Source organism: Strigops habroptila, chromosome 3, assembly GCF_004027225.2.
Source record: "Strigops habroptila isolate Jane chromosome 3, bStrHab1.2.pri, whole genome shotgun sequence".
NCBI lineage: Eukaryota > Metazoa > Chordata > Aves > Psittaciformes > Psittacidae > Strigops > Strigops habroptila.
This window is the reverse complement of record NC_044279.2, coordinates 931,616-1,046,982: the sequence shown is the minus strand read 5'-3', so window position 1 is coordinate 1,046,982 and position 115,367 is coordinate 931,616. Positions and strand designations below refer to the sequence as shown.

The window sequence follows — 115,367 nt, the reverse complement described above, 5'->3', positions numbered from 1 at the left end:
CCCCTGTGGGACCCCGCTCCAGCCAAGGCACCCACAGCACCCCAAAACCAGGGTGCTCAGGGGAATGTGGGGATATCTAAGCCCCTAGTGCCATCTGCTGGCAATGGGCCCCCCCCAGGTCCCCATTTTGCTGCCAAAACCCATCGAGTGCCCCCCCAAACAGGCCCTATAGCACCCACAGGCGTTTCCAGCCCCTCGCACAGGCCTTCTGCTGGCAAAATAGCCATGACTGGGTGTTAAAGCTGGTTTTAAACAGTTTAAACCCGGGTTTAAACAGTTTAAAGCTGGTTTAAAACAGTTTAAGGTAATTTTTAAGGCATTTGGAGCCCTTTTAAGGAGTGAGCAACGTTTTCCCCCCACTTGATACCTCCCCAAAGAGCCCAGGGCAGTCGCTGGCACTGGAAATGTGGTAAATTTAATACTGATACAGGAGGGTTTTCCTTTACACAGCGAAAACCAAGGCACCCGTGGAGGTCACTGGGATAGCGGGAACACCAGGAGCCTGCTGGGCTTTGATAAAGATGGTTTGGGGGATGATGGAGAGATATAAAACACCAGCAGGGGCTGGAGCCCTCCCACCTCAGCACTTGGCTGGGTTTAATGTAAATTGGGGGGGTTTTAGTTAAAAACATAACGAAAAGCTTTGCTCAGGGGGTGGGTGCACCCAGAGAGCGCCTGGTTTGGGTTCTGGTTTAGGCATCGTGGCTCAGGGAGCACCCCAAAGTGACTCCCCACCTCCCGTGGTCAGGGCCCACCAGCCCACCAACCCCTTGGTATGGGTCTGGTGCAGCTCTCCAGGGAGCTGGAAGGCACTTTGGGACCCCTGAAGGAATGAGGGGTGCACCCAGAGAAACGGGTGCACCCCAGGGTGCTGCTGCACCCTGTGAGGGGGGATCAGCTCACCCCGTTGGCTGCAGCACCACGTCTCGGTGTATTATACAACTATTGGCACACGTGTGTGGAAGCTCTACGTACCATCTACTCACGGTGGGGGCAGAGGGTGAGTGGGGGGGGGGCAGCAGGTCCCGGCACCCCGGGATGCAGGATGCAGCTCCCCAAAATCCACCCCGAGCTGTGCTCACCCGCTGCCTGGTACCGCTGTCCTGGGGGGCAAAGGCAGTGTCCCCCTTCTCCATAGATCCCTGCGGGACCTGGATGGGGTTTGTTCCACCAATTCTTCTCCCAGTGATGCCGTGGGGATACCCCAAAACCCTTCTCTTGGCATCTTGTCGGGCTGGGATGTGCATTGAGTCTGTCTGGGGAGAAACACCGTCCTCCAAGGGGAGAAATCAGCGGTGGCCGGGCCGAAGAGATGCTCAGGACCAGCTCAGCAGGTCAGGATGGGCTCCAAGGTCCCCTCACAAGCTGCTGGCACTGGATGAGGCTTCGGGGCCACCCCCATCCTCTCACAACATCCCACCAGGCTCAGAAGTCCGAATCCGCATCCAGCAGCTCCGCGTCCACCAGGTTGGTCCGGGAGTGGATGGGGCCCAAGCCGGCCCGTCGGCCCTGAGTCCTCATCCCCCCGTCGCGGGGGTCCGGCCTGGGGGGCCACAGCGGCACCCCGTTGTGCTGCCGGTGCCCGGAGCTGGGGCCGGGGCTCTCCTCCTCCAGGGAGCCGTTCTCGGGGCAGAAGGGGTTGCTGATGAGGTGCAGGACGTTGGCTCTGCGGCGGTTGTCCCATGGTCTCCCAGCGAAGGCAGCTTCAGGCGGGAGCCCCGGGAGCATGTCGGGGGCGAAGGCGACCAGGCAGGGCTGGGGGGGCAGCCGGGGCAGGCGAGGGACGGTGCTGGGTGCTAAGGGGGCTGTGGACCCCCCCGCCAGGCAGCGCTCGGGGTCCGGGCTCACCTCCTTCTTCTTCTTCTTCCTCCTCTTCTTCCTGCGGCCGCTGCGCTTCTGCAGCTCGGGGGAGACGTCGGCTTCAACCACCCAGAGGTTGGCTCTCTCCTCTGGTGGCACTGTGGGACACGGGATGGGGTGGGTGAGAGTGGCCATGTCCTGCCCTGTGCCCCCCCCACCATAGACCCAGCACCTCCCAGCCCGGCTCGTCCTCCCCGCGTGGTCCCCAAGGACTTGCCAGGCGTCGCCACGGGCGTCACGGAGATGTCCTGGGGCAGGATGGCTCCTCTCCTGGCCACCATCTTGGTGACGTGCTGGGCCCACGCTGAGGACACGTCGGCTGATGGCTCGTTGATGTCAAAGGCTAAACCGGCTGCAAGGACAACAGGGAGTCTGGGCAATGGGGGACAATGGGGACACTGGGGTGCTGCCAAGACGTCCCCCTCTCACACAGAGTCATGGAATGGGTTGGGTTGGAAAAGATCATCCAGTTCCAGCCCCCTGCCATGGGCAGGGACACCTTCCACTAGAGCAGGTTGCTCCAAGCCCCTGTGTCCAACCTGGCCTTGAACACTGCCAGGGCAGAGGCATCTACCACCTCTCTGGACAACCCATTCCAGCACCCCCAGAAGGGAAGAACTTCTGCCTTATCTCCAACCTGAACTTCCCCTGTTTCAGTTTGAACCCATCACCCCTTGTCCCATCACTCCAGTCCCTGATGAAGGTCCCTCTCCAGCATCCATGGAGCCCCCTTCAGACACTGGAAGCTGCTCTGAGGTCTCCACGCAGCTTCTCTTCTCCAGGCTCAACAGCCCCAATGTTCTCAGCCTGTCTCCATACGGGAGCTGCTCCAGCCCCTGATCATCCTTGTGGCCTCCTCTGGACTTGCTCCAACAGCTCCATGTCCTTCTGATGTTGGGGACCCCAGAACTGCACACAGTGCTGCAAGTGGGGTCTCGCAGAGCAGAGGAATGGGCAGGATCCCCTCCCTCAACCCGCTGCTCACGCTCTGGGGGTGCAGCCCAGGACACGTACCCACGGGGCCATCGTGTGACACGGTGTGCATGCTGAAGGACAGCTCCTGGCCCGGGTCACGCAGCAGCTCCTTGCGCTTGGAGAAGGCCTTTGCGATCATCTTGCTCTTCTTGATCCTCTTGGGTTGGTCGTCGCTCTGCCCCGTCAGCCTGGGGACACAGCAGGTCACAGCAGGGACATGGGGTGGCCCAGGAACAGGGGACATCGCGGTTCAGGGCATAGGGACCCTTCCCGTCTCCCTCTCCCACTCTGGACAGGGACACCAAGGGCTGGGGACTGTGCTGGATGGGTCCCCTGGGGATGGAGGTGTCCCACAAACAGGACATGAGACACCTGCAAAGCGGGAGAGGCCACCCCATTCCCACACTGCCATCTACTGTGAGCCCACAACTCATTGAGGGACAAAAGCCTGGGGACAACCTCCAACACCTCAGGTAGTTGGATGGGGCTGGAAGGGGTGACATCCTCAGGGTCCTACCTGCACCATGTGCGTTTCCAGATGAGCAGCGTGGCCTTGGTCCAGACCCACGTGCTCATGGAGATGCCGGTGCCGAACATGGCGAAGAGGTTGATCTTCTCCACCAGCAGGCTCGGCCGGTTCTTGATCTCACAGTCCGGGATGGGCTTGTTGGTCTGTGTGGCAATGGTCACGTTGGCCTCACACCTGTGGGACAGACATGGGACACTGGCCATGAGGAGGGGACACCCGGTGACACACCTCTGCAGAGCGAGATGTGGTGGGAACACTGGTGGGGCACAAGGGGCTCCTCTATGTTCCCCACTGAACACAAGGCGCTGGGATGCCACGAGCATCCCTCTTGCCCTCCTGTCCCTGTCCCCATCCTCATCCCGATCCCACTCACAGGACATATTCCCGAAAGCTGCGTTCCCACTCCGCCTGGTTGAAGAAGTCATAGAAGTGGCAACCAAAAGTGATGAAGACGAAGCCAAAGGCCAAGAAGCCAAAGATGCCTGGAAGAGAAGTGAACACCTCTGATTTAGCTGGACCCTAGAGACACCAGGAGCCGTGTTCCATCACTACAGCTTTGCCCCTTGTTGCAGCCACCCCTGGGATGTGGGATGGGGTTTTGGGGATTTCCAGGGGACAAAGCGTCCCCATTCCCACTCCAATCCCCATGGATGGTGCCACGGGAGCAGCACTCACCCAGGCGCAGCATGGTCTCGTTGATCTTGCTGGCCGCCTTCTCGCTCAGCAGCCCGGGGTGGTTGCTCTTGATGGAGAAGAGCGTCATGACCCCTGTGGTGGAGGGATGAGGTGGTCAGGGTTGGGGGGGGACATCTACCGTCACCCCATCCGCATGGCAGGGTGGTCCCACACCTACCCCGGATGAGGAAGTAGCCCCCCACGATGAGGACGAGCCCAATGGGCGCCAGGACGAAGCCGGCCCGGTACCGGTAGTTCTTGTACCCCACGAAGCAGATGCCACTGACGGAGTCACCATCCACCTGGCAGAGATGGGGACAAAGGGGGTGAGGTGGCTGTGGCCACCCCTCCCTGTGCATGTCACCACCAGGAGACGGGATCGCGGTGCCGGTACCTGTGCCACAGCCAGGATGGCCACGGTGAGGACGAAGGGGATGGACCAGGTGATGAGGTGGAAGTAGGAGGTCTTGCCCACCAGCGGCTGGTAGGTGGTGCCCAGAGCCTTGAAGGAGGTGTGCCAGGCGTAGGTCAGCATGACAAACCAGATGACACCCGACATCAGCGAGTAGTAAACGATGACGAAGATGATGACGCAGGAGAGCGTCTCGTTGGAGCTATGGGTGAGGTGAGACAAGAGCGTCACCAACTCCACAAAGGGACAGGGAGGAGGAAGGGGATGGAGATCCAAGAGGCATGAAGGATCTAGAGGACACCTCTCGGCATGTGGCCGTGGTGGGATGGGGATGGAGGTGGCACGTACGTGGGTTCCCCCAGCCGCATGGTGCCATCAGCCCGGCACACGATCTCGTCACGGGCTCCATCCATGAACTGCGCCAACCAACCGATGCTGCCCACGAAGAAGCAGGCGTTGACGTAGAAGAGGATGACGGCCGGGTAGCGGTTGGAGTTCCTCCAGTCAGCAACAAACGTGGCCTGGTGGGAGAGGAGAAAGGGACAGTTTGGTGCCTTGTCCGCTTTTGGGGACCCCTCCCCATGTCCGCCCGCGTCTCACCAGGGTGAAGAAGGTGCAGAAGATGGTGACGGAGCTGAAGGCCGCGATGTAGACGTGCATCTCGCGGTGCTCCTTCTCGGTGAAGAGCGGGTTCTGGCACTGGATGCCACAACCCTCCACGTCCTCGTACCAGCTCTTGGGGTTGTCCGTCCTCACCAGCGGCGCCTCGCACTGCCCCGAGCTGTTGAACTTGATGTTCTGCACCTCGTTCTGCCAGAGGAGAAGAGAGGCCGTGAGGAGGAGGCAGCACCTTCATGGCGAAGGCTGTGGACGCCAGTCCCCTGTGGAGGGCTGGGGACAGGCGGCATTTCCCCACTCCCGCTGCCCCGTGAGGGTCATGGAATCAAACGGGTTGGAAAAGACCTTTAAGCTCATTGAGTCCAACCATTCCCCAGCACTGCCAAGGCCACCACTAATCCCTGGCACTGAGGCCTCAGCTACACGGGGTGTGAACACTTGCAGGGACGGTGACTCCAGCCCTGCCCTGGGCAGCCTGTTCCAATGCCTGAGCACCCTTTGGGGAAGGAATTGTTCCTAATCTCCATCTAAACCTCCCCTGGTGCTGCTTGAGGCCGTTTCCTCTTGTCCCATCCCTTGTTCCTTGGGAGCAGAGAGCAGCCCCCTCCTGGCTCCATCCTCCTGTCAGGCAGTTGCAGAGAGCGAGAAGGTCCCCCCTGAGCCTTCTCTTCTCCAGACCAAACCCCCCCAGGTCCCTCAGCCGTTCCTCATCACACTTGTGCTCCAGGCCCTGCACCAGCTCCGGGGCCCTTCTCTGGCCCCGCTCCAGCACCTCAATGTCTCTCTTGCAGTGAGGGGCCCAGAACTGACACAGGATTCGAGGTGCAGCCTCACCAGTGCCCAGCACAGGAGGACAGTCACTGCCCTGGCCCTGCTGCCACACTGGTGCTGAGCCAGGCCAGGATGCTGGTGGCTTCTTGGCTGCCTGGGCACAAGCTCGTGCTTGGCTCTGTCACTAAAGGGGATGTGGAGCCCGTGGTATCCCCCCCGTACCGGGCATCCCTCGGGGAAGCGGTCGGTGGTGCACTTGAGGAAGTCCGGCCAGCCGCGCTCGCGCTCCACGATGGTGCACGGTGCCCGGGTGGCCTGGCACAGGGTCTGGCTGGGCAGCTCCACCTGCCCGTCCTCGCACTTGGGCATGTAGACGGCGCAGAGCAGGGGCTGGATGACGTCCCAGCAGCGCGGGGCGTTGCGCAGGCCTGTGGGGACAGCGCTGTCACCACCCCGCGTGGACACGGCTCCTGCGGCCCCACACACGGGGATGGGATGGGGCAGGCCCCACCATGCGCCCATCAGCTCAGCACCAGCACCGGGACCCCTCTATAACACCTCTGGGGACCATCACCCCGTGCTGTGCTGCTCCCCTGCCACATGGGGCTCAGCCCCTGTCCCTGCTATACTGCTCCTCTCCATACTGCACTCATCCCTGTGCCCACCCCCAGTCCCTTTCCCCTCTATACTGTGCCCAGGTCCAGGCCTCCTCTATACTGTACCCAGTCCCCTGCTATACTGCTCCCCTATACCTTATACCCATTCCCCATTCCCCACTATACTGCACCCCTCTGTACTGTACCCATCCACAGTCCTTTGCTATACTGCACCCAGCTCCAGGCCCATTCTATACAGCTTCCTATGCCATACTCATCCTCTGCCCTCTGCTATACTGCTCCCTCTCTATATTGTACCCAGCTTGTATCACTACTACACTGCTCCCCTCTACACTGTACGCATCCCCACAACCCTGCTATACAGATTTCTATACTGTACCCATCCCAAATCCCCCACTATACAGCTCTCCTCTACACTGTACCCATCTTCTGCCCCTACTATACAGTTTTCTATACCGTACTCATCCCCAATTCTCTCCTATACCATTCCCCCCATACTGCACCCATCTCTGTCCCATCTTTGTCCCCTGTTATAGAGTTTTCTGTATCATACCCATCCCTTGTCCCCTGCTATACTGCTCCCCTCTGCTCCGTACCCAGCTCCAGTCCCCTTCTATACACCTTTCTATACTGTACACATCCCCTGTCCCCCACTATACTGTTCCGCTCTATACCGTTCCCATCCCCAATCCCCTGCTATACAGCTGTCTGTACTGCACCCATCTCCTGTCCCCTGATAGACTGCTTCCCTCTGCACTGTACCCATCTACTGCCCCCTACTACACAGTTTTCTATGCTCACTCGCTGTCCCCTGATACACTGCTCCCTCTCTATACTGTCCCCCACTATACAGCTCCCCTCTGCACTGTCCCCATCTCCAGGCCCTGTTACACAGCTTTCTATGCTGCACCCACCCCCAATCCCCCCCATACAGCTCCCCCCTATATTGCACCCATCCCTACGCCCCTGCTACGCTTTCCTACCCCGCATCCCACCCCCTGCGCCCCTCCGCAGCGCTCCGGGCTCCCCTTTACCCACCGCAGCCCCCCTCGGCTCCCCGCCAGCGCCCGGCGCGGCCCGGGCCTCGCCCCGGTGCGTCCCGTACCGGACCAGAGCAGGAGTTTTCCGTGCGCCTCCTCCTGCGAAGCGGAGTCCGTGGCCAACAACGTGGAGGTGGCGGCGTAGGGCAGAGCCGAGCCCAGGCAGGACCCGAACCGCAGCTGCTCGCAGGACGCGGCGCGGCGGCAGCGCTCGGGCACGGCCGAAGCGTTGAGGAGCGGGGCGGCGGGACAGCGGCGGCCGCCCAGGGCCAGCGCCATGCCCAGCGCCAGCGCCCACCGCCACCCGCCGCCCTGCGCCGCCATCCCGGCCCGCACCGGCGCTACGCGGCCCCGCCGCCCGCCATGCCCCGACGGCCTTTGTTGAGCTCGCCGGGAGCGGAGCGGGGCCGCTCCTCCTCCTCCTCCTCCTTCTTCTTCTTCTTCTCCTCCTTCCCCCTCAGCGCAGCGCTGGCCCGGCCCGGCGCGGCCCCGCGCCCCCCGCCGGGGCGGGCTGAGCAGAGGCGGCGGGACCGGGGCGGGGAGCGGGGTGTTTGTGAGGGGAAAAAGTGCCTTTTTGTGAGGAAAAAGTTACTTTTCCTTGGAGCGGGCAGGGAAGGGGAGGGATTGTGGGGAGGAAAGTGGAGTTTGAGGCGGGGGATCGCGCTCGGGGAGGAGGGAAAGGGGTGGTCTCCTGAGGGGGCGAAGTTGGGGTTTGAGGGATAAAGGATGGGGTTTGTGAGGGTAAAGTGGGGGTTTGAGGGGTGAATGTTGGGGTTTGGGGGGAAATGATGGGTTTTGTGATGGGAAAGTGGAGTTTTGAGGGATAAATGTTGGGTTTTGTGAGGGAAAGTTGGGTTTGAGGGGGAAATATTGGGCTTTGTGAGTGGAAAGCCGAGATTTGTGAGTGGGAAATCGAGATTTGTGAGAGGGAAGTGGGGTTTTGAGGGGGAAATGTTGGGTTTGGAGGGGAAATGTTGGGGTTTCGTGAGGGGAAAGTGGGGTTTTGAGGGATAAATGTTGGGTTTTGTGAGGGAAAAGCTGGTTTTGGGGAGGGAGAAGGCGCTTTTGGGAGGGGAAGTGCTGCTTTGGAAGGGGAGGAGTTAGGGTTTGGAGGAGAATGTTTTAGTTTGGGGAGAGAAGTTGCATTTGGAAGGGTAAAGGAGAGATTTGGGACAAGGGAACTGATTTTGAGGGGGGAAAGTCGCTTTCTGGGGTAGATAAAAGTTGTTTCGGGGAGCAAAAAGTTACTTTTAGGGGGTAAAGTTGCTTTTTTGAGTAGAAAAGTCACTTTTCCGGAGGAGAAAAGTTGTTTTTCAGGAGATAAGTCACTTTTAGGGGAGGAAAGTTACATTTGGGAGGGGGGAACTCACTTTTTTTTCGGGCAGAAAGTTACTTTTGGGAAAGGAAAAGTCGTTTTTTGAAGGATAAATGTTGCTTTGGGGGAAGACAAACCGCTTTGGGGAAAGACAAACCACTTTGGGGCTGAAAAGCCACTTTTGGGGGACAAAAGTTGCTTTTTGGGGAACGAAAGGCACTTTATGGGGTGAGAAAAGTTTCTTTTTACTCAAAAAGTAACTTTCTGGGGTGGAATGTTACTCTTGGGGAAAGGAAAAGTTGCTTCTCAGAGGAGAAAAGTTGCCTTTGGGAGTGAGAAGCTACTTTGGTGGGAGAAAAGCCACTTTTGGGGGACAAAAGTTGCTTTTTAGGGAACAAAAGGCACTTTATTGGGAGAGAAAAGTTTGGGTTTTAGTCAAAAAGTAACTGCGGGGGGAGGAAGGTTACTTTTTGGGGAGGAAAAGTCACTTTTTGGGGGAGAAAAGTTCCCTTTAAGAAGAGAAGATGTTTTGAGAAGGGAGAAAAGTCAGTTTTAGGGGACAAAAGGCACTTTGTTGGGAGAGAAAAGTTTCTTTTGGGTGAGAAAAAGTACTTGGGGGGGGAGGAAGTTACTTTTAGGGGAAGAAAAGTCACTTTTGGGGGAAAAGAGTCACTACTAGGGACAGAAAAGTTGGTTTTGGGGGACAAAAGCCACTTTGGGGAGGAGAAAAGTTGGGATTTGGGGACAGAAGTCCTTTTTGGGGCAAGTAAAGTTTATTGGAACGGAGAAAAGTTACTTTTGGGGGAGGAAAAGCCGCTCTTGGGAGGAGAAAAGTTGCTTTTGCAGGGAGAAAAGTCACTTTTGGGGGGAGCAAAGCTGCTTTCGCAGGAGAAGAGTTACTTTTTTGAGGGGGAAGTCACTTTTGGGGGAACGAAAGCCACTTCTGTGGGGAGAAAAGTTGCTTTTTCATGAGAAAAGTCCCTCTTGGGAGGAGACAAGTTACTTTTGGGGGGAGGAAAAGTCACTTTTGGGGGATAAAAGCAACTTTTGGGGGGAGAAAAGTTCCTTTAGTGACAAAAATCCCTCTTGGGGGGGGAGCGAAGTTGCTTTTTGGGGAGAAAAGTCATTTTTTGCAGGAGAAAAGTCACTTTCTGGGGACAAAAGTCAGTTGCGGGGGGAGCCATTCTTGGAGAGCAGCTACTTTTTGGAGAGAACTCACTGGTTTGGGGGGAAAAGTCACTTTTTTGGGGGGAAGAAACCTCCCCACTTTTTGTAGGAGGGTGTTCTTGAGAGAAGTGATCACTTTTGGGGGGAGAAATTGCTCTTTTGGGTGGCAAGTCACATTTTAGCGCAGGGATGAGGTGGCTTTTGGGGGGAAGAAAAGCTGCTTTTTAGGGAGAGAAGTTGCTTGGTGGGGGGGACCTTTTAGAAGCTGCTCTTTTGGGGTGAAAACCCCCTTTTTGGGGGGGGACACATCACTGGGGGCACAGTTTGGGGTGGTTTTCCCGCAGCACCCAGGCAGGGGATGCCGGAGGGGACCGGGGACAGCCGGGAGCCAGCACTTGGCTGCTCCCGGCCGCATCCCGATATCCCGACTCCCTCCGCGGCGGGACCACCCAGCCCGAGGAGGAGGAAAAGAACTAAACAGGCAAAAACCAACCCGCACAGTTTGCAACGGCTCCAAAGAGCAGCGGGGCGGGTGGTGGTTCTCTGATGTCTACTAGCTGGCTGTGCTGCCCCGTGTCCCCTTCGTCCCCCTTCTTTTTGGGGTGCTGCAGCCATAACGCTGTTGAGATGATGGGAGCACTGCATGGGAAGGACCTCGTCCCCCAGCGCCACGGTGCTGTCCCCACCGTGCCATTGCCCCTGTCACCACCACGCAGAGCCTGGCAGAGACCGCAGGGTCCAGCCTCATCTCTTTATTCCCTCTTCCATACAGGGCCCCGCACCCTGTAGAAGGGTTTGAGCCCCCCAGGGGCACAGATGGGACCCCAGCCCTCGGCTAAGGAAGCATCCATGGGTCAGCACTGGGCAGGATACCCTCCTCTTCCTCCTTTTCCTCTTTCTTCCAGGTGGACGCACTGGTGATGGCTCCTGCTCCCAGCGCAAGCGAAGCCCTCGGCTGTCCCATGGGTCACCCAGAGGGTGCCAATGGGGTTTGTGGCACCAGTGATGGAAGAACGTCCCCAGTTCTGGAGCCAGCAGTGGCCCGGGTGAAGGCAGCTCAGTGCGTGGATGGACAGATGGACAAATGCCCATCTCCAGCATAAGAGGAGATGGGAAGCATGTCCCAGTGCTTTGAGCACAACCTGCACATCAGCTCAGAGTCCCCCAGGATGGACAGACAGACAGACAGACAGACAGCAGTTTGGTCCCCAAAACAGGGCACGGCAGCATGGCACGTCCCGGCCAAGCCCGGCCACAGTGCACAGATCCGGCATCCACGTCCCGCTCCAACCTCCCTCTTCTCCAGCAAAGTCCCTTCAGCTCTTCCTCTGGATCTGGGGTTTGGAAGGTCACCACGGAGGTCCCGGCAGGGTGCCGTGGTCAGTACGAGGGGTCTGCCCGGTGCTGCTGGTTGTAGAGCTGCAGCTTGATCTGGTCTCTGATCTGGTTGATGAGGATCTGAGCCAGCAGGATGCCCACCAGCTGCAGGACAGGAAGAGGAGAGGAAAAGGAGAGGAAAAGGGTGATAGGAGGATGAGAGGAAGAGGAACAGGACAACAGGAGGGCAAGAGGAAGAGGAAGAAGATGACAGGAGGGACGGGACATCACCCCACTGTCCTACAAGTGGGTGATATGGCTCTTGGCGAGGACAACATCCCAGCACCCCAAACCCTGCCTCCCCTGAGGCTTAATGATGTGACACATCATTCAGGTGACTCCCAAATATCCCTTCTCCCCCCGTCCCGGTACCTGTGGGGCTGCCAGCCCCAGAGCGATGCCTCCCAGCAGGAAGAGGTTGCTGTTGATCCAGTTGACCAGGCTGTCGATGCAGCCATGGGTGTAGATGACCGCGCTGGCCTCCACATAGCCCATGGCCTGTATGCCGCGTCCACACATGGTGTTGATGACAACCTGGGGGCAAAAACCACACCAGGCTGGACCGGGGGGTCTCTGCCTCTTCTGCCCCCATCCAAGGGGTGGAAGAGGAGGAGCAGAGGGGATCCATGAGGGCACCAGCCTCACCTCATCATCGTCCGGCAGGCAGCAGGAGAAGGGGACGGAGCAGCGCTCCCGGCTGGGGTTGTCCATGGTGCAGTTGAAGTACATGTTCTGGGACCAGTCCTTGTAGGAGACACCCCCACAGCAGCTGAACTGTGATGGAGGGAGGACACGGGGCTTCACCACGACCCCAGAACCCCACGGAGAAGCCACTTGACATCCCCGACCCCACGGATTTCAGCCTGAGCCGTGAGCTCCACACCACACACCTCCTTCTGCCCGAAGTCAATGAGGTTCTGCAGGTCCAAGTCATCCCGGTAATGCATTATGGCACCGTTGATGATCTCGCTGACCTTCCCGCGCGCCTGCAGTGGGGACAGCAGGGATGCCATCACGCAATGGGGCAGGCTTGAGGTCCCTCAGCCCCCTGATCCCCCCATAGTGGTCACCTTATCGGAGAAGACAAAGCCCAGCACACCGGCCACCAGCTGCAGGAGGAAGATGATGGCCAAGCAGACGGAGAACTGTGGGCGAGAGGAGTGTGATGGCCAGGGGGAGGACCACAGCGAAGTGGCCACTATGGGGCGGCCCAGGGGAGGTCCCCACGTCCCCATGGACTCACCGCCTGCAGCAGGACGATGTTCTCCCGCAAGGAGCCAATGCAGCCGCAGAAGGTGATGAGGAAGGTGAGGACACCAACCACGGTGAGGAGGATGGCGGGGTCCACCACCAGGCACGCCATGGTCGCCTCTGCCAGGGCGAGTCATCACCGCCAGCCCCCCAACACCCCTCACCAGAGCAGGGGGGGCACTGAGGAGCCTCACCAAGGGTGTTGTGCCCCCCACGAGCCCCCCAACCTCACCTGCGTGCTTCAGCAGCCAGGCATAGACCCCCACCGCCACCATCACCATAGAGATCACCTGCAGAGCAAGACCAGGGGTGACCACCATGGGTCCCGGCTGGCATCCCCATGGAGTCAGGGCTGGAAAAGGGGCCTCCCAGCCGGACCTGCTGCCTCAGTTTCCCCTTGTCACCCCCATACAGAGCTGGCTGGGGGGGGACACACACAGAGCCCAACACAGGGATGTGGTTTGTCGGAAGCAAGAAACTTCCTCAAAGATGGGGTCTGAAACACGGAAAAGTCCCTCCGAAAAGTCCCCGCTCAAAAAAAAAACCCTGAAACTGTATAAATAACCATTGAAACACTAAAAAATACCCCCAAAATATTAAAAAACCCCAAAATACATCAAAAATCCCCCCAAAATATGGTAAACTGCTAATGGGGGGCCCAAAGGTGCCGAAGGGACGTGGTTTGGGTGTCAATGGCACCTAGTGGGTGACACCCCCCACCCCGGTGGCCCTGTTTTTTAGGGGGGGGGGCACCCTCGAAAGAGCTGTGGCATCCCAAAGGCTGCAGAAAGCAGCAGGTTTGGGGGGGGTGGCTTCCAAGAGGGGCACTCATGGGTGACAGCGTGAGCATGGGGGACCCCGAAAACCCTTGGGGGGGTGGGAGGACCCAGCTGACCCCCCCATAACCCCAGTGATAAAGGGGGTCATGGGATGGGGGGGGTCCTGGGATGGGGGATCCCATGGGATGCGGCGATGGGGACAGTCTCAAGGGTGGGGGTCTCCGGTGAGCCCCCGGGGTGGGGGGGTCCTGGGGGGTACCTCGGTGTTGGGGGTCCCGGTGTCACTCACCCAGAAAAGCATGTTGAAGAAGAAGAGCACGAACTTCACTATGGGGCTCACGAAGGAGAAATCGTCCTCGGGGGGCGCGGTGCCCCCCGCCTCCGGACCCTCCATGGCCGAGCCGAACCGGGCCGAACGGAGCCGAACCGAATGGAGCCGAGCCGAATGGAGCCGAGCCGAAAGGAGCCGAACTAGGCCGAATGGGGCAAACCGACCCGAATGGAGACGAACGGAACCGACCCGAATGGAGCCGAGCCGAACGGAACCAAATGAAGCCGAACGGAACCAAATGAAGCCGAACGGAGACGAACGGAGCCGAGCCGAACAGAACCGAACAGAGCCGAACGAGGCCGAACGGAGCCGAGCGGAGCCGAACCGGTCACCGAGCCGACAGACCCGCTTCGCTCAGCTGAGCCGGGCAGCACCAGGGCCCGCCTCCTCCCTCGGCCGCTCCGCTCATTGGTCCGTCTAAGACCACTCTGCTTTCCCATTGGTCCTTCGCGCCGTCGCTCAGCCACCGCCCTTCACACACACACCCCCTCCCGCGGCACCTGTTCGCGGGTTAAAGGGCCAGCGCACCTCCGCCTTAAAGGGCCAGGGCACCCGGTTTGTCCATCGTGGGATGACTGACAATCCGAATCCCTCCGGGCTGATCCCGCAGCCCCAAAACTGCCCCAGAGACCCCCCCCATCCCCGCGGGATGGCTTTGGTGACAGCCCTCGGGGGGGACACAGGAGAGCCCTCACCCCTGAAACGCACCCAGATGGGGAGATTTGGAGGTTCGCTGAAAGGGCGAAGACGAGTCTCTGGCCCCAAATTTGAAGAAATCACCCCAAAACCAACAGTGCTGACGCTCTGCCCCCAGTCACCTGACGGAGACGGGGAGCTTGGAGCCCAAACCCCGGCGCTTGCCCTCGTCACTGCTAAAATCTGCGAGCTGAGTCTTAAAATGGGAAGTTTTGGTGGTTTTCTTCCCATTTCCCTTTAATTTTGGGTGTCCGGCGTGACCCCCATTGCCCCATCGCAGAGGCACATGGGACGGGTCCCCTTTGCCTGGGAAAGGGTCACCCCACGCTGTTATCTGTTTATTATCCTATTTATTAGCCTATTTATTGCTATTACTCTTCTCCCCCAGGGCTCATTAGGGCTGGAAATCCCCATGGAGAAGCTGCTGGCGCCGGCACAGCCCTTCCCGGGGGAAGGAGAGAGCCTGGGGCAGAGGAACTGAAACCAAAACCCCTTCTTATTGCTCTTAGGGTCACCGAGGCCACCAGTGATGGCACCCAACACACGTCACCGAGCAGCCACCCCCTGGCCCCACCACCCCAGGAGGTGTCTGCTATGGATAATGCTGGAAGAAGCATCCCCATGGCCCCAAAACCATCATGGTTGATGGCTGTAGGTCTCCATAGAGCAACCCATGAGGTCTTCTTGATGGGGCTGAACGTGCCCTGGTCCTCACAGCAGTGGTTCTGCCGCAGCGATGAAGATGATGGTGCCTGTGTTGGCACAAGGAGGCACCGTGCTCCAATCAGATCTACCAGTTCATCTGTCAGACCTGTACATCCACGCATGATATCTGTGTGTCCCTCATCAGATCTACGTGTCCATCCGTGACATCTTTGTGTCCATCCATCAGATCTAAATCTCTGCTCCCAAGGAACAAGGGATGGGACAAGAGGAAATGGCCTCAAGCTGCCCCAGGGCAGGTTTAGATGGAGCTGAGGAACAATTCCTTCCCCAGAGGGTGCTCAGGCGTTGGAACAGGCTGCCCAGGGCAGGGCTGGAGTCACCGTCCCTGCAAGTGTTCACACCCCGTGTAGCCGAGGCCTCAGTGCCACGGGTCAGTGGTGGCCTTGGCAGTGCTGGGGCATGGTTGGACTCAATGAGCTTTTAAAGGTCTTTTCCAACCCGTTTGATTCCATGACCCTCACGGGGCAGCGGGAGTGGGGAAACGCCGCCTGTCCCCAGCCCTCCACAGGGGACTGGCGTCCACAGCCTTCACCATGAGGGTGCTGCCTCCTCCTCACGACCTCTCTTCTCCTCTGGCAGAACGAGGTGCAGAACATCAAGTTCAACAGCTCGGGGCAGTGCGAGGCGCCGCTGGTGAGGACGGACAACCCCAAGAGCTGGTACGAGGACGTGGAGGGTTGTGGCATCCAGTGCCAGAACCCGCTCTTCACCGAGAAGGAGCACCGCGAGATGCACGTCTACATCGCTGCCTTCAGCTCCGTCACCATCTTCTGCACCTTCTTCACCCTGGTGAGATGTGAGCGGACATGGGGAGGGGTCCCCAAAAGCAGACAAGGCGCCAAACTGTCCCTTTCTCCTCTCCCACCAGGCCACGTTTGTTGCTGACTGGAGGAACTCCAACCGCTACCCGGCCGTCATCCTCTTCTACGTCAACGCCTGCTTCTTCGTGGGCAGCATCGGTTGGTTGGCGCAGTTCATGGATGGAGCCCGTGACGAGATCGTGTGCCGGGCTGATGGCACCATGCGGCTGGGGGAACCCACGTACGTGCCACCTCCATCCCCATCCCACCACGGCCACGTGCCGAGAGGTGTCCTCTAGATCCTTCATGCCTCTTGGATCTCCATCCCCTTCCTCCTCCCTATCCCTTTGTGGAGTTGGTGATGCTCTTGTCTCACCTCACCCATAGCTCCCACGAATGGTTGGACTCAATGATCTTAATGGAATTAGGTCTTTTCGGTCTTTTCCAACCCGGCTGATTCCATGATTCCACGATTCCATGTCCCCCCACCAGATCCGTACGTCCATCCCTATTCCAGCCCAGCTGGTGGAACCCGCCCGTGCCCGGGACGCCGGGACTTGAGTGGCCGTGGGGCGGTGAGTGCCCCTGCACACGCGTGTGCCCGGGGCGGGCGCTGCCGCAGCGCTGAGCCGGCAGGACTGTGCACCCAGCGGCGGGACCGAGGCACCGGCCGCCGGGCGGGGCTGCGGGGGCCGGGCGGGACCGGGACGGGGCCGGGACAGGAACGGGACATCGGGGGGGGGAACACGGAGGGACCGCGACAGGGCCCCCCCTCCCGCCACCGAGCTGCGGGGGCGTGGCCACGGTGGAGGGGGCGTGGTCAGAGGTGTGACCATCGATGTGATTGGGTAGGGCGGGGAGGGGGCGTGGCCATCCCGTCCCGCAGTCCGCAGCGCGGGAGCGGGGACACCCCCCCCACACCGGGACCCCCGTACCCCATCCCTACCGCGGACCCCCCATCTCCCCCCGCACCCCCATGTCCCATCCCCGCCGGGGACCCCTCCCGGGACCCCCACAACCCTTCCCCATCCCAGCTCCCCCATTCCCCATCCCTGCTCCAGGACTCCCGCCCCCCCATGGGGACCCCTATATCCCCCTGGAATGTGGGGTGCAGGCCGGGGTGCCCGGTAAGGAGGGGTCACCCCCCTCTCCGGAGCAATGGCTTTATTTGGGGACTGCCCCTGCAGCCCCCTCCCCAGCACCCGGCACCCATCCTGCCCCTCCCCGAGTCCTTGTCCCCCCACTTTGCCACAGCCCAGCCCCGGCCCCCCCAGATCCCACTGGAGGAGCCGGGGCCGCATCCTGCCCCGGGGGCACAGGGGAGCTGCTGGGGCTGGGGGGGCTCAGGCACTGGGACTCTTCATGTCACCCAGAGCCACCGAGGCTGCTCCCGCTGCTCCTCCTGCTCCGCCTGCCCGGGATGGGCCCCACGATGGGGGTGACCATGAGACAGGGCCATGGGACCCCCAGATGGCACCCATGGGTGCCCCAGCATGCCCCGGGGTCTGCATACAGAGCTGCTCCCACCCACATCCCTGTCCCGCTCCCATCCACATCCTTATCTCTCCCAGTCAATCCCAATCCCATCCTGTTCCCATCTTCATCCCTGTTCCCGTTCCCATCCACATCCCAATCCCCATTCCCAATCCCATCCTGTTCCCATTCTCATCCCCATCCCTGTCCTTATCCTCAGGCCCATCCCATTTCCAGCCCATCCCCATCCCAATCCCATCCCCATCAAATCCATATCCCCATTCCATTCTCAACCCATTCTCATCGCATCCCTGCCCCAGCCCATCCCCATGCCAATCTCATCCCCATCCCATCCCCATCGAATCCACATCCCATCCCCATTCCAATCCCATTCCCATCCTGTTCCCATCCAAATCCCAGCCCTTTCCCATCCCCATTCCACTCTTATCCCCATTCTAATCTTTCCCCAACCCCGTCCCCATCCCATCCCATTCCCACCCACATCCCAGCCTGTCCCCATCCCTATCTCATCCGCAACCCAATCCCATCCCCATTCCTGTCCCCATCCCCACCCCAATCCCATCCTAATTGCATCCCATCTCCATTCCAATCCTGTCGCCATCCCATCCCTATCCCCATTCTGTCCCCATTCCAATCCTGTCCCCATCCCATCCCCATCCCATTCCCTTCCCCATCCCTATTCCATTCCCTTCCCCATCCCTATTCCTATCCCATCCCAACCCCATCCCATTCCCTTCCCCATCCCTATTCCATTCCCTTCCCCATCCCTATTCCTCTCCCCTCCCAACCCCATCCCATCCCCATCCCAACTCCACCTTCACCAAGCAGCCAGGATCAGACCACCCCCTCCCCCAAATCCCACTCCCAGCCGAATGGGGAATCCCCAATAGAATCCCACCCGCAGCACCCACCTCGTCTCCCGCAGCACCCGCAGCGGCAGCACATCACCACCCCGATGGCCACCGCGGTGAAGGCGGCCACGAGGACACACACCACCATGATCATGTCCGGCTCCTCGCTCCTGGGGACCTCTGTGGAGCATCACGGGCACAGGATGGGATTCCCCCAGGCTGGGGCACCCCAAAGTGCAGAGCAAGGACCACCACATCCCACCCAGGGGCTGCTCCAGGTGATGGACACCCGGGAATAGGGGGGGATCCCCCAAACCGGCTGTTGTGTCCCCCCTCAGCACCAGCCCCACTCACCGGCCGCCGTGGGCTGCAGGACCAGGCTGCAGAGGAGCTGCCGGGGGGCAGCACCGGCCACGTAGCAGGAGTAATTCCCGAAGTCGGGATCGCTGAGGTTCCTCAGGAGCAGGGCCAGGCCGGCGGCCCCCGGCCCCGTGGCGCAGAAGGACACCCTGCCCCTAAACTGGTTGTCGGGCTCCTCCGGTGGGATCCAGCCCGGCTCCGGCGGGAGCCAGCCCAGGCGGTGCCGGAGGACGGGAATGGGGTGGTGGGTCCCATTCTGGTGGGTGCAGCTGAGGGTGACCCCCCGTAGGTGACCCCATGGCTGGGTGCTGCAGGGCAGGCAGGCGTCATCCCCGATGGATGCGGTGACGGTGACGGGGGGCTGGTCTGTGGGGTGGGGAACACAGCGGGGTCACACATCCCATGATCCAGCCAACCAGGAGCCCCAGGATGGGGATACAGGATGGGATAGAGCTGGACAGCCCATGGGATAACAGGACATGGGGGTCCCTGTTGGATCCTGGGTGCTGGCACTGGGTTTGGGGGACACAGCAGGGCCACCATGCCCCAGGGATGGGGATATAGGGGTGGGATGGAGCTGGACACCTCATGGGATAGTGGGATCTGGGGGTTCCTGTTGGATCCCGGGTGATCCTGGGCACAGCAGTGTCACCCATCCCATGCTCCAGCTCCCCCAGGAGCTCAGATATGGGGATATGGAGGTAGGATGGAGCCGGACACCGCATGGGACAGCAGAACATGGTGGATCCCAGATGCTTGCACAGGGTTGGGACAGGGGGAACATTGCTGCTGGGTCCCTGGCACTGGGTTGAAGGGACACAGTGGGGTCACCCATCCCATGCTCCGGTTCCACCAGGAGCCCAGATATGGGGATATGGGGGTGGGATGGAGCCGGACACCCCATGGGACAGCAGGACACGATGGATCCTGGCACTGGGTTGGGACAGGGGACACGTTAAAGCCAGATGCTGGCACACGGGCTTGAGCAGCGGCTCGTGCCAAGGCCAAGAGCTCAGAGCTGCCAGGAGCCGCCCCGTGAGTCACCACCACGCCGGGAACATCCCCCCTGCCCGCGGCCGCCTCGCCCGTGCCCCTGGGACTCCATCACCCCACATACGGGGTGTGGATGGGGGGTGCCCAGGGATGGGTGATGGGGGGGCTCTGTCCTGGACCCCCCACCCCACTGCCTGGGGGGTACCTGCAGCAGCCAGGGCCCAGAGCATCACGATGGGGAACAGCACCATCCTGCCGGCATCCGGACCCACCACCTGAGAAGACAAACGTGTCACCCACATCAGTGGGTCACCCCGAAAACAGACCCGCATGGTAGGGGGTGGGACCTGCCAGGGCGGGCAGGGGCAGGGTATGGCTGGGGAGGGCAGGGTATGGCTGGGGAACGCAGAGCTGGGTGCTTGTATGGCAGGGTCTGGGGCAGCTATAGGGAGGGGTGTGGGGTACTTATAAGGAATGGAATAGGATATCTATAGGGCAGGGCCTGGGCTACATATAGGGCAGGGCCCGGGGCAGCTATAGGGGAGGGGATGGGGAGGGTCTGAGGTACTTATGGGGTAGGAACTGGAACAGCTACACGGGAGGGTCTGGGGTACCTACAGGGGAGACGCTGGGGCAGCTATAGGGCAGGGTCTGGATTACATAAAGGGCAGGGTCTGTGGTACTTATAGGGGAAGGTCTGGGGCAGTTAGATGGCAGGCGCTGGGGCATCTACAGGGCAGGCGCTGGGGCAGCTATAGGGCAGGCGCTGGGACATCTATGGGGCAGGGTCTGGGACTGCAATAGCGGAGGGTGTGGGGCCGCAAGAGGGGAGGGTCTGGGGCCGCTATAGGGGCGGGTATAGAACAAGGCAGTGGGCAGCAGCCCCCCGGCCCCCGCCCCCCGGGATGCTCTGGGGGGCCCCGTTCCCGCGGGGGGGGCCACACGCACAACTCCTCCCGCCCCGCGCCCCTCCCCGCCGTGCCCCCCCCCCCCCGCCCCTCACCGCCGTGTCCGGCCGCCGCCCGCTCACCCGCGCCGCACCGAGACCCCGCAGCCGCCGCGGCGCCACCGCCCGGGCCCGCACAGGCCCCGCCCCTCCATGCTTAGGCCACGCCCCCTTCAGAGTCAGAGCACGCCCCTCCACGCCCAGGCCACGCTCATCCATGCACAGGCCACGCCCATCCATGCCGATGCCACGCCCATCTATGCGCAGGCACCGCCCCTCCATGCACAGACCACGCCCCTTCAGGGGCAGGCCCCGCCCCTCACCGCCGCCAGGCCCCTCCCTGCCCAGGCCACGCTGCTCTCTGCACAGACCCCGCCCCTCTCCACATAGGCCACGCCCACAGACACCGTCCAAACTCGCCTAGGCCACGCCCCTCCATGCTCGGGCCACGCCCACAGCCACCGCCCGGGCCCGCCCCTCCATGCCCAGGTCATGCCCCTCCCCATCCATGCCCCGCCCCTCTCTGCACGAGCCCCGCCCCCTCCTGCTAAACCACGCCCACAGTCACGCCCCTCCCCGGTCAGGCCGCTCCCAGGCCCCGTCCCTGAGCCACCACCCTGGCCACGCACCTGCCCGCTTAGGCCACGCCCCTCCCCGCCCAGGCCCCGCCCCCCCCGGGTGCGCCCGGCCCCGCCCACTGCCGCCCCATGGCTTGAGGGGTGACACCCCCGGTGTGTCCGTGACGTCAGAGACACGTCACATTGCATCATCACGCCACGTCACGTCACCGAATACAACCTAATTGATGTGATACGATATGATATGATATATAAAGATACAGATTTATACATATAGGGATACATAGATAAATATATAGATAAAAATATATACATATGGTTATTTCTATATTATATATATTTTATATATATTTAATTTTTTTGTCATAAATATTTAATATCTATTTAATTTTTAATCTATAAATATATCTCTATGTATTTAATATATATAGCTATGACAAGAATAAAGTAAATATAAATGTATTACAAGTTATTAGGTAATTGCAGCTGGTGATGGAAGTGGATACAATGCAATACTTCCAAAAACACGCAGCAATGATCTGATTTCTGTTACATACAAAAGCAGAGTATTTCGATTTTCATATTGTATACATAATGGAAAATATTTATATTTTTAGGTTATATGTAATATTTATATGATCTGAAATTAGATTAGAATAAAATAGAATCGAACAGAATAGCATCACATCTGTGTACCATAAGCCAGTGCAAAATTAGCCCAGGAAAGCAAGTGTGTAGTGTGTGTGTGTATAGAGATATAGATACAGATATATAGGATATAGATATAGATATATAGGATATAGATATAGATATAGATATAGATATAGATATAGATAGACAGAGGTATAGATAGAGATACACATATAGATATAGATAGACGTATAGATAGAGATACACATATACAGATATAGATAGAGATAGAGGTAGAGATACAGATATAGATATAGATATATAGGAAATAGATGCAGATATAGATATAGATATGTAGATATGTAGATATATAGATATATAGATATGTAGATATATAGATATAAAGATACAGATATAGAGATAGAGATAGAGAAATAGAGATACAGATAGAGAGATACAGATTTAGATATATATAGATGTAGATATATAGATATATCTATAGATATATATAGATATATAGATATATAGATATATAGATATATAGATATATAGATATATCTATAGATAGAGATAGAGAGATATATAGATATATAGATATATAGATATATAGATGTATAGATATATAGATATATATAGAAACAGATATAGAGATAGAAATATACATATGTATAGATATAGATAGATAGATACAGATATAGATACAAAGACCTAGAGATAGACCTAGAGATAGACCTAGACATATAGAATAAAATAAATATATACATATGACAAGTTATTAGATAATTCCAGCTGGTGACAGAAATTACAGAAATATACAGCAATAATCTGTTGTATGGTACATACAAAAAGTATAATGTTGGTATTTTCATACTGTATGCAATATAATATATTGAAAATAGGATATTATAATGTAAAATATAATGAGATAGAATGTATAACATAGCAATAATTAATAATATAATGTAATGTAATGTAATGTAATGTAATGTAATATAATATAATGTTGGAATTCAAATAGAATAGAGAAGAAAATAATATCACATCTCTACTACAAGTCGCTACAAAATTAGCATAATGAAAGAGAGTGGATGCATATATATGTGTGTATATATAAAAACAAGAAAAAAGCAAATAACACCATATTACAAGTCATTGAATAATTGCAGCTGGTGATATAAGTAGATACAACACTGCCAAAAATACGCCGTAATAATCTGTTGTGTGTTACACACAAAGTTAGAATCTTGGTATTTTTATACTGCAGAGAACCTATACAGGAGTTATAGTTTTATGATATGTTATATATATAATATTATAATTGATAATATATTATATATCGTAATATATATTCGATATTTTATATTCTATATTTTATATTCTATATTATATATTCTAGATTTTATGTTAGATTTTATATATTATATAGTCTATATCACTTATCATTATTTGTTATGTATTATGTATTATTTATTATTTACCATTTATTATTTATTATCTGTTTATCCACCAGTGCCAGGGATGGCGCGTTCACACCTTCCTTGGGTAACCTGTGCCGGGGCCTGATGGCTTGATGGCCCGATTGAACCAGGAGAAGGAGGGAGCATTATTGCAATCCCTGGATGAGACCTGATCATTCCACGACGATCACGAGAGGGAAGGGAAACCAAAGGAGTTTCCCCCCCAGACTCCTCTCAGTCGGGTGCTCCTGGTGGCCCACACGCTGGTTTTGGCTCCAGGCTCGTTGCCAAACAGTGGGATGAGGGATAAGGTCAGACCGAGGATGTGGGGAAGACAACCTGAGTAACGACAGATGGTTTCACTGCCCACTGCTGGGAAAGGAGATGCTCATTTCCCCGGCGGCTGCCCACCTCCCATGTGGAGCTGCAGGGAGGTGTTCGGAAGGAGAATGGTCTTGTTGTGCAGGATGAACCTGGATGGTTCATCCAGCGGACAACTGATGATCCTTATTCTTTACTATGGAGTGGAGAGGCGCTGGCACAGGGTGCCCAGAGAAGCTGTGGCTGCCCCATCCCTGGCAGTGTTCAAGGCCAGGTTGGACACAGGGGCTTGGAGCAACCTGCTCTAGTGGAAGGTGTCCCTGCCCGTGGCAGGGGTTGGAGTTGGAGGAGCTTTAAGGTCCCTTCCAACAGAAACCGTTCCATCAAGGTGACCATCATACACATGGCTGAGGTTTGGGACTCACAGGTCCAAGAGCCAACTCGCAGCTGAGTTTTAAGAAGTCCGTTGAGGAAAACCATTGGGCTGGGGATGATGAGGGATGTGGGAAACCCACCACATTCCCTGGGCTTCAGCCCTCCTCTGTCCATCTTTACTTTAGAAACATGGTCCATTGTCTGATGGGGTGGAAACCATGGTCCTAACCCCAAACTTCCCATTTACTGGGAGTCTATGTTATAAAATCTACTTGCCATGAGGACCACAAGGATCTACCACCCCTCAGGTTGTCCTAGGTGGGGATGGAGCCACCCCACCATTGCGCCATTGGAGATGGGGAGGATGGGTCCTTTTTGACCCATCATGGTGTGCTGTGAGCACCAGCATCTTCTGGATTGCGCTGGGCTGTGGAATTCCCTGGGGAGCAGAAGAATCTCCCCATCTTTCAAGGATGGAGAACAGGGTCCGTATTCTAAGGGTGCATCTCCAGCAATGGATCCAGTATCCAACAGGGAAGAAGCCAGCAGAGCTTTATCCCATGGTGACCACATGGCCAGACCATACAGAACTGAACTGGGCTCTATGGGGAGCTCGTTGCCACAGTCCCTGTTGGCATCTTCCTTCCATGACTCCTCTGGGTAGGCTGAAGGGGTCTATGTAGAGCACTCAACAGAGGTTGGGTCATGGCTTGATGGAGACCCCCTTCCCTTCCGGATGGGCTGGGATGTGGTCACACCTTCTCCAGAGCCTACCAGAGGAATCCCTTCCCTTAAACACCACCTAGATGTGGTTCCAGTGGGATTTGTTGGGATTTGATCAGGATTTGCCACCCAAAGTGCCCCATGAACTTCTGCCCTGGGATTTGATATAGCCATGAGTAATATATAATATCATAACTGGGATGTATCCCAAAGCTTCTGGATGCAGGAAGCTGCTTGACCAGCCGGTCCCAAACCCTCTTCCTGCAGGAGACCCCATAAATGGCTCCATTTTGGGTCTTGCTCCTTCCTATTGAGGTCTTTTTCTGCCAGATCACTTTGTTTTGCAAGGGGGCTCCAGTCTCCCACTGGAATCTGGGTCTGGATCTGCCCCACATCCATGTTTGGAGCTGGAATGTGGGACTGGAGGCAGCTCAGTCCTGGAAAGGGGGGATCTGGATGGACACACTGATGGGAAAGAGTCAAATGCAGACCCCAACATCCCACTGGATGGCAAAGGGCCGGTGATTCCGACACTGTGCCCCCTATGGGAACCCCACATGGACCCACCATGAGGGGAGGAGGACACGAGGGAGAAAGGAAAATGAGCATCAACCCCAATGTGGGGCTTCTGCTCACTCCATATCCCGGGAGCCGAAGCCCCATCCCCTGGGATAAACCAGAGCCAAAGCTCGGGGTCTTCACCCCAAGGGGACCTGGTCTGGTGGAAGATCCCGTCTCTCTGACATGGAATGTGATGGGTGGGAGCGGTCACATTGACCCGATAAGTGCCTGAGCATCCTGCCGCATTCCCATCTTCTTCCCTGGGGTCACGTCCCTGCGGATCCTGTTATTCCACCCCAATTTTAGGTGGGATAAGGGCTCCAGGGAGCAGATCCCGTGGGTCAGGCCCTTTCCTAAAACAGGGAGGGAAGCTCCTGTGGGGCTGAGGTGGCCCTATGGGGATGAGGGGCTGGTGGGATGTCACTGCAGGTTATCCCGTGGGGAGATGGGGGGACAAGGGGACTCCGGGGGGCTGGGAATGGAGCTGGATGGGGACTGGGATCACCATGGGCTGGGCTGTTGGGCACAGTGGGAACGGTGGGGCACAGTGAGCCAGGCTGGGATGGGGGGCTGCGGGTGATGGGGCCCCAGTGGGATGGGGTGATGGGACTGGGGGGTGGTGGGACTCAGGTGGGACAGGGTGATGGAACTGGGAGAGGGGCAGTGGGCCCCTGCTGGAACCCCCATGGGCCTGGGGGAGGCATTGGGGTGGGGTAACAGGACTGGGGCGGCTGTGGCATTCCAGTGGGATGGGTAGTGGAACTGGGGGGGCATTAGGATGCTGTGATGGGACTGTGAGGGGGTGTGGGGGGGACCCCAGTGGGATGGAATGATGGGACTGGGTGGCAATGGGGACACAGTGGGACAGGGAGTGGAGTTGGGAATTGGGGGGTGTGATGGGACCGTGGCTGGATGGGAGAACAGGACTGGGGGAAAGTGGGTCTCCAGTGGGGTGCGGTGCTGGGACTGGGAGGAGTGATGGCCCCTTGGTGGGACAGGGTGATGGGACTGGGGGGCAATGGGGCCCTGCTGGGATGGAGTAACGGGACTGGGGGGGCAATGGGACCCCGGTTGCACAGAGTGACAGGACTGGGGGGTCAGTGGGGTCCCAATGGGATGGGGTGATGGGGCTCGGGGCAGCGGAACAGGGTAATGGGACTGGGGGGGGGGGGGTGGGGGGGGTGGGTGATGGGACCAGGGAGTGCTGCTGGGATGGATCAACGGGACCAGGGGGCAGCGAGACCTCCATGGGGCGGGGAGATGGGGCTGCGGGCAGCGGGACCCCGGCTGCACGGGGGGACAGGACTGAGGGGTGCCGTGGGATGGAGTAACAGGACTGGGGGGTGCGGGACCCTTATGGGACGCGGTGACGGGGCTGGGGGGGGCGATGGGACCCCGACAGGACCCCATGGGACGGGTCAATGGGGCTGGGGGGAGCGGTGGGACCCCCCCCGCCCGGTCTATGTGCACTGTGGTGGCCGGTCCGGAGCACCGGGACCGGGCTCACGGTCCGGGGGGGGGGGGTGTTACAGCTCCGGTACCGGGCCCATCGTGTGCCCGGAGCCCCCCGGCACCGGCGGCACATTGCGGGGTGCCCGCGGGCTCCTTCCGCGTGTGGCCGCGCCCGCCCGGACCGCTTTGAGCAACGCACCCCGGGCAGCCCGGCGGGGCCGGTGCGGGCGGGGCCGGCGGTTTACGGGCGAGGGGTTGGACCGTGCCGGGATGCACCGCCCCGGGTTGGACCGTGACGGTACCGAGCGGTACCGGGAGGAAGCGGAAAGGAAAGGCCGGAGCGGGAGGAAGGGGAACGGATCGCAGCGGAACGGAAGGAAGCGTCCGCGTGTTTCCGGAGGGGGCCGCGCTGCGCGGGTGCACCGGCCCGGCCCGGTACCGGAGCGCGGGGCCCGGACATGGCGGCGGGCGGCGGGCGGCGCTGAGGGGACGCGGCCGCGGCCATGGAGGGCGGCGGGAAGCCGGGGCTGCAGGTCGTGTACCAGGCCGTGCAGGCGCTCTACCACGACCCCGACCCCAGCGGCAAGGAGCGGGCGAGCTGCTGGCTGGGAGAGCTCCAGCGATCGGTGAGGCCCGGCGGCGGAGCGGGGAGCCGGGCACCGGGCGGTCCCCCCCCCCCGGCTCCATCCCCGCGGCGGGGCCCGGCCCGGGCTCCGTGTGTGTGTGTGGGGTGGTTCTGGGGGTAACGCGGGTTTGGGGGTACCCCCCCCCCCCCCCGGGACCCTCCTTGGGTCGGGGTTTGCTTCCCAAGAACGGGAGTGGCGGGAGGAGGGGTTGGGATGAGCCCTCGCGGGGCTCGGGGGGTGGAAATGGTGCCGGGGGGGGGCTGGGGGGGGATGTGGGGTCGTCCTGACCGTGTCCCGCCTGTCCCAAAGGCAATGGAGGGGTCAGTGGTGGATCCAGAGCCCCATTGCTGCTCTCTGGAGTCTGTGTGTGACACACAGCGAGCTCCTTCACCCCAAACTTCACCCTAAAGAGCCTAAATTTGGGAGTTAATGTATCAGTGGTGGATGCAAAGCCTCATTCCTGCTCTCTGGAGTCTGTACGTGGCATATGTTGGGATCTGTCACCCCAAACTTCACCCCAAAGAGCCGAAACCTGGGAGCTAATGTGTCAGTGATGGATCCAAAGCCCCATTCCTGCTCTCTGGAGTCTGTGTGTGACACACAGCGAGCTCCTTCACCCCAGACTTCACCCGAAGAGCCTGAATTTAGGAGTTAATGTATCAGTGGTGGATCCAGAGCCCCATTCCTGCTCTCTGGAGTCTCTGTGTGACACACAGCGAGCTCTTTCACCCCAAACTTCACTCTAAAGAGCCTGAATTTGGGATCTAATGTATCAGTGGTGGATCCAAAGCCCCATTCCTGCTCTCTGGACTCTGTGTGTGACACACAGCGAGCTCCTTCACCCCGAACTTCACCCCGAAGAGCCTGAATTTGGGAGCTAATCTCTGGTTTGGGGCCTCACATCATCCTGGTGGAAGCAGATTTGCTCCCTTCAGGCTGTCACCTGGAGGTGGCTTCGCTTCTCCTCTCCAAAGGCCATAGTTCCTGCTGGTGCATCGCTCCCTGTGCCCGGCCTGTCCCACCCTGGGGCAGTTTTCCCCCTCTGCTCTTCCTCACAAACCCTTTTCCTTCCTTTCCTCCCCACTGGGCTCTTCATCCCAATGGGATATTTCCCCTCTGTGCTTCCCACACACATTTCCTGGAGCTCCATCGTCTCTCCCATGGGCTGGTGGGTCTTTTCCTACCACAAACTCATGTTTTATTCCCTTTTTTCCTTCCTGATTTCCTCCTGTTCCATCCTGATACCACCAGAGTTTGCAGCAGCGCTTGTTTGGAAACCCATCGCTTGTGTCTGTGTGGATTTAGGCAGCTGCTTCCCTTGCTTTATCCTCTTGGGAAGGGGCTTTGCCATTTGGAAAGCACTTGGGGGGAATTTGGGTCCCACGGAGGGGCCTGCTGGCGGGTCCAAGCCCATGGTGGTTCTTTGGTGGGTGTGAGCACTGCAGGATGTGGTTGTACCCACACACGGATCTCATTTGGGTTAAAAAAGAGGGAAATTATTATTTCTGAGGCTCTTTTTGTCCCAGAAACAACCCAAATCTGTGCTGGCAGCAGCGGGTGCTGCCTGTTTGCTGCCTGAGGGCACCAAGAGCAGCACAAGGGCTCTGACCCGAGAGCACAAGGGGGTTCAGATGCTGCAATTCATGGTTTGGGTGCAATTCAGAGCTGGGAGTACTGAGGACTTTCAACCCCCTGAGCACCCATAAGGATGGGATCTGTGTGGCCATGGCAGGTCTTGGGGTTGGTTTTGCTCCATTGTGGTTTCTTCTCTGTGTCATCCAGGGTGTTTTTAATATAAACCAGGGGTGCCCTGATGTGGTTCTTGTGCTGGAAAACCAAGGGGATCCCTTTGCTTTTCAGAGAGGAACATCACTCCTCAAGAGAAGTGCCTTCAGGAATCTCTTCCCTGCTTGGACTCACTCTGTTGGATGTCCCAGGGTGGTTAAACTCAAGCAGTGACTTAGTTTGACTCCAGCTTAACAGCATTTCTGCTTCTCAGTTGTTATTTGTGCTGATCTGGCCTTATCCTTTCAGGATTAGGATTAATTCCAGTGATTTCCCAGACCTTTGGGTGCTCTGGGACATCACCTGGTTTCATCCTGCTCGTTTCAACTCCTCTTCACTGAGCGTATTCCAGCTTTCAGGAGCACTTTGATAACGTAACCATCCAGACAGATAACACATGGGACCTGCTCAAGGCCAGAAGAGGTGACACTGTGGGTTCTGCAGTGACCTCCTGAAGCAGCTTGTGGTGGTAATTGTGGCCCCATGGTGGTGGCACTCGTGGGTTTAACCCCGTGGTAAGTGGGATCTGTGGGGTACGAGGACCCCTTGGCTGTGGTAGAACATCCCTTGGACTTTAACTGAGGGGTGTGGGGTGAAGTTAAGGTGAAGCTGCATCTCAGCAGCTTTATCCTGCAGGTCTGGGCTTGTCTGCTCATAGAGTCACAGAGTGGTTTGGGTTGGAAGGGACCTTAAAGCTGTGGCAGGATGTCTGGAAGTCCATTTGGGCACATCCAGAAGCAGCCCAAGTGTCAGAGCATCATTCCATGAGCTGCTCATGCCAAAAGCAACGGGTAGAAAAGGCTGTGGGAGGGAGGATGATGTGTCTTCTGGCCTAGCATTGGAGAAGATACGTTTCCTGACCGACCAAGGAGCCTCCTAGGATAAGCTGGTTGATGTGGTGGATGGGGAGAGCAGTGGGTGTCCTGTTCCTTGGTGTCTAACAGGACTTCCAACACAGTGTCCTACAGGAGCCAGAGAGATGGAGCTGGTGGTCGGGCTCAAACAGCAGTGATCACCGGCCTGAAGTCCAGCCAAGTGGCATTCCTCAGGGATCCATAGTGGTGTGGATACTGCTGGATGTCCTTGGGAATCACCTGGATGATGGGACAGATCCAGCACAGCCAGTTCATGGGTGATGCCACGTTGGAGGAGCAGTGATGCTCTGGAGGCAGGGCTGCTTGCAGGGGACCTTGGTGTGTGGAGGAACAGGCTCATGGGGCCTCCTGAGCTGTTCTGTGACTCCGAGGTTTAGGTTTCTCTGTTGTCTTCTCAGAGTCTTCCTGGCTCCAACATAGATCCTCCATGGTGAAGCTTGCCCGTGGAAGCACTTGAATCCTTCCAAGGAAGGGGAATTTGGGGGGGGAAGGAATAAAGTTAAACCAGTTGGTGGAAGTTGCTGCCTCCACAGCAAGGCTTTACCCAAAGGTCCACCACAAAGTGTTCCTTTTGGGCTGGAAGCTCTTGATTCTTACAGCACCTACAGCTCACACTTCATCTTTGTGAGGTTGTGGTGTCCATCTCTTCGTCTGGTGTCGAATAGGCCCGTTCTTCCCTTTCCACTTGTGTGGAAAAGGAGGGATATTCCAGGGCTGGAATCCATGACCAAAGCAGCCTCGTGGTGCCACCACATCTCCAGCACACAAGCTGCCATCTGTAACAGACCTGGCTCTCGGGTGGAAGATGTCTTCCTTGACTGGCCCTCTCAGGTCATCTTCAGAGTCTTGTTGAGCAGGAGACTTGTCTTTGAAGGCTCTTCCTTTGCCTCAAGCAGGAGCTCAATGCAGTGATGTCCATCAGAACCGTCCTTCAGAAGCCTCTCTGGGACCCAGGGGAGAGGCTGCTCAGTAGCTGGAGGGTTTGCAGCTGCCTTGGCTTGGGAATCATGACCTTGGACATCTTGGAGATGCTGCTTGGCCGAGGAATGGAGACAGAGAGCTCTTTGTTAGTAGAAGAACACTTGGTGGCTGCCTCTCAAGCAGGCAGCCTCCTGTTTCCGTGGCTTTATGGCTCAAACCAGCCTTGGTCTAAAGATGCTCCGTAACATCTGAGGCTGCCTGAGGAGCTCCTCTGGCTTCAGCTTCCATAAAGCTGGAAGATCTGTTCCGTGAGGAACTCTTCCACTAGTTGGGATGGAATGGGCTGGATGCTCCTTTTCCCAGGTTGGTTTCTCCAGGAAGACTTATTTGTCGTGGAAGGGACTGGAGCTGAGGAGGTGGCTCTGCACCAGGGCTGGTACATGCGTCCTCCTACCCAAAACCCTTGTGTCCCTCAAACACTGCATCTTCTTTTGAGTAGAAAAGACAACGTTGCTTAGCTCTGAGAGCCACTGATGGGTTCCAGCCTCAGGTGAGCTCTGAGGCAGAAGCTCTTCCCTGTGAGGGTGCTGAGGCGCTGGCACAGGGTGCCCAGAGAAGCTGTGGCTGCCCCATCCCTGGCAGTGCTCAAGGCCAGGTTGGACACAGGGGCTTGGAGCAACCTGCTCTAGCGGAAGGTGTCCCTGCCCGTGGCAGGGGTTGGAGCTGGAGGAGCTTTGAGGTCCCTTCCAACCCAAACCATTCCATCACTGTGATCTTACCAGCTCCATTTCCACCCATCTCCAGGGCTGAGGCTCTTTGCATCAAGGTTCTTCCATCACGACTGTGTTTGTGTGAGAGCTTGGATGAGCTCTGAAGAGCAGCCTTGGTGTTGGGGGCACGTGGCTGCTGTTGTGGACAAGCTTTGGGATGGTGGGAGGCTGGAATCCTTGCAGAGAAGTGATGGAGCTGCAGAAAGTGAGCACTAAAAAGCTGAAACCACATTAATTCTTCTGCCCAATGTTCTCAAGTATCATTTCTGGAGCTCTCACACCACAGATCCTCTCTGAATGATGGATCCTCATCAACCCCTTTGGTAAAGCTGAAATGAAAGCTGTGAGGATGGTTGGTCTTTGGGTGGAGAAGGTCCCTGGGCCCCTTGTTTCCATCTTGGTCTCTTCGTGTTTCAGCTGCATCAATCCCCAACTCCTGTTTCATCCACTAGTACGTGTGAAGCTGCAGATGTTCTGCTCTTCAGTGTAGGGCTTTGGGGTTTGTCTGCCTCTGGGTGCTGGGCAGAGCTCTTTGGGTGATGCTCTTCAGAGCTCAGTGACAGGCCTTGGGCTGTCTCCCTGCTTTATGCTTGTTTCTTCATTGCTCAATTCTTACAGGAAAAGTGAGTTTTGAAGCCCAGAGAAGAGCTGGATCGATGGGAAAAGCAAATGTTACACTTGTGAGCAAGCCCGTGTGCAGGTAGATCCCATGGGGCTGGAGGAAGGTGAGCTTGGAGCCCAGGGACTCACACATAGAGGTGGGAAGAGCAGCTCCTTCCTCCATGGAAGCTTCACTACATCTTTGCAAGAGCATTTTTGCTTCCGAGTGAAGAACAGCCTCAGTTTTAGGTAAAAACCCTTTTGTAAAGTAGTAGTAGCGTCATGCCTGAGCTGTTCATAACAGGATTGGTGTTGACCCCCAAGTACAACACTCTGCAGGTGAGCACCTTTGCTCTGGCAGGGTCTCTGTGGTAGGATGTTGGAGGTGTTGGGCCACCAAAATGAGACATAATTTGGATGGAAAGCCAAGACTGCTTTAGTTTGACCCAATAGTTGAGAAGGTCCTTGTGAGTGTCACCCCCTGTGGTTGGGAAGGGGATGTTGTCACCAGGCTGCTTGGTTCATCCTCATGGATCTCTAGAAATCCATCTGGAGCTGAGCGTTCCTAGGTGGAAACAAGGAATGAGCCTTTAGTTTCCAACCTTCCAAGACAAGCTGGATTGTAGGCTTGCAGAAGAGCCTCTGCCACCCCATAATACTCATATCTTCTTAGCAGGAAGGTGAGTTTTGTTCAATCATCACCCACAAGACCTGAGGAGGTTGGTGAAGATTCTCCTCGTGCAATCCTTTGGCCATAGGACATCGTCTTCCACTGGAGGGTGTTCTCAACTCTCTTTTTCTAGTGCTCCATTGGTCAACACTAGAATCTCAGCTCATTCTTCATCCAACATCTTGGAAACACTTTGTGGGCACCTGCCCAGAGAAAGATTCCCCAAATGACATGAAATCTGTTGAAGATTTGGCTGCTCTGTGGTCAATGGCAAGATGTGTTGGGTGGTTGATAGCTGCGGTCAAAGACCAAGAGTTTCTTGACTTCCTAACGTATCTTTAAGGTGTTTCTTACCTGTTCTGCTGCCATAAAGGTCCCTTCTTGCTAAATACTTCTTAATTTTTAGTTAGTTTCCCTATATATTCCCTATATATTGATTTGCAGTCCAGGGAATCATCGCTGGAGCTGCCTGAAGGTGCATGAGCCAACCCACGAGCCATAGAACCACAGAATGGTTTGGGTTGGAAGGGACCTTAAAGACCATCTGGTAATAGCTGGAGTTACTGGAGAAAGCTCATTTGGCAGCCCCTGGGCACAGAGGCAGCTGGGCAAGAAGGGTCAAAGGGAAGGAGCGTGTCTGGAAGGAGGCAGCTCCGGAAAGATGCTCCCCTTGACCACTGTGGGCTTCAAAGCTTGGTGAGCACCTACTGAAAGTAGGGGCAGGCCAAGGGGAATGGCTTGAACCTGCCAGAGGGGAGATTGAGATGAGCTCTGAGGCAGAAGCTCTTCCCTGTGAGGGTGCTGAGGCGCTGGCACAGGGTGCCCAGAGAAGCTGTGGCTGCCCCATCCCTGGCAGTGTTCAAGGCCAGGTTGGACACAGGGGCTTGGAGCAACCTGCTCTAGTGGAAGGTGTCCCTGCCCGGGGCAGGGGTTGGAGCTGGAGGAGCTTTAAGCTCCCTTCAACCCAAACCAGTTGGGATTCCATGATTTTCACAGTGGTTATAGTGATAGAAACCAGCCTGATGAGTGTTGGACGTGGTCACCCTGTTCCTTCTGGGTGCTCCTGGCTGTGTGTAGCAGTTTTTGGGTGCAGGTCTGAGTAAGGGCCGAGGTGCTCAGTGTTGGTTGCACACATGGTGTGCATTGAGTAGTCCAAGCTTTGCTAAGCACAGAAATTTCAAGCCTTGTGGAAAAATAAAACCTTAATCTTGAAGGAAAACCCAAATGATCTTTCCAGAGCTGGGATGTTGCAGATGTTTTGGGAAAGGAAGAGGATTTCATTGGATCATCTCAGTCCTGTGAAGGTCTCATTCCTCAACGGGAGACCCCCAATCCAAGCCTTTCTTCCTAAGCCACGCTGATGTGCTGCAGCAGTGGTGGGGTCTGGTGGCACTTGGTGGCCCTGCCAAGCTTTCCTGGCTTTGTTTTCCCACCAAACCCTATGCAGGAGGTGCTTCAGCAGCTCTGACGGAGCCTGGGCTGTGATGTTGACCCCATCCTGGTGAGGTGAGGGTGGCACAGGCTCTCCCATGGGTCCTGTGGCTCACCCAGTGCTCTCCTTGTAGCTTCTGGTGCCTTCGGTCTCGCGCCAGGCCTGGCAGATGCTGATGTCCCTCACCGCTGGCTCTCCTCCAGGCTCTTTGGCACATCCATGGTGTGCTGCAGCATCTCCAGTGCCAGCCTGTGCTCTTGGCCTCAATTCTGCAATTACATGCCATCATTGTGACCTGCAGAGGTTTTTATCCCATCCTTTTCCCATTTCTCCCTTGCTGGACTCTTTCTGCTTCTGTTGCTGTGTAATAGGCTCAACTATTGTCTACTTTAGCCCAAAACCCACCTCTCCATGCTCTTCACTTCACATCAGATCACTCTCTAAGCTGCTCTCCTGAAGGGCTTGTAACTGAGGCCATGAGCACCAACACTGGTGTTGGGAGCTCCTTCAGCTCCTTGGGTGGGTGTCACAGCCCCAGCACCTTCCTTAACCACCTCCCACCACTTGAGGTGTGATGGCAACACGGATGGACTCTGCTGGTGAGAATCAGGGGAGGATTTTGGGAAGAGGATGTGTTTTCCTCATCATTCCCAAAGGGGATTTGGGTGTCACTCACTGGCTGTGCTTCCTGCAGGTCCACGCCTGGGAGATCTCCGACCAGCTGCTGCAGATCCATCAGGATGTGGAATCCTGCTACTTCGCGGCGCAGACCATGAAGATGAAGATCCAAACTTCCTTCTACGAGCTCCCCACGGATTCCCACGCTTCCCTGCGGGACTCGCTGCTGTCCCACATCCAGAACTTGAAAGACCTGTCACCGGTCATCGTAACCCAGGTAGGTGCTGAGCAGAGGGCGCATGAGACAGCGAGGGCTCATCCTGACTTGCCCTTGGGAGCAGGCTGGTGTCCCAGCCCTGCCAGCACCATTCCTGTAGGAGCTTGGAGGAGGAAGAATTGATGCTGGTGGTGGCCACCTCCAGCTCTTGTCGCTTTGACTTATTCTAAGGCAAAACCCTTGGTTGCTTTTCCTCCAGCGTGGAAGTTTGATGCCTGCAGCCTCCCCCATCGTGTCTCCCAGCACGGAATTCCTTCATTATTGAGTTCCTTTAGTTAAATCAATCCTTTACCCTCCTGTTTGCTGTTTGCAGAGGCTGAGAGGAGGCACAGCTCTTCCTGGTCTGTTCCTTGTGCTCTGCAGTGCAGACAGACCATTGATCTGCCCAGCAGCGCCCTGGGTATCCAGAGGGATTTCTTCCAAGGTGCTGGCATGTCCTTGGAAATCCCTTCGTTCTCATTATCCATAAATCCCTGTGGCACAGGGCTGTCTGACACTGCACAGGCTGAGGCAAAGCTGCCTGTTCAAGCCTTAAATAGCCCCAGCAAAGAGTGTCACCCCATCGGGGTGGTGGGTGTTCCACAGGGATCATGCACACCACAGGGATGATGTGGATGAGTATCCCATGATGAGCTCTGATGGTCACAGAACCTTTTCTCCTGAGCTGTTGGGCAGATTGTATCAGTTCCTACAACTAATGTGTGGTTTTGTTTATAGGATCATGGAATCATGGAATGGTTTGTGTTGGAAAGGACCTTAAAGCTCCTCCAGTTCCAACCCCCTGCCACGGGCAGGGACACCTTCCACTAGAGCAGGTTGCTCCAAGCCCCTGTGTCCAACCTGGCCTTGAACACTGCCAGGGATGGGGCAGCCACAGCTTCTCCATTCAACCCATTCCAGTGTCCCCCCACCCTCATGGCAAGGAATTTCTTCCTTATATCCAACCTAAATCTTCCCTGTTGAAGTTTGAACCCATTTCCCTCTTCTCCTTCCAGCTTGCTTTAGCAATAGCAGATCTTGCCCTGCAGATGGCTTCTTGGAAAGGCTGCGTACAAACACTGGTGGAAAAGTAAGTAAATCCTTTATATCATTAAACTTTAAATTGATCCTTGAGTAAATGTGGACGAGGTGAAGCTGCATGGACCAAAAAGGCCTCCAGCAGCAAAGAGCCCCGTGATAGGGAAGCTTTTCTTTCCTACAATCATGGAATGGTTTGGGTTGAAGGGACCTTAAAGCTCCTGCAGCTCCTGCCCCGGGCAGGGACACCTTCCACTAGAGCAGGTTGCTCCAAGCCCCTGTGTCCAACGTGGCCTTGAGCCCTTGTTTGTCGCCTGCCCTCAGAGCCCATCCTCCCTCCCCGTTGCTCCAGGTACAGCAACGATGTCACGTCACTCCCCTTCCTGCTGGAGATCCTGACGGTGCTGCCCGAGGAGGTGCACAGCCGGTCCCTGCGCATCGGAGCCAACCGCCGCACCGAGATCATAGAGGATCTGGCCTATTACTCCAGCACGGTCATCTCTCTGCTGGTAAGGAGGCCACGCAGGGAGCAAGGCCCTGGGCAGCTGCTGGAGAGCTTCATCCAGCTTCTTGGAATCATGGAATCAACTGGGTTGGAAGACCTTTGAGATCATCAAGTCCAACCATTCCCCAGATGTCACTAAGGGCCCCATCTACGTGGTTTTTGTAGATGAGGCTCCATTCATTCTTCTCCTACTGCATGGCTCTGATCCAGGTTATTCCAGGCTGGATGTATGAACCAAGCTGGGTTTATTTTATCTCCGTTCCAAGCAGATCAAAATCAGAGTCAGGTTCTTGTTGTCATTGGGTAGAAAATGGAGCTAGTTGTGGAAACTCAATAACCATCTCATCCTCTCAACTGGGCTGTCCCTGTGAGCACTGCACTCATCTAAGTGGTGGTACCACGTGTGGAGGCTTCTCTTCCAGCACCGTGTGCTTTTAAGTTCAGGAAAAGCTCTTTAGCATCCTGGATTTTAGGTCCTAGGCTGGGATTCCTGTGCAGGCTGTGCTAGTTTTGGGTTGTTTGAGGGTTAAGCAAGAAATTACCTCAGCCTGTTATGGGGGGGTGTGTGTAGATCTCTACATCATCACCTCTAGATCTGCACATCTTGTGTCTTGATATATCATAGAATCCCAGACTGGTTCATGTTGGAAGGGACCTTAAAGGCCAAGATTGTTGTGGACCCCAAAACAGAGCAAGTTTGGGGAGCAGAGAGTAAGCATTGAGGTGAATCTCTTCATGGAGTGAAAAGAAATGCTCCTTGCCAACTCCTTCCTTGCCAGGGAGCCTTCTCATGTTCTTCAGCGTTGTTTGAGCTCCATAAATGAGCAGCCAACCCTGTCTCAGGCTTCCAATGGAGCATGTGCCATAGTCCCTAGAGCTTCCCATCAATGTCTACCCTTTCCTGCTGCTTGTCTAAAGAAGGAAAGATGACATCCCCTCAGCAGCATGTCACGAGCCTGTGATTCCACTGAGCAACTGGCGAATGTCACCGGGCTCCAGATGGACTCAGGGTTTGGGGTGTTTCATTGCAGCATCTCAGCAGCAGCTCTGCAGCCCCGTCTTCCCGTGCTTGGCTGCCCTGCACCCGTGGGTCTGTGGTCACTCTGCCTGTTCCAGCCACCTCCCTACCCTCCTGCTCAGTATTCCTTGAGTTGTAGCTGTTGAAGATGGGAAGAACCATGGTCTTTGGGATCATGGGATGGTTTGTGTTGAAGGGAGCTTAAAGCTCCTCCAGCTCCAACCCCTGCCACGGGCAGGGACACCTTCCACTAGAGCAGGTTGCTCCAAGCCCCTGTGTCCAACCTGGCCTTGAACACTGCCATGGCTGGGGCAGCCACAGCTTCTCTGGGCACCCTGTGCCAGCGCCTCAGCACCCTCACAGGGAAGAGCTTCTGCCTCAGAGCTCATCTCAGTCTCCCCTCGGGCAGGTTAAAGCCATTCCCCTTGGCCTGTCCCTCCAGGCCCTTGTCCAAAGCCCCTCTCCAGGTTTCCTGGAGCCCCTTTAGGCACTGGCGCTGCTCAACTTGAGGCCGTTTCCTCTCATTCTCCATATCAGGGCACACAGCTGAGCCATGTCATCTGCTCCAAGCAGCTCAGACCTTCTTGGGAGGACTCTTCCCCCTGTGTTGCCCCGGCAGAGCTCCATGCCGTGACCAGCACAGCCCTTGGGGGAGCCCAGTTCCACCTTTTCCTTAGGCTTGTCTTTGCACAAGCCCTTGCTCCCTCCCGAAACCCTTCTCACCTTCCTGCCATCCCTGCCTGTGCCGTGCCCCCCAGCAGGCTCCAGCCCCTCTCTGGGACGTGTGGGAGAAGCCTGGCTGTCACATCCATGAGACAGGCAGTGTCACCTTGCTCTGGCTGCTCCCAGCCTCTCCAGAGACGATGTGAGGATCACCAAGGGACATAGTGCTGTCATAAGAGTTTCTCTTCAGATTTCTGCTTCTGCCGGGAGTTGCCGTGGTAAATCCCCAAATGAATTCTTTTCCATAGGATTTAGATCCTAAATTCCCTTTCTTGAGTTAAAAAATGGGGTATTACAATAGGATACTGCCATGGAGTATGATATTCCACCTTCAGGATTGAAGTGTTGAGCAAGGAGGATATCCTGGGCAGGATTGCTTGGCTAATCCAGGCTCTCTCCTGGGAAGAAGGGAGTCTGGGATCCTTCTCCAGCTCCTGCCTGTCCACCTCTCCTTCCTATCCCTCAGCCTGGCAAGGGAAAGGTTCCTTTCAGGAATGATGGTTCACATGTCCTCGAGGTGGCCTTTGGGCTGCGTCTGACCCTCAGGACCCATCTTTGGCAGCGGTTGTTTTGTGGTGAGGAATATAAAGTGAGATGGGATTGAGTTTAGGGATGTATCATGTAGGAAACTCATTTGTGTCCGTGCTCCACTGGTCTGAGACAGGATCCTGCAGGAAACTGATGGCCTGGGAATGAGTGAAAACACTCAAAGTGCTTTTCTTGCCTCCACTGGGTCCAACACTGCTGCTTGATAGGACACTTGTAGAATCCCAGACAGGTTTGGGTTAAAGGGACCTTAAAGCTCCCCCAGTTCCAACCCCTGCCACGGGCAGGGACACTTTCCACTGGAGCAGGTTGCTCCAAGCCCCTGTGTCCAACCTGGCCTTGAACACTGCCAGGGATGGGGCAGCCAAGTCTCTCTCCTCAGGGCTGCTCCATCCATCCTCTTCCCAGCCTGTGTTTGTGCTTGGAATTGCCCCGACCCACTTTGTTTGTGCCTTTTGGAGGGGTCTCTCCTGACTGTCCCAAGCCCTCTGTGCCTTGCCAGGATTCATGGCCAAGTTCTAGCTGCTAACTGTGGACACTCCAGGATGGCTTTCCAAGAGTTAGGTGTTACATTGCTTGTGGAATTACCTGTTGGGTTCCTCACCAGTCCCTCCTTGTCCTGCTGCAGATGACGTGTGTGGAGAAAGCAGGCAACGATGAGAAGATGCTCATCAAGATCTTCAGGTGCTTGGGGAGCTGGTTCAACCTGGGGGTCCTGGACAGCACCTTCATGGCAAACAGCAAGTTGCTGTCACTCCTCTTTGAGGTGCTGGTGAGTGTTTGTCTTCTGTGATGAGGGTTTGGTGGGCTTTGAGGACCAGGAGCTGTGGAAGGTGAGTTTCATCCCTCCTGTCTTGAGCAGGAACCCTCTGCTAGCGGGCAGGGAAGAGCAGGCTCCCAAGGGAGAAACCAGAGATACCCTTTGGGGTTTCCTCTGCCCGTGTGCTTGTTCCCTAGTGCAGGAATTTGATGTGGAGGCAAAGCTGATGGACAAAAGTACTGGCAGAGCTTTCACAGAACATGCTGTGTGTGTTCGGCTGTTTGTGTGGAAGGAAGAGGCTCTGCTGCTCCTTTGGTGTTACTCTTCCCTGCCCTCGTTCTGTTTTGATCCAGGGAATATGAGCTCAGAGCTGAGCATCATTCCCTGTTCTTGGAGAGACTGGAAAGACTCCACGATCTCTCCTGAGCAGACGCCTTTGCCTGGTTTTACTCAGCCACCTGGCTCAGGAACCCCCGTGAGAGCTTTCCACGATGCCTCTGCTCCCCACGGTTTGGGAATCTTGGCTTTTCCTGGGGAGCTGGATGTGCACCAGCAGAGGGGGACAGCAGAGGTCACTGCTGCCTGCAGCATGTTGGGCTAAGGCAGAGCTGCTGCAGAGAGGGAGGTGTTGGGCTGCAGGAACCTTCCTTCCACCTCCACGAACTTGCTGTTACACTGGACAGCAGAGAGTAAAAGACAGAAGTTGAAAGGCCTTTATTTAATCACAGAACCCCAGCCTGGTTTGGGTTGAGGGGACCTTAAAGCTCCTCCAGCTCCAACCCCTGCCCCGGGCAGGGACACCTTCCACTAGAGCAGGTTGCTCCAAGCCCCTGTGTCCAACCTGGCCTTGAACACTGCCAGGGATGGGGCAGCCACAGCTTCTCTGGGAAAAGTCTGTGCCAGCGCCTCAGCACCCTCACAGGGAAGAGCTTCTGCCTCAGAGCTCATCTCAATCTCCCCTCTGGCAGGTTAAAGCCATTCCCCTTGGCCTGTCCCTCCATCCCTTGTCCAAAGCCCCTCTCCAGGTTTCTTGTAGCCCCTTTAGGCCCTGGAGCTGCTCTAAGGTCTCCCCTTCAGGAGCCTTCTCTTCTCCAGGCTGCCCCAGCCCAGCTCTCTCAGCCTGGCTCCAGAGCAGAGCTGCTCCAGCCCTCGCAGCAGCTCCGAGGCCTCCTCTGGCCTCGCTCCAGCAGCTCCACGTCCCTCTTGTGCTGTTGCCCCCGAGCTGGACGCAGTTGCATCCCTCTGGATCCCATCCCTTCCCTCCAGTGTGTCACTGCAGCACAGCTCCGTGTGGGGTTTTTCCTCCTGGGTTTCCCTCTCTTGAGGAAGACTCAGTGGGATGGGGTCAGTTTGGACCCCAAGTGTCCACGCTGGTGAAGCAGCACAGGCTTTGCAGGGCCGGTGGCAGTGACTTGGGGGTGGCTGTGAACCTCTGCAATGGATTTTGGGCACAAGAACAACAAACCCCTGGGTTTTCCATCACCATCTCACTCCATAACACAATCACTGGGCTCTTCTTCTTCTTTCCTTGCAGCAACAAGACAAGACATCATCAAACCTCCACGAAGCCGCCTCGGACTGCGTGTGCTCAGCCCTCTACGCCATCGAGAACGTGGAGACCAACCTGCCCCTGGCCCTGCAGCTCTTCCAGGGCGTCCTCACTCTGGAGAGTGCCTATCACATGGCTGTAGCACGGGAGGACCTGGACAAGTAAGTGAGCTTCCAGCCTGGGAAGGGAGGAGAAGCACCAGCGTTAGCTGTGCCGGTGTGTGTCTGCGGCTGATGGTGGTTTCCGTGCAGCACTCTGAGGTCTGGTGTGCAAAGAAGTGTCTGTGGAACAAAGATGAGGGAGCAGATGACTTCCTTGGCCATGGTGGCCCAGTTTGTGCTCCAGGCAGGAGGCTGGGCTCAGGGTTTGGCTGTCAGCAGGTCTGGATGGGGTGGTGGTGTTCCCTGGGGCGGGTGAAGCGCAAGGGAAGTGTCCTGAGGTGCAGCTGATGCTTTACCAGCTTTAAATAGAGGTTAGAAGCACCTTGTTGCTCCAGATATCCATACCCAGCTCAGCTGTTCCCACTGGATGTGCCACTGGGTCAACAGCCCCTGCTTCCTGACTTCATACTTCGATGGAGCACGTTGGCACCAGTGCTCCACTCACGTTGGCAGCTACAAAACGCTGCTGCTCTGATGGGACACCCCTGACCTGCAGCCACAGCTTCTCTGGGCACCCTGTGCCAGCGCCTCAGCACCCTCACAGGGAAGAGCTTCTGCCTCAGAGCTCATCTCAGTCTCCCCTCTGGCAGGTTAAAGCCATTCCCCCTTGTCTCCTTTGCCATCTTCAAGCAGACTGAAGCTCATAGTTCAGCTCAAACTCAACCACTGAAGTGTTTCTATCAGAAGAGCAGCTCTGGTGTCACCCAGTGCTTGGGCACTGGGACATCCTGGCTGGAAGGGGACGGGGATGTCTTTTACCAGTACTTTTAAAGCAGGTTTGTCCCTTTGCCTTCTGAAACGTGGCACCTTCATGGTGCTGCCTCAGACCCGAGCTGCTCAGTGTCCCTCTGCCCCACGCTGTAGGTTTGGAGAAGTCTTCTCAGCTGCTGTGACTGATAGTGAGAATTTCATAACATTTGCTTATTGGAACTGGGTGTTTTCACCTAACTCTGGGCGAAGCCAAGTTCCCCTTTCTGTTTCCCAGCTGCTGACTGCACGCTGAAGCAGAACTTGCTGTTTCTTGGTGTGAGCTGAAGCTCCAGAGCGTGTTACCTGCACGGCCCCAACCTCTCCGTGCTGGGCTGTGTGATCCCGTGTCCAGCTCTCTGACTCGTTGCTTTTCCTCCCCAGGGTGCTCAACTACTGCCGCGTGTTCACCGAGCTCTGCGAGACCTTCCTAGATAAGATAGTGTGTACCCCAGGCCAAGGGCTGGGAGACCTGAGGACACTGGAGCTGCTGCTCATCTGTGCAGGTCACCCGCAGTACGAGGTGAGCCGGGATGCTCCGTGTTCCTCTCCGGGTCTCACTCCTCCACAGCTGAGTCAGCAGGGAGGGAATCTTCCCCTTGCCTGGCCACGTGGTCGGGAGGGTTCAGTTCCTGTGAGCTGTGGAGCATCAGCTCTGGGTTCCCTTTCCAGCCTCCTGGATGTGTGGGGATGTGAGGACAGCACCAAACCCCTCCCTGGTGTTCTCTGCACGTGGTCAAGTGAAGCTCGGAGGGGGTTGCAATGTGGCTCAGGGGAACTTTGCCCTGTGAGGAAGTGAAAAGCTCTTGTGCATCAGAGCTCCCCAAATGCCCTGCCTGAAGTGCAGGGCTTTATGTGTGAGATGAGCTCCTTTAAAACCCCATTGTATTCCTCCAAAGCTTCACTAAATCCCAGTAGCTGATCCCTGGGTGACTTCATGGAATGGTTTGGGTTGGAGGGGAGCTTAAAGCTCCTCCAGCTCCAACCCCTGCCCCGGGCAGGGACACCTTCCACTAGAGCAGGTTGCTCCAAGCCCCTGTGTCCAACCTGGCCTTGAACACTGCCAGGGATGGGGCAGCCACAGCTTCTCTGGGCACCCTGTGCCAGCGCCTCAGCACCCTCACAGGGGAGAGCTTCTGCCTCAGAGCTCATCTCAATCTCCCCTCTGGCAGGTTAAAGCCATTCCCCTTGGCCTGTCCCTCCAGGCCCTTGTCCAAAGCCCCTCTCCAGGTTTCCTGGTGCCCCTTTAGGCACTGGAAGACTTCAGCAGATGGAGGTTCCTTTGTGGAGGGGCTCAATCCAGTGGGGAGCAGAGAGGTGCCCACTGGGATTTTTGGGGTGCTCTCCCTTCCCTCCATACTTAAGGTCCCACTGCGGGAGGGAATCAGCCTTGAAATGATGGATGGGAGCGGGGTCTCGGCTGAGCTAATGCCCTCTCCAGAAATGGCTTTGGAGCAACATCCCCATCCCCTTCCAGCCTGAGCTGCTCTCTTGGGGGTGTTTGCTCCTCTCTGGGGTTTGACATCCCCCTCGTGTTGTTAGACCCAACCTCACGGTGGCCACCAGGCCATTAGGTGCAAGGCCATGGGTGGTGAGATCCTTCCACCACCGTGGCCCTGGTGAGGACAGCAAAATGCCCTGTAGCTCCTTGGGTCAGGCTGAGTGTTAAACACCTCCTGATGGATGAGCAGAGACAGCAGAAGGACACGAATCCCGTCAGGATCAGGCAGATCAAACCTCCTCCTGGCAGATTTAATGATGTGAAAGGAGGCGATGGAAGGAAGAGACAGTTCTTCTGCCCCTGACTTAGTTTTGCAGAGGAGCTTCACTGCTGAGAGGTTTCCAGGTGACCTCAGCCCGTTTCAGATCCCCTTTTGGAGCTGCTCCTCACGGTGTGGTGAAGCACCAATGGGGGTGTGTGGTACCCCAGGTGCAGAGAGGGTTTGGGGAGCAGCAGCAGAGCAAAGAGGAGGGATAAGTGTGTTGGTAACAACGTTTTTCTCCCCAAATAGGTGGTAGAAATTTCCTTTAACTTCTGGTACAGACTTGGGGAGCACCTCTACAAGACGGACGATGCCGTCATCCACAGCATCTTCAAAGCCTACATCCAGCGCCTTCTCCATGCCCTGGCCAGACACTGCCAGCTTGACTCGGACCACGTAAGGCCGTGTTGGTTTTCCTTCCCTCTGGAAGCAGCTGGCATGGTGGGATGTGCCCATCCTCACTGCTCGCTCTCCATAGCAGGAGTTGCAGACAGGGAGGATTAGGAGTGCTTAAAACTGCTCTTCTCCTCCAGTCTTGTCCTACCAGAGCTTCCCGGTGTGTGGTTCCTGCAGGATGACCCTCTCCCACCTTCCCCCAGGTTGTTCCCACTTTGGGACCTGCATCATTCCCTGCTCCAGGGTGTTTTGGTTGGAATAAGCTTGCTCAGCTCGCAGCACAGTGCTGTCACCTTCCTCCTTGAAATCTGGGCTGCTTTATCCTCCTTCCAGCTCCTCATCCCCTTGATTCCCATCCCTTCATCTACGGGTTGGAGCAGGAATACAGAGTGTGTGTGCATGGGTCTCCTTCAAATCCCCTTCAGGAGCTTGGTCCAGGGAGAAGAATGATGGATCTTCTCTGAAATGGAATTGCTCATCTTGTCCCAGCTGTGGTTGGGTGGATTCCTCTGAGCTTCTAACCCTGTTCCTCTCCCTCATCTCTTCAGGAGGGTGTCCCGGAGGAGACAGATGACTTTGGGGAGTTCCGGATGCGGGTCTCGGACCTGGTCAAAGACCTCATCTTCTTGGTGGGCTCAGTGGAGTGTTTTGCTCAGGTGGGTTTGCAGGAGCATCATGAGGCACGTGCTTGGCCAAGCCCTGGTGGCCTTTGGGATGAGGAGGAGGTGACACACATCTCCTCATGCACAAGGAAGTGAAGAAGGTGGTGGGGACTGTTCAGGGAGAAGCACCACGTGGGGAAAGCTCCTGTGGTCCCAACATACCAGCTGGTGTGTGGAATTGGGCAGGTCCACGCCTGGAGCCTGGTGTTTCAGGTGCACGGGAGGAGATGAGGAGCACGTGGAGCTCTCACATGGTGGGATTCACAACCACATACCCCTGAGAGGTGTTTGTAGCTGCTTCTGTGACCGATCCTCTCCCTTGCAGCTCTATGCCACGCTGAAGGATGGGAATCCCCCCTGGGAGGTGACGGAAGCTGTCCTCTTCATCATGGCCTCCATAGCCAAGAGCGTTGACCAGTGAGTGTTGACCACCCTGCTCGTGTCTGTAAGGGCTGTGGGGTCAGGAGGTGCCTCCAAGTGAGTATTGTGGGGACACCACAAATATGGAATCAAAGCATGGTTCTTTCTTGGAGGTTTCCACATCCTGGCCAGGAATATGGGTCAGGATGGAGCTGGGCCTTCTTGGGTCTCTTCTGCCTGCCTGGGGACTTGAATCATAGAATCATGGAATGGTTTGGGTTGGAAGGGACCTTAAAGCTCCTCCAGCTCCAACCCCCTGCCCCGGGCAGGGACACCTTCCACTAGAGCAGGTTGCTCCAAGCCCCTGTGTCCAACCTGGCCTTGAACACTGCCAGGGATGGGGCAGCCACAGCTTCTCTGGGCACCCTGTGCCAGCGCCTCAGCACCCTCACAGGGAAGAGCTTCTGCCTCAGAGCTCATCTCAATCTCCCCTCTGGCAGGTTAAAGCCATTCCCCTTGGCCTGTCCCTCCATCCCTTGTCCAAAGCCCCTCTCCAGGTTTCCTGGAGCCCCTTTAGGCCCTGGAGCTGCTCTAAGGTCTCCCTGGAGCCTTCTACCCAACTCCAACCCCACCGCACCACAACCATGGGGTTTTCCCAGCTGATTCCAAGCGACCCAGCAGTCGGACCACGTTCAATACAACCACCTTCCCCATGGATCCGATCCATGGAGCTCACCTTGGCTGCCTTTTCCCCTGCCCAGGGAGAACAACCCCACGCTGGTGGAGGTGCTGGAGGGGGTGGTTCGCCTCCCCGAGACGGTGCACACGGCCGTGCGCTACACCAGCATCGAGCTGGTGGGCGAGATGAGCGAGGTGGTGGACAGAAACCCTCAGTTCCTGGGTGAGTGTCCTCCTGCCGCCCCACTGCTCTGCCCCACGGCCAGCCGGGGGGCTCCGGGACCCCTCCTCACCATCGTCCTGCTGCTCCGCAGATCCCGTGCTGGGGTACCTGATGAAGGGGCTGTGTGACAGGAGGTTGGCTTCGGCGGCCGCCAAGGCCATCCACAACATCTGCTCCGTGTGCCGGGACCACATGGCTCAGCACTTCAACGGGCTGCTGGAGATCGCCCGTTCCCTCGACTCCTTCACGCTCTCCCCAGAGGCTGCTGTGGGGCTCCTCAAGGGTGAGGACATCAGCTCGGATGTATTTTGGGGGGGGTCAAGCCTGTTTTCACATGGGTTTTCTTCAATAAGAGTTTCTCCGCCTGCAGCCATGCATCCCCATGGCAGGAGATAGATGGAAAGACCCTTTCTGGGTTTATCATCTATCTCCATCCCTGCTCTGAACTTGAAATGTAGGAGGAAAACACTTTGAAATCATAGAATCATGGAATGGTTTGGGTTGAAGGGACCTTAAAGCTCCTCCAGCTCCAACCCCTGCCCCGGGCAGGGACACCTTCCACTAGAGCAGGTTGCTTCAAGCCCCTGTGTCCAACCTGGCCTTGAACACTGCCAGGGATGGGGCAGCCACAGCTTCTCTGGGAAAAGTCTGTGCCAGCGCCTCAGCACCCTCACAGGGAAGAGCTTCTGCCTCAGAGCTCATCTCAATCTCCCCTCTGGCAGGTTAAAGCCATTCCCCCTTGTCCTTTCCAGGATCACCCCCATTCCCCCCATCCCAGCATCCCTTCCTCCTTCCCACCCCACGGAGGTGTTTTGGTGTCTGGTTCAACCCAAGAACAAGCTGCACAGAAGCATCTGCCAGTCTCAGGAAGCTCTTTCCCCGGAGCTGTTTGGGAACCTCCCTCATGCTGTGCTTCCCCAACCACATTCCCAGCTGCATTCCTGCTCCTGGAGCCTGTCTCCTCTTGCCTTGCAGGGACAGCCCTGGTCCTGGCCAGGCTCCCCTTGGAGAAGATAGCAGAGTGCCTCAGTGAACTCTGTGCCGTACAAGTGATGGCGCTGAAGAAGGTACGTCCTGCTTGGAGCTCCCTCCATGTGCTCCTTGTCCAGCACCGGTTTGGATGGGATGGATGGAGGCCATCAAGCTGCTGTGGTTCCATCTTTGCCTGGTGGCTTGATCTGCTGCAGCAATTGTGTCCCCTCAAAGCCAGAGGTGTACGAGGAGACCAGGAGCAAGACAAACCTTGTCCCTGAGTCTCTCCTGGATGAGAACTGTGCAGCTGGAAGAGCATGGGATGGGTTAAATGGGAAGAAAATGGTCCCTAGAAGTCAGTTTAGGTGCTAGAAGCCAAAAAGCCTTCCTGAAGCCACCCTGAATGCAGCAGGAAGCTTTCACTCTGCATCTCCAGGATGGAGAACATGGGAATTCGACTTCCCTGTTGCACACCCGATCCCAGAAGGTCGCATTCTGCCCGTCCCCAAAACATGGTGGCCCTTAGTGACCTTTCCAAGCAGATCCAGGGTAACAGAGTGGAAATCCAAGGATGGCAGCAGGAAGGAGGAGGGAAGCCTCAAGAAAAGGGACGTGTCCATCCCATGTCTTTTCAGGGTGACCTGGAGCTGCACAAGGGGGGTTTCTGAGAGCTCCTGCCTGCTCCTGGCAGCTCCCAGGCTTCTCTTCCACCTCGGTTCTTCTCCTTCAGAGACCTTTTTGAGGAGGTTCTGAATGGGAGGAGGCAAAAAGAGAACCTTCTCTGAGCTTTCAGAGCATGTGTGGCTGAGATTAGGAGCTGCCTGGGCAAGGTTTGAGGAGCTATCAGCTCTGCTTTGGCCCAGAGGAGATGTGAAGGAGCTGCTGGTGGACTCTGGTGCTCAGGCAGTGTTTATTCAATCTTCACATGGAGTGGGGCTGCCCAAAGGCCCCAAATCCCATCGTTTTCCCTTGTTTTCCAGCTGCTCTCTCAGGAGCCAAGCAATGGCCTCTCCTCAGACCCTACTGTGCCCCTGGATCGACTCGCTGTCATATTTAGGTAAGGAACAAGGGGCTGGGACATGAGCTTCTGAGTCCAACCTGCCCATCCAGAGACTTAAACCCTGTTAGTGGTGGCTCATTTCCCTCTGCACCCAAAAAGAAGGGGCTGGAAGCTGCTTCTTCACCAAGTTCAAGGTTCTTCAGCCCCTCTGAGGTGGTTTCTGGTCCTTTTCCAGCAGCTTTGGTGGGTGCTTGAGGCTCCAAACCCACCTTTTGACCTCCAAACCCACCTTTTGACCTCCAAACCCACCTTTTGACCACCAAACCCACCTTTTGACCACCAAACCCTCCTGTTTAATAAAGATAACGTGAAATCTTTGCTCCTTTCCACAGACACACCAACCCCATTGTAGAAAATGGACAGATCCATCCGTGCCAAAAAGTCATTCAGGAAGTAAGTGCTGGTGGGGACGGATCTAGGGAAGGGATTCCTGCAGGGGGATGGATGGAGGCGTCCAACAGCACCTCTGCATTGGGGAGAGGAGCTGCTGGTGGAGCCCCTTCCCTCCTGGAAGCAGGGATTTGGGTCTTCAAACCCCACATGGCTTTGGGAATGTCCCAGATGCTTTAATGTCCCTGCTCTTGTGAGGTTTGGAGCACTGGAGGTGTTGAGCTCCTCTGAGCTGCTGGTGGAGCTCCTTCCCTCCTGGAAGCAGGGATTGGGGCAGGATTTGGGTCTTCAAACCCCACCTGGCTCCGGGAATGTCCCAGATGCTTTAATGTCCTTGCTCTTGTGAGGTTTGGAGCACTGGAGGTGTTAACCTACTCTTCAGGTCATTCCTCCTCCATAAAGCTGGTTTACATGTCCCATAATGGAGGTGCCCTTTGTTTTTGGGACCCGAGTGGCATCTACCTGAGGGTACAGGGATGAGGGTGATGTGATGGGGATACCCCGTGTCCCGGGTTGAGCTTTAAGCCCTTTCTCCCGGCTGCACCCCCAGATCTGGCCCGTGCTGTCGGAGACCCTGAACAAGCACAGTGCCGATAACCGCATCGTGGAGCGGTGCTGCCGCTGCCTGCGCTTCGCCGTGCGCTGCGTGGGCAAAGGCTCTGCTGCCCTGCTGCAGCCCCTCGTCACCCAGGTATGGACAGCACCTCCTCAGCACCTTCCCACCCCCCCGGCAGCCCAGCCTTGGGGTGTGCATCCAGAAACCTCAGAGAACCCCAGCCTGGTTTGGGTTGAAGGGAGCTTAAAGCTCCTCCAGTTCCAACCCCCTGCCACGGGCAGGGACACCTTCCACTAGAGCAGGTTGCTCCAAGCCCCTGTGTCCAACCTGGCCTTGAACACTGCCAGGGATGGGGCAGCCACAGCTTCTCTGGGCACCCTGTGCCAGCGCCTCAGCACCCTCACAGGGAAGAACCTCTTCCTTAGATCCAACCTGAACTTCCCCTGTTTCAGTTTGAACCCATCACCCCTTGTCCTATCGCTCCAGTCCCTGATGAAGGTCCCTCTCCAGCATCCTTGGAGCCCCCTTCAGACACTGGAAGCTGCTCTGAGGTCTCCACGCAGCTTCTCTTCTCCAGGCTGAACAGCCCCAATGTTCTCAGCCTGTCTCCATACGGGAGCTGCTCCAGCCCCTGAGCATCCTCGTGGCCTCCTCTGGCCTCGCTCCAACAGCTCCATGTCCTTCTGATGTTGGGGACCCCAGCCCTGCACACAGTGCTGCAAGTGGGGTCTCCCCAGAGCGCAGCAGAGGGGCAGGATCCCCTCCCTGACCTGCTGCTCACGCTCTGGGGGTGCAGCCCAGCGCAGGGGGGGGTTCTGGCCTCAAGCACTGGCCACCTCTCCGGCCTGTCCAGGTCCCTCTGGATCCCATCCCTTCCCTCCAGTGTGTTGTCCACACAGCTCAGTGTCCTCACAAACTCACTGAGGGTGCTCGATCCCACTGTCCATGTCACCAACAAACGTCTTGAACAGGATTGGTCCCAACAGCAGCTCCTGAGGACACCACTTATTACCGGTCTCAGTGGGTCATGTGGGCAGCTGGTCACACAGGGATGAGTGGCCAAGCTGTGGTAGATGCTGGTGGTCTTGGAATGTTCCTACCTAAATCCTTGAGGAGCAGAGAGAGCCTTTGGGCTGCAGGGAAGAGCTGAGCTCTGCCTGATGGGTGCTCTATAGGCTGGAGCCATGTAGGTGTAGCTGTGATTTGAAATGTATGTGACCCACATGGTGAGGCTCCTTGAAGAGGTGACTTCAGCCCAACATTGGGTGTCCCCTTGGTGCTTCCATGGGGCTAAGGAAGCGTGAAAAGCAAGGAGAAGCTGTGTTGGCTTTGGGAGCTGCAGCATGGAGATGCTCCCAAAGACAAGATGAGACCAGAGCAAGTACTTCAGGCCATCCACTGCTCGCCGTGGGGCTGGGGGAAGGTCTGTCAAGCTGGGATGTTGTCTTGGCGCTCAACAAGAGGTGGATGTTCTCAAGGGAGATGGTGGGAATGCCGTGCACATCCTGGCTGGGATGGTGGGAGGTGACTGTGTGGCTTCATCCCTCCGTGGCTCCTGTGTCTCCCCCCAGATGGTGAATGTCTACCGGGCCCACCAGCACTCCTGTTTCCTCTACCTGGGCAGCATCTTGGTGGACGAGTACGGCATGGAGGAGGGCTGCAGGCAGGGGCTGCTCGACATGCTGCAGGTGGGTTCCCTCCTCAAGCACCCAATGGTCAGGGTGGAGAAGACCTTTAAGACCATCGAGTCCAACCATTAACCCAGCACTGTCCAGCCCACCACTAAACCATGTCCCCAGGTGCCACATCTACTCATCTCTTAAACCCCTCCAGGGATGGTGACCCCACCACTGTCCTGGGCAGCCTGTCCCAGTGCTGGACAACCCTTTGGGTGAAGGAATTCCTAATATCCAGTGTAGATGGTGGCTGTTGGGAGAACCCAGGGCCTGACCCACCCTGGTGTGGTCCATGCTGGACATCTCCTGTGGAGAGCAGAGCAGTTTGACTTGTAACCCCAACTAATGGATGCCCTACAACCCTCGTCCTAGGCGCTGTGCATCCCCACCTTCCAACTCCTAGAGCAACCCAATGGCCTTCAGAACCACCCCGACACCGTGGATGACCTCTTCAGACTAGCAGCCAGGTACCCACGTTCTCCTGCCACAGCAGGCCACCCCAACCCATCTCTCCTTGGTCCCCAAGCACCCATGGGTGCAGTCATAGAGTGGGAGAAGGTCCTGTCTTCTCCTGGGGATGGGCAGCGTGGTGGCAACTGTCTGTGCTCTGCCTGGCCAGGTTTATCCAGCGCAGCCCCGTCACCTTGCTACGGAGCCAAGTGATGATCCCCATCCTGCAATGGGCCATCGCTGCCACCACCTTGGATCACCGGGATGCCAACTGCAGTGTCATGAAGTTCCTACGGGATCTCATCCACACCGGGGTGGCCAATGATGTGAGTGACCCAGGGGGTCGGTCCTCGGAGGAGGAAGGTCTTCCTCCATGGAGCTGGGATGCCCTCCTCATCATCCTTTGCCACCGTGGTCCCCCATGAGGGTTGTCCCAGTGCTGTAGCCAAGCCACCAAGTGAGGAGCACCATGTCCCCACCCCCAGGCTCTTCTCACCCCCTTCCTCCTTCCTCCCGCAGCACGAGGAAGACTTTGAAGTGCGGAAGGAGCTCATCAACCAGGTGATGAACCAACTGGGCCAGCAGCTCGTCAACCAGCTCCTGCACACGTGCTGCTTCTGCCTCCCACCCTACACCCTGCCCGACGTCGCCGAGGTGCTCTGGGAGATCATGCAGATCGACCGGCCGGTGAGGAGACAGCACGGAGGGGTGGTGGTGGGCAGGGGCAGATCCCAAAGCTTCCCCAAACCGGGATGCAGGAGCTGGATGTGGCTCCACAGCCTGAGTTTGGTCCTTCTGCTACTTCCTGCAGACCTTCTGTCGCTGGCTGGAGAACTCGCTGAAGGGTCTACCAAAGGAAACGACGGGAGGAGCCATCCAGGTCACACACAAACAGCTCACGGACTTCCACAAGCAGGTCACGAGGTGAGTGTCATGGACCAGGTTGGGTTGGAAGGGACCTCAAAGCTCCTCCAGCTCCAACGCCCTGCCACGGGCAGGGACACCTTCCACTAGAGCAGGTTGCTCCAAGCCCCTGTGTCCAACCTGGCCTTCAACACTTCCAAAGCCTTCCTTTGGAGGGCACAGTGTTGCCTTTTCCATCACTGACCAGGTTTATCTGGTCTTCTGAGCCCTTCAGAGCTGGGTTCATGTCATGAGTCCCCTCCAGTGATGGTCCTGGAGGCTCTTGGCCCCATGTTACCCAACATTTGCCATTCCCAGCGCTGAGCTGCCGTGCTCCTGCTCACCATCACGTACCATCAGGATGTCCCATGCTGGGTGCAGGCCACCATCCCCTCTTCCCAAATGTCCCCTTAACATCACCCCATGATGTCCCCTTGATGTCCCCCCCGTTGTCTTGCAGCGGTGAGGAATGTAGACAAGTCTGTTGGGCTCTGAGGGACTTCACCCGCCTGTTCCGATAGCTCCGGCTCCGGCACGGCGCCTGTCTCCCAGGTAAGAGCCACCACTGGGACCACAAGTGGGTGATGGTCACGTCCATGGGGCTGCCAGCCCAGGAAGAGGGACTTGACCTTCTCTTCCCAACTTGCCAGGAATGTCTTTGAATTTGAAGACAGGAAACGAAGAAAACCCCAAGAACGTGTCCCACCATCAGCAAAGTTCATTGTGGCCACGGGGCTCTTCCACGGGCTGCAGCCGGCGGGAGGACGGCGCGAGGATCCCGCCTTCCTGGCGGATTCGCTTCCCGAAGGTCGGCTTCCGAAACGAGAAACCAGGCAATGGGGAGGGGGCAAGAAAACCCAACCAACCAACTCGACCAACCCAACTCAACCCAACCAACCAACCCGGTCAACCACTCAACCAGCCAACCTCAACCAACCCAACCCAACAACTCAACCAACCCAACCCAACCCAACCAACCCAACTCAACCAACCCAACTCAACCCAACCAACCAACCCGGTCAACCACTCAACCAGCCAACCTCAAGCAACCAATGCAACCAACCAACTCAACCAACCCAACTCAACCAATCAGTTGACTCAACCAACCAACCAACTCAACAACCAACTCAACAACCAGCTCAACCAACCCCACACCAAAACCCCAACCAGAGGGAAACGGATTCGCTCGGCAGAAGAGCACGAAGAGGAAGAACTTTGTGCCATGGAGACACACCCGAAAACAAAAGAGGAAAAGCAGCAAAACCCGACCGAGACGAGCAAGAATTGAGCATTATTTGAGGCAAGGTCAGGGTTTGAAGCAGGTTTAGTGGAAGGCCAGGGCTCGGCCCTCCCCGCGCCACCGCGTCCTGCCTGGTGGTGACCTCCTGGAGAAGACGCAGGCAGGCCAGACTCTTGAAATACATATTCTATTTTGGGGTTTTTTCTTCTTGTTTGGGGGTTTTCTTTGGTTTGATTTTTGGGGTTCTCTGGGTTTCGTGGCGGGGTGGAGCCGCGCGCGGGGCCGGGGCTGGGGCGCATGCTGGGCCCTCCAGGGGTGTTGTAGCCATCTCGAGAACAATAAAAACCACAAAAAACCTGGAACCGAGAGAACTGAACCCCCCAAATCCCGCCCCGGCTCTTCTCTCCGAGCTCCTGGGAGCTTCTTCATTGAGGGGGGCTTGAGCTGGTGGCCACAACCCCATCTCGAGGGGCTTCCAGGTCCAGCGCGGCCCCGTCCCACCTCCATGTCGCACCAGGGAGGTGGCAGCACCCAAGCGGTGGGGATGTGTGAGCACAGCTCCACCACCCTGGATGGTGACAGGATGGAGGGTCACCACCCCACAGGCCTTCATGGTGGTGGTTCCCACCTCTCCACATCACTGGGGCAGCACCCAGGTGCCGGCGGTGGGGCCGGGCGCTGGTTGTGCCACCATTGATGGTGGTGGTGGTGGTGGTGGTGGTGGCGGCGGTGGCAGCCGCTGCTGGTTCTGCCAAAGCTGGTGAAGCTCCTTGAACTGTTCCACCATCTCGTCCTTGAGGTCCGGATGGGAGATGTGCAGCGGGATGCTGTCGGCCGACCAGGATAACTCCCCGGAGAACATCTCCAGCAGCAGCCGCGCCGCCACCGGCACCACCTCGGCAGAGACCCCAGCACGGTCAGCACGGTGCGACCCCCCGGCACCCCCGTGTCCTCCCCGGCCCCTCACCTGCACCGTGATGAGCTTCTTCTCCTTGGGCTTGTGGTCCGGCCACTCCTCCCCGAAGCACAAGAAGATCTCAAAGGGCGGGGGGGTGGTGGTTCGGCCCTTCTGGAAGAGGATGAGGCCTGCAGGGGGTGGGCACCGTGGTGAGGGGCAGGATGGGACATCCCACCCGTGGTGTGCCTCCATCCCAGCCTGGTCCCACCATGTCCCTGTGTGCCGCCTGGTGTCACCCATCCCAACCTCGTCCCATCATAATCCACACATGTCCCCCATCCCAACCTGGTCCCACCACATCTCTATGGACCACCTGGTGTTCCCCATTCCAACCTTGTCCCACCACATGCCCGTGTGGCACATGGTATCCCCCATCCCAACCTGGTCCCACCATGTTCTACACATGCTGCCTGGTGTGCCCCATCTCAACCTGGTCCCACCATGTCCCTGTGTGCCATATGGTGTCCCACCACATCCCCATGTGCTGCCTGGTGTCCCCCATCCCACCCTGGTCCCACCATCATCCCCACTGGTGTCCCCCATCCCAACCTCATCCCAGCACACCCTTATGTGCCATGTGGTGTCCCACCACATCCCTATGTGCTGCCTGGTGTCCCCCTATCCCAACCTGGTCCCACCACATCCCTATGGACCACCCAGCGTCCCCTATCCCAGCTTGGTCCCACCATGTACCTATGTGCCACATGGTGTCTCCCCATCACCACCTCATCCCACCACGTCCCTATGTGCTGCCTGGTCCCCCATATCCCAACCTGGTCCCACCACATCCCCATGTGCTGCCTGGTGTCCCCTCATACCAATCTGGTCCCACCACATCCCTATGGACCACCCAGTGTCCCCTATCCCAAACAGGTCCCACCATGTCTGTATGTGCTGCCTGATGTCCCCTCATCCCAATCTGGTCCCACCACATCCCTATGGACCACCCAGTGTCCCCTATCCCAACCTGGTCCCACCATGTCCCTGTGTGCCACATGGTGTCCCCCATCCCAGTCTGGTCCCACTACATCTCTATGGACCACCTGGTGTCCCATATCCCAACCTGGTCCCACCACATCCCTATGGACCACCTGGTGTCTCCCCATCACCACCTCACCCCACCACATCCCTGTATGCTGTTTGGTGTCCCCCCATCCCAACCTGGTCCCACCACATCCCTATGGACCACCTGGTGTCCCCCATCCCAACCTGGTCCTACCACATCCCTATGGACCACCTGGTGTCCCATATCCCAACCTGGTCCCACCACATCCCTATGGACCACCTGGTGTCTCCCCATCACCACCTCACCCCACCACATCCCTGTATGCTGTTTGGTGTCCCCCTATCCCAACCTGGTCCCACCACATCCCTATGGACCACCCAGTGTCCCCCATCCCAACCTGGTCCCACCACATCCCCATGTGCTGCCTGGTGTCTCCTCATACCAATCTGGTCCCACCACATCCCTATGGACCACCCAGTGTCCCCCATCCCAACCTGGTCCCACCACATCTCTATGGACCACCCAGTGTCCCCCATCCCAACCTGGTCCCACCACATCCCTACGTACCACCTGGTGTCTCCCCATCCCCACCTCACCCCACCACATCCCTACGTGCCGCTTGGTGTCCCCCCATCCTCCCCCTCCATCCTCAAGGAGCCCCATTCTCCCCCCACCATTGAGGAACCCCTCGAGGCTGAAGAGCTTGGTCTTCTTCTCCCTCTCGATGGGGTTGGGGCCGGCGCGGCGCGGGGCGCAGGGCCCCGTCCAGAACACCTTGCACTGGCAGAGGCGGGTGGCGAAGAGGTCCTGGCCCTGCAGCTCGAGGACGAGGCCGCGGTGCAGCGCCTCCAGCAGCCGCTGCGTGTAGAAGCGCTGCCTCTCGTTGGGGATGGCGGCGGCGGCGGGGAAGGGGACCTGCTGCAGCGCCGGCGGCCCCAGCAGCGGCTCCCGCTCGGCGCGCGGCTCCAGGCTGCCGTGGAACAGGCGGCAGCCCTGCGCGTGGCTCACCGTCAGCACGCCCGCCTGGCGCCCCCGGTACCGGAACTGCAGCTCCAGGTCTGTCACTGCGCAGGGCGCGGGGAGGGGAGTGAGGGGGGGGAAACCCCACGGGCACCCCACAGCTATGGCTGGGCACCCCATGGCCACACCATAGCCATGGGCGACACCTCCAGACACCCCATGGCCACCCCACAGCCATGGACATCCACCCCATGGCCACCCCACAGCCATGGGCGACACCTCCAGACACCCCATGGCCACCCCACAGCCGTGGGCGACACTTCCAGATACCCCACAGCCATGGGTCACACCTCCAGGGACCCCACGGCCACCCCACAGCCATGGACATCCACCCCATGGCCACCCCACAGCCATGGGCGACACCTCCAGACACCCCATGGCCACCCCACAGCCGTGGGCGACACTTCCAGATACCCCACAGCCATGGGTCACACCTCCAGGCACCCCACGGCCACCCCACAGCCATGGACATCCACCCCACAGCCACCCCACAGCCATGGGTCACACCTCCAGGCACCCCACGGCCACCCCACAGCCATGGACATCCACCCCACAGCCACCCCACAGCCATGGGCGACACCTCCAGACACCCCACAGCCATGGGTCACACCTCCAGGCACCCCACAGCCACCCCACAGCCATGGGCATCTACCTCCAGCCACCCCATGGCCACCCCACACCAATGGCCGTCTCCATCCAACTACCCCATAGCCATGGCCATCCCATGGCTGCCACCTCTAGACAACCCATGGCAACCTCTCACCCATGGCCACCTCCTTCAGCTGCCCCATGGCCACCCACCACCCATGGTCACCTCTATCCAATCACCCCACGCCTATAGCCACCTACAACCAGCCATCCTATGGCCATCCCACACCAATAGCCACCTCCATCTATCCACCCCATAGCCATGGCCACCCCATCCAGCCACCCTATGGTCACCCCACACCCATGGCCACCTCCATCCCACCACCCCACACCCATGACCATCCACCTCCAAGCACCCTATGGTCACCCCACCCCATGGCCACCTCTATCCAGCCACCCCATAGCCATGTCCACCCGACACCCATGACCACCCCCCCCAAGCACCCCACACCCCTGTGCCCCCCATGACTGCCCCCCAGTGCCCCCGTCCTCACGTGGCAGCATGTGGGGGCTGGTGAGCAGGTTGGGGATGGGGTGCTCCAGGGGTGCCTCCAGTGGGCAGGCAGCCGGCGGCCCCGGGGGGGGCAGCTCGGGGGTCTCATGGGTGCCCCCCACCTCCACGGGGGTCCCATGGGCGCCCCCCAGCTCCGCAGCCAGGGGGGGTGGCACGAAGGGTCCCATGGGGCAGCTGCTGCTGAAGGGGGGCAGCAGGTCCCCCCCGTGGTGGGTGTCTGGGGCACAAAGGGGGGTCAGAGGGTGACCATGTTCCCATGGGTGCACCCCATATCCCCCCATTGCCCCCACGTTCCCCCATTGCCTTCACTCACCATTGATGCTCAGAGATGTCATCTGGAGCTGCAGGGGGACAGGGGGTGGTTATGGGGATTTGGGGTGCAGGGACACCCCCCGAGGTGTCCCCAGTTTGGGGTCCCCCCACCCTGACCCCTGTCACCCAGTACCTGGTTGACATCTTCCTCCTCCTCAGCGTAGTCGTAGTCATCCTCAGGCCCCCCATCTGCAAGGGGGAGATGGATGGGGGCTGAGGGTGCAGGGGGAGTGTGGGGTGCAGGGGGGGTTATAGGGTGCTGGGGACTTGTAGGGTGCTGGGACCTCATGGGGTGCAGGGGCTTTGAGGGGTGCTGGGTCCTTCTGGGGTGGGGGGGGCTTTTGGGGTGCTAGAGCACTGTAGAGTGGTGGGGACTTGTGGGGTGCTTGGACCTTCTGGGGTGTCTGGTCCTTGTTGGGTGCTGGAGCTTTATAGGGTGCTGCTGCCTCATGGGGTGTAGGGAACTCATGGAGTCCTGAGGACTTGTGGGGTGCTGGGTCCCTATGGGGTGCTGGAGCCTGATGGGGTGCTGGGTCTTGTAGGATGACGGAGACTTGTAGGGTGCTGGAACCTGATGGGGTGCTGGGCCGCTGCAGGGTGTGGGGTCCTTGTGGGGTGCTGATGCTTTTTGGGGTGCTGGGTCTTTGTAGGGTGCCAGGTCCTTGTGAGGTGCTGGATCCTTATGGGGTGCTGGGGCCTCTTGGGGCACTGGGGACTTGTGGGGTGCCAGGTCCCTATGGGGTGCTGAAGCTTTGTGGGGTGCTGGGTCCTTGTTGAGTGCTGGCACCTCATGAGGTGTGGGGGACTCATGGGGTGCTGCATCCTTATGGGGTGCTGGGGCTTCATGAGGGTGCTGGCACCTCCTGGGGTGCTGGGTCCTTGTCGGGTGCTGGATCCCTATGGGGTGCTGGGGCTTAGTAGGGTGCTGGTGCACTGTAGGGTGCCAGGTCCCTGCAGGGTGTGGGGTCCTTGTGGGGTGCTGATGCTTTTGGGGTGCTGGATCTTTGTAGGGTGCAGGTCCTTGTGGGTGCTGGGTCTTTGTAGGGTGCCAGGTCCTTGTGGCGTGCTTGGTCTTTATGGGGTGCTGGGTCCTTATGGGGTGCTGGGTCCCTGTGGGGTGTGGGGTCCTTATGGGGTGCTGGGTCTTTATGGGGTGCTGGGTCCCTGTGGGGTGCTGGGTCCCTGTGAGGTGCGGGGTCCCTGTGGGGTGCTGGGTCCCTGTGGGGTGTGGGGTCCTTATGGGGTGCTGGGTCCCTGTGAGGTGCGGGGTCCCTGTGGGGTGCTGGGTCCCTGTGGGGTGCGGGGTCCCTGTGGAGCCCCCCGGGCCCCCCGTTCCCGCGCCGTGCCCCGTTACCGGCGCCGCGGGGGGGCGGGTCGCAGAGCTCGTAGACTTTGTAGGGCCGCAGCGGCGCCGCTTTGGTGCCGTCGAAGAGGAGGCGGAAGTCGCGGCTCTTGTTGAGCGCGCAGCGCAGGTTCGCCTTCCACTTGGCGGGGTCCGGCGCGTCCCGGCCCTCCCGGAACCGGCCCGTCTCCTGCGCCCACGCCTGAGGGAGCCCCCGGTCACCGCCGCGCCCGGTACCGCGCCCCGCAGCCCCCGGTCACCCCAGAGCCCCGCGGTCACCCCAGAGCACCTGCACCGCGCCCCGGAGCCCCCGGTCACCCCAGAGCCCAGCACCGGGTCCTGGAGCCCCTTGGTCATCCCAGAGCCCAGCACCAGGTCCTGGAGCCCCGCGGTCAACCCAGAGCCCGGCACTGCGTCCTGGGGAACCCCTCAGTCACCCCAGAGCCCCTCGGTCACCCCATAGCACCTGCACCAGGTCCTGGAGCCCCTCGGTCACCCCAGAGCCCGGCACCGCGCCCCGCAGCCCCCAGTCACCCCACAGCCCCCGGTCACCCCATAGCACCTGCACCGGGTCCTGGAGCCCCCCGGCCACCTCTGAGCCCGGCACTGGGTCCTGGAGCCACCCGGTCACCCCCGAGCCCCTCAGTCACCCCATAGCACTTGCACCAGGTCCCAGAGCCCTACGGTCACCCCAGAGCCTGACACTGCTTCCCGGAGCCCCACAGTCACCCCACAGCCCCCGGTCACCCCATAGCCCAGCACCAGGACCCGGAGCCCCTTGGTCACCCCAGAGCCCAGCACCACGTCCTGGGGAGCCCCACAGTCACCTCAGAGCCCCTCGGTCACCCCATAGCACCTGCACCACGTCCTGGAGCCCCCCGGTCACCGCCCGGCCCGGCACCGCGCCCCGCAGCCCCCGGTCACCCCATAGCCCAGCACCAGGACCTGGAGCCCCTTGGTCATCCCAGAGCTCAGCACTGGGTCCCGGAGCCCCTCAGTCACCCCAGAGCCCCCTGGTCACCCCAGAGCCCAGCACCACGTCCCGGAGCCCCTCAGTCACCCCAGAGCCCAGCACCACATCCTGGGGAGCCCCACAGTCACCACAGAGCCCCTCGGTCACCCCAGAGCCCGGCACCGTGCCCCGGAGCCCCCAGTCACCCCAGAGCCCCTCAGTCACCCCATAGCCCAGCACTGGGTCCTGGAGACCCTCAGTCACCCGAGAGCTCAGCACCTCGTCCCAGAGCCCCTCAGTCACCCCAGAGCCCGGCACCGGGTCCTGGAGCCCCACGGTCACCCTGGAGCCCCTCAGTCACCCCATAGCCCAGCACCAGGTCCCGGAGCCCCTCGGTCACCTCAGAGCCCCACAGTCACCTGCATCGGGTCCTGGAGCCCCTCGGTCACCCAGAGCCCAGCAGCGCGTCCTGGAGCCCCTCGGTCACCCCCTAGCGCCTGCACCCCCATTCCATGTCCCCATGGTCACCCATCACCCCCATCTCCCATGTCTTCCTCATCACCCCATCATCACTCCATCACCCCCATCTCACATCCCCATGGTCACCCATAGCCCTGTTGTCCCGATCCCATGTCCCCACAGTCACCCCAACACTCATTGTCCCTGACCCATGTCCCCACGGTCACCCATCACCCCCATTTCCCATGTCTTCCTCATCACCCCGACACTGTCATCCCATAACCCCACGGTGACCCCAATACCCCATTACCTCCCTCTTGTGTCCCCTTCTCCCCCTTGTCACCCCATCATCCCATCACCCCTGTTCCACGTCCCCCTTGTCACCCGTACACCATCACCCCCAGCCCATGTCCCCTTCATCACATCATCCCCATCCTGTGCCCCCCATGTCCCTCTTGTCACCCCCCTCCCATGTCCACCTTGTCACCCCATCTTCCTGTCACAAGTGTCCCATGTCCCCATGTAACCCCATCACCCATGTTCCCTTCTCATCCCATCACCTCCATCCTGTGTCCCCATGTCCTGCTGCCCATCCATCCTGTGCCCCTGTTGCCACCTGTCATCTCAGCACCCCCATGTCATGTCCCTTGTCACCCCATCACCCTCATCCCGTGTCCTGTGTCCCCCTTATCACCCCATCACCTCCATCATGTATTCCCCATGTCCCCTCTTGTCACCCATCACTCCATCATCCCCAGCCCATGTCCCCTTCATCACATCATCCCCATCCCATGTCCCCCCAACTTCCTACCACCCCATCCCATGTCCCCCCATCACCCACGTCCCCTTCTCACCCCATCACCACCACCTTGTGTCCCCCATGTCCCCCCATTACCTCCAGCCCATGTCCCCTTCATCACATCATCCCATCCCATGTCCCCCCATCACCTCCATCATGTACCCCTCCCGTCCCCCCGTGTCCCCGTTGTCACCCGGCCCCCCCCGTCCCCGCGGTGCCCGGTCACCTTGAAGATGCTGTGCTGCTCGGGGGGCTCCGGGGGGCTCCTGGTCGCGTGTCTCCAGGGGATGGCGAAGCGCCGGCGCGCGGGGTCGAGCCAGCGCAGGCCGGGGAAGCGGCGGCTGCTCACCTGCGCCTCCAGCCACGGCCGCAGCCGGACGCGCCGCGGCGGCGCGCTCATCCCGCCGGGACCGCGGGCAGCGCCGGGACCGCCGGCAGCGCCGGCAGCGCTGGGACCGCGGGCAGCGCCGGGACCGCGGGCAGCGCCGGCAGCGCCGGGACCGCGGGCAGCGCCGGGACCGCGGGCAGCGCCGGGCAGCGCGGGGCAACAGGGGCTGCGGGACACGAGGCGCGGGATAAGGGGCACGGGATAACAGGGGCTGAGGGACACGGGAGAACGCGGGGTAACGGGCACGGGACATGGAATAACACGGGCTGAGGGACACGGGACATGGGATAATGCGGGCTAAGGGGCATGGGACATGGGATAACACAAGTTAAGGGGCACGGGACATGGGATAACAGGGGCTAAGGGACATGGGACATAGGATAACGTGGGCTAAGGGACATGGGACACAGGATAACATGGGCTAAGAGGCACGGGATGTGGGATAACACGGGTTAAGGGACACGGGGCGCAGGATAACACAGGCTGAGGGACGCGGGACATGGGACAATGCAGGCTAAGGGACACGGGATAACATGGGCTGAGGGACATGGGATAACAAGGGATAAGGGACACGGGCTAACACGGGCTAACACGGGCTGGGGGACACGGGAGAATGCAGGGTAACAGGGGCTGAGGGACACAGAACATGGGATAACAAGGGCTGAGGGACACGGGGCACGGCTGCAGGACACGGGACATGGGTGAGGTGCTGAGACCTGGGCAACTTGTGACACGTGTGAATGAGGGGCTGAGGCTCTGCCAGCTCATGACACGTGTGTGTGTGTGTCTATGCGCGCGAGAGGCTGGCTGAGACCTGGCAGGGTCATGGCACGTGTGTGTGTGTGTGAGGGGGGGCTGAGGCCTGAGCAGCTCATGACACGCATGTGCAGGGCTGAAGCCCAGCAGGGTCATGGCACATGTGGGATGGGAGGGGCCGTGTCCCGCTGCCACCTTATGACACATGTGTGTGTGTGGCGGGGGAGGGTTCAGCCAGCTCGTGACATGTGTGTACATGTGTGTATGTGTGTGTGTGTGTGTGACTGGCACCCGAAAGCAGAACCTGCAGCTGCTACAGAGAAACGAAACTGACGGGGAACATGGGGGTACGGGGGTATGGACATGGGGTACGGACGTGGGGTATGGACATGGGGTATGGGACATGGGGACACGGGGACATGGGACACAGGGATATGGGATATGGGGATATGGGGATATGAGGACATAGGACATGGTAATGGGGACATGGACATGGGATATGGGACATGGACACACGATCACACACAATCACATGCGGTCACACATGATCACACGCCGTCACAAACGGGCACACACGGACACACTGCCACACATGGACACACACACGGACACACACGATCACACACACACGATCACACACACATGGACACACACATGATCACACACACGATCACACACACAATCACACACATGATCACACACGGTCACACACACAGGGACACACACGATCGCACACATGATCACACACATGATCACACACGGTCACACACACAGGGACACACACGATCACACACACATGTTCACACACGTGATCACACACGGTCACACGTGCCGGAGCCGGCTCCGGGACTCACCGCGCTCGCTCCCGTGTTCGCTGCCGCTGCGCGGCTCCTCCGAGTGGGCGGGGCGCGGGGGGCCCCTCCCTCTGCTCTCATTGGCCTCGCTCGCTGTCACTCACCTGTGGGAGCACCTCTACCCCTCAGCCCCGCCCATCACGGGGCCGTTGCCTGGCAACGCGGTGGGCGGCGGGCGTGGTTTGGCGTGGTGGGCGTGGCTTATGTGGTCATACATGTGCGGTCAGGCTGTGGGCGTGGTTTGACCAGAGCCAGTGGGCGGGGCTTAGCGCTGTGGGCGGGGCTTAGCCCGCGGCGCTCCCCCCCACCTCATGGCTCCGGGCGCGCCACGCCGCCGCCGGGGGCACCGCGAAGCCTCCGGGGACCCCCCCGGTTCCCCCCGCCCCGACCCCGGGAGGGGACCCGAGAACCGGTACCGGGGAGGGTCCGGGGGGGCCCTGGGGGCCCGGGGAGGGCGGGGCCGGGCGCGCTTCCCCTTTCTGGGGAGAACCGCGGCTTTAACTTGCAAATTTGGGGCTTTTTCACGTATTTTTAGGCGCTTCCGGGCAGCGGGTTGGGAAAGGGGAAGGAAACGGAACGGGCGCGGGTTTTCCCCTTCTCCACCCCCGTTCCCACCCGCTCCGTGCTCCGGGAAGCGCTGAGCCTTCCCTTTCCTTTTAATTTCATTATTTTGGGGAAAAAAATCCTTATTTTGGGGTTATCGGCATGAAATCCCGCAGGAAACGCTGCCCCCTTCGCTCCATCCACCGGGAACCAAAACCAGCCTCAACAACGTGTTCTGTTCCCAGCCCGGCGCCGATTCCCCTTTCCCGGCGTTTTCCAGCTCTGTTTGTGTTCGTGGGAGGGGAAATCCCGGTTCAGCCTCTCCCGGCGGCCGTGAGGGGGAGCGCGCGGCATTCCCACCGCCGGGAATGCGGCGGCGGCCTCGGAGCACGGAGTTATTGGATCATCAGTTAATTAAAGGGGAGCGAGACACCCCCTTGGGCTCCTTCTCAGCCTTGATTTCGTGGCCTCCTCACAGGCAGCCCCGTCCAACCTGGTCCCTTCAGGCACTGGAGCTGCTCTAAGGTGTCCCCTTCAGGAGCCTTCTCTTCTCCAGGCTGCCCCAGCCCAGCTCTCTCAGCCTGGCTCCAGAGCAGAGCTGCTCCAGCCCTCGCAGCAGCTCCGGGGCCTCCTCTGGCCTCGCTCCAGCAGCTCCACGTCCCTCTTGTGCTGTTGCCCCAGAGCTGGACGCAGCTTGAGGAACACCCCCCTTCCAGGGCGTTTTCCAGGCATCCCGTCATTATCCAGGTCCCGCAGCGCTGGGGATGGTGCCTCCGGGATGGTTCAAACCCAACTTGGGTGGGAGATGCTCCAGTGCTCACTGGTGGGACAACAGAGTGCCCAGAGAAGCTGTGGCTGCCCCATCCCTGGCAGTGTTCAAGGCCAGGTTGGACACAGGGGCTTGGAGCAACCTGCTCTAGTGAAAGGTGTCCCTGCCCGTGGCAAGGGTTGGAGCTGGAGGAGCTTTAAGCTCCCTTCCATCCCAAACCATTCCATGATTCCATGACATCCAGGTGCTCCTCAACACCGTTGAGGTCCTGGTCTCCATTCACTCAATGGGTTCACGTCTCCTTCTCTCCATGGCAGCTCCAAGCAGCGGAGGCTGAGGGAATCCTTCGCCATCCCACGGCTCCTGGTCAATGGTTTCGCCACCTTCTTGGTCGAGCTGGTTCGGTTCCTCGGTGAATCCGTGGTCCAGGTGAGTGGTTGGTCCCTCCGGCCTCCGACTGAGGCTTCTCCATCTCATTCTTTGAGTCTCAGTTGGGTTTTATCCATCAACCCCCTTTGCCTTGATGAGCTGCGGTTTGTTGAAGCTCAGCCTCAGGGTGGACACGTCCATGGGCTTGTTCTCCAAAGAAACCCAAAGCTCAAAGGCCAGAAATGCCAAAGAGTTGATGGTGGGATCATGGAATCATGGAATGGTTTGTGTTGGAAGGGACCTTAAAGCTCCTCCAGCTCCAACCCCCTGCCCCGGGCAGGGACACCTTCCACTAGAGCAGGTTGCTCCAAGCCCCCGTGTCCAACCCGGCCTTGAGCAGGTTGGGTGCAATGAGAAACGTGTTTGAGGCTGACCCCGAAGGTTTCCTCTGCAAACCCCCCAGTCACATCCCAAACCCACCACCAGGAACCACCACGGCTGGTCTGGCGTGGCTCAATGGGGACAAGGCAAAAGGAGGCGATGAGGGGTGGTGACCAACCTGGGTACAAACCTTCTCCTTCCCTTCTCCTGGGTATTTCCACATCAAAATGCTCCAGTTTTGGGAGGAGAAGCTTCCTGTTCTTCCACTACCCCAAACTTCTCCTCCCACAGTGGAATTCTCACCTCTTGGTCGCAGTTTTGGTGTCTCTCAGATGAGTGGGGAGGTCCTTGCCATTAACTTGCTCCTCACAGTGTCCCACCACACCAAACCCCACCGGATACTCCCCAAACCCAGGTATTTCAACCCAAACCCACCTCCCCTGCAGGTGCTGCTGGTTGGGTTGGTCACAGCCATCGGGGACCACATCCTGAAGCCCCTCTTGGTGGCCACGTTCAGCAGCCTCCTGCAGCCGCTGCTGCTGTTCCTGCTGAGGCTCCTCCGCGGCCTCCGGGACCTGGTGGATCCTCTCATGGACGTCCTGGCCCGCACCTGCTCCCAGCTCGCTGTCCTGCTCCGCGCCCTCAGGCTGGTGGAGATCAACCTGAGGATGGACAGAAGGACGGATCCTGGGGACGTCGGCAGCGGCTGAGGACACGTTGGGTGGGGATGGAGGAAGGAGAAGAGGAAAGATGCTAATTTCATAGCACTATGGAATGGTTTGTGCTGGAAGAGACCTCAAAGCTCCTCCAGCTCCAACCCCTGCCACGGGCAGGGACACCTTCCACTAGAGCAGGTTGCTCCAAGCCCCTGTGTCCAACCTGGCCTTGAACACTGCCAGGGATGGGGCAGCCACAGCTTCTCTGGGCACCCTGTGCCAGCGCCTCAGCACCCTCACAGGGAAGAGCTTCTGCCTTATCTCCAACCTGAACTTCCCCTGTTTCAGCTTGAACCCATCACCCCTTGTCCCATCACTCCAGTCCCTGATGAAGAGTCCCTCTCCAGCATCCTTGTAGCCCCCTTCAGACACTGGAAGCTGCTCTGAGGTCTCCACGCAGCTTCTCTTCTCCAGGCTCAACAGCCCCAATGTTCTCAGCCTGTCTCCATACGGGAGCTGCTCCAGCCCCTGCTCATCCTCGTGGCCTCCTCTGGACTTGCTCCAACAGCTCCATGTCCTTCTGATGTCGGGGACCCCAGCCCTGCACACAGTGCTGCAAGTAGGGTCTCACAGAGCAAAGGGGCAGGATCACCCCTTTCCCATTTCTGGGAAGAGCAATGGAAACTGAGGAAGACGGGGCTGTCTGTGGCACTGGGGAGGTGAAGAGGATGAGGAGGACAATGAGGGGATCCTCCTGACCGCGTGTTCCTGTGCAGTGGGTACATGGTCACCGGTGGGATTGGGTTTGTGTGTTCTCCTCATGCAAACACCTCCTCAGCCAACCCATTAAATGAGGATTTGATCTCCTGGACCATGTCTCTAATGAGCTGATGTTCCTCTTCCTGCCTGGAACACGTGGCTTTCCAATGGGAATGACTTCCCATTTTTCCTTCCCCCCGTGCAGGCTCCTCCGGTGGGTCCCAGTGCTGATTTTGGAGGTGGTTTGGGGTCCAGATCCCGGTTTCCTCACCCCGTTCCAGGTGGGAATGTCCGAGCAGCTCCCAGTCGCCCTCAGCATGGGCTATGCCTTGCCTGGAGCAGCTCTGCCCCGGTGCCACGGGATAGGCAGGAATCCGGGGCCCACCTGACGAATAGATGGACACCCCCACTTCCATAGTCCTAAGCCCCAGCTCTGGGATGCATGTTGGGAAGCAGCAGCGTATTCCCAAGGAGCGGAATCACACATAGTGAAGCTTTGAGCGTGTTGCCCCTCCGAGGGGAGGGATGAAGCCCTGTTGTGGGGCCGGCGCCAGGTCCCTTCTCCCAGCACCCATCCTCCGGGAGCATTCCCCACCGCTTGCGTGCGCCGCTCCGTGATTCCAAGCCCAAAGCCCTTTCCTTTTTATGGGCAGGAGCTGCTCGTGTTTAACTCCCGGTGGCTGAATCCATCCGAAGGACGGATCCCGGCGCTGATTTAAGGGATGGGCTCAGTCAGGAAGCACCAAGAGGGGTCCCCAAGTGGTGGGCACCAGCACCCCGACCCCCTGTGCTCTTGGGGTGCTGCCCTGTTCCCTTTGGAGGGATCACTTGGAAGCAATCACAGCAAAGAGCTCTCTATGGGTGCTGTGTGCTTGAGAGGCTGAAACCGTGCGGAAATATCCCGGTTTTCCAGGAGAGGGAGACTGGATCAGCTTTGCTTTTGCTCCTCAGCACCAGGGGTGGAGGAGGGATTCATGGATCGGGGCCAGGGTGTCCTGCAGCACAGGGCTGCATTGGGATGGCCTGAGGGAATTCCCATCCCTTGCACTGGGATGCGGGCACGTCCTGACGGCTGCTCCCTGGTAGTATCCATAAGGGAATGATTAAAACAAGCAAACACCATGGTTAAGGGATGGGATTCATTGGAGGGTTTAGCTGGAGATTCACTGGAATGATTTAAATGGCTTTAATTCAATTAATCTGCTCCGGAAATGGGAATTCCCTGTTTACTCTATTGGTTTTGGCTTAAGATCCCTGATTCAGCAGAGAGCCAGGAGATGGGAAAACTCAGCAGCTTGGAGCAAGGAAAGGCAGCTTGATCCAACAGCACCGGGAAAAGGACGTGTCCCAATGGAGGGGACAAGGTCAAGAGCACAAAACTCCTTTATTCCTTAAAAAACACCCAGGAAAACAAATCCCCATCCAAGATTCAGGCATTTCACGCTCTCATTCTGTGCTTCCCTCCGCTGTGCCTGCGGGAAGCTGTTCGGGATGGGAAGCAGGAGGGGTTTGGGGGGTTCAGCACCCCTTTGGCACACACCCCGCTCCCAATGAGGACCACGGATGAGCTGGAAGCACCATTCCCACCCTCATCCCCTTCCCGGAGCCCCGCGCCGGGTGCCCTGTGGCGGCTCCGTGCTCGGACAAGGACATTGCTCCCTGTGGAAGCGGCGCTCCCGGCGCTCCAGCAGCGCGTTGGCAGCTCCCTCGCATTGCTGCTCCCTGAGATCACGGGCTCCGAATGCCTTCCCGACGGATCATCCCACCGCTCCGAGCGCCGCGGGAGGGCGGAGGAGCCGCTCCTCCCGCTTCCCACCCCGTTCTTCACCCATCCCTATGGATGTTAGCGCCCGCTGGCTGAGGGCAGAGCTCTGCCCGCTCCCCTCCATCCCGGATCCATGCGGGTTGGGTCCGGGAAGGAGCGGGTGCCGGGTTGGGAATGCGGCCAGGCGGGACGTGGAGGAATGCCAGGACGCTGAGCAAAGGGCCTCCTCCTGCTCCGCTTCCCTAAATAGCCGTCGGGATTAGCTGGGGCATTCCTGTGCCCCCGGGCGCTGACCCCGGGATGTGTTGCTCATGGCTATATTAAAGCCTGCACTCATCCCGGCTCCGGGCAGCGGGATTTCGGGTCCTCCGACACCCCAAAGCTCTGGAACATGGCAGGGAATGGGTCTGAGCTGAGAGAGGGGAGGTTGAGGCGGGATCCCAGGGAGGAGTTATCCCTGTGAGGGTGCCGGGACACTGGGATGGGCTGATGGAGAAGCTGCCCCATCCCTGGCAGTGTTCAAGGCCAGGTTGGACACAGGGGCTTGGAGCAACCTGCTCTAGTGGAAGGTGTCCCTGCCCGGGGCAGGGGTTGGAGCTGGAGGAGCTTTAAGCTCCCTTCATCCCATCCCATGATCCCATGGCTTGCTCTGCTCCTGTTCCCAGGGGAGGTTTGTGCTTGGCCCCTCTCAGCACCTCCTGGCACCGCTCACGGAGGGTATTTATAACCCCCCCCCGGTGCCAGCGCGGTGACGGGGCTGATGCGAGCAGGGATTTATCCACGTGGACCCCGGGAGGAGCCAAGGGCCTGGCTCTGGGCTCGGGCTTTGTCACACAGGCGTCATGGGAAGGAGCCACAGCTCCTCTGGGCACCCTGTGCCAGCGCCTCAGCACCCTCACAGGGAAGAGCTTCTGCCTCAGAGCTCATCTCAGTCTCCCCTCTGGCAGGTTAAAGCCATTCCCCTTGGCCTGTCCCTGCAGGCCCTTGTCCAAAGCCCCTCTCCAGGTTTCCTGGAGCCCCTTTAGGCACTGGAGCTGCTCTAAGGTCTCCCCTTCAGGAGCCTTATTCCCCAATAAACCAGGAATGAGCCACTGGAGTGTGTTTGGGAAGTCTCAGTGTGTTGGTTGCTTGTTGGGGTAAACTGAGGCGGTTTAATCCCAGCGATGGGAATGTGACCACATGGACAACCCATCCGTACACCCAAGGGATGGTTGAGGTGGTGGAACCCCCTTTGCCCACTGTGAGCCCATCAGGGGCTGTGTCCTTTGGGAATGGGGTGGTTTAGGGGGACGTGTTTGCTCCTTAGAATGAACCAGGTTTGGCTTTGGGGGGTTGGTGGATGAGGAGCTCAGTGCTCTGGAGCAACAGCACAAGAGGGACGTGGAGCTGCTGCAGCGAGGCCAGAGGAGGCCCCGGAGCTGCTGCGAGGGCTGGAGCAGCTCTGCTCTGGAGCCAGGCTGAGAGAGCTGGGCTGGGGCAGCCTGGAGCAGGCTCCTGGTTCCTCTCCAGCCCATCGCGGGTTTGCTTCCAGGGATGTTTCTCCAGGGGCTCGCAAAGGTTTTGAGCTGAAACCAGCACCTGAACCACGTCCGTGACTTGGCGCTGGGCTGGGACGAGGGATGCGCCAACAGCGTGATGGAATTCCCTCTGCTGGGTCCAGGCACCGAGGCCGCCGCATCCGAACCCTCTGCTGCCCGGGGCGAGGAGGTGGACATGGTGACAGCTGGAGAGTGAGTTAACCGGTAACGTGTCCTCCTGGTTCCATGGTTTTGGAAGAGTTCAAGGTGTGATTGATCATCGGAAAACCGGGATACTTATATAGAATGGATCATGGGATGGTTTGTGTTGGGAGGGAGCTTAAAGCTCCTCCAGCTCCAACCCCTGCCACGGGCAGGGACACCTTCCACTAGAGCAGGTTGCTCCAAGCCCCTGTGTCCAACCTGGCCTTGAACACTGCCAGGGATGGGGCAGCTTCTCCATCAACCCATCCCGGTGTCCCGGCACCCTCACGGGGATAACTCCTCCCTCATATCCCATCTAAACCAGTTTGAACCCATCATCTTCTGATCTCAGACCAGCCCCACCGCACACCATTAACCCCCAGCGTGGATCCTCCTGTGGACCAGGGATGTATCCTTACACGAGCCATCATCTCCTCGAGATCTTCCGATATCCAAAGATGCCAAAGGAGGATGAAGCGTTGAGTGCTTCAAGGAACTTCCACATCAGCCTTTTGAGCCCATGACCTAACGGCTGGGATGGGATTTATCGCGTCAGCTTGATCCTGGTGGGAATTATCTCAGCGTCCTGCTCTATCTGGTGCGAGGATCTGCCAGGGATGGTGCGGACCAGCTCCCTCCGGAGAAACCAGCTCTTCTGGGATCATTCCTCTGCCCTAATTTAGGCATTTGCTGCGGGATGAGATGAATCATGCCCTGGAAAGTGCCTATTTCTTCCCAGTGACTCCAAGAGGAGCCAGCGCTGATGCGGACACGCGCGTCTCATCGGCTGAACCGCATCCAACGGGATTAAGGCTTGACCTCATCCACGCTGATATTTGGATTGGGGAGCGGGGATGTGTCATGGAGGGAAATGGTGATGTGATGCTGCTGGGGGGGGGATGTGTTAAACTGGGACATTCCCTCCCGATGGGATCACGCAGCAGCGATGGGGCTGCGGCTCCCGGCTCCCGGCATCGGATCCCTGCGCGCTCCGGGGCTATTTTTGGGATCGATGCAGTCACCACACGCTCATTATGGGCTCCATGCCATGGGGCTGCTCTATGGGAATGACATGGAGCGGAGCCAGGGGACAGGCTGAAGGCAGACACGGAACATCATGGAATGGGTTGGGTTGGAAGCGGCAGCTTCCACTAGAGCAGGTTGCTCCAAGCCCCTGTGTCCAGCCTGGCCTTGAGCACTGCCAGGGATGGGGCAGCACAGACCCACATTGAACAGGGTTTTAGGGCAGGCGCAGAGTTAAATTGAACTGGAATTCCAGGGATTCTCCCAAGTAAAACAAAGGGAAAGTGCTGGGGTTGAGCTTGTGTTGGGTCCCATCAGGGAAAGGGCTTCAGAGAGGGATGGGGATAGGGAGGGACGTGGGAGAGCCGGGAGGATGAAGGGGATGGGAGGTTCCATGGGTCCGGGGGGACATTGTAGGAAGTGAAGCTTCTCCAGGCAGGGAATGGGATCCCAGGGAATCCCATTCGCTATGGATCCCAAGAGGAAGCCCAGAACCAATTGCTATGGGGCACGGAATGGGATGTATGCATTCTGGACATAGAAAAGACAGAAAGCATGAGGTGGCTCAACTCTACACACAGGACGGGACGAAACAGCCTCAAACTGCGCCAGGGGAGGTTTAGACTGGAGATTATGGAATAGTTTTACATGGAATGGGATGTGGTACAGGCTGTGGTGGGGTCACCATTGCTGCAGGGGGCTATAGGTGGTCTATAAGGGTCTATAGGACACGGATGTGGTGCTTATGGACGTGCTTTGGTGATGGGTTGATCAATGGGCTCAATGGCCTCCATCGCCACTCGCCCCCCCCAACATGGCGCCCGTCCCCTTCCCCCCCGCCTCCCGTTTCCCGCCACCGCCTCCCGTGCCACCCCCCCCAACTTTCCCGCGGCGCATGCGCAGTGAGGAGCGCGCCGGAGCTGTGGGCGTGGCCGCCCGCCGGCGCGCGCGTGAGGACGTGGCGCTTTCCAGCCAGTCAGCGGCCGCGTCGCCCCCCGGTGGGCGGGGCCACGGCGCGGGGTGGGAGGGGGGAAGTGCGCCGGAGTGAAGGGGCGGGGGGGAGAGCGGCGTGTGGGCGGGCGGAAGGGAGGATGGACAGCTGAGCGAACCAATGGGAGCGCCTATCGTAGCGGCGCGGGAGGCGGAGCGGCGCTCTGATTGGTCAGCGCGCCGTGTTGGGGGGTGCCGTGCGGCGTGGCGCGGCGCCTGCTTCCGGTCGGCGGGAGCGGCTGGGGCAGAGCGGGCGGCGGCGGCGGCGGCTCCGGTCACGGTGAGGGCCGGGCCGGGCCCGGGGAGGCGGGAGCGGGGCTGGGGCGGGCGGCGCTGCGCGGGCCCGGGCGCCACAACGGGCCTGGGGGCGCCGGCGGGGCTGTCGCCATGGCAACAAGGGGGCGGGGGGGGGCATCGCTGTGTGACCCCCCATTCCCAGCGTTGTTCCCGTTGGGAGCGGGGGGAGCAGCCGGTTGGTCCCGTCCCTGCCGCATCCCGGGGAGCGGGGAGGCCCGTCCGGTAACGGGGGGCTGCGGGGGGGGCCCGGCCTGCGCGGGCTCGTCCCCCCCACCCGTCCATCACCCACCCAGCGCGTTGTTTTGGGGTGAAAATGGGGGTTTTCCGCCTTCCCCGTTATGTTTTAGCGCCGGTAACCCCCGTTGTTGGAGATGACGCCCCAGCCGGTGCCGGGGGTGGCGGACCAAAGGGGCTTCCTAAGGAGCCGTGACCGGTGCCGGGCTCTGGGGACCCCCCCCACCGCCCCCCGTTGTGTCCCCGTGGCCGGTCAGTGCAATGAGGGGCTCTGCGGAGGTGACCTGGGTTTACCTGGCAGCCCGGCCCCTTTCCAAGCCAAAACAGGGGCTAATTCCCGCGTTCCAGCCGGTTAAATCCCACCTTGCAGCCCGTTAGCTGGTGGTGCAGGTTTACCTGGCAGCCAGCCCCCTCCCAGCCCAAACTAGAGGCTCATTCCCAAACTGCAGCCAGTTCTCTCCTCTGGAGGGCTTTATCCCATGATGTTAGCTAGCTTTCCAGGTGGGATGCAGTTTGTTGGGCTTCCAGGTTTGCATCCAAAGGGATTTCCACCTGTCAGTCCACTTGGAATATCACGTCAACCCCAAGCCCAGGTGTGGAATCCTGCCTTGCTCCAGCAGCCAAACCCAGCGCAGCCCCCAGTTCCTGGGGAGCCCCCGCTCCAAGGGAGCACTTCCCAGCTTCCCGCTGCTAATTGCTGCTTCCCACTTCCCTGTGGTTCGCTGCCAGGACCCTTTTATCTTGGAGCAGGGAGAAGCGTTGCCCCCATGTCCCTGGTTTGTGGTTTGCTTCCCTGTGGAATAACACGTAACCCACCTCAAAGCCTCATTTCCCCCCCCCAAAACTCGGAGCTCCAAGGGAAAATTGGGATCTTGGGACTCAATCCCATTGGTGGAGCAGCAGAGCTGTGAATTATTGATGATTAATGGGATGATTTGTGGCTTTTTCATCTCTCCGAGCGCTAAACCAGCATCTTCCAGCCGCAGAGATGAGGCTCCCGCCTCCCAGCACCCGGCACCAGGCCAGGATGTGCCTTTGAGGTCAGGTTGTCCCTTTTACCCACCCCCAGGCTGCTCCGTGTGGACATTGGAGATAACAATCAGGCTGTTCCCAGCATTCCAGGTCAGGCCGTGCTCCAGGCCGGGCTGCCCTTGGGATGAGCAGGAGGTTTCAGCACCGGGATGTGCTCGGCGTGAGGCAGAGCCTGGGCTGTGGGTAAATACAGACCCTGGGTGGCATTCCCGAGGTCATGGCCACGCTGCATTGCATCAGAGGTGGATGGGAATTGTGGGGTTTCCACGTGGATTGAGCTGGGATCACAAACGGAGTCACTTCTCATCCCCTTTCCTTTCCAATCCTCCCATTCCCAGGTTGTTCCAGCCTGGCCTTGGACACTGCCAGGGATGGGGCAGCCACAGCCTCTCTGGGCAGCCCATTCCAGTGTCCCACCACCCTCCTAATGAAGGTCTTCTCCCTACTATCCCATTTAAAGCCATTCCCTGTATCCTATCCCCACATCCCTTGTCAAAAGCCCCTCTCTGGTGTCTCCCTGATTGACTCCACGTATCCTTCCTCCTCCTCCCTTCGGCTCCCCAGCCCCATCGCTGTCCCCTCAGCATCCTCACGTTGCTGGCTGCTGTCGTGGCAGTGGGATTCCTCCTGCTTTTGGGTTTTCCTCCTGGTTTCCAGCTTTCCCAACAGGAAACCTGGCAACGCTCCGGCCTCCTCAGCGCTTGGCTTCTCTCCTTCACTGCCTCAGCCGGTGCAGATAAATACATCTGGATAAATCCCTGGGGATTCAGGGGGCTCCTCCGCCTCATCCCGAGCACATCTTAATGCGAAGGACTTAAATAAAAGGAATTCCTTTGCCCTCACACCTCGAGTAACCCCTGGAGGCAGGAAACTCCTTCTTCTGTTCCGTTAGAAGCACTTTTCCCCCCCCCCTACTTCTCCTTTCTGACCTCTATGAGTGATTTGAGCTGCAAAGACACTAAAACTTCTCATTTCCACGGGGTAAAATGGAGTTTTAGGCAGGTTTTGGAGCAGGATCACACCACTGGAATTCCGTGTGCTGAGGGTGAGGTGGTTTGGGGCAGCTCAGATGGGTTCTGTGGGCACCGGGAGGCTCCAAGACCTGTCATCCATAACCAGGCCCCAATAACATGGATCAGTTCATCCTTTTTCCCATGTAACTGGATTAATTTTATCGCTCTGAGCACATAATATGGATTAATTCATCACTTTGCCTGGATAACCTGGATTCATCCATCACTAGGTCCACATAACTGCATTCATTCGCTGTTCTTCCCAGTTAAGCTGTGGTAATTCATCATTTTGCCCAAATAACCTGGATTAACTCATCACTTTGGCTGGATAACCTGGGTTAATTCAGCATTTTCCTACATAATCTCTGTTAACTCATCGCTTTCCCTGGATAATCTGTCCTAATGTGTCCCTTTGCCTGGATAATCCCTGTTAATTCATCGCTTTGTCCCGATAACCTGGTGTAAGGAATCATTTTGCCCAGCTATCCTGTATTAATTAATCCTTTTCCCATATGATCTGTCTATAATTTTGCCTGGATTCATCATTTTGCTGGGATAATCAATATTAATGAACCATTTTGCTCACATCATCTGGATCTATTCAGCATTTTTCCCTGATAATCCATACTAATTCCTCATTCTGCCCACATAAACTGGACTAATTCATCACTTTGCCTGGATAACCTGCGTTAATCATTTTGCCCCATATGATCTCTCTTAATCCATCATTTTTCCCAGATAATCTGCACTGATTTATCACTTTGCCGGGATAATCCATATTAATGCATGATTTTGCCTGGATAATCCATCTTAATTCATCACTTTGCCCACATAACCTGCATTAACTCATCATTTTGCCTAGACTATAGGGACTAATTCCTGTTTTTTCCCATGTAATCTGGATGAATCCATCATTTTCCTGACATAATCTGGATTAATCCATCATTCTGCCGGATAACCTGGCTGAATCCATCATTTTCCTCACATAACCTGGCTGAATCCATCATTTTCCTCACATAATCTGGATTAATCCATCATTCTGCCAGATAACCTGGCTGAATCCATCGTTTTTCCCAGATAATCTGCACTGATTTATCACTTTTCCGGGATAATCCATATTAATGCATGATTTTGCCTGGATAATCCATCTTAATTCATCACTTTGCCCACATAATCTGCATTAACTCATCATTTTGCCTAGACTATAGGGACTAATTCCTGTTTTTTCCCATGTAATCTGGATGAATCCATCATTTTCCTCACATAACCCGGATTAATCCATCATTCTGCCAGATAACCTGGATGAATCCATGATTTTCCTCACATAACCTGGATTAATCCATCATTTTCCTGGCATAATCTGGATTAATCCATCATTCTGCCAGATAACCTGGCTGAGTCCATCATTTTCCTCACATATCCATGCGCAGTGAGGAGCTGGTGTGGGATAACCTGGATTAACTCCTCCCCTCTCCCCGTTGTGGTGCCAGGATCCCGCTTCGTGCGTGACCTCCCGCATCTCCCCCGTCCCGCAGGTGCCTGGGACCCACCATGAGCATCCCTCAGCTCCTGCTGTGCCTGTCTCTGTCCATGCTCTGCATCTCCTCCAAGCCCACCGAGAAGAAGGACCGTGTCCACCACGAGCCCCAGCTCAGCGACAAGGTCCACGACGACGCCCAGAGCTTCGACTACGACCACGACGCCTTCCTGGGCGCCGATGAGGCCAAGACCTTCGACCAGCTCACGCCGGAGGAGAGCAAGGAGAGGCTGGGGTAAGGCTGCGTTGAGGAGGAACCGATCCACCACGGATCACCTTGGCCAGGAACCTCACCTTGGCCTTCACCTCAGTCCTTTGCACCTTGGGTTGTCTCAAGTAGACCCCTTAAAACATCATTTTATCTCACGCGGTGGGGAGTTCTCCGCGCTGGACACGTTGGGTTTGGCCTTCAAGGTCAACTTGAGTCATCCCAACCATTCCCATTTGCCTCTAACCCCCCCCAGATCCTCCCCAAACCACACGAAACGAAGCATCTCCCGCTTTGCCGTGCTCTGAACGAGCTCGCAGGGCTCCGGTTACCGCCGGCAGGCCCGTGGGATTCCTGCGGGGTGTTATTCCCGCCTGGGAAGCAGCTGGAGAGCCACAAGTCGGTGAAAACAGAGAATCCCTTGAAAACTAAGTGCTCCTCCAGGGTTCTCCCCCCTTCCCACCTGCAGGCGGTGGGAGCGGGGGGTTATCGGAGCCCCCCGGCTCCAGCCCTGGCAGATCCCTGCATCCTCAGCACTACAACCTCCTCCTTTGTGCTCCCGGCAGCAGCTGCGCTCCCAGTTGTTCCCAACGGGCTTAGGAAAGCTTAAACCTTTGGAAAAGGCTTGGCTTTGCCGGCGGGATGTTCCTCCCCGTGCCAGGCTGCAGGGCTCGGTTTGTCACTGCCCAAACTGCCCGGTAACCCTCCAGCTTTGCCTGCTTTCCCTCTGTTTTCCCTGTTTTTTTCCCCATGGTTTGGCTTGGAAGTGACCTTAAAGCCTGGATTTGCCAGGCAGGGGGATGCTGAGCATTCCCATGTGCTTTAACATCCATATGGACCATCCAGGGCAGGCTGCCGGCTCATGATAAAGGTGAGGCAAAGCCGATGCTGCCTCCTGTAAAAGAGGCTTTGCTGGAGGCTGGAATGGGAATTTCCCCCCCTCTGGAAGCTCTAAACTAGGAAAACCCCTTTGGATCCATGGCACATCAGCCACCAAACTGCAAAATAAGGCCATCCAGGTGGTATTTTACAGGGAAAATAGCTTGGAAAGAAGCTCTTCATCCCCCTAAAAGCCGGAGCGGATGCAAAAGGGCACCGTGTAGCTCTGGGATATAGGAATACACTGGGAATCCCCCCCTCCCCGGGTTGTTTTCCTGCCCCCGAGGCTGTGTCACGGCTCCACGCTTTGTAATTCCATTGTTCTGCTGAGTTATCTCCTGGCACAAGCCGGCGGTTGGGAGCGGGGCTGCCTCAGACTTTCCACTTGGAATGTTTTGATGGGGCCGTGGCTTTCGAGCTGTGGGAAGGACCTGGTTTTCCAGGCTCCTTTCCCTGTGGCTCTTTTCCCTGTTTCTTGGAGCCGTGGGGATTTCAGAGCAGCGTTCCCGTGCTCCGGTTGTTCCTTAAAAGCTGCAGGATGAAGGGAAGGCTCTGGGAATGCTCTGAGCTTTCCAGCGAGAGCGCTGAGCACGCGGATCCTCTTCCTTCCTTCCAGCTGCCCGCCCTGCAGAGCAGCTGCTGCCCCCCCCCCCCCGTGACCAAAGTGCCAGAGTTTGGGATTATTTTACCTAAAACGTAGGGATTTGGTGGCTCCTGCCCTGGGAACCCGGCCTGGGAACGTCGGGGTTGGGCACGGAGGCTGGTTCTGGTCCAATGTATCCTTGTCCCGGTGCCCAGCAGCCCTTCGTGGTGCAGCTGGGGGCTGGTTTCCCATCATTCCCGGCCAGAATTCCCCCAAAAAGTGGGTTTATGTGGGATGTGCCCCTGCCCGAACCTCATGGTGCGGCCTCTGCTCCGTCACCTCCTGCTGCTGCCACCACGAGCTTTTTGGGGTCACAGGAACCGCAATGGGTCGGATTTAACCCTCCCTGGGGAAATTCCCCAGGGATCCCCGTCCTCGGAGCCCATGTGGGGATAATCCAGGGAAGGATGATGCCCCCCAGCCAGAAATAAGGAGTATTAAAGTGGTTCTGGCACCTAAAGCAGTGCACAGTCATCGGACTGCTTCCAGCACTGAGCGTAAAGACACTTCTATAAGCGACCCAAACGTCTTCAATGGTTTTATCCCAGTTATCCACCTTTTGGGAATGCCCTTTGGGCTTTGCTTTGGGGGATAAGGACACTTGGGAGCTCTCATCGCTGGGTTTCAGCACCCGGCCCTGGGGGGTGTCGTGCCGGCCCCGCGCTGTGTGGGCCCCACGGCTGCTCCTAGGAGTAAACCCTGAGGAGCGGCGAGGCTGAAGCAGCCCCTCTCCCCGCTCCCGGCCCGTGTGCATCTGCCGATGGATCCGCATTCCTCCCTCCCAGCTGCTGCTATAAATAACAGCGGCCCCGTGCCAGCAGCTCCGGTTTCTGCCGCGGGATAAACGGGTGGGATCGGGCCTGGATGTGTCCCACCAGTGCCCTGTGAGGGTGTGCTCAGCCCCGGAGCCTCTGCCTTGGTGTTCCTGCCCAGCTTAGAACCCCAGCCTGGTTTGGGTTGAGGGGACCTTAAAGCTCCTCCAGCTCCAACCCCTGCCCCGGGCAGGGACACCTTCCACTAGAGCAGGTTGCTCCAAGCCCCTGTGTCCAACCTGGCCTTGAACACTGCCAGGGATGGGGCAGCCACAGCTTCTCTGGGAAAAGTCTGTGCCAGCGCCTCAGCACCCTCACAGGGAAGAGCTTCTGCCTCAGAGCTCATCTCAATCTCCCCTCTGGCAGGTTAAAGCCATTCCCCTTGGCCTGTCCCTCCAGGCCCTTGTCCAAAGCCCCTCTCCAGGTTTCCTGCAGCCCCTTTAGGCACTGGAGCTGCTCTAAGGTCTCCCCTTCAGGAGCCTTCTCTTCTCCAGGCTGCCCCAGCCCAGCTCTCTCAGCCTGGCTCCAGAGCAGAGCTGCTCCAGCCCTCGCAGCAGCTCCGGGGCCTCCTCTGGCCTCGCTCCAGCAGCTCCACGTCCCTCTGGTGCTGTTGCCCCAGAGCTGGATCAGGACTGCAGGGGGGGTCTCACAGAGCGCAGCAGAGGGGCAGGATCCCCTCCCTGACCTGCTGCTCACGCTCTGGGGGTGCAGCACGTGCTGGGTTCTGTTGAGCTCCTCACCCACCAACCCCCCAAAGTTGAACCAGATTCATTCCCAAGGTGTAAAGAGAAAACACTTCCCCCTAAAACACCTCATTCCCAAAGAGCACAACCCTGGTGTGCTCCGCAGGGAGCAAAGTGGGTTCCACCACCTTAAACCATCGCTTTAATTGTAAGGACAACTCATCCACGTGGTCACTGGGAGGAACCACCTCGGCCAGTCCCAACCCCTTCGTTTCCTTTAACTTGTGCTGGATTTTTCTCTACGTTCCCCACAGAAAGATTGTAAGTAAGATAGATGAAGACAAGGACGGGTTTGTAACGGTGGAGGAGCTGAAAGCCTGGATTAAGTTTGCCCAAAAACGTTGGATCTACGAGGACGTAGAGCGGCAGTGGAAGGGGCACGACCTCAATGAGGACGGCCTCATTTCCTGGGAGGAGTATAAAAATGCCACCTACGGCTACATCTTAGGTAGGTTCCTACTCATGGGATACAACCTGTACGGAGCCGGCGCTTGAAACTTGCTGTTTTGTTTTTGTAGAGTGATTGTAGCTAAAATAGACACGGATAAGGATGGGTTTGTGACCGAGGGGGAGCTCAAAGCCTGGATTAAGAAGGCCCAGAAGAAGTACGTGTATGACAGTGTGGAACGGCAGTGGCAGGAGTTTGACATGAACCAAGATGGATTTATCTCCTGGGATGAGTACAGGAACGTGACGTATGGCACGTACCTCGGTAAGGGACGAGGTGGCCCCGGCTGGTGGTGGGCTCGAATCAATAAAGCAGAGGTCTGAGGAGCTCCAAACACCCCCCAAAACTCTCCAAATTGACCTTCTGGTGGCATGAACCGAAGGCAAAAGTAAAGACGGGGGAGAAGCCACCCCCAAAGCGAAGTTGGGCATCAGCACGTGGCTTTAACTCTGCTTTATTGATGTGCTTGACTATGGAACGGAGCTCAGCGCTCAGGTGGGAGCAAGGCCGCGGGTCAAGGCCCTTGTGGAATGCTTCTTGGTGTGGAATTATGGAATCAGAGGATGGTTTGGGTTGGGAGGGAGCTTAAAGCTCCTCCAGCTCCAACCCCCTGCCACGGACAGGGACACCTTCCACTAGAGCAGGTTGCTCCAAGCCCCTGTGTCCAACCTGGCCTTGAACACTGCCAGGGATGGGGCAGCCAGAGTTAACCCATTCTGTGTCCCACCACCCTCATAGTGAAGAGCTTGTCCTTAAGATCCCATCGAAATTCCACCTTCTTGCTGTTGAATTTCGAGCTCCTGGTGGCATTTAGCACCCACAGAAAGACACCACCCAACCCCTGCAGAAGCTGTAGGTGCCTCTTTCTGGGTGTCTCCACCTAAATCCTTGGAAGATCTTTAGCAAAGAGTCTTCTCCTCGTGCTCATCTCCCTCCTCCCCTTCTCCAGTACCTTTAGACCCCAGAGCTTGCAGGTTTTGCCACCCAAGTCAGGTCAAGAGGCCCCATGAGGGCTTAAAGCACCCTGAGGAGTGAGGTGAGGAGAAGCTCTTCGGGGGTTAAGCCATGAAGAAGCTATCCCAGCTCCTCTGCCAGTTGTTCCTGCCTCTTGGAACGCTGACATATATGGTGTGATGAGCTCCAGCTTGAAAGCATGAGATAAGGTTTTCATTGACTAAATATTGCCAAAGATGGTCAAATGCTCTGCAGGACCTATGGAGGCTCTTGCCTCATCCCTCATCCCTGCTTTTGGGCTCCTCTGGAAGGAATGAAGGGAAGGTTGAGGTTCGGCTGGAGAAATGAGCCCCCCAGAACCCCACCAGGTCTCCCTGAGCTCCTCAGGGCTGGGACAGACCTTACTGAGCTGCTCTTATCCATTAGTTGGGGGTGATTATGAAGCTCAAGAGAAGGTCTGGCCTATCTCCTCATCCAAATGCGGGCTTGAAGCAGGAGGAGAGAGGTCCTAGGATGGCTTCGTTGTGCTTTTTGGGGTCCATGCAGTGGGATTTAGGAGCTGGGGGTGTAGAATCCTCCATAACCCCCACCTTGATGGGTTAAACCCCCCTTAGTGAGGAGAAGAACCTCACTGAGAAGAACCTCAATGAGGAAACCAGCTCTTAAGCTTCAATAGCAAGAGAGGGGAGTCCCTCAGCCCCGCCACGGGCAGCGTGGCCTAAAGGTCCCAGGAGCACGAGCCAGGGCCTGGTGTCTGCAGCCACGTGCCCTTGGCACATGCTGGTTAAGCTGCTCCCACGTATTTTATCCCTATGGAACGCCGGGAGCATCCCGATCACCCCATTGTCCTGCCCGACGCCCCGGTTCCGCGCTGGAATCGCTTTTCCACCTCTCCTTTGTGCTGCAGCGGCTCAGCGGGAGCCTCTCCCCTCCCGTCTCCCCTCTCCACGCCCGGAGCAGCGTTGGAAATGCCTCTGGAAATACCTCGGCAGAGTTGAGCGGCGGCCAAGAGGCCTCGGAGCACGGAGCGAGCTCCGGCCCCGCCGCTCTGCTGAGGAGCAGTGTCAGCCCCCTGCAATGCTTTGGGGTGCATTTGGGATGCTCTTAGTCACCCGCTGTCGGGATAAAGCAGCCCGCAGCGCGTCGGTGCCGGGTTTCAATCCGTTCCCGAGCATCCAAACGCTCCTTTGGATGGATAAACCGTGATGAGGAAGTGATAAAGAGCCCCCCAAGCTTCAGCTGGGAGTGAAACTCCCTTAAAACTTCCTGAAAACAGGAGTTGGAATAGTAATAACACGCAGTTTTCCCTCCTTCAGCCCCCCCCCCCCGGACTCGCTGCTGGCTGCTAAACCCCAAATATCCCTGTTTCTCCTATAAAACTGGAGCTTGTGGAATCGCTCCAGAGCCATTCCCTGGCTCCCAACCCTGCACCTGCCCTGGAAAACGTTCCCTTTGTGCCACTGAGGTCAAAGGGATGAAAATTCCAAGTATTTGGGGGCAGCTTTAACCCCAAATCCAGTTAGAGCAGCAGCTCCCGGTTCAAACTCGATCCAATCCTATGGTTTTCTTTTGCTTTTGGGGTGAAACCTCGGGAATAGAACGGGAAACTTGAGGTTTAATTGTGCTTTAGAGCAGCTTAATCCCTCCCTTTTGTCCTGGATGCAAACAGAGCAGGGACTGAGCCTTATCTTAGTCCAGGCCTTGGCTCCTGCTTAACTTCACCTTCGGCTCCGGCCTCTTCCATCCCTGTTTTCCCTATAGGCTTCCCAAACAAAGGCGCTGCCGGTATCCCGCTGTCGCTGTGGCTATATCGGGTGTCCATATGTGCCCAGATATTCCCGCTGTGGCTGATGGATCCCGGGCTTTGGAGCAATATCCCCTTACACATTCTGCTCCAGAAATAGCCCGGGCTGAGCCGCCGGGCCCGCCACGGCCAAAATAACCCCCCCTGCTCCCTGTCTCCTGAGGGCATCTGGGAATGCCGCTGCCGGCGGCTCCGCCTCCTCTTCCTCCTGCCGGAGCTGCTGCAGCAGGGACGTGGTGGCTGCTGTGGGCAGCGGTTGGGGGTCAGGGTTGGGTTGGGGATGTTGGGGGTGAATTGAGTGGAGGATGTTGAGGGTAAGGTTGGGGTTGGGTTGAGGAGGTTGAGTTGAGGTTGAGTTGAGGATGTTGGGGTTGGAGTTGAGTGGAAGATGTTGAGGTTGGGGTTGAGGTTAGGTTGAGGAGGTTGAGTTGGAGATGTTGGGGTTGAGTTGAGGATGTTGGGGTTGGAGTTGGGTTGAAGAGGTTGAGTTGAGAATGTTTGGGTTGGGGTTGAATTGAGGTTGAGTTGATGTTGGGGTTGGGGTTTGGGGGGGTTGAATTGAGCTTGGGTGGAGGAGACTGAGTTGGGAATGTTGAGTTTGGGGTTGAGTTGAGGAGGTTGAGGGGGCTGAATTGAGGTTGTGGTTGGGTTGAGGTTGAGTTGAGGATGTTGAGGTTGGAGTTGAGCTGAGGAGTTTGAGTTGATGTTGGGGTTGAGTTGAGGATGTTGAGGTTGGGGTTGGGGTTGAGGTTGAGCTGAAGTTGAGTTGAGGATGTTGGGGTTGGGGTTGAGCTGAGGTTGAGTTGAGGATGTTGAGGTTGGGGTTGAGGTTGAGCTGAAGTTGAGTTGAGGATGTTGGGTTTGAGGTTGAGCTGAGGTTGAGGATGTTGAGTTTGGGGTTGAGGTTGAGCTGAAGTTGAGTTGAGGATGTTGGGGTTGGGGTTGAGCTGAGGTTGAGTTGAGGATGTTGAGGTTGTGGTTGGGTTGAGGTTGAGGATATTAAGGTTGGGGTTGAGGAGGTTGAGTTTGTGTCGAGGTCGGGTTGAAGAGGTTGAGGTTGCGTTGAGGAGGTTCCTGTTGATGCCGCTGTGTTGGTTTCTGATGCCCGTGAGCCCCCTCCCCGTGCCCAAGCTGACCCCGGCGCCCTCCTTCCCCCCAGACGACCCGGACCCCGACGACGGGTTCAACTACAAGCAGATGATGGTGCGGGATGAGCGGCGCTTCAAGATGGCCGACAGGGACGGGGACCTGACGGCCACCAAGGAGGAGTTCACGGCCTTCCTGCACCCCGAGGAGTACGACTACATGAAGGACATCGTCGTGCAGGTGGGTGGCCTCGGCCGGGGGGTGCTGGAGACGGTTGGAAGGTTGGGTGCTCCCCGGAACCTGGGGTTCGGGGGGGGTTTGGACATCCCGGGGCTGGATGAGTGCTGGGAAAGGGATGGAATTCCATGGAACCCCCCATCATCTCCTTGCAGGAAACCATGGAGGACATAGACAAGAATGGAGATGGCTTCATTGACCTGGAGGAGTACATAGGTGAGGTGCCATCACCGCGTCCCCTCCTTGCTCCATCCAGCCTGGAATTTGCTGCTGGAATGTGCTATCCCATCCCTTCCCCCCTTGGAATTTTATCTCTCATGACCTCCTGACTTTAGACCTTGCTCCGACCTCATGGTGGGATTCCGGGTGCTGAGGGCTCGGGGTGGGAAAAGCAGCTCCCGGATCCTGGAGGGGTGGGAATGTCTGCCCAAAACTTGGGATTTATCCATGGTAGGGGGTTGCCAACTCCAAAATACATGAGGAGAAACGCTGCTTTCCTCTCCACATGGATTCGGAGGGGGATTCAGGGATATAAATGACTCCTTGAAGGTGGAAAGGGGCGTCTTGTCAACGTGTCCATCAGCGGAGCGGTCCCACTGGTGGTTGTTCCCTTGGGAAGCGGTGTTGGAATGGTGTCTGAGCCAACGCTATGTTTTCCAGGGGACATGTACAGCCACGACGGCGACGCCGACGAACCCGAGTGGGTGAAAACGGAGCGGGAGCAGTTTGTGGAATTCCGGGATAAGAACCGCGACGGCAAAATGGACAAAGAGGAAACCAAAGACTGGATCCTCCCTTCGGATTACGACCACGCCGAGGCGGAAGCGCGGCACCTCGTCTACGAATCCGACCAGAACAAGGTGGGAACGGCACCACGGCGCGAGGAGAACGCGTGTGTGTCCCACCAGGGTTGTGCTCAGCATCCACGGAGGGGTTGAGTTGGGTTTGGGACACCAAAAGAAGGGAAAACCACAGGAAAACGGGACGTGATGGAGGGTCCGTGATGGGAATATCCCTCTTTCCTTGCAGGATGGCAAGTTGACCAAGGAGGAGATCGTGGAGAAGTACGACCTGTTCGTGGGGAGCCAGGCCACGGACTTCGGGGAGGCCTTGGTGAGACACGACGAGTTCTGAGCCCGGAGCCATTCCCACGTAATTTATTGCTTCCAATTCCTGGGATTTGATGGTCGGAAACATTCGGGGGCTCCTGAGCCCGGCGGGGTCAGGCGCTGAGGTGCAACGTCGCCGACGAAACCCTCTCTTCCCGTCCTCTTTCCATCTCCTCCTCCCTTCCCAAAGGGACGGGGAGATGCCGTTGGGAAAAGCCAACGCTTCTTAACGACGCTTTTGGGCTTCAGTTGGGGGGTGTTTTTTGGGGTGGTTTTTTTTTAGATTGACTCATTCTCTGACGGTTTGAGCCACTTCTCCTTATTTTTATACTCCTGAGGGTTCCACGTGACGTGAAGGAACTTCTCCTCCTCCTCCTCCTCCTCCTCCCAAGAGGAGGCTTCCCCTTCGCCCCCCTCGCTCTTGGCCTTTCCTCCTTGGGGTGGACTCCAACAACCTCAACCCATCGAGATCCCAAATTGACTTAACTAAGCCCAAAACCCCCATAATCCTGATGGAAACCCAGCGCTGAACCAGACCTGGAGTTGAGCCGGGCTCGGGTTGGACCCGTCTTGGCCAACCCAATGGCTCTTGTCCTGCTGGAAGAGCTGGAACCACCAAACCTCCTCTCCATTGGCCTCAATGGGCCACCAGTCTGTCCTCCAGTCATTGATGGGCCTGTTAATGAAGCACCATCAACCCCAACGTGGTGGAGGCTTCTTGTTGCCCATCCAAGGGTTTTCCTGCTTCTTCCACCCCGGAATGTCGCTCCAAGTGCCTTTAATCCACCCCAACCCCCCCCATTCCGAGGAGGAACGGCCCGGCCAGGGCGGGATGATGATGATTAATGATGTTAATATTAATATTATCCATAATTCATTTGTTTTTAAACCACGTGGATCTGGGAATGTCACGATTCCATCCCGGCACCAACATGGATCCGTCTCCGGTTGAGAGGTTGGTGCCGGTCACTGGTTGAGGGGGTGCATGGAAAACCCACCCGGATTCCACCCTAAATCCCGCTCCAAGCACAGGGATAGTTGCTCTTCCCGGTTGGGTTTGGATAGAGCTCAGTGGTGGATCCGATGATCCCGCTCTGGGATTCGGCTCCAAGTCCCTCTTCCCGAAAGGATTTGAAGCCGGGAGCAGCATTAACGACTCCGAACACTAATTTCCTTCCGGAATTCCCTTCCCCTCCTCCCAGCGTGTCTGTTCCCTGGGTTTTTGTTGGGATGGGTTCAGTTGTGTCCAAGTGGGGCTCAATAAATCCCGGTTCCATCCCCCCCCCCGGCTCCTGACGGAATTCCTCCGGCTGTATCCCAGACCCAGGCCTGGGGGGGGCTCCGGTGGGATCCCGGCCTCGGGAAGTGGTTACACGGCTCCGGAATCGCTTCCCACCCCCGCTGTGAGTTGGGATATGGGGATCCCGAGTCCATGGGGGGACGTGTGGGGCTGGGGGGGTCCTGCCTGCTGGTCCCCAGCGCCATGGGTGGGAGCCAGCCCTGCTCCAGCCCCATGGATGTGGGGCTCAGAACCGCTCCAACCCCATGGATGAGGCCCCAGCACCATCCCAACCCCATGGATGAGGCCCCAGCGCCATCCCAACCCATGGATGGGGGGCTCAGAACCGCTCCAACCCCATGGATGAGGCCCCAGCACCATCCCAACCCCATGGATGAGGCCCCAGCGCCATCCCAACCCATGGATGGGGGGCTCAGAACCGCTCCAACCCCATGGATGAGGCCCCAGCACCATCCCAACCCCATGGATGAGGCCCCAGCGCCATCCCAACCCATGGATGGAGGGCTCAGAACCACTCCAACCCCACGGATGGCTCTCAACACCATCCCAACCCCATGGATGGGGGGCTCAGAACCACTCCAACCCCATGGATGGCTCTCAACATCATCCCAACCCCATGGATGAGGCCTCAGCACCATCCCAACCCCATGGATGTGGGGCTCAGAACCACTCCAACCCCATGGATGAGGCCCCAGCACCATCCCAACCCCATGGATGGGGGGCTCAGAACCACTCCAACCCCATGGATGAGGCTCCAGCACCATCCCAACCCCATGGATGAGGCTCCAGCACCATCCCAACCCATGGATGTGGGGCTCAGAACCACTCCAACCCCATGGATGGGTCTCAACACCATCCCAACCCCATGGATGTGAGGCTCAGAACCACCCTAGCCCCATAGATGAGGCCCCAGCCTCAATCCAACCCCATGGATGGGATCCATCCTTGTCCCAACCCCATGGCTGGGATCCAGCCCAGCCCCATGGGTGGGGGGCTCAGCACCAACTTAGCCCCATAGATGAGGCCTCAGCATAACCCCAGCCCCATGGATGGGGCTCAGCCCCCCTCCAGCCCCATGGATGAGATCCAGCATCACCCCAGCCCCATGGATGGAGGGCTCAGCATCACCCCAGCCCCACAGATGAGCAGCTCAGCCCCATGGATGGGTGGTGAACACCATCCCACCTCCCTGCCCCACCACTGCCCGTGTGTCCTGCTCAGGCCAATGCTGCAGAGCCCCACAGTGACACCTCCATGGGGCACAGCACCGTGGGGCTGAGACCCCCATCCCCACCCCATTGTGGGGCCAAGACCTCCATCCCCACCCCATTGTGGGGCCACAGATGCTCCTCGTTGCTTTGGGACCATGGTGGTGGTTTATTGTCCCACCAGCACCTACATCTAGGCCGGCCGTGGGGTGGCCCCAGCCCCACAGCGAGGGGGGGGCCGTGGCTGGTGGCTCCTCAGCTGGGGCCGACCTGGCTGGAGGACACGGAGGAGACCTCGGTCCTCTGGGCAGAGCTGGACACGTCCGACTCGTCCGTCATGGGCTTCCCACAGACCATCTCCATGATGCAGCCGCGGAACTGCAGGTGGGAATGGGGCAGGATCAGCCCCACGGGTCCCCATCCCCTCATCTCCCATCCCTTTGGTGGCACCTTGGTCCCATCTCCTGGCTCTGGGGACGTGGAGATGGCCCTGGGCATGCCCCATCGCTCAGCACAAGGTGTTCCTGGTCCACGAGTGTCCCCAACATTCCTGCTCCATGGATGTCTTTGGGTACCCCAGGGTGTCCCCGTCATCTGCGTATCCCGTGGTGTTCCCATTGGCTGGTGTCCCTGAACCTCAGATGTTCTTGAACCCCTGGATGTCCTCATCATCCATGTGTCCTGGGGTGTCCCCGTCACCCCCATTTCCTTGGATATCCCCATCATCCTCATGTCCCGTGGTCTCCTTGGTCCCCAGATGTCCTTGAGCACACAGGATGTCCCCATTGCCCTGATGTCCCTGGATGGCTCCACAGTCTGGGTGTCCCCATCACCCCGGTTTCCTTAGGTGTTCCCATCATCTGGGTGTCCCAGGATGTCCCTGGTCCCCAGAGGTTCCTGAGCACCCTGGGGTGTCCCCATCACCCATGTGTCCCCATTGCCCGGGTGTCCTGGGATGTCCCTGCTCTCCTGATACCTTTGAGCACCCTGAGGTGTCCCCATTGTCTGGGTGTCCCTGAGTGTCCCCATTGCCCGGGTGTCCCTGGATACCCCCATCTCCCAGATGTCCTGGGGTGTCCCTGGTCCCCAGATGTTCCCAAACCCCTGGATGTCCCCACTGTCCATGTGTCCCTGAGTGTCCCCATCACCCAGGTTTCCTTGGATGATCCCATCATCCTTATGTCCCATAATGTCCCCCTTGCCCTGGTGTCCTGGCATGTTCCTAGTCCCCAGATGTTCTTGAGCAGCCCAGGATGTCCCCATCACCCGGTGTCCCACGATGTTTCTGGTCTCCAGATGTTCTCAAAGCCCTGGATGTCCCCATTGCCCACGTGTCCCATGGTGTCCCCACTGTCCCTGTGTCCTGGGGTGTCCCCATCGCCCAGCTTTCCCCGGGTGTCCCCTGGTGTCCCCACTGTGCCGGTGGCACCTGTTTGTTCATGAAGCAGTAGATGATGGGGTTGTAGATGCAGGAGCTCTTGGAGAAGAAGGCGGGGATGGTGACCAGGCGCAGGTCGATGCCGTGGTCGCGGTTGTTCACCATGTACATGGCCAGGGCCGCGTAGGGCACGTAGCAGAGGCAGAAGGACCCCACCATCACCACCACCATGCGCGACACCTCCCGCTCCGCCTTCTGCGTCGTGGCCGACTCCTGCTGCTGCGCCGCCACCTGCGCCGCGCGCGGGGACAACCCCATCCCGTATCCATCCCGTACCCAACCCGTACCCATCCCGTACCCATCCCGTATCCATCCCATAAACAACCCATACCCATCCTGTATCCATCCCATATCCATCCCATATCCATCCCATAAACAACCCGTACCCATCCCGTACCCATCCCGTATCCAACCCATACCCATCCCGTACCCATCCTGTATCCATCCCATATCCAACCCATACCCATCCTGTACCCATCCCATACCCATCCTGTATCCATCCCATACCCATCCCGTATCCATCCTGTATCCAACCCATACCCATCCCATATCCATCCTGTATCCCTCCCATATCCATCCCATATCCATCCCGTACCCATCGCATATCCATCCCGTATCCAACCCATATCCATCCCGTACCCATCCCGTATTCATCCTGTATCCAACCCATACCCATCCCGTACCCATCCCATATCCATCCTCGTCTATCCTCATCCATCCATCCCACCTCCATCCATCCCACCTGCACCCAGGCACCGACACCTGCATTCATCCCATATCCATCCCATATCCACCCTGCATCCATCCATCCCGTACCCATCCCATATCCACCCCCACCTATCTTCATTCATCCTGCATCCATCCATCCCACCTCCATCCCGTATCCATCCCGCCTGCGCCAAGCACCGACACCCATGGGAACCACATCCTGCATCCATCCCGCATCTGCCCATCCCTCCTCCATCCCATAACCATCCATCCCACCTGCGCCCAGGCATGGATACCCATGGGAACCACCTCCATCCATCCTGTATTCACCCCGTATCCATCCTCATCTATCCTCACTCATCCTGCATCCATCCCATATCCATCCATCCCACCTCCATCCTGCATCCATTCTGCATCCATCCATGCACCCATCCCATCTCCATCCATCCCACCTCCATCCTACCCCATCCTACATCCATCCCACCTGCACCCAGACATGCCACCCATGGGCACCTCCATCCATCCCATATCCATCCCATATCCATCCATCCCAGCTCCATCCTGCATCCATTCTGCATCGATCCATCCATCCCACCTGTGCCAGCCGTGCCACCCATGGGCACTTGCAGCCATCCTGCCCCCATCCCGCTCTGTCCTTCTGCCCAAACAGCCCTTCCTACCTCCATCCCTCCCTCTCCCTCTATCAGCCTCCATCTCCATCCCTCCCTCTCTCTTCCATACATCCCTCCACCTCCATCCCTTCATCTCTCCATCCTTCTTTCCCTCCCTCCCACCCAGTAGCACTCACTCCCTGTCTTGCCATCTCCCCTCCCTCCCTCCATCTCTCCATTCCTCCATCTCTCCATTCCTCCATCCCTCCCTTCCTCGCTCCCTCCCTTTGGCCGTGTCTCCCTCCATCCGTCCCGCCCTCCCGTGCCGTTCCCAGCCTCACTCACGGCGCGCAGGGCGCTCAGCAGCTGCGAGTAGGAGAAGATGATGAGGGACAGGGGCACGATGAAGCAGAAGATGAAGAGGAACCACGTGTAGTACTCGCTGCGGTACTTGGTGCCCACCGTGTACCAGTCGGGGCCACAGGAGCACTGCAGCCCCTCGGGCACGTACCTGCGGGCACCGCGCTCAGCACCGCACCTGGCACCCCACAGCACCCCTATGGGGCCCCTATGGTACCCTTATGGCATCCCTACAGCATCCCATGGCACCCTATGGGGCCCCTGTGGTACCCCTATGGCATCCCATGGTACCCTATGGCACCCCTATGGAACCCCTGTGGCACCCCAATGTCACCCCTATGTCATTCCATACTCCCCCCACGTCACCCTATGGCACTCCATGGCATACCTGTGGCACCCTAATGTCACCCCATGCCACCCCATCTCCCCCAGTGTCACCCTAGTGTCACCCACGTCACCCCATGCCACCCCCATGTCATCTCATACCCCCCTGTGTCACCCTATGTCACCCTGTGCCACCCCTATGCCACCCCAGTGGCACCCCTACATCATCCTATGGCACCCCATAGCACCCCTACGTCATCCTATGGCACCCTAATGTCACCCCTACATCATCCTATGGCACCCTAATGTCACCCCATACCCTCCCGTGTCATCCCATGCCACCCCAGTGTCACCCCACACCCTCTCTTACCCCTATGCCCCCCCCGTCTCCCCATGTTGCCACCCCGTGCCCCACCTGCTCCACCCGAAGAAGGGGGGGATGGCGACGCCGATGCCGATGACCCACGTGGCCACCACGACCACCAGCGCGTGCTTGGAGGTGAAGCGGAAGTTGCCCAGGGGCTTGCAGATGACCATGTAGCGCTCAAAGGCCAGGAAGGCCAAAGACCAGCCCGTGACCAGCCCTGGGGACACCACGGAGGGGGCTCAGACCAGCACCAGCCCAGCCGGCTCCTCCAGCCCCACCAGACCATGGTGGCCACCTCAGCTCCTATAGGTCCAGTAGACCATGGTGGTCAACCCTACCTTGAGTCCCATCAGACCATGGCAGTCACCTCAACTACTGCAGCCCCACCAGATTACAGTGGTCACCTTAACTCCTATAGGTCCAGTAGACCATGGCAGTCAACCCTACTTTGAATCCCACCAGACCATGGTTGTCAACCCCACCTATAGCCCAATCAGACCATGGTGGTCACCTCAGCTCCTATAGGTCCAGTAGACGATGGTGGACAACCTCTGAGCCCAGTCAGACCAACCCAGCTCCTCTGAGCCCCACTGGATGATGGTGGTCACCCCTACCTACAGGCATGTTCATCTACCCACTAGTTGATCATGGTCACCCCGGCTCCTATAGGTCCAGTAGACCCCAGTGGTCAACCCTACCTTGAGCCCCATCAGACCATGGTGGTCACCTCAACTCCTCCAGCCCTACTGGATTATAGTGGTCACCTTAACTCCTATAGGTCCAGGAGACCATGGTGGCCAACCCTACCTACAGCCCCACCAGTTGATGATGGTTACCCCAGGTAACTCCTGCAGGTCCGGAAGGGCACAGTGGTCACCCCAGCTCCTATAACCCTATGGTGGTCAACCCTATGTACAGCCCCACCAGTCCATAGTGGTCACCCCTACCCCCAGCCCCACCAGATGACTGTGGTCACCCCAGGGCTTTCAGCCCCACCAGACCATGGTGATTGCTGCTACCTACAGCCCCAATAGATCCCAGTGGTCAACCCTACCTCGAGACCCATCAGACTGTGGTGGTCACCCCAACTTCTCCAGCCTCACCACATTATAGTGGTCACCTCCACCCCTATAGTTCCAGCAGGCCATGGTGGTCAACCCTTCCTTGAGCCCCATTAGACCATGGAGGTCACCCCAACTCCTATAGCCCTACAAGATGATGGTGTCTAACCCAAGTCTTTCAGCCCCATCAGACCATGGCGGTCACCCCAACTCCTCCAACCCTACCAGATGATGGTGGTCAACCTGTCTTCCAGCTCCAACAGACCCTGGTGGTAAACCCAACTCCTCCGGCCCCACCAGACGATGGTGTCCAACCCAAGTATTCCAGCCCCACCAGTCCATCAGAGTCACTCCAACTCCTCCAACCCCACCACACGACAACGGTCCCCCCTCCAACCTACCTGCGGTGGCCCCCATGAAGCCCTCAAAGGCACACACATGCTTGCCGAAGACGAAATAGCCCTGCGAGCTGGAGACGAAGACGGTGAAGATGCAGAAGATGCAGGCGAGGAACCCGCAGAAGGAGATGTTCACCAGGATGTAGTTGAGGGGCTGCCTCAGCTTCTTGTACTTGATGGTGACCACCAGCACGATGGCGTTCAGGGGGGTGCCCACCAGGAACGCGAAGCCCATGAAGGCCGTCTGCAGGTAGAAGGCCCATGGTGGGGCGATGTGGTACTGGGGACCGTCCCAGGGGCCACCGAGGGACCCGTTCTTGAACAGGTAGAACTCCTCCTCACCCGACATGGTGCTGGCCTTGGGGGGGGGGCTCAGGGGGGGCCTCGGGGGTCCCGGCCCTCCCCTTCTCATATACCCTGCTCCCAAAGCCGCTTATGGGCTGAGGTGGGATCAGGGCTTCAGCCATGGGCAAACTTGGGGATTAGGAGGGGCTAAACCCGGCTCAGGTCCTAATCCTGCTCCTTAAGCCGGGCTGAGGCGATTGTGGGGCTGCCGGGGGATTTGGGGGGGTAAAGGGGGGGCTTAGAGGGGGTAAAAGGGGGTTTGAGGGGGGCTGAGGTGGGTTAAGGGGGGTTTGGGAGGGGGTAAAGGGGGATTTGGACACACACACCCCCCCCCCAGCGACACCGCGGCGACCCCGAGGTGGGTGATGTTGGTCAGGGGTGGCCTGGGAGGGCCAAGGGGGTGATGGGGGGTCCCAATGGGACCATGAGCACCCTCAAGGTGGTCCCAAAGCTCCAAGGGGATGGGGAGAGGTGGAGGGGACCTGGAGGGGAGAGTTGGGGGGGAATTAATGGAGGGCACTTTGGGGGTGCACAGTTGGGGGGTTACTTTGGAGGTGCATTGCAGGAGAGGTATTCACTTTGGGGGTGAACTTCTAGGGGGAGCACTGCTGAGGGGTTCATGGTTGGGGGTCACTTTGGGGGTGCATCTCAGGGGGACATGTTCACTTTGGGAGTGCACTGCTGGGGGGTACATTGATGGGGTCACTTTAGGGGTGCACTGCTGGGGTGCATTGCGGGGGGGGTCATTTTGGGGGTGCATTGGTGAGTGTGCACAATTGGGGGTGCATTTCAGGGGGCATCAGTTTGGGGTGCAGTTCCGGAGGGGGCATGGCTGTGTCTTCACTTTGGGGGTGCAGTGCTGCGGAGTGCCCGATTGGGGGTGCATTACGGGGGGATACATTGATGGGGGGGTCACTTTGGGGTGCATTTTTGGGGGGGTCACTTTACGGCTGCACTGCTGGCGCTGGCTATTCATTTTGGGGTGCACTTTTAGGGGTGCCCTGCAGGGGCTGTGTGTTCATTGGGGGTTCACTGTTCATTTGGGGTTCACATTCAGGGGTCCCCCCCGGTGGGGGGGTGGTTTCAGGTCCCCCCCAGACACAGCCGCGCTGCACTCCCGCACAGCGGCTCGTTGGTCTAGGGGTATGATTCTCGCTTAGGGTGCGAGAGGTCCCGGGTTCAAATCCCGGACGAGCCCAAACCTTTTCCTTCCCCACCTCGCTCCATGCACCCCATTTCCTGCCCCCCCCCCCCCCGCGCCGTGGGGCCTCTGTGGGGCAGGAAGGATGAGCACAAGCGGCTTAGGGGGGGATTAAGGCTGTTAGGGCCCCCCCATCGCGGGCTTGGGGGTGCATATAAAGGCTGGTGGAGAGAAGTGGGGTGGTGGTTGCACTGTGCTGTACCAAACCACGCTGTACTGGGCTGTACTGGAGCCTACTGGGCTGTACCAGGCTGGACTGGGCTGGACTGGGTCATATTGGGCTGGACTGGGTCAGGTCTGGTTGTACTGTACCAAACCATGCTGTACTGAGCTGATAAGGCTGGACCCGGTCATACTGGCCTGTACTGTGCTGGGCTGGGCTGGACTGGGTCATACTGGGCTGGATTGGGTCATACTGGGCTGTACTGGGCTGTACTATACTATACTGGGCTGATGGGGCTGGACTGAGTCATACTGGGCTGTACCATACTGTACTGGGCTGGATTGGGTCATACTGGGCTGTACTGGGCTGTACTATACTATACTGGGCTGATGGGGCTGGACTGAGTCACACTGGGCTGTACCATACTGTACTGGGCTGGACTGGGTCATACTGGGCTGGACTGGGTCAGGTCTGGTTGTGCTGTACCAAAACACACTGTACTGGGCTGTACTTGGTTATACTGGACTGAACTGCACCAGGTTGTACCATATTGTACCGGGCTGGATTGGGCTGGACTGGGTCATACTGGGCTATACTGGGTTGGACTGGGTCATAGGGGCTGTACTGGGTCATACTGGGCTGGAGTGGGTCGCACTGGGCTGTACTGGGCTGTGCTGGGCCAGGCCCCCCCCCATGACTCAGGGACCCCCCAGTCGCAGGCAGGAGCCATCAGTAGGTTCCAGAGTGAACGCTCATCACAATGCAGCCCGGAGCGGGGGGGGGGGGACACTGGGAGGGGACAGCGACACTGGGGGGGGGTGTCGGGGCGGGGGGGGGGGGGGCGTGGTGGTGGTGTTGCCATGGCAACCAGCGGCGCCACCCGCCGGGCCCGGTGACCCTGGGGACCGTCACCCTGGTGTGGGGCGCAGGGTGCCCGCAGCAGCGGCCATGGAGCTCAGCGAGTCCCCGTCCGTGGGCAGTGAGTGCGGCAGCGGGACCCCCACCCCGGGGCGGGCACCCCCAAATGGGCACCCCCGAATGGGCACCCCATGGGGATGGGCTCCCCCCAAAACGGGCACCCCAGGGGCACCAGCACCCCCCAAAATGGGCACCCCAGGGGCACCAGCACCCCAAAATGGGTGCCCTATGGGCACCGGCACCCCCAGGATGGGCATCCTAAGCAGGAGCATCCCAAAGATGGGCACCCAAAGGAAGGACACCCCAAAAAGGGTCATCCATAAGTATTGGCACCCCCAGGGTGATGGGTACCCCAAGGATGGGTAACCCGTAAGGAGGGGAACCCCAAAGAGAGGCACCCATAGGTATTGCCACCCTAAGGATGGGTACTCCAAGGATGGGCACCCCGAAGAGGGGCAACCCAAGGAAGGGCACCCACGGACACCAGCACCCTCCAGGATGGGCATCCTAAGCAGGAGCACCCCATAAGGATGAGCACCCAAAAGAGGGGCACCCCAAAGAGAGGCACCCCCAGGTACTGGCACCACCAGGGTGATGGACACCTCAAAGATGGGCACCAAAAGCGGGGACACCCCATAAGGAAGGCTACCCCATAAGAAATGGAACCCCAAAGAAGGGCGCCCATAGGTATTGGCACCCCCAGAGTGATGGGCACCTCAGGGGTGAGCACTGACCCCAAAGAGGGGCACCCATTGGCACCTGCACCCCAGGGATGGGCACCCCAAAGAGGGGCACCCCATAAGGATAAGCACTGGCTCCTCCAGGAATGGGCACCCCAAGGACAGACAACCCAACGCAGGGCACCCATAGGTATTGGCACCCTAAAAGGATGGGCACCTCAACGATGGTCACCCCATTGCTGGTCACCCCAAGGAGGGTCACTCATAGGTATTGGTGTCCCATAAGGATGGGCACCTCAACAATGGGCACCTCATTGCTGGTCACCCGAAAGAGGGGCACCCATAGGTGTTGGCATCCCATGAGGATGGGCACCCCGAGGATGGGCACCCAAAGAATGGTCACCCTGGGGCTGGTCGCACAAGGAAGGTCACCCCAAGGAGGGACACCCCACAGAGGGTCACCCATAGGTATTGGCAACCCCAGCGTGATGGTCACCCCAGGACTGATCTCCCCAAGGCTGGTCACCCCAAAAAAGGGCACCCATAGGTATTTGCACCCTTTAAGGATGGGCACCTCAACGATGGCCACTCCAAGGAGGGACACCCCATAGGGCTGGTCACCCTAGGGCTGGTCACCCCAAAGAGCGACACCCATAGGTATTGGCACCCCATAAGGATGGGCACCTCAAAGATGGGACCCCAAGGAGGGACACCCCAAAGAGGGTCAACCATAAGTATTGGCACCTCTAGGGATGGACACCCCAACAATGGGCACCCCAAGGAGAGGCACCCATAGGTACTGGAACACCATAAGGATGGGCACCTCAATGATAGGCACCCCAAAGCTGATTACCCCAGTGAGGGTCACCCATAGGCATTGGCACCCTATAAGGATGGGCACCTCAACAATGGGCACCCCAAGGAGGGACACCCCATAGGGCTGGTCCCCATGTCCATACCCGTGTCAGTGATGCTGTTCGCAGTGGGTGCGGGTGCTGCGGGCACCCCTCGGTTGGTCACCCCAAAGAGAGGCACCCATTGGGCTGGTGTCAGTGCTGGTGCCAGCGCCAATGACACTGTGCTCAGCGGTCCTGTGGGTGCTGTGGGTACCCAGGGTGGGTGCCATGCTGTGCCATGCTGTGTCAATGGCACTGAGCTCAGTGGTGCTGTGGGTGCTGTGGGTGCCCAGGCTGGGCGCACTGCAGGGTGGGTGGGTGCCATGCTGTGCCAGTGTCAGTGATGCTGTGCTCAGTGGTCCTGTGGGTGCTGTGGGTACCCAGGGTGTGTGCCATGCTGTGCCATTGACACTGTACTCAGTGGTCCTGTGGGTGCCCAGGGTGGGTGCCCGGGGTGGGTGCCATGCTGTGCCATGCTGTGCCATCCTGTGCCGTGCTGTGCCAGTGACACTGTACTCAGCGGTGCTGTGGGTGCCTGGGGTGGGTGCACTGCAGAGTGGGTGGGTGCCATGCTGTGCTGTGCTGTGCCAATGATGCTATGCTCAGCAGTCCTGTGGGTGCCCGGGGTGGGTGCCCGGGGTGGGTGCCATGCTGTGTCAATGGCACTGAGCTCAGTGGTGCTGTGGGTGCCCGGGGTGGGTGCCTGGGGTGGGTGCCCGGGGTGGGTGCCATGCTGTGTCAATGACACTGAGCTCAGTGGTGCTGTGGGTGCTGTGGGTGCCCGGGGTGGGCTCACTGCAGGGTGGGTGTGTGCCATGCTGTGCCAGTGTCAGTGATGCTGTGCTCAGTGGTGCTGCGGGTGCTGTGGGTGCCCGGGGTGGGTGCCCGGGGTGGGTGCCATGCTGTGTCAATGGCACTGAGCTCAGTGGTGCTGTGGGTGCCCGGGGTGGGTGCCATGCTGTGTCAAGGACACTGAGCTCAGTGGTGCTGTGGGTGCTGTGGGTGCCCGGGGTGGGTGCCCCGCTGTGGGGTGCGGTGTGACTGATGCGGTTGGCAGCGGGCCTGCGGGCGCTGCGGGCCGAGCTGGGCGCGCTGCAGGCGGGGCAGGCGGCGGAGCTGGGGCAGCTGCAGCGGGCGCTGGCGCGGGCGCAGGCCGAGGGGGCCGCGGTGGCCGCGGTGGCCGAGCAGGAGGCGGCCGAGGCCACGCGGCTGCGGGACGAGGTGTCGGCGCTGCGCGAGGAGCTGCGGCACCGGCGCGAGCCGGAGCCCCCCCCCCGGAGCCCCCGCGCCGCAGGTACCCGCTGACGGAGGCGCCGCGGGTGGTGACGGTGGGTGGTGGGTGATGGTCATAGTGCGGTGGTGGCCATGGTGAGAACATGATCATTGAGTGGAGGGATGGAGGACATGGTGGGATGGTGGTCATGGTGGGGTGGTGGTGGTGGTCAAGGTGGGCATGGTGGTCATGGAGTGGTGGGAACCATGGGTATGGTGAGAGCATGGTCATTGAGAGGTGGGATGGAGGATGTGGTGGTGGACGTGGTGGGGTGGTGGCCGTGGGGTGGTCTGAAGGTTGCCATAGTGGGATGGATGGTGGGCATGGCATAGTGAGATGATGGTCATGGTGGGATGGTGGGCACGGTGTAGTGGGTGATGGGCACAGTGGGATGGTGGCCATGGTGAGAATGTGGTCATTGAGTGGTGGGATGGAGGATATGGTGGTGGTCATGGTGGGATGGTGGCTATGGGGTGGTATGAAGGTTGTCATAGTGGGATGGATGGTGGCCATGGTGGGATGGTGGGCACAGTGAGAACATGGTCATTGAGTGGTGGGATGGAGGATATGGTAGTGGTCATGATGGGATGGTGGCCGTGGGGTGGCATCAAGGTTGCCATAGTGGGATGGGTGGTGGCCATGGCATGTTGGGGTGGTGACCGTGGTGGGTGGTGGCCATAAGAACATGGTCATAGGGTGGTGGGATGGTGGCCCTGGTGTGGTAGGGTGGGGGGCGTGGTAAGAATGTGGTCATTGAGTGATGGGGTGGAGGACATGTGGTGGTCATGGTGGGATGGTGGCCTTGGGGTGGTATGAAGGTTGCCATAGTGGGATGGATGGTGTCCATGGCATGGTGGGGTGGTGGGCATGGTGTAGTGGGCGATGGGCATAGTGCGGTGGTGGTCACTGAGTGGTGGGCTGGTGGCCATGGTGTGGTGGGATGGTGGATGTGGTGGTGGGCATGGCATGGTTGGTGGTGGCCTTGGTGCCATGGTGGTTATGGGGTGGTATGAAGGTTGCTATCGTGGGATGGATGGTGGCCATGGCATGGTGAGGTGGTGGTTGTGGGGTGGTGGTTGTGGGGTGGTGGCCATGGGGTGGTGGGTGGTGACCGTGGTGGGATGGTGGCCACGGAGTGATGGCTGATGGTTGCCATAGTGGGGTGGTGGGCATGGAGCAGTGGGATGGTGGGCATGGTGAGAATGTGGTCATTGAGTGGTGGGATGGTGGCCATGGAGGGGTGGTGGACATGGTGGGATGGGTGGTGGTCAAGGTGTGGTGGGGGGCATGGTAAGAATGTGGTCATGGAGTGGTGGGGTGGTGGCCATGGTGGGATGGTGGACATTGTGGTATGGGGGTGTTGGCCATGGAGGGGCTGGTGCCATGGGCTGGGTTCCATGGGGCTGATGTGGGTGCTGTGGGGCTGATGCCATGGGGTGTGTTCCATGGGGCTGCTGTGGGTGCCGTGGGGCTGAGGTGTGTCCCATGGGCCGTGCAGAGGAGCTGGTGCTGCCGCCGGTGCAGCAGGAACCGCTGGAGAAGGAGCCCTGGGGGCTGCAGCTCTGCCAGCCCCAGCGCTGCCACCACCTCTGCTGCCGCCGGTACCACCCACAGCACCCACAGCACCCATGGGACCCCACACAGCCCACAGAGCCCATGGGCCCCGTCCTTGTGCCCTCCTGGCCATGGCCCCATCCACGTCCCCAGTGCCCCCTGGCCGTGTCCCACCAGCCCATGTCCCCAGTGTCCCCATGACTGTGCCCCAGTGGCTCCTGTCCCCATGGCCATGTCCCTCCTGTCCCCTGACCTGTGTCCCTCCTATCCGGTGACCCATAGGACCCCTGTCCCCATGGCCATGTCCCCCTTGTCCCCTTGGCCATATCCTCTGTGCCCCCTGGCAGCGTCCCCCCTGCCTCCGTGTCCCCATGGCCATGTCCCCTCTGTCACAGCCCCCTGTCCCCATGGCCATGTCCCCCGTGTCCATGTCCCTGTCCCCATGGCCGTGTCCCCCATGTCCCCATCTGCCCCCCACCTCCTGCCCCCCGCAGGTGCCCCGAGGGCCAGAGCCCCTTCAGCGCCTCCCCCCCCTTCGACGACTTCATCGACTTCGCTGACCCCAACCACGAGGGGACCCTCGGCCAGGTACGGGGGGGGCACACACGGGTTTGGGGGTGCCACCGAGGGGGGTGTCACCGACCCTGTCCCTGTCCCCTCCCCAGGACAGCACCAACAGCCTCAAGCCCTTCATCCTCTTCGTCGTGGCCTCCACCATCATCTTCCTCTTCCCCTTCCTGAAGCAGACCTGGGAGAACCTGAGCACCCCACAAGCACCCTGACCCCCCCCCCCGGAGCATCCGGATACCCCCAGAGCACCCTGACCCCCCCCCCGGAGCATCTGACCCCCCCCGGAGCATCCGGACACCCCCAGAGCTCCCCGAACCCCCCTCTTGCACCCTGGCACCTCTTGGAGCATCCGGACACCCCTTGGAACAACTGGGCACCCCCCATCGCACTGACCCCCCCAATGGAGCACTCTGACCCCCTGTGACACCCTGACCCCCTCCCAAGCGCCCTGAACCCCCTCAAAGCATCCTGACCCCCCCTGAAGCATCCGGACACCCCCCCATCACCCTGACCCCCCCTAAAACACCTTGACCCCCCCCAATCACCCTACAGCACCCTGACCCCCCCCAAGCACCCTAAACCCCCCCAAAGCACTTGGACCCCCCCCCATCACCCTGACCCCCCCTTTGGAACACCCTGACCCCCCCCAAACCAATACACCATTCCCCCCCCACCAAGGACAAGGGTCCTTGGGGTGGGGGGGCCACCCATGGGTGCACCCCAATGTATGTCTCTGTGTGCATGTGCGACCCCCCCACCCCAGGACGTGCCCCCCCCCCCCCTCCCCTGCCCCCCCCCGGGGTATTTTGGGTGCCGGGTGCGTGGCTGTGACTCGATGGGTTATTTATAGGTGCTGGCGCAGGCGCCTGGGACCGTGCCCCCCCCGTCACCCCCCGCTTTGTCACCCCCTTTGTCACCCTCTTTGTCACCCCCCATCACCGAGCGGTGCCCCCCCAGGGAAACTGAGTCACAAAGGGGGGGGTGCGATGGGAGAGGACCCCGAATCCTGCCCCCCCCCCCCATCCCCACCCATGGGTGCCCCCCCCGCACCCACTGGAAGCTTCCAGGGCCGGTGACACACCGGAACTGGGGGGAACCTGATACCCCCCCCCCAAAAATCACCCCCCCCCCATGAAGGACCCGGATGTGGAGCACTCGGCACCCACCCAAGTGTGTCCCCCCTCAACCAGCACCAAAGGGGGGGCACCAAGATGTTGGGGGGCCCTGGGGGGGGGCCAGAGGGTTTTAGGGGGTCCTGAGAGGGGGTCGCGAGTGAGTGAGTTTCCTGGGGGCGCTGGGCGGGATTTGGGGTGCGAATGGTGCTGAGATGTATTGGGGTGCTGGTATTGGGGTGCTCATGGTATTGGGGTGCTGGGTGCCAGGTAATGGGGTGCTCAGAGGGCCCGGGGTATTGGGGTGCCACGTATTGGGGTGCTCTGGTGCCTGAGGCGTTGGGGTGCCTGGGTATTGGGTTGCTGAAGTATTGGGGTGCTGGGTGTCAGGTATTGGGGTGTTGGGGTACGCAGGGTGCCAGGTATTGGGGTGCCCTGGTACCTGGTGTTGAGGTAATGGGGTATTGGGGTGCTGGGGTGCCCAGGACATTGGGGTGCCAAGTATTGGGTTGTTCTGGTGCCTGAGGTGATGGGGTGCTCGATATTGGGGTGCTCCGGGTGTTGGGGTATTGGGGTGCCCGGAGTGGTACCGGGTGTCAGGGTGCTGGGTTTTGGGGTGCTGGGGATTTGGGGTGTCGGGGTACAGCTGGCTCAGGATAATGGGGTGTTGGGGTGTCTGGGCTATTGGGGTGTTGAGCGTTTGGGGTGCCGCTGTTTCAGGGTGCGGGGGTGCCAAGGTTTGGGGGTGCCGGTGTTTCGGCTTGAAAGATTTCGGGGGTGCTGGTTTCTGCGGGTTTGGGGTGTTGGTGTTTGGGGGTATCGGGGTTTGGGGGTGCCGGTCTCTGTTGTTTCGGGGGTACCGGTGCCTGGGGGTAGCGGTGTTTGGGGGTGCCGGTGCCATGAGGTGCCGGGTTTGGGGGGTGCCGGTCTCTGGGGTTTGGGGGTGCCGGAGCCGGGGGGTGCCGGGGTTTGGGGTTCCCGGTGCCCGGCGGTGCCGTGTTTGGGGGTGCGGGCCCGGGGGGGTGCGGCGGGGCTATAAATAGCGGGTGCGGTCACCCCCCCCCCCCCGGCCGGCCCATGCGGGGCGGGACGGGCCGGGCCGGGGCAGCGCTTAAAGCCGCCGCCCCCCGGGACACACCGGACACACGGACCCTGCTCCGGCCGGGAACAGACCGGGATCAGACCGGGAACACACCGGACCCCGCTCCGACCGCGAACCGACCGGATCCAGCGCCGGGAACCGACCGGGAACAGACCGGACCCTGCTCCGACCGGGAACCAGCTCCGCCACCGGGAACTCGCACCGGGATTGCCCCAGGACAACAGCCCCCGGCACCGGGAACCGGGACCCGCCCGGGACCCCCCCAGCCGGGACACCGGGATCGAGCCGGGACCCCCCACCCGGGATATCGGGATTGAGCCGGGACCTTCACCCGGGACATCGGGGCTGATCCAGGACACCGGGACCCCCCGAACCGGGACCCCAGCACCCCCCAGGACTCCTTCAGGACACCGGGACTGATCCAGGACCCCCCTCCCCGGCGCCGGGATTGGCTTGGGACCCCCCCCCAGGGCACCGATACAGATCCAGGGCCCCCACCCAAGGCACTGATCCGGAATACCAGCACCGATTCGGGACCCCCCCCCAGGACCCCCACTTGAGCGACCGGCACTGACTTGGGACCCCCCCAAGGGCACCGATACCGACCCAGGACCCTGATACTGATCTGGGACCCCCCCTTGGGCCTCTCACCCAGGACCCCCATTTGGGCGACTGACTTGGGACCCCCACCCAGGACACCGACCCCCAACCCCGGACCCCGACACTGATCCGGGACCCCTATTTGGGCCTCCCACCCAGGACACCGACACCAACCCAGGACCCTCACCCAGGACCCAGGTACTGATCCAGGGCCCCCACTTGGGCCTCCTACCAGGACACCCCCCCCCGGACACCCTCCCTCACCCAGGACCCCCATAGGAACCCCAATACCCACCCGGGACCCCCATAAGGATCCTGATACCCACCCGGGACCCCCCCCATAAGGGCCCTGATACCCACCCAGGACCCCCCCCATAAGGGCCCTGATACCCACCCAGGACCCCCATAAGGACCCCAATATCAACCCAGAACCACCACCCAGGACCTCGATACCAATCCAGGACCCCCATAAGGACCCCAATACCCACCCGGGACCCCCATAAGGATCCTGATACCCACCCAGGACCCCTCATAAGGGCCCTGATACCCACCCAGGACCCCCTCCTGGGACACTGACCCTCACTCAGGACCCCCGTAAGGATCCCTATACATATCCAGGACCCCCATAAGGGCCCCGATACCCACCCAGAACCCCCATAAAGACCCCAGTAACACCTCAGAACCACCACCCAGGACCCTGATATCAATCCAGGACCCCCATCAGGACCCCTATACATATCCAAGACTCCCATCAGGACCCCAATACCCACCCAGGACCCCCGTAAGGACCCCGATACCCCCCCCAGCACCCCTATTTGGGCCTCAGCAGCACCCCGTCACCCTCCAGGCCCCCCATCGCCAGCAGCATGAACTCGACGCTGGAGGCGCAGCCGGGCGAGGAGCCCGAGGAGCTGCCGGCCACCGAGAAGGACCTGGCGGAGGACGCGCCGTGGAAGAAGATCCAGCAGAACACGTTCACGCGCTGGTGCAACGAGCACCTCAAGTGCGTGCACAAGCGCATCGGGGACCTGCAGCGGGACCTGAGCGACGGGCTGCGGCTCATCGCGCTGCTCGAGGTGCTCAGCCAGAAGAAGATGGGCCGCAAGTACCACCCGCGCCCCAACTTCCGACAGATGAAGCTGGAGAACGTCTCGGTGGCCCTCGAGTTCCTGGAGCGGGAGCACATCAAGCTGGTGTCCATCGGTGAGTGTGCGAGGGGGGTGCGAGGGGGGTGCAATGGGATGTGCGATGGGGGTGCGATGGGGTGTGTGTGTGATGGGGGTGTGATGGGGTGTGCAATGGGGTGTGTGATGGGAGTGCAATGGGGTGTGCAATGGGGTGCGATGGGGTGCAATGGGGTGTGTGAAGGGTGTGCAATGGGTGTGCGATGGGTGTGCAATGGGGTGTGCAATGCGGTGTGTGATGGGAGTGCGATGGGGGTGCGATGGGATGTGTGAAGGGTGTGCAATGGGTGTGCAATGGGGTGCAATGGGGTGTGTGAAGGGTGTGCAACGGGTGTGCGATGGGGTGTGCGATGGGGGTGCAATGGGGTGTGCAATGAGGTGTGTGATGGGGTGCAATGGGGTGTGTAAGGGGTGTGCAATGGGGATGGAATGGGGGTTTAGGTGGAGTGAGGGTCAGTGTGAAGGGGGGTGATAGAAGGGTGAGTGTGCAAGGGTCGGGGTGATGGACAAGAGAGAGTGAGGGGTGAGTGTGTGAGGGTGATGGGGTGGAATGAGGGATAAGCGTGCAAGGGAAGGGTGATGCATAAGTGTGAGTGAAGGGTGGGTGTGCAAGGGTAAGGGTGAGAGCAAAGGGTTGGGGTGATGGACAAGGGCGAGTGTGCAAGGGGAGGGTGACGGTGAGTGGGACTAAGGGGTGAGTGTGAGGGCGAGTGTGCAAGGTCGGGGTGATGGACAAGAGAGAATGGGACGTGAGTGTGTGAGGGTGATGGGGTGGAAAGGGATGAGTGTGCAAGGGAAAGGTGATGTGGGAGTGAGGGGTGAGTGTGCGAGGGCTGGGGTGATGGAAGGGTGAGTGTGAGCGATGGGGTGGATGAGGGGTGAGTGTGCGCGAGTAGAAGTGATGGAGGGGTTAGGAGAGGGGAGCGTGCAAAGGTGAGGGGCTGGAGTGAGTGTGCAAGGACGTGAGTGATGGCCAAGGGTGAGTGTGCAAGGGCAGGGGTGGGAATGGGGAGTGAGTGTGTGAGGGTGTGCAAGGGTTGGGGTGATGGAGGGGTCGGGGGGTGAGTGTGCACGGGTAATGGTGAACAGGAATGGGACAAGTGTGCAAGAGAAAGGGCCAAGCGAGGATGGGGCCGTGGGTGAGTGTGCAAGGGCGGGGGCAGTGGAGGAGTGTGCGAGCGGGGGGTGATGCTGAGCGTGCAAGAGCAGCGGGTGAGCGCGACCGGAGCCGGGGATGAGCGTGCAAGGGCCGGGCCCGTGCAAGGGGCCGTGCAAAGGGGCTGCACGAGGGGCGGCCGCGCTGAGCTCACCCTTGGCTCGGGGCCTGTGCCCGTGCGTTCACCCTCCGCGCACTCGCGTGTGCAAGCCCCTTGCACGCCCGTTTGCACACTCACCCCCCCCACGCTGCACATGGGGGGGGGGTGATGTTGCCCCTTCCCCCTTTGCACACTCACTCGTGCCCCCCCTTCGCACACTCACCCAGCCCCCCCCCCCCCGTGCCCAGATGTTTTGGGGGGGGGGGGGCCGCATCTGCAGCGGGTTCGTGCCCGAAACACGATCGCTAATGGGGGGGGGCGGTGGGGGAGGGGCGGTGGGGGAGGGGGAGGGGCCGGCTCGAGGGTCCGCGCGCAGGGCGGGGGGGGGAGGGGCGGAATGCCTGGGGCTCCCCTCCCCCACCCTCGGTTTAACCCACCCCCCCCCAAGGGTCAGGGGACCCCCAAAATGCTGGGGGGGGGGAGCACCGCAGGGTGCTATGGGGGGGCCGGGGGACCCCCAGGGTGCTGTGATGGGGACCCCCAAAGCGCCTCGTGGGGGGACCCCAGGGTGTTTTGGGGGGTCATGGGACCCCCATGGTGCTGGGGGGGACGACCCTAAGGTGCTGTGTGGGGTCAGGGGACCCCCAAGGGGCTGGGGCAGGCACCGCAGGGTGCTATCAGGGCATCCTGGGACCCCCAGGGTGCTCTGATGGAGACCCCGATGTGATGGGGGGGCTCAGGGTGCTGTGGGGTGTCCTTGGGGTTCAGGAACCCTTCTCCATGGTCTCGGGGTGCCCCGCTGCTGGCGGTGGGGTGTCAGCCCTTCACCCCATGGTTTGGGGTACGCCGATGCTGGCAATGGGGTGTCAGGTCCCTTCCCCATGGTCTTGGGGTCTCCCCATGGTCACGGGTGGCCCCCCCGCCTGCAATGGGGTGTCAGCCCCTTGCCCCATGGTTTGGGGGTACCCCGATGCTGGTGATGGGGTGCAGGTCCCTTCCCCATGGTTTGGGGGTGCCTCAATGCTGGTGATGAGGTGCCAGCCCCTTGCCCCATGGTTTGGGGGCACCCCGATGCTGTCAATGGGGTGTCAGCCCCTTGCCCCATGCTTTAGGGGTACCCCGATGCTGGTGATGGGGTGCAGGTCCCTTCGCCATGGTTTGGGGGTGCCCCAATGCTGGTGATGGGGTGCCAGCCCCTTGCCCCATGGTCCGGGGGCACCCCGATGCTGTCAATGGGGTGCCAGCCCCTTGCCCCATTATTTGGGGGTGCCTCGATGCTGCCAATGAGGTGCCAGCCCCTTGCCCCATGGTTTGGGGGTGCCCCCCCGGGTGCTGGCTCTGGGGTGACTCTCCCCCCCTTCCCCCCCCGCAGACAGCAAAGCGATCGTGGACGGGAACCTGAAGCTGATCCTGGGGCTGATCTGGACGCTGATCCTGCACTACTCCATCTCCATGCCCATGTGGGAGGACGAGGAGGAGGAGGAGGCGCGGCGGCAGACGCCGAAGCAGCGGCTGCTGGGCTGGATCCAGCACAAGGTCCCGCAGTTGCCCATCACCAACTTCCACCGCGACTGGCAGGACGGGAAGGCGCTGGGGGCGCTGGTGGACAACTGCGCGCCCGGTCAGCGGGGGGCTGGGGGGGGTGTGGGGGGGGTTTGGGGGGTGTTTGGGGGTCTTAGGGGGGTCTTAGGGGGGTCTTATTGGGGGCAGATGGGTCTTAGAAGGGTCTCCGGGGGGTATTGGGGGGTCTTAGGGGGGTCTTATTGGGGGCAGATGGGTCTTAGAAGGGTCTCCGGGGGGTATTGGGGGGTCTTAGGGGGGGCTTATTGGGGGCAGATGGGTCTTAGAAGGGTATTGGGGGCTCTAAGGGGGGGCTTATTGGGGGCAGATGGGTCTGGGGTGGGTAGAGGAGTCCTGAGGGGGGTCTTAGGGGGGTCTTGGGGGGTCTTAGAGGGGGCTTAGAGAGGTCTTAGGGGGGTATTGGGGGGTCTTGGGGAGTCTTACGGGGTCTTAGAGAGGTCTTAGGGGAGTGTTTGGGGATCTTAGGGGGGTCTTATTGGGGGCAGATGGGTCTGGGGTGCATAGAGGAGTCCTGAGGGGGGTCTTAAGGGGGTCTTGGGGTGTCTTAGAGGGTTCTGGGGGGTCTTAGAGGGGGCTTAGAAGGGTCTCGGTGGGGTCTTGGGGTGTCTTGGGGGGTCTTGGGGGGTCTTAGGGGGTCTTAGAGAGGTCTTAGGGAGGTGTTTGGGGGTCTTAGGGGCGTCTTATTGGGGGCAGTTGGGTCTTAGAAGGGTTTTGGAGGGTCTTAGGGGGGCTTATTGGGGGCAGATGGGTCTGGGGTGGGTAGAAGGGTCCTGGGGGGGGCTTAGAGAGTTCCTGGGGAGGTCTTAGAGGGGTCTTGGGGTGAATAGAAGGGTCTCAGATGGGTCTTAGAGCAGTCTTGGGTGGTCCTGGGGGGCTTAGAGGGGTCTTGGGGGGTCTTAGAGGGGTCTTATTGGGGGCAGATGGGTCTTAGATGGGTCTCAGGAGGGTATTGGGGGGTCTTAGGGGGAGCTTATTGGGGGCAGATGGGTCTTGGGGGGGGTCTTCGATGGGTCTGGGGGCATTAGTGAAGTCTTGGGGGGAGTCTTGGGGGGGTCTTGGGGCAGGTAGAGGCCTCTTAGAGGGCTCTTAGATGGGTAGAGGAGTCTTGGGGGGGATCTTGGGGGAGAAGGGGGCATTGGGGGGCTCTGGGGGGGTCTCTGTGGTGCTGACCCCCCCGGCCCCCCCGTTGCCAGGCCTGTGCCCGGACTGGGAGAGCTGGGACCCGAACCAGCCGGTGCAGAACGCGCGCGAGGCCATGCAGCAGGCGGACGACTGGCTGGGGGTGCCCCAGGTATGGGGGTGCCCCAGGAATGGGGGTGCCCCAGGAAGGGAGGGCACAGGGGGGCACTGTCCCCATGGCATGGGGCAGACGGGGATGTGGGGTGCTGGGGAGTCCCATGATGGGGTATTGGGGGGTCCTCAGGGGTGTCTCTGGGTGTTGGGGGGTCCCTGTAGATGTTGGGGTCCCCTATCATTGGGGTTCCATAAGGGGGGATCTCTCAGCACAGATGGTCCCTGTGGGTACAGGGGTGTCCCCAGGGTGTCCCTGAGTATGGGGGGATCCCTGTGGGGTGCCTGTGAGTGTAGGAGGGTCCCTGGGTATGGGGTGTCCCTGGGGGTATTGGGGTGTCCCTGAGCATCGGGGGGTCCCCTGGGGGTGCCGAGTGGTCCTTGGGATGCCCCATAGCACAAACCACCCCCGAGTGGGTGCTGTTGGGTGCTGTTGGGGGGGGGTGTTTTGGGGGTCCCCATTGGGGTATTGGGGGTCCCCATTGGGGTCCCTGTGGGTCCGAGGTGCTCTGATGGGTGCTATTGGGATGGGTGTTTGGGGGGTCCCCATTGGCGTCCCTGTGGGTCCTGGGTGCTTTGATGGGTGCTATTGGGGTGGGTGGTGTTGGGGGTCCCCATTGGGGTCCCTGTGGGTCTGAGGTACTCGGGTGCTATTGGAGTGGATGGTGTTGAGGGCCCCCATTGGGGTGTTGGGGTCCCCATTGGGGTCCCTGTGTGTGCCGGGCACTCTAATGGGTGCTATTGGGGTGGGCGATGCTGGGGGCCCCCATGGGGGTCCCCGTGTGTGCCGGGCACTCTGATGGGTGCTATTGGGGCGGGTGATGCTGGGGGTCCCCACGGGGGTCCCCGTGTCTGCCGGGTGCTCTGACGGGTGCTATTGGGGCGGGTGATGCTGGGGGCCCCCACGGGGGTCCCCGTGTCTGCCGGGCGCTCTAATGGGTGCTATTGGGGCGGGTGATGCTGGGGGTCCCCACGGGGGTCCCCGTGTGTGCCGGGCGCTCTGACGGGTGCCGCTGGGCGCCCCCCCCAGGTGATCGCCCCCGAGGAGATCGTGGACCCCAACGTGGACGAGCACTCGGTCATGACCTACCTGTCCCAGTTCCCCAAGGCCAAGCTCAAGCCGGGGGCGCCCCTGAGGCCGCGGCAGCCCCAGCCCGCGCGCGCCCGCGCCTACGGGCCCGGTACGGCAGCGGCACGGGGGGGGGCACGGGGGGGCACGGGGGGGGTCATGGGGGGGACACGGGGGCACATGGGGGGGACACACACAGGGACACACACAGGGGACACAGGGGGGAACACATGGGGGGGGCACTGTGGGGGGACACAGGGGGGACATGAAGAGGGGGTGTGGGGTGATGTGGGGAGGGGGTGTGGAATGGGGACCCAGGGCTCTGCTCCGAGAACAGGGACCCCTTTCCAAGCTTGGGGTGCACCAAGGTGTCATCCATAGGCAGGGACACCCCAAGGTGCCGCCTATACCCAGGGACACCCCAAAGTGTTACCCATAGCCAGGGACACCTCAAGGTGCCATCCATACCCAGGGACACCCCAAAGTGTCAGCTGTAACCAGGGACACCCCAAAGTGCCGCCCATACCCAGGGACACCCCAAAGTGTCAGCTATACCCAGGGACACCCCAAGGTGCCATCCATAGCCAGGGATACCCCAAGGTGCCACCTATACCCAGGGACATCCCAAAGTGCTGCCCGTACCAAGGGACACCCCAAAGTGTCAGCTGTAACCAGGGACACCCCAAAGTGCCGCCCATACCCAGGGACACCCCAATGTGCCACCTATACCCAGGGACACCCCAAGGTGCCACCTATATGCAGGGACACCCCAAAGTGCTGCCCGTACCCAGGGACACCCCAAAGTGCCGCCCATACCCAGGGACACCCCAATGTGCCACCCATATCCAGGGACACCCCAAGGTGCCATCCATAGCCAGGGATACCCCAAAGTGCCACCTATACCCAGGGACACCCCAAAGTGCCACCCATACCCAGGGACACCCCAAAGTGCCACCTATACCCAGGGACACCCCAAAGTGCCACCCATACCCAGGGACACCCCAAAGTGCCACCTATATGCAGGGACACCTAAGGGGCACCCCAGAATCCCCCAGTAACACTCTTGGACCCCCTACGGTGCCACCCATATCTGGGGACACCCCAGCGTCCCCCACAACACCACCCGAACCCAGGGACACCCCAAAGCACCACCTATACCCAGGGACACCCTCGGACCCCCAAGGTCCCCCCCATAACCAGGACACCCCAAAGTGCCACCAATACCCAGGGACACCCAAGGGACACTCCAGGGTCCCCCAATGACACTCTTGGACCCCTTAAGGTGCTTCCCACATCTGGGGACACCCCAGGGTCCCCCACGGTGCCACCCACACCCAGGGACCCCACTTCTGACCCCCAGCGTAGCCCCATGCTCAGGGTCCCTCAAGGTCCCCCCCAAACCCAGGGACACCCTTAGACCCCTCCCCATGTTCCCCCCCATAACTGGGAACTCCCTCAGTCCTTTGGGGTCCCCCCCATACCCAGGAACACCCCAAAGCGCCACCCACACCCTGGGACACCCTTAGACCCTCCCAGGGTCCCCCCCATGCCCAGGGACCCCCTTTGGCCCCCAAGCTCCCCCTTGCCCAGGCTGCCCAGCTCCCCCCGGGCACCCCAAGTTAGTGACGCCCGCGGGTGCCCCCGGTGCTGGGGCCCCCCCTGGGGCGCTGGGGCCCCCCCATTGACCCCCCCCGGCCCCCCCAGGCATCGAGCCGCAGGGGAACGTGGTGCTGCAGCCGGCGCGGTTCACGGTGGAGACCCTGGACGCCGGCGTGGGAGAGGTCCTGGTCTATGTGGAGGACCCCGAAGGCCACACCGAGGAGGTGAGGGGGTGCCCTGACCCCCCTTGGGGTGCCCTGACACCCCCCTCCCCCGCTATGGGTGTCCCCCGGTCTCATCACCCCCCGTTTTGGGGGTCTCCCCCCCCCCCCCCCAGGCTAAGGTGGTGCCCAACAATGACAAGAAGAGGACGTACAGCGTCACCTACGTGCCCAAGGTGGCCGGGCTGCACAAGGTGAGGGGGCACCCATGGGTGCTGGGGGGGGGGTCTCTGGGAGCGGGGGATAAGGATCCAGTTAGGGTCCCCCTTGGGTATTGCATTGGGGGTCCCTTTGGGGTCCCATTAGGGTCTATTGGGGGACCTTTGGGGGGTCCCTGGGGGGACATTGCAATAGGGAAAACCTTGGGGAGACCCTTGGGGGTCCCACTAGGTTCTATTGGGGGGTCTTTGGGGGTCTATGGGGGGGGGGGCATAAGGACCCAGTTAGGATCCCCCTTGGGTATTGCATTGGGGGTCCCTTTGGGGTCCCATTAGGGTCTATTGGGGGACCTTTGGGGGGTCCCTAGGGGGGACATTGCAATAGGGAAAACCTTGGGGAGACCCTTGGGGGTCCCATTAGGGTCCACTGGTGTTTCGTGGGTGGTCCCATGAGGGTTCCTGGAGGGACAATGGAACAGGGGGGCTTTGAGGGTCCCATTAGTGTCCCTGGCGGGGTTTCTTGGGGGTCTCTGGTAGGACATTGCAATAGGGGGGCCCTTTGGGGGTCCCATTAGAGTCCATTGGGGGGCCTTTGGGTGTCTTTGGGATGTTGCAATTAGGGGAACCTTAGGGAGACCCTTGGGGGTCCCACTGGGGTCCCATTGGGCTCCCATTGAGGTCCCATTAGGGTCCCTATGGAAGACACTGGGGGTCCCTGAGGGCCATTCTGGGGGTTCTTGAGGGGTTTCTTGGGGTCCCTGGTAGAATATTGTAATTAGGGGGGCCCTTGGGCATCCCATTAGTCCCTTGGGGGTCCCTTGGGGGTTCCTGGGGAGGACACTGCAACAGGGAATCTCTTGGGGTGTCCCATTAAGGTGGATGTGGGAGCTCTTGCTGGTCTCTGAGGGGGACAGTGCAATAGGAGGGGGTTTGGGGGTCCCATTAGGGTCCATTGGGGAGCCTCTGGGGGCTCCTGAGGGAGCAGACACTGCAATAGGGGGACCATGAGGGGACTTTTGGGGGTCCCTGAGGGCCATGATGGGGCTTCCTGTGGGGTTTCTTGGGGTTCCATGAGGGGACATTGCAATAGGGGGCACCTTGGGGGTCCCATTAGGGTCCATTGCGGGGTTCCTTGGGGGTCTCTGGTGGGACATTGCGATAGGGGGACCCTGAGGGGACTCTTGGTGGTCCCTGGGTGGTTTCTTGGGTGCCCGTGGGGGCACATTGCAACAGGGGGTCCCTTGGAGGTCCCATTGGTGCCCATGACGGGCCCTTTGGGGTCCCTGAGGGCCATGCTGGGGGTCCATAAAGGACCATTGCAACAGGGGGGGACTCTTGGGGGTCCCATTACGGTCTATGAAGGTGCCTTTGGGTGTCCCTGGTGGGTCAGCGCTGGGGACCCCCCCCCCAGCACACAGCACTGGGTGCCCCCCATTGCGTCCCCCCGCGGTGCCGGTGGCCGATGGGGGCAGCGAGGCCCCCCCTGAGCCCCGTGTCCCCCCCGTCGCAGGTGACGGTGCTGTTCGCGGGGCAGAACATCGACAGGAGCCCCTTCGGGGTGGGGGTGGCCATGGCGCTGGGCGACGCGGGCAAGGTGACGGCGCGCGGGCCCGGCCTGGAGCCCACCGGCAACGTGGCCAACAAGCCGACATACTTCGACATCTACACCGCAGGTGGGTGCCGGCGGCGCCGAGCCCCTGGCCTCGTGGTGCCACGGCCATGGCATGGTCTGCTGGCTCTGGGACCATGACCATGGTGGTGCTGGTGGCTCTGGGGACACATCCCTATGGTGGCATGGCCATGGGGTGGGCTGGTGGCTCTGGGGACATGTCCTCGTGGTGCCATGGCCATGGTGGTGCTGGTGGCTCTGGGGACCACTTCCTCATGGTGCTATGGCCATGGCATGACCTGGTGGCCAGAGGGATGTGTCTCCATGGTGCCATGGCCATGGTGTGGCTTGGGGATGTGTGCTTGTGATGCCATGGCCATGGCCTGGTCTGCTGGCTCTGAGACCATGGTCATGGGTTGGCCTGGTGGCCCTGGTGCCATGTCCTCATGATGCCATGGCCATGGTGTGGCTTGGGGATGTCTTCTTATGGTGCCATGGCCATGGCATGAGCTGGTGGCTCTGGTACCATGGCCATGGGGTGGCCTGGTGGCTCTGGGGACATGTCCTCATGGTGCCATGGCCATGGTGGTGCTGGTGGCTCTGGGGACATGTCCTCATGGTGCCATGACCATGGTGGTGCTGGTGGCTTTGGGGACATGTCCTCATGGTGCCATGACCATGGTGGTGCTGGTGGCTCTGGAGACACATCCCGATGGTGCCATGACCATGGTGGTGCTGGTGGGGACACGTCCCTACGGTGGCATGGCCATGGGGGAGGCTGGTGGCTCTGGGGACACGTCCTCATGGTGCCATGGCCATGGTGTGGCTTGGGGACGTGTGCTCATGATGCCATGGCCATGGCATGAGCTGGTGGCTGGTGGGATGTGTCCTCATGGTGCCATGGCCATGGTGGTGCTGGGTGGCACCGAAGCCATGTCCTCATGGTGTTGTGGCCTTGGCATGGTTTAAAGGCTCTGGGGACATGTCCACATGGTGCCATGGTCATGGCATGAGCCGGTGGCTGGAGGGATGTGTCCTCATGGTGGCATGGCCATGGCGGTGCTGGTGGCTCTGGGGACACATCCTCATGACGACATGGCCATGGCATGGCCTTGTGGCACTGGGTCACATCCTCATAGTGGCATGGCCATGGCATGGCCAGGTGGCACCGAGACCATGTCCTCATGGTGGTGCGGCCTGGTGGCATTGAGGGCATGTTCTCATGGTGCCAGGGCCATGGCATGACCGGGTGGCTCTGGGTCCATGTCCTCATGGTGCCATGGCCATGGCATGACCGGGTGGCTCTGGGTCCGTGTCCTCATGGTACCATGGCCATGGCGTGACCGGGTGGCCCTGGTGCCATGTCCTCATGGTGCCATGGCCATGGCATGACCGTGTGGCTCTGGGTCCATGTCCTCATGGTACCATGGCCATGGCGTGACTGGGTGGCTCTGGGTCCATGTCCTCACGATGACATGGCCATGGCATGACCGTGTGGCTCTGGGTCCATGTCCTCACGATGACATGGCCATGGCGTGACCGGGTGGCCCCGGTGCCATGGCCATGCCTGAGCGGTGTCCCC

General features: G+C 59.1%; 8 protein-coding genes, 1 long non-coding RNA gene and 1 other non-coding gene across 13 annotated transcripts; 4 read left to right on the top strand and 6 right to left on the bottom strand.

Annotated features, from left to right (window-relative positions):
• Positions 1 to 396: 396 nt before the first annotated feature.
• SMO (smoothened, frizzled class receptor) lies at positions 397 to 7,932 on the bottom strand. Its single transcript, XM_030478146.1, has 12 exons — positions 7,563 to 7,932; positions 6,063 to 6,268; positions 5,052 to 5,261; positions 4,800 to 4,972; positions 4,434 to 4,653; positions 4,218 to 4,341; positions 4,040 to 4,132; positions 3,738 to 3,846; positions 3,353 to 3,538; positions 2,875 to 3,023; positions 2,078 to 2,212; positions 397 to 1,958 (listed from the first exon to the last, which is right to left on the bottom strand). Exons 1-12 carry the CDS (start codon positions 7,819 to 7,821, stop codon positions 1,426 to 1,428), a joined length of 2,397 nt encoding a protein of 798 aa, XP_030334006.1. The 5' UTR covers positions 7,822 to 7,932; the 3' UTR covers positions 397 to 1,425.
• Positions 7,933 to 10,716: 2,784 nt separating this feature from the next.
• TSPAN33 (tetraspanin 33) lies at positions 10,717 to 15,724 on the bottom strand. Of its 2 annotated transcripts, XM_030478144.1 has the most exons (8): positions 13,676 to 15,724; positions 12,840 to 12,897; positions 12,600 to 12,727; positions 12,427 to 12,501; positions 12,247 to 12,342; positions 12,002 to 12,130; positions 11,729 to 11,890; positions 10,717 to 11,461 (listed from the first exon to the last, which is right to left on the bottom strand). In XM_030478144.1, exons 1-8 carry the CDS (start codon positions 13,778 to 13,780, stop codon positions 11,360 to 11,362), a joined length of 855 nt encoding a protein of 284 aa, XP_030334004.1. In that variant the 5' UTR covers positions 13,781 to 15,724; the 3' UTR covers positions 10,717 to 11,359. The 2 variants fall into 2 exon arrangements, with proteins under 2 accessions (XP_030334004.1, XP_030334002.1); XM_030478142.1 differs by lacking the exon at positions 13,676 to 15,724 and having other exon boundaries at positions 12,427 to 13,369.
• A 1,330-nt stretch (positions 15,725 to 17,054) lies between these two features.
• On the bottom strand, positions 17,055 to 20,741 carry LOC115604758. Its single transcript, XM_030478145.1, has 5 exons — positions 20,679 to 20,741; positions 19,843 to 19,912; positions 18,639 to 19,010; positions 18,345 to 18,464; positions 17,055 to 17,350 (listed from the first exon to the last, which is right to left on the bottom strand). Exons 1-5 carry the CDS (start codon positions 20,736 to 20,738, stop codon positions 17,283 to 17,285), a joined length of 690 nt encoding a protein of 229 aa, XP_030334005.1. The 5' UTR covers positions 20,739 to 20,741; the 3' UTR covers positions 17,055 to 17,282.
• Positions 20,742 to 27,023: 6,282 nt separating this feature from the next.
• Positions 27,024 to 53,971, top strand: TNPO3 (transportin 3). Of its 2 annotated transcripts, none has more exons than XM_030478140.1 (23): positions 27,024 to 27,306; positions 35,054 to 35,254; positions 36,250 to 36,323; positions 36,624 to 36,780; positions 39,692 to 39,835; positions 41,358 to 41,533; positions 42,665 to 42,803; positions 44,293 to 44,439; positions 44,988 to 45,095; positions 45,427 to 45,518; positions 46,223 to 46,362; positions 46,454 to 46,645; positions 47,338 to 47,429; positions 48,315 to 48,391; positions 48,727 to 48,787; positions 49,335 to 49,475; positions 50,912 to 51,028; positions 51,389 to 51,483; positions 51,636 to 51,792; positions 51,986 to 52,153; positions 52,278 to 52,390; positions 52,830 to 52,921; positions 53,040 to 53,971. In XM_030478140.1, the coding sequence occupies exons 1-22, from the start codon at positions 27,184 to 27,186 to the stop codon at positions 52,888 to 52,890; spliced, it is 2,775 nt and encodes a 924-aa protein (XP_030334000.1). In that variant the 5' UTR covers positions 27,024 to 27,183; the 3' UTR covers positions 52,891 to 52,921; positions 53,040 to 53,971. The 2 variants fall into 2 exon arrangements, with proteins under 2 accessions (XP_030334000.1, XP_030333999.1); XM_030478139.1 differs by having other exon boundaries at positions 27,026 to 27,306; positions 53,020 to 53,971.
• On the bottom strand, positions 31,200 to 39,377 carry LOC115604756. Its single transcript, XR_003990401.1, has 3 exons — positions 39,276 to 39,377; positions 37,672 to 37,677; positions 31,200 to 31,211 (listed from the first exon to the last, which is right to left on the bottom strand). It is a non-coding gene; the product is annotated as an uncharacterized LOC115604756 (long non-coding RNA).
• On the bottom strand, positions 53,676 to 63,649 carry IRF5 (interferon regulatory factor 5). The gene is made up of 8 exons (XM_030478141.1): positions 61,846 to 63,649; positions 59,422 to 59,611; positions 58,201 to 58,256; positions 58,069 to 58,096; positions 57,736 to 57,972; positions 56,248 to 56,637; positions 54,577 to 54,695; positions 53,676 to 54,504 (listed from the first exon to the last, which is right to left on the bottom strand). Exons 1-8 carry the CDS (start codon positions 62,017 to 62,019, stop codon positions 54,247 to 54,249), a joined length of 1,452 nt encoding a protein of 483 aa, XP_030334001.1. The 5' UTR covers positions 62,020 to 63,649; the 3' UTR covers positions 53,676 to 54,246.
• A 9,132-nt stretch (positions 63,650 to 72,781) lies between these two features.
• CALU (calumenin) lies at positions 72,782 to 86,913 on the top strand. 2 transcript variants are annotated; one of them, XM_030479918.1, is made up of 7 exons: positions 72,782 to 72,873; positions 76,705 to 76,941; positions 80,246 to 80,439; positions 84,357 to 84,523; positions 84,676 to 84,736; positions 85,181 to 85,380; positions 85,550 to 86,913. In XM_030479918.1, the coding sequence occupies exons 2-7, from the start codon at positions 76,721 to 76,723 to the stop codon at positions 85,652 to 85,654; spliced, it is 948 nt and encodes a 315-aa protein (XP_030335778.1). In that variant the 5' UTR covers positions 72,782 to 72,873; positions 76,705 to 76,720; the 3' UTR covers positions 85,655 to 86,913. The 2 variants fall into 2 exon arrangements, with proteins under 2 accessions (XP_030335778.1, XP_030335779.1); XM_030479919.1 differs by lacking the exon at positions 80,246 to 80,439 and adding an exon at positions 80,510 to 80,703 and having other exon boundaries at positions 72,804 to 72,873.
• A 1,373-nt stretch (positions 86,914 to 88,286) lies between these two features.
• On the bottom strand, positions 88,287 to 93,792 carry OPN1SW (opsin 1, short wave sensitive). The gene is made up of 5 exons (XM_030480431.1): positions 93,408 to 93,792; positions 91,994 to 92,162; positions 91,240 to 91,405; positions 89,567 to 89,806; positions 88,287 to 88,515 (listed from the first exon to the last, which is right to left on the bottom strand). The coding sequence occupies exons 1-5, from the start codon at positions 93,751 to 93,753 to the stop codon at positions 88,393 to 88,395; spliced, it is 1,044 nt and encodes a 347-aa protein (XP_030336291.1). The 5' UTR covers positions 93,754 to 93,792; the 3' UTR covers positions 88,287 to 88,392.
• Positions 93,793 to 94,875: 1,083 nt separating this feature from the next.
• Positions 94,876 to 94,947, top strand: TRNAP-AGG. The gene has a single exon. It is a non-coding gene; the product is annotated as a tRNA-Pro (tRNA).
• Positions 94,948 to 103,987: 9,040 nt separating this feature from the next.
• FLNC (filamin C) lies at positions 103,988 to 113,926 on the top strand. The gene is made up of 8 exons (XM_030480396.2): positions 103,988 to 104,016; positions 104,666 to 105,021; positions 107,631 to 107,879; positions 109,033 to 109,130; positions 110,160 to 110,310; positions 111,903 to 112,021; positions 112,135 to 112,212; positions 113,687 to 113,926. The coding sequence occupies exons 2-8, from the start codon at positions 104,685 to 104,687 to the stop codon at positions 113,924 to 113,926; spliced, it is 1,272 nt and encodes a 423-aa protein (XP_030336256.2). The 5' UTR covers positions 103,988 to 104,016; positions 104,666 to 104,684.
• Positions 113,927 to 115,367: the final 1,441 nt, after the last annotated feature.

Bases quoted from the DNA above. Each gene is read 5' to 3' on its own strand.
- TNPO3 (XM_030478140.1), top strand. From the start codon at position 27,184: ATGGAGGGCGGCGGGAAGCCGGGGCTGCAGGTCGTGTACCAGGCCGTG. The intron at 35,255-36,249 runs GTAGGTGCTGAG...TTCTCCTTCCAG, and splicing joins CACCGGTCATCGTAACCCAG to CTTGCTTTAGCAATAGCAGA. The intron at 52,154-52,277 runs GTGAGGAGACAG...TACTTCCTGCAG, and splicing joins TCATGCAGATCGACCGGCCG to ACCTTCTGTCGCTGGCTGGA.
- IRF5 (XM_030478141.1), bottom strand. From the start codon at position 62,019: ATGAGCGCGCCGCCGCGGCGCGTCCGGCTGCGGCCGTGGCTGGAGGCG. The intron at 58,257-59,421 runs GTAACGGGGCAC...TCCCCCTTGCAG, and splicing joins CCCGCCCCCCCGCGGCGCCG to ATGGGGGGCCTGAGGATGAC. The intron at 54,696-56,247 runs GTGGGGGGAGAA...CACCCCCTGCAG, and splicing joins CCTCGAGGGGTTCCTCAATG to GCCTCATCCTCTTCCAGAAG.
- SMO (XM_030478146.1), bottom strand. From the start codon at position 7,821: ATGGCGGCGCAGGGCGGCGGGTGGCGGTGGGCGCTGGCGCTGGGCATG. The intron at 5,262-6,062 runs GTACGGGGGGGA...CTCCTCTGGCAG, and splicing joins GCTTCCCCGAGGGATGCCCG to AACGAGGTGCAGAACATCAA. The intron at 4,133-4,217 runs GTAGGTGTGGGA...CCTCCACCACAG, and splicing joins GGGCTACTTCCTCATCCGGG to GGGTCATGACGCTCTTCTCC.
- CALU (XM_030479918.1), top strand. From the start codon at position 76,721: ATGAGCATCCCTCAGCTCCTGCTGTGCCTGTCTCTGTCCATGCTCTGC. The intron at 76,942-80,245 runs GTAAGGCTGCGT...CGTTCCCCACAG, and splicing joins GAGAGCAAGGAGAGGCTGGG to AAAGATTGTAAGTAAGATAG. The intron at 84,737-85,180 runs GTGAGGTGCCAT...TATGTTTTCCAG, and splicing joins TGACCTGGAGGAGTACATAG to GGGACATGTACAGCCACGAC.
- OPN1SW (XM_030480431.1), bottom strand. From the start codon at position 93,753: ATGTCGGGTGAGGAGGAGTTCTACCTGTTCAAGAACGGGTCCCTCGGT. The intron at 92,163-93,407 runs GTAGGTTGGAGG...TGGTGTCCCCAG, and splicing joins CTTCATGGGGGCCACCGCAG to GGCTGGTCACGGGCTGGTCT. The intron at 89,807-91,239 runs GTGAGTGAGGCT...CGCGCGGCGCAG, and splicing joins TGCTGAGCGCCCTGCGCGCC to GTGGCGGCGCAGCAGCAGGA.
- LOC115604758 (XM_030478145.1), bottom strand. From the start codon at position 20,738: ATGGAGGGGCGGGGCCTGTGCGGGCCCGGGCGGTGGCGCCGCGGCGGC. The intron at 19,913-20,678 runs GTGCGGCGCGGG...TTGTCTTCTCAG, and splicing joins GCGGCGGCTGCGGGGTCTCG to GTGGTGGGTCCGGATGCCGG. The intron at 18,465-18,638 runs GTGAGTGGGGCT...GATGCTCCACAG, and splicing joins CCTGCAGCCCACGGCGGCCG to AGGTCCCCAGGAGCGAGGAG.
- TSPAN33 (XM_030478142.1), bottom strand. From the start codon at position 12,927: ATGGTGGTCACCCCTGGTCTTGCTCTGCAGGTGATCTCTATGGTGATG. The intron at 12,131-12,246 runs GTGTGTGGTGTG...CCTCCATCACAG, and splicing joins TTGACTTCGGGCAGAAGGAG to TTCAGCTGCTGTGGGGGTGT. The intron at 11,462-11,728 runs GTACCGGGACGG...CCTGTCCTGCAG, and splicing joins TGGGGCTGGCAGCCCCACAG to CTGGTGGGCATCCTGCTGGC.
- FLNC (XM_030480396.2), top strand. From the start codon at position 104,685: ATGAACTCGACGCTGGAGGCGCAGCCGGGCGAGGAGCCCGAGGAGCTG. The intron at 107,880-109,032 runs GTCAGCGGGGGG...CCCCGTTGCCAG, and splicing joins GGTGGACAACTGCGCGCCCG to GCCTGTGCCCGGACTGGGAG. The intron at 109,131-110,159 runs GTATGGGGGTGC...CGCCCCCCCCAG, and splicing joins ACTGGCTGGGGGTGCCCCAG to GTGATCGCCCCCGAGGAGAT.